General features: G+C 45.7%; 2 protein-coding genes across 2 annotated transcripts; one reads left to right on the top strand and one right to left on the bottom strand.

The window, feature by feature from the left end:
• Nucleotides 1-48,010: 48,010 nt before the first annotated feature.
• On the top strand, nucleotides 48,011-107,028 carry Elk3 (ETS transcription factor ELK3). The gene is made up of 5 exons (XM_051206267.1): nucleotides 48,011-48,391; nucleotides 74,658-74,866; nucleotides 92,231-93,028; nucleotides 101,056-101,178; nucleotides 106,294-107,028. Exons 2-5 carry the CDS (start codon nucleotides 74,660-74,662, stop codon nucleotides 106,390-106,392), a joined length of 1,227 nt encoding a protein of 408 aa, XP_051062224.1. The 5' UTR covers nucleotides 48,011-48,391; nucleotides 74,658-74,659; the 3' UTR covers nucleotides 106,393-107,028.
• A 7,923-nt stretch (nucleotides 107,029-114,951) lies between these two features.
• Cdk17 (cyclin dependent kinase 17) lies at nucleotides 114,952-143,516 on the bottom strand. The gene is made up of 16 exons (XM_051206382.1): nucleotides 143,370-143,516; nucleotides 137,507-137,671; nucleotides 133,857-133,990; nucleotides 132,705-132,830; nucleotides 131,166-131,222; nucleotides 130,036-130,150; nucleotides 128,182-128,276; nucleotides 127,676-127,738; nucleotides 125,677-125,800; nucleotides 123,002-123,122; nucleotides 120,988-121,085; nucleotides 120,426-120,531; nucleotides 119,589-119,631; nucleotides 118,686-118,776; nucleotides 116,979-117,056; nucleotides 114,952-116,442 (listed from the first exon to the last, which is right to left on the bottom strand). Exons 1-16 carry the CDS (start codon nucleotides 143,485-143,487, stop codon nucleotides 116,405-116,407), a joined length of 1,572 nt encoding a protein of 523 aa, XP_051062339.1. The 5' UTR covers nucleotides 143,488-143,516; the 3' UTR covers nucleotides 114,952-116,404.
• Between the last annotated feature and the right edge of the window lie 663 nt (nucleotides 143,517-144,179).

Genomic DNA, 144,179 nt, shown 5'->3' with positions numbered 1-144,179 from the left:
GTCTCCACCATCTCCTAAAGAAGAACTACGCCAATGCAGTAGCTAACATCTGTTTAGTGTCTGTGAGTGCCATGCACCAATGCCAGATCTTAAGTTCCTTACCTGTGTGGTTTCATGGAATCCTCATAGCAGCTGGTAAGGGAAGACTTGTTACATGCCGTGACCAGATGAGGCACCTGGACGATGGCTGGTCATTCAGTGGGTCTGTCACTCCCTAGAGCTGTTTACCCCCTTGTTAGATAGAGGCTTGTTACCATGTGATTTACAACCTTCAGTTTACTAATGAAGGAATAAACAGAATTGCATGTACCACATACTACAGGGTGTGAGGTGTGTCTCCCCAATTTCAATTTCAGTAAACGGGACACACCTAAACCAAAGGGTTAAGATCTTAGAGTGGTCTAAATAGGAGTGGTCTAAATAAATGGAAGTCTCTTCTGTCCGAAGTAGTCAAAGCATAACTACTCCAAGGCTGACACGGTGGCTTCATGACATCTCTCCTTGCTTTCCCCAGCAAAGCTCTGCCTTAGGATTGAAGATGGCTGCTCAGGTCTTGCTGTTGTGCCTGGGGAAGACGACAAGGTAGAAGCAGATGTTAACCTTCTCCTTTAAGGTCATGACCCAGATTTGGCGCACATAGCCTCCTCTGCAATCTCTTCGACTTAAGTGCTTCCTTCAAAACTCCTTCCTTGCCTTACCTAAGGGCTAAGAAGGCAGGAAAACAGAGTCTGGGATCTGGCTGAGAGTCAATCTATATTATCAAAGAAAGATGTAGGGATTTGGGTTTAGGGGACAAGCAGCCATACTGCCTTGGGACAAGTCCAGGTGAAAGGACTGAGCTCTGATAGAAGTCTTCCTTGATAAGATTTGCTTAGTTTCAATGTGAATCATTTTGTATGAACATCTGTAGTGGCATCTTGCCGGTGAACTTGTGTGGTGGCCACACCCTTTGGGCGTGGTTTCAGGTGCAGCTGTGACCCGTTCTAAGGTAGAGGTGGGGCTGGCTCGTGCTCTCTTGGGTTGCGGAGAGCATGGGAAGGGCAGAGACTGCATCTTCTGGAGCAGGAAGACTGTGGCGTTTATTTACTCTATCTGTGTAAGTCCTTCCCTGATAAATACCTATTTATCATTTATCTTGGGTCTGGTGGACTCATTTAAATCCCACCTTCAAACCTCCGTGATTTTGACCAGCTGTCTGTTGAAAAAATGCGAGACACCAGTGGGTACTGCTGCTCTGAGTGCAAGCATGCGGAGATGGGCAATTATTCTCATAAAGCATTGAAACAGTCAGTGGATGACCTAAACAGGTTAAAGCACTTACACAGAAGGGTTCACAGGAGTGGAAGAGTGTGATGCTCCTTCAGCCCAGTACACAGCTCCCAAAGGATTTAGTCTTTCTCCATTTACGAGTCAGTACATTCACTTGGACATGGGACTCACTGACTTCTGTCTGGGACAAAAACTCACAGGAGCTCATTTCCTTCTCTAACCCCCCACTGCCCTGTTCAAACCCACGTGTTTGCCTTCAAATTGATTCAAATTGAGAGAATATACACACTCTGGGTACAAAGCACACCCCTGGAGCAAATCCAAAGCCCGGGCCATTCCCTCACCTTGTCTGTTCTGGTCTGAATGTCTGATTCAGATGGTATCGGGTGAGTGCTGGTATCAATCAGCTCATGAAACGAGCTGGTTAACAGCATGGTCGATACAAGGCCCACAAGCATAATACAATTGATAGGTTTGTGGCCATGCTCCATGGAGGAAAACGAATGCCATAAAATTAGAGGCCATGTCAACATGACCCTGGAGCCACCAGTCCGTCTAATAAAGGACAAGTGGGTTATTTAGAAAACTTACTTATGTAGACCATACTGCAAAACAACCGACTCCTCCAGGCATCTATTAATTATCCAGGCCATACGAAGGCATCAGCAAAGGGAACGATAAAACAGGGCCTGACGGTGAGAAAACCATCACACCTACTCCCCTGTCTGTGACCAGCTGAATTCTTGGTGTATTTTTAGCAAACTGGTATAACAGAGATCGAATGTTCTTCCTCTGCAGTCTGTCCCAGGGTCCAGTTAGGAATGCGTTTGTGCTCACAACCCATTCCCTATAATTTGCTGCTCCGTGAACACGGAGAACAGCTGTCCACTTTCTTCCTGTGTTAATCTCTCTAATGTTCAAGTACAGACTCACTTTGTCATCTTTTTTCTACGTTAAATGATCCCAGCCCCTTTTGTTCTGGTTTTCAGAATATCTTCTAATTCTTAAGCTATTCGTGTGGCTTTCCTATGGCTTTCTTTGTATCTCTCCCCCCCCCCCCCAGTGTAAAGCTCTGCATTGAGTTATTTGAAATGATTTTGCTCAGTCTCCGGAAAGCTGCAAGACCCCATCTCAATCTCCAGACCTTCCTGTCTTGATAATAGGCTGGGTTTAAGTTTCCTTAGGTGCCCACAGGGGCACTTCCCTGACCCTTCAGTCTTACCAGACTTTCTTCAATAAAGATTTCATTTCGATCTTTTGGAAAATCACTTCTTCATTGGGGCGTTTTAGGGTATCACTTTCTCTGCTGATATGGTACCACCTGGCACCTCCGTGACCAACCGACACCAGTAAAATGAAATCTGACCCCCCCTTTTTAAAATGCGTGTATGAGTGCTTTGCCTGCATGTGTCTGCAGAGGCCAGAAGAGGGCGTCAGACCCCCCGGCACTTGTGTTAGGTGTGGTTGTGAGCCACCACATACGTGGGTGCTGGGAACCAAACTCTGGCCCTCTGCAAGAGCAACAAGTGTTCTTAACTGCTGAGCTGTCCCTCCAACCCCAGTCTGACAGTCCTTTGCCTAGGAGGCTGTCCCATAGGTTGGGCTTCTGCCCTCTAACTTCTTCCTTCCTTCCTTTCTTTCTAAAACAGTGTTTCTCTGTGTAAAAGCTCTGGCTGTCCCAGAACTCACTCTGTAGATTAGGCTGGCCTTGAACTCACGGAGTTCTGCCTGTCTCTGCCTCCCAAGTGCTGGGAGTAAAGGCGTGTACCACCACTGCCCAATTCCAGAACTGTTTCTGTCTCCAATTGTGACAAACAAAAATGCCTCCAGACTCTACCAAGGACCTCCCAGCTGCAACCTACTGTTCTGGATATGAGCTTCCCTCTGGTCTTGTCTTTTCAGACACAGATCACACTGGCTCACAATAAAGGTGATCACAGTGGACCCTCTCTCTTCATTCACTGCCTGGAATCCAAGGGACTGCTGAGATTTGCCCAGAGATGGGATCTGATTTCATTCTTTGAGATCAGCATGATCACAGCCATCTTACAGTGACTGGTCTCTGTGTGGTGGTGGCGGTGCCTTGGCTGCAGCCCTACAGAGTTACCAGGGGCCTGTTCATTCAACAGGCCCGAGAGCTCTCTCTCACCACGTGCGACAGCCTCCTCTCTAGAGGGGCACGTGACCAGTAACATCTCGTCACTTGGAAAATGGTTACACTGTCAAAGGATTCTCCATTTACAAGGCGGAGATCTCATCCTATAAGAACTCCCAGGACTGGGAGCTGAAGCCGAGGGCTTGCACACACTCCATCATTGAGCCACACCTCCAGCCCTGTCTCGTTTGTTTGCTTGCTTGATTGTTGAGACAAGGTGTCACTCTTGATCTTGAACACATCATCCTCCTGTCTCTACCTCTTCCTATGGCTGGGGTCAGAAGTGTGTCACCTAAGGACTTTATAATCTTTCAACAAAATCTTAACTGTTGCAGGCAGAACACTGTATGCATGATAAATAAGTCTTAAAAATGAAGTCTCATCTGTTGGTCCACTGAGGCAGCTGAGTGGAAAGGCCCTGGTGCAGAGACCCCAGCCAACAGTGACCTTAAAAAATCTCATTCATGCAGATGGCGGGTCCCTTGTGTGCCTTTATTAAGCTGCTCCTCGCCCTCCCCTTGTCCCCTGGTGTCATCTGTCCTTGCATCGCTCTCTTACCCCTGATGTCCTCTGAACATTCTCTCTCCACACCCCAAGCCCCTTGGCTCTCTGGAGTCTGGTTCACTGGCTTGCTGGGGTCTCGCTCCTCTCTCTCTGTCCACTGTTAATAGTGGCGGCCTGGTCAGTTCCCTAGCACCTTCCCAGGACCCTCCATGTGTGATTCCTGTCATACCTGCCAGGGAGCCTGCGTGGCAGGATTATGGGAGAGAGGGGGGCGGAAGAAAGAGAGAGAGAAAGAAAGGAAAAAGAAACAGAGAGGGTGGAAAAGAAGATAGAGAAAAGGAAAAAGAGAGAGGAAGGAAGGGAGGGAGGGAGGAGAAAGGAAGGAAGGGAGGAAGGGAGGAAGGAAGGGAAGAAGGGAGGAAGGGAGGGAGGAAGGGAGGGAGGGAGGGAGGGAGGAAGGAAGGGAGGAAGGGAGGGAGGAAGGGAGGGAGGAGAAAGGAAGGAAGGGAGGAAGGGAGGGAGGGAGGGAGGGAGGGAGGAAGGGAGGGAGGAAGGGAGGGAGGAAGGGAGGAAGGGAGGGAGGGAGGAAGGAAGGGAGGAAGGGAGGGAGGAAGGGAGGGAGGGAGGAAGGGAGGGAGGGAGGAAGGGAGGGAGGGAGGAAGGGAGGGAGGGAGGAAGGAAGGGAGGAAGGAAGGGAGGAAGGGAGGAAGGGAGGGAGGAAGGAAGGGAGGAAGGAAGGGAGGAAGGGAGGAAGGGAGGGAGGAAGGAAGGGAGGAAGGAAGGGAGGAAGGGAGGAAGGAAGGGAGGAAGGAAGGGAGGAAGGAAGGGAGGAAGGGAGGGAGGAAGGGAGGGAGGGAGGGAGGGAAGGGAGGGAGGGAGGGAGGAAGGGAGGAAGGGAGAAAGGGAGGGAGGAAGGGAGGGAGGAGAAAGGAAGGGAGGGAGAAAGGAAGGGAGGAAGGGAGGGAGGGAGGGAGGAAGGAAGGGAGGAAGGGAGGGAGGAAGGGAGGGAGGAAGGAAGGGAGGGAGGGAGGGAGGGAGGAAGGGAGGGAGGGAGGGAGGGAGGGAGGGAGGAAGGGAGGGAGGGAGGGAGGGAGGGAGGGAGGGAGGAAGGGAGGGAGGGAGGGAGGGAGGAAGGGAGGAAGGGAGGGAGGGAGGGAGGGAGGGAGGGAGGGAGGGAGGGAGGAGAAAGGAGCTGTCAGGAGGCTGAAGGCCCCCAGTGATACGTACCCAAGGAAGGCCCTTAGGATTGCTGGCCTCACTCACCCCCACAGCTCTTTTAAGCAGGGCACCTACTTTGATCCCCTGGCTTAGATGTCTTCTTGTGAAGGTTGTCTTTTTGTTTCCTTGCTTCTGTGAGGGCCAGGTCCCCCTTCCCCAATCTGACAGACCGAAGAGAGTCCCGCTTCTTTGTCGCTATGCAAATGCTTTGCTAGTGGCATCATTTTCTTCCTCCAGCAGCCCTCACCTTTGAGATGAGTCTATTTCAATAGACCCTCCTGGGTCTGAAGAGATCTACTTTGATGGCTTTTTTTTTTTTTTTTTCCCCAGTGCAAATGGTGTCTCAGGTCAGGCAGCTCAGCTCTTCCTTCCACCGGCCCACTGCAGTCCCTGGGGAGCACCCCACCTTAGCGTGGTGTACGTAAGCACTTCCCGAAGTCCCCCAAGTCTTTCTTTACCTGCCCTGTCTCCGATGTGGGAACTAGAAGCTAACTCATTGCTTATGATTTAAGTGGCCCTACCCACAAGAAGGGCGCCAGAGGGTTTCACTTCCGTCTCTGAAAGGGCATCCTGTCTGTGCAGACCCTTTGTCCCTCCACTGCTTTCCAACAGGCTTTTCCGGCCAAGATCTTGAGCAGTTAGCCATGTGCCTTCCAGCAGCTCATTGGCTTTATCTGGTTGCCTTCTTCCCTTCCTTCCTCAGCACCCTGAATGTTATCACGCTGTCCCCTTCCACCCAAGCTCTCAGGTTCTTTCCTTAAAAGATGGGAGAAGTGTGGACACGCCTAAGGTGTGAGATGTGCCCGGGAGAGGGGCAGGAGCTGACCACATAGGAAGAAGAAAAGATTGTCAGAAATAGGAAGTCCTGGAGGAGACAAGAGAGCATGGTTCCCAAGAGTAGGAATACGGGTCTTCAGAGATGTGAAGGGCAGGAAGAAGGTGGGTAGGATACGGACAAGCTGGAGATTGCGTGGCTCGGTGGTACTTGGTGGCCCAAGAGTTGGGTGGAGATGCTGCTGTTGGTGGAGACAAGTTTGGGGACTTGGAGATCGTGTGTTTGGGAAAACAGAGTGAAGTACAAACTGATGGCCAGTGGTATCTAGGCTGGGCAGGACGGAAGGAAAGCAAATGAGATTAGGAGACATGGATTGGATGTTTTACAAGAAAACCAGAAGGCTAAACATTCGTGGTCTGAAGATTTAAGGTTGGATTAAGAATCCCAATTTTCACATTGAACGAGTAAAACCTTTTTTCTCAAGCCCTTCCCCAAGAATCAGTCTTGAGTGACCTGGGCTGCAATTTGCTCCATAGCCCGTCTCCAAGGATCCTCCCAGCCATTGAGTTCCAGGGTTCACTTGCCTTTGCTTCGCTCTCTGGATATCTTGCGTGATTTCACTCCACTGCCAGGCACTGGCTTTGCTCGTTCCCAGCGTTGACTGTGCCTCTCCATCCTTACTATGACATCTTCAGATGCCTCAGGTATGTCCTGCTCAGGACCCTCCTTCCTCAGAGTAGGCAGTTGTCACCCAGATGGCCTTGGGCCATGTAAGAGTCATGTGGACAATGCAATCGTGTGCAATGGCGGTTCCTAGCCTGTGGGTTATGTCCCCTTTTACACGGTCGCCTAAGAGCATTGGGAAACACATATACTTACATTATGATTCATAACTAACAAAATTATAGTTATGAGGTAGCAATGAAATAATTTTATGGCTGGGGTCACCATAACATGAAGAACTATGTGAAAGGTCACAGCATTAGGAAGGCTGCGACCCAGTAATGTTGAAGGTGTCAGCCATTGGGATGAAGAGAACAGGAAGGTGGGCCTGAAGTGACACTGGGGACTGTGTAGAGGTGTCTTCTCCTCCCCGACTGACTCCCCTGTAAACCAGGGACATAAGTAAACACTCAGCGGTGTCAGCACCACTTACTGACAGTTGCTGCTTAACTGTTGTCGAACAGGAAAAAGTCTTCCCCATGTGCGGGCGTGCACTCGAAAACCATGCAGATTTGCATCCATATCTCATTTAATTTTCACAACCACCTTACGAATCAGGTGCTGTGACTAGCCTAGACATGAAAACCATGAAGCACAGAGAGCTTAAGTTGCTTGTTCAATGTCACACAGCAGGGGAATGGAGGAGCCAGGAATTGAACCCTAATGTGTCTGTTTCCCATTCCACTATGCACTCTGCTCATCGGCCAACATAGGAAGGAATGAACAGGACTCCTTTGTCCTGGTTCTCAGAGCAGGCATTGACATCCTTGAGGCACACAGCTGCCTCATTTCTCTGTCTGGCTCTGTTGCTTTTGGCTGACTACCATGGCAACCTGAAGTAACCCAGGGCCCTCTGGCCCACATTCTTGCCGTGCTTGCCAGACCACTGTGTCTCACTTGTACAGATTACATCACTGTCCTGGTCCTGAGTGGAGAAGCCAGAATGCCCTCTCTTCACATTTATGTGTAAACCTTTCAGTCTGTCCATCTGTCAACATGAGGTTTCCTTGTACTGTCTTCTACCTCTTCTCCATTCAGGTCCCTGCCTTTCTGTGTCTCTTCTGGACCGTGGTTTCCCTTTGAACTTGGAAAAGCCAAGCTGCCTTGGGTTTGACAATCGTCCTGCCTCACAGCCATTCCCTGGAGCCTCCAGCCCATCCCTGGAGATACTCTTCTCTTTCTGGGGGGGGGGTAGGGGGGTAATGGGACTACTTTTCTGAGATCACATGCTTATTGAAAAATCGGAAATACTCTCTAATTATACATACAGAGAGATACAGAAGCCTTCTCTTTTTCCTCCCTCCCTCCCTCCCTCCCTCCCTCCCTTCCTACCTAAGATCTAAAGTTGTCCCGGTCTAGTGAAGCCTGATCAGGCTTACCCAGGCAACTGAGGGAAAGAACATCTAGTGCACTCAATTAGCCCATGCTCAGGATGAAGCGTGGAATGTTCTGTGGACACCACTTTGCGGATCCTCGTGATGGGTGGTTATTTCCGCCCCCAGCTCTCCAGTGTTCTTCTGGGCCTCTTCTCTGGTAGGAAAAAGCTTATGTCCTTAAGCAAGGTTCCCCCGTGCAGAGGAGCCTTCTCGGTCACACTGTTCTACTTCTAAACTGAGAGCAACCGATGCACGGGAAGGAATGCCGTTGGGAGACTAATGCAGAAAGGGCTTTGCTGCCTAGCTGTATGCTTTGGGCACACATTCTCTCTGAGCCTGGAGTTCTCGTGTTAAATGTGAGAGACAATCCAACATTGCAAGACAAAGTCACCCAGACAGTGCTCGGTTTCATTCTATTTCTTTAAGCTTCCAGTCTTGAAGCCAATGGCAGGAAGCCTTCCCAGTAGATACCTTGACTCCTACAGGGGATGCTAAAACACACAGGCAGGTTGGTTTCCAGATAGAAGCAACTTTAGTGGGAAGGTGGTGGTGGGGGCCTGGGTCTGTCTGGCTCTCTCTTCCTCCCATGGGGACAGTTGCGTGTGTCTCAACCTTCAAAGCACAATGCAAATGCTATTTCAACACCTCACGTCCACTTCCCACTCAGCTGCCACTTTTAACTCCCTTCTGTATAGAAATTCTAAAATCGCACCAGTTTGCTGCCTGCTACAGTATAACTGAGCAGTCTTAAAGTTAAATGATACATTATTAACAAGCATATAGGAGACATTGATGCATCCAGTGTTCTAAACAACCTCTGTGATGGGAGGCTTTAAAGGTTATCTTGCCAGAAGCTGGAATCACCTGAGAAGGGGATGCCAATTGAGGAATTATCTAGAACAGGTTGGCCTGTGAAATTTATTGGGGTGGGGTGGGGTGGAGGTTGTTTTGGATGTTGTTGGGGTGGGAAGGCTCACCCTGAGTGCAGAAGGTATCATTTCCGAGGCTGGACCTGTGTAAGAGAGAGCAAAGCTAGCTGAACAGTGGCAGCAGCGGGCAGTACGGCGGAGCCCATCACTCCTCTTTGATCATCTGTGGGCATGATGCTACTGACTGAGTTCCCGACTTAACTTCCCCTCGATGATGGGCTGGAATCTGGAACTGCAAACTAAATAAAGCTCAGCATCCCCTAAGTTTCTTTTGGTTGGGTTGTGTTTTTTATCATGGCAACAGAAGTGAAGCTAAAACAATCCCTTTATAAAAAGCAGATATATATATAAAAAAAAAAAAGGGTGGTGATAATGGTTCTCAGAGGGTTTCTATTTCTTTCCCAAACCTTCCTCACATTGGTGAGGGATGCGTTCAGGTATTCTAAGGTCAAGGGTTAAGTGTGAGTAAGGAGGGCATGTGGGGCGAAGACTTTTGACTACAGTAAATCTGACAGAGTGATCAAGCAATATAGATCCCTCCCATTGACTTCAGATGCCAGAGCTGATTTGCAGGCTACAAAATGTCATCACAGACCCAAACCCTTTTCTCTCAACCAGCTACCTTCTCCATGCTGGCTCTTTTTCTTATACATATTACCTCATGTCTCTAAGATGATTGCCTCAGCTGAATATCTTCACAGGCAAGGAACCCCCTGTGAGAAGGGAAAAAAGGAATAAAATAAAAAAATAAATAAATAAAAAGGACACAAACTCCCTCTTTCTCAACAAGGAGGAAAAGCCTCATGGAAACCCTTTGCAAGCTTTGCATTGTTTTTGCTAGTCTCGAACTGCGTGCATTTTCTCTCTTGTGCAGTCATAAGCAAAGGAGGTGGAGGCTTCCCTTATAGTCCATCCCCAGAGCTAATCACATTTTGCAGCCCTAGGTGGCTATTGGGTAGATAACGGTATCAACCACAACAATGTGATCCCAATTCAGGTTTGCAGAAAACAAAGGCCGGATTAAGTGAAAACACACATTCTTCACATGTAGACGGATGTTTTATTCATGACCTGAGAAATAAGAAACAAATGTATGGAGATAGGCTCAAAAGACATCCATAGCTCAGGTTGGCAGGCCCTGAGCATGTTCATCTACTTCGAGCAAGTGAGACTTTCAATCATGAAAACAAGAAAATTGACTCCTGATCGACAGATCTTATGAGGATTGTGCTAGAGAGCAGAAATACCATGACCACAATGTGAAAAGGAAGGGGCATCTGTGTGGCGCCTACTCTTTGAGGGGGTCTACCCTCCTTCTTCCTTTTGCCCCCATGAAGGTCTGCTTTGTTGATCCCATGCCTACAAAGTTATAGCTTCTAGAATGGGCCTGTCAGTCTCCTCTGGGCCCAAGTGATTCTCTCTTCAGAGCATGGAAACCCGAAGCAGAAACAGATAATGCTATCAGAGTTCATCCACAGCCACGTCTACACAAAGAATCCTTAGAAGTCCTTACTATCGACACTCTACATCTGCAGGGCTTAACATTTTCAACTCTTATTTTTATTTATTTTTAATCATTGACTAGACCCATACATCCTTCTGAGACTATTAGGTGAGCTGGGTACTACTGAAATTTCTGGAGATAGAAGAACGAACAGGAGTAACACTGTCTCTAGCCCCGTGGAGAGACCCTGATGGTGAAAAAAAAAAAATCATTACAGGTGAGTACCAATGTCTCTGGCCTCCAGACAGACGGTCAGGGAGAACTCTAAGTTAGCATGGCCCTTCCATAATCTTTCTTACTTTTTTAAAGCACCAGAACCAGTTTCTGCTGTGTTTAACCCTTCCCTCCTACCAGTCACGTGGTACAAAAGGAAACATCGGGAAGCAATAGTCTCTGACTCACAGACCTTTCTTATTGCAAATGTATGTGCCCAGTCTCTTGACAACTAACATGATTTACTGAGAGCATATTAATAGGCATGGGCCACTGATCTAGGGAGAAGGTGTGCTGGAGAGAGGATGGGAGTTATCTGTCTTGCCATGGCAACTAATAACAGAGCTTTCCCGTATAACTCTGGCTTGTCCGAGGCAAGACAGCATGAGTCAGCTCTCCCACGGTCTGATGTCATCCCTGGATGGAAATGATGGCTCCAGTTAGACACAGTCGACCAGTCAGAGCTTGTGTTGAGGCAATGTAGCAATGTACCACCTCCTGGAATAGTTAGCTTGAGAAGTCTACGTATCTTATCCATCATCTTTTAATGCTGGAGGCTACATATGAAGTCATGTAAAAATCATGACAGTAACAAGAAAAAGTAGGCCCATGGAAGGTGTAACCCAAGGGTCCAGCCAGAGGTTACACAGCCTGTTGGTATTTGGTACCTGCCTGAGACTCAGATTGGCAACTCAGACCCACTGTGGGTGAGATGCCTGTGTGTGTTCATATGGGTCAACAAACCCAGCTACCACCATGGGACAAAATACCTTCAGACGATGTGTTTTGTTAATTCAACCCATGATATCTGGCCACTAGCAGTCTTAAGTAGATGGGGTAGGAAAGATAGGTTTGAGCTGCGCGGGGAGATTTTGGTGTCTTGCAAGTGTGGAACGTGCATCTGTGTAGGACAACAAGGAATGACTTGTCAACCTTTCCTCTTATCTGTCTCCTAGCACTGCTTGCCTTCACCCTGTTCGAGGAGAGTGGTTTTTACAACAAGAACCCTGACTGGATGGGGGTAATAAGGTTTGCACTTAAGAAAAAAAAAAAGGCAGATTCCATCTTCAATTTTTTTTCCTTTTTTATTTTTTAAAATATATTTATTATTTTTCTTATTTTACATATCGATCCTAGTTCCCTCTCCCTCTCTCCCTCCCTCCCATGTCCCCCAACCTCCCCACCCCATTCCCCCCACTCCACAGGGAGGGTGATGCCTTCCAGGAGGGATCATCAAAATTTGCCATGTCATTTGGAGTAGGGACTAGGCCCTCCCTCCTGCCTCTAGGCTAAGGGAGTATCCCTCCATGGGGAACGTGCTCCCAAAGTCCATGTGTGCACCAGGGATGCATCCTGGTTCCACTGTACGAGGTCCCTTAGACTGCCCAGTCTTTTTAGCTGAGACTCATGTACAGGGGGTCTGAGTTGGTCCAATGCTGGATTCCCAGCTATCAGTCTGGGGTCCATTAGCTCCTCCTTGTTCAGGTCAGCTGTCTCTGTGGGTTTCTGCAGCCTGGTCTTGACTCCATCTTCAAACTTTCTGTTGGTTAGCATGAAAGGTGTACACAAATCAAACCTCCTCTTGGCATTTTTCTTTAGTGTCTTCCTCTTCCCCTTCCTTTCTGTTTCCCAGGTCAAAGGGCAAAACTTCCTGTCTGCATTGTAAGGCCCCTGTCACCTTGACTTTTTTCCTGGCACGGTGGAGATTTAGAAAAACAATAGTGACTTGTGAACAGCCACACGCATGTTGGAAAACGCTTAGTGACTTTTTGAAAAATCTGCCTCAGGAAAGATTCTCAGAAGGGGAGGGAGAGAGAGATCTCAACTGCTCTGAAATCTCATTTTCTAACTAAATTCATAAAAGAAAAGAAAATGTCTAATCAGATAAGGAAGCAAAGTTGGCTGGAAAGGGAAAGCATATCACCAAGACCTAAGCATGAAAATGCTGTGTTTGGGAAACTTGTATGTACTCTTGTCAGCCTGCTGGCTGTCACCCTGATTCTGGGATTACTGAATTCTTCCAAACCGATGATGCTCAGCCTCGGGGCTTCCAAGTTTAGCTGAGACACGGGGACCGTGTGGGGGTACACTGCCCTGTGTATGGTCTCAGCGTGAAAAACCACTTTCATTTCTCCTTTCCTGATGCTTAGGCCGACATGGAACAGTGCAAGCAGGTCCCGAATCCACGAAAGGGACACTCCGTTCTCAGGACATCGTTGGCCTCTCCCAACGTGAGGGCTAGGGCGCCGTAAGAGACAGTCCTGCTGAACACATCCCTTGTTCGCCTTTTGCAAGCTCGGCAGCAATTATTTTCTAGATATGTTGGTGTCCTCCTCTTCTTTGTTTCTGCCCCAAGCAAACATCAAGTATTATATGCATCGTCAACAACAGGCATTTAGTGTTGTACCTATTGCACGCCATCCAACGGCACCAGCCATTGGCCTGAAATTATTTTTCACAAGTTATTAACCTTTATGCCACCCAGTTTCCTAATCTCTAAGTTGAGGATAACATAAAGTATATACATAAATACATGTGGGCTTTGGTGGGGAGGACTATGCTGCCTAAGAGATTGCATCGTAGTTGCCTCTGGCAGGAGTTGCCCATCCCAATACCTCCCAGTCCGGATGGGCCACCCTTGTTTTGGTGGGTCTCCACAAGGGTTGACCACAGCCCAAGATGCTCCATCAGCCTCAGGATGAACTCCTACACCCTCCATCTGAGCTGTTGTCCATGACACTAGGAGACTCAACAGACAAATTGTGCTTTCACCAGAATGCCTTTCAATGGAAAGAGAAGCTAGATTCAAAGACAGTCCAAGTGTAAAACCATCACAGCTCATGTTGACTGGTAATCAACAGTTCATGGTTCACATTGGGCTGGTGGGTTTTTCCATCAGTACAAAGAGTATGCCATATACTCTGGTGACCAGAGTATCCCTTGTCATCAGTTACTAAGGTCTCAAAGGACAAAAAGACTTAAATTTGCTTTCACAAATCTCTATTCACTTTTATAAAGCCATTCATGCACTAAAAATGGAATCTACGTAAGAAACATGTTTTCGTCCTTTTAAGGGCTTAGAAATCATTTTGATGCCAGGAAAAGGCTAACACGTCTAGTTATCAAGGTCTGATAGGCTGAGCTAGAACCCTGTTCTCCATTTCAAGCTGTGTACATCAGATGTGTTGCACGCCTCTTTGAGTCCCAGCTTCCTCATCTGTGAACTGGGGAAATAATATTTACATTGCAAAGTCACTAGGAGAATTCGAGAAGGGACTTGTAAAGGATGCAGCGAGATGACTAACCGGTGCTGAGTAAATAATAACTATTTCCAGCTTCGAGTTGGCTTCCTCTAAACACCCTAATGAGGTCCGAGCTGCTTGCTAGGTCTCTGCCACCAGCCATTCGGACCCTTGTTTTGTGCATAGCACAGGCTATTCCTGTACTTGGGCAATGCCTTTGGCATATTTTTTTAAAAAGAAAATAAAAACACATGAAGGGTAGATTTAAGTTGTATGTTCCTCCAAATTATTTAATTATTGCTAAACTCTCCTGCAGCTGTAAAACCCTAAACTGAGTTTAAAAACCAGGACAAGCTGGAAACAACTTCATGACTACTGCAGCTCAGTATGAGGACGAGAGTGTGAGCTGGGAGTGACGCTGACCACAAGGAGGTGGCCACTCCGACCTCCCCGGTGGCTGCTCTTTGGCTTGTGACATTCTCCTTTTCCTGTTACCCTGTGATGTCACTTAGCTCTCATAGACATCACTTATGAGTCACCTACGAACGAAGCCCATCAACATTCCCTTCGCATAAGCCCTAGATGATGGCCGTGGCACCGTCTTGTCCCAATAGAGTGACGGATACAAACACAGACATGGCCATGAACATTTCCTACCGTCTCTGTCCGTGGGGTAGGACAATGGCCTAGTTCGCTTCCCATTACTGTTATAAACACCATGAGCAGAAATCACTTGGGGAGGAGAGGGTTAATTTAGCTTACAGACCATACAGTCAGTCATGCAGAAGAACCTGAAAGCATGAATTGAAGCAGGGGCTATGGAGGAGAGCTCACTGGCTTGGTCCCCATGGCCCACTCCAACTGCTTTCTTATACAACCCAGGACCACCAGGCAGGGCATTGCCTACACTGTACCACACCTTCCTTCATCAAGCATCCATCAAGAGAATGCCCCACATACTGGGCCAATCTGAGGGGGGGCGTTTTCTTAGTTGAGGTCCCCTTTACCCAAGTTACCCACTTTCTGTCAATCTGACAAATAGTCAATCAGCACAGATGACTTTAAATGATACAGGCTAGAGGGATAGAACTCTTTAACACCTTTGGCAGACTGTAAACACACACGCACGCGCGCACACACACACACAGACAGACAGACACACACACGCGCGCGTGCACGCACACACACACACACACACACACACCCCCCAAGCTTTAACTTTTAGACCTATGTGCATCTCCAAACTCAATTTAAGAAAAGATATGACTGTCAGGCTGATGAGCTTCAGCTTTGAGACCTGGGTTCAAAGCTATCATGTGGTCCTTGTGTGACTGTGGAGGAATTCACTCACTGCACAAATACATAGAGAACACTTGCTCTTTCAGGAACTGTAGATGTAGTTGGATACAGAGGCAGCAAGGTGGCTGCCCTCATGGGGCTTCTATTCTAAAGTTCATTGGGACAACACATTTAAACCCCTCTCCACATCTATGCAGCTGTATATATGGATGCTAATTGGCTGAATGGGTTTGCCTTGGTCACAAAGGCATGGAAAACCTCCATTGGTCAAGGCCGGCTCATGGACTCAGCCCAGTGTTCCTAACAGGCATACACAGAGAATAGCAGTCAGCCCAAACCACAGAGGATGAAGGGGAGAGGGTTCTGCAGAAGGAGAGCGCCAATGGACGAAACCACCATTTTCCCAACACAATGATGATGGCTGGAGGGCTAGATGGAAGGAAGCTTGCTTGGAAGCTGTACTGGGCTGTCCTATTAGCTCAGCAACTCTGCCTGTATCCTTTCGTGCTATCATGGAGTAGAAAGATGATCTGTGTTGATAGCACGGCCTGGGCTGGTAAGAGGCTGTGACTACTCAACGTCCACCATGGTCTCAGCTGCCATGTGACCATCCCCAGAAGCTTTAGGTCCTTCAGGAACCCTTTGGGTACCAAGGGTCACCTTGCCAAGTGCTCCAAGTTCCAAGTTTCCTCATCATCTCTTGCTGCTTCTTCTTCAGTCCACCTGCATCTTTGCAAACAATCCCTGTTGCTTATCACCATTTGACAGCATCCCAGATTTCCTGCTTGCACTCTGGTGCAGACTCACAGCAGACAACCCAGATCTCATTTCACAGAATTGGTTATCCTTCCTTCCTTTCATTCATTCTTTCCTTCCTTCTTTTTCTTTAAGACAATGTCTTTTGCATCCCAGACTGACCTAGAACTCATTAAGACATTGATGACCTTGAACCTCTGATCTTCTGGTTTCTACTTCCCAAGTGCTAGGACTACAGGTATATGACACTACTCCCAGTTCATACAGCTCGTGTGTGTGTGTGTGTGTGTGTGTGTGTGTGTGTGTGTGTGTGTGTGTGTATGTGTGTGAACCCAGAACTTTGTACTTGCTGGACAAGCACTTTACTGACTGAGCAACCCCACATTCGGAATTGGTTCTTGTTGGGTGAAGTTAAAATTTCTGGAATCACCTTTCCACATATTTTCTGGGTCCTACTAGAATGTGCATCTGTACTCTGCCCTCCAGCAATCTGAAGTCAAGCCGTGCATCACACAGCAGTATTTCCCCCAAAGCTGCACCGTTCATTTCAGAGACCCCCAACCCCAGACTCTGGAAGTATACAGGTAGGTAAAGAGACTCCAGACCTCTCAGCTGAGCCCAAGAGCAGTGTGGTCCACACAGCCCTGTGCATGCTGTATTCGATACACATTTGTGTGCCTGGAATGAGGTCCTGCCCACACTGCCCCTGTGACTTGCTGCTTTTTCTCATGTTAAGCTTTTGGAAGCTTTATTCACATATTTTCCAACCTCTAAACACAACAGGATTGTGGTGATATATTATTTATGATTTGTTAAAACTTGCCTGAGGGTTCAGAAAGCAAAGCCAGTCACAAGCCTTAGAGGTCAGGCAGTGGTGATACACACCTTAAATCCCCGGACTCAGAAAACAGGCAGACAGATCTCTATTAGTTCAAGGGCAGTCTGAGACACACTGTAAGAAACAGCTTACACTAAGGTGATCTCAGCACTTGGGATCACACACCTTTAATTCCAGGACTAGGGAGGAATAAAAAACAAAGGGTCGCATGTGGAGATTGATTCTCCAGCCGCCCTGATGAGAGACAGCAGGTCTGAGGGTCACCGAGACAGATTCACTCCTTTCAATCTGAGGTAGAAGAAAGAGCTAGTGACCGGCTGCTTTGCTTTTCTAATCTTCAGATTGAAGATTGAACCCCAATATCTGTCTCTGGGTCTTTTATTTATCGTGCTGCACAGGATCACTTTGTCTTCTATTGCGGGTTCAGGGGGAATGACCCCTATCGAGGTTAAATAAGGATCAGGATAAACAAATAGGCCAAATAGATGTTTATTCAGGGAGAAATAACTTACAACCTAGACAGATGAACACCAGGAAATTCAACCCGATCCTCTCCTGTCCGAGTCATGCCAGCAAGAGAGCTTTTTCCGGACTTCCTTCCACAGGTCACTTCCGCCCATGGCTCCACCCCCCAATGGGCGTGGTCAGTGCCACAGAAGGACTATCTCACTACAGACCCCCACAAGCTCCTATGTTTAAAGACTTTGCCACCAGTGAGTGGAGCTGTTTGGAAAGGATTAGGAGGCGTGGCCTTGTTGGAGGAAGTGTGTCACTGGGTGTGGGCTGTCAGGCTTCAAAAGCCATGCCAGGCCCGTCTTTCTCTCTGTCTGCTGCCTGTCGATCAGAAGGCAAAGCTCTCAGCTGCCGCTCTCAGGCGGTGCCGGCCTGTTTCCTGCCATGATGACCATGGGCCAGCCCTCTAAAATGGTAATTAAGACCCAAATTCAATGCTTTCTTTTATGACTTGCCTTGGTTGTGGTGACTCTTCACAGCAACAGACTACAAAGACACCTTCCAATAACATATGCCACAGCATACAACATGTAGATCAATGGGAAGGCATGTTGACTTGTGAATGGGCTGTCAAATCTTTAGCTGCCAAATATTCTAGATGACTACCAGAGAGAGAGAGAGCTGAATGGATGGAATGTCTTGGGCTAGTATAACAAGGCAATGCAGACTGCAACAGTTTAATGACAGACATTTATTTCCCTATGGCTCTAAAGGCTGAAAGCCTTAGATCAAGGTTCTAGGACAGTTGATCTCTTATGAAGGAATCCTCTCCTCCATGCATACATATCTGTGATGACCCTCTGTGTATATGTATCCCTGATGTCCCTCTGTGTGTACACACCCATTACATCCTTCTGTGCATATGTATCTGTGATGTTCCCCTGTGCATGCCTAGCTGGGATGGTCCCCTGTGATTACATATCTGTGATGTCCCCCTGTGTATGTGTACACATGATGTCCCTCTGAGCATGTGTGCCCTTGATGGACCTCTGTGCGGCCCAGTTTCCTCCTTTTGCACACACACACACACACACACACACACACACACACACACACGTTTCATCTCTTTTAACATGAATCTACTATGATGGTTAATTTTGGCTGCCAACTTGATAGAATTTAGAATCACCATGGGAACACATTTCTGGCCATGTTTATGAAGGGTTTTCTGGAGTAGCTGAACTGAGGTGGAAAGGCTTACTCTACATGTAGGTGACATGTAGGGGTCCCAGACCAGTAAGAAGGACAAAGGGAGCTGAATAGCAGCATCCGTGTCCCTGCTTCCTTACTGTCCCTGCCAGCATGGACTGTATCCTCTGGGGCTGCAAGGGGAAATAAGTTGCTTTGCTCAGGTATTTTGTTTCATGTTGAAAGTGACTAGAATACTACCCCAAAGCCTTCCTGGTCACTGCCCCTCTTCACTGGGGGGACCTGCCCTAGTCTCTCCTCCTCCGGCCTTTCTCTCCCCTCTCCTTTCTGATTCTCTGAGAAACCCCCTCATCAGCTTCTCTGTGAACTTGGCTTTTGGGCAAAATATCAAGCAGATAATTTGCCTCCTGTGAACTCTGACTTTTGGCTCTACCATGCCACCATGTCCTTACACAAGATGAGGGGTGGAGATACAGAGAGAACATCAACCCCCTGATCAATTAACAGGCCAAACAGAGGCTAGCACATGCTAGACAGAGCTGGTGCTCGGTGATGTAGGACACCATTAGGACAATTCATTCAGCCATTATTGTCTCAACAACCAAGGCTGGAGCAGCACTCAGAGTCCATGAGTTCCCATGTCAGCTGAGCAAGAAGTGCCCCTGCCTCCATCCAATAGGTCAGCCAACACTCCTCTAATAGGATAGCCAACCAGCCACCCATGGCTCCTGAGCACTTGAAATGTGGCAAATGCAATTGGGAAACAGAAAAAAAAAGATCTAAGTTTTACTTAACTTTACCACAAATATATTTAAGTAGAAATACAGCTACTCTAAATGTCACTGGGCAACATAGACTCCGTGAAGCTTTCCTTTCTCTCTCTCTCTCTCTCTCTCTCTCTCGCTCTCTCTCTCTCTCTCTCTCTCTCTCTCTCTCTCTGTAGCAGCAATAGAGATGAAGTATGTTTATTCCTAATGATCTAGTGGTCCCCACTGACTTCCTAGCCCTGGCCTGAAGCCAGTTTTGCTCAGCCACCCTGTACAAAGAGCATGGCTCACACCTTTCCAGTTCCTGCATGCAAATCAAAACCCCAGCATCTGGGATGCTTGGGTGTATTTTCACTTTGCTAGAAGTCCCAGCCTTCTGCACAGGAGAAACATCACAAAGTGAAGCCAATCCTCATGTGACTTGAGTTTGCAGCATGCCTTTGGGCAAATTTTATGTGTCATTTAAAATACATACTTACAGATAAGCGTATGTATTGAAATATAATGAGTTGGGTTTTTTGTGTGTGTGTGTGCACTGGTGTAGATTTCCACAGCACCCTCCATAATAAGCCCACTAAGATGCTGTGAGACACCCGCACACAGCCAGCCTGGGAATTGCACATTAAGCTGCCAAGCCCTATGGAAGTTCAAGCAGGACACTTAGGGTTTTTTACTAGAGATGCCTTAATGGTATGACCACTGGAAATATGTATCTTGGCACAACTGGGCCTCCTGGCTCCTGTCACCTTCTTATTGCAGCTGGAATTGGCATGGCAGCCCTGGAAAATGGGCACCACTTGCCTTTACATTCAGCATGAATTGCCAGTTCTGTCCAGGAGCAGGGCTGGTCTCAGACAGCTGCAGACATAACAGACATTGCCTTTCCCCTGTCCACCTTTCCCCAGGAGCTAGAAGAGGGCTGAAAATTCTTCCCAGAGCTGCTGGGAGTTTTTCCTCTCCTCTCCTCTTTTTCTACCCTCTCCAAATACATAATTTCTTGGGAGTAGCATGTTTTCAAAAGTCTCTCACACAGCTTCCCAAATGCAGCAAATATGCATGTATCTTGAAAGGTGAGTCTGGCCAACATGGGGGAGTTAATGAAGTCTTATGTATGTGTTTTAAACACCTTTCTGGGCCCCCAGCACTCACAGGGTCTGATACAAACTCATTCATATTAGTAAACTAGGCTCTTTGTGGTCCAGGTCCTCCCTGCATTGAGAGCTTTATCACCACCTCTACCCCCATTCTGTATGCCCAACAGTACCAACTTGCTGATAACACATGCAGTTTGCCCCGTTGCTTTTTGCCTGTGTTATTGCCCGCCCGGGGTCCATTCTGACACAGTTCCTCCCAAACATCCAGGACAGCAGGAATCTGCTACAGGCAGCCTTCTCTTCACTCTCCAAGAATGACTCCCTCCCATGCTCTCCCGGAACCGTCTACTCTAAGTTTTCCACTTGTCTTCCTTTATTATACCCCTTTGGCTCACCCATCTTTCTGCTTTGTTGGTCTCTGAAATGGTTGTATCTTTTTTATTTGAATGCTCAGAACTGATCATTGTGCGGGGCTCCCACCCATCAATCAAAATCATTCATGGATTAGTTGAATCAGAAATAACATCCAATGGGAGAGGACTGGGCATTTCCCATACTGCCTGACCCCATCTCAGTGTTTGTGGAGCCGATAGGAATCAATCTGACGTTGGACAGGACTCATATCTGTCTATTTAGTGAAAAGTATGCTGTGCACTTCCACCTAATGCCAAGCCACAAATGGAGCAACGCAGTAGCAAGGGATTAAGAGAAGAAAAGAACAGGGGTGAACACATGTGGAGATGTGTGTTGAGGGTCTGTCTCTGAGCTCTGATCCTAAGGATGTCCTGGACCTCTTTCTCTCCAGTTATGCCCAGCCCTGTCCAGACTGCACGGTCTCACCCGGACCCAACAGTAGCCTCCCTCCCCTGAGTTTGCTTGTTCTGTTACTGACAAAACACAGTCCTCTTAGAGGAAAACAAGATCTCCCTCTTCCCCTGTCTCTCCTCTCTCAGTTCACAGACACTAAACAGAGGTCCTGTTAAATTCATAGCAAGTCACAGAAGACACCCAGGGTGGCCTACTGATAGCCCAGAGGAGAACACCCACGGCAAGCTGAGTCTCCCAACACCCTAACCCGGGACTTCCCGGCCTCCAGAACTGCGAGACATTAATGTTTGTCCTTCGCTCATCCGGTCTAAGTGGTTTGTAGCCCCTCGAGCTGAGGCACGCACCACTGTACGCCACTGTCCACCAGAGTCATCTTTTATAGAAGTCACTTTGAGGACATTGGACCAGTTTGCTTTAACCTCCTTACGGAGTTCAACTCAAACATGAAAACAACCCTTGCATCTTTGCTGCCTATAAAAGGCTATGATCTGGCGGCTACCCCATTTCCAGACTCGCCCCCTGGGGCCACTCCTCGCCCTCCAGGCATACCACTTTCTTCCAGCCCCTCCAAGCTGAAACCTTACGTGTCATCGCTCAAATGTGTGTGTCATCAGGTGGCCTTCCTGATGTCCGTCCTTTCCAATACTGACCACTGTGTGTGAAGTCCCCACAGCGTCACTACCCAACCTTCGCCTGTTTTGTTTTCTTCATAGCACTATTCGGGACCCGATACCCTAGTGTCTGGTACCCTGTTCTCCGATTGCTCATCCTTGAGAACAGGAACTTGGCCTGTGTGTTTACTGGTCTGTACCTGACACAGGACAAGCCCAGCTCAGTCAAGACTCAGCTGTCATCAGTTGTGGAGTGATTAGACGTGCTAGCAGCCAGAGTAGCAAGATGCTTAATCTCTCCTGGTTTGTTCTCCTCCTTTAAGAAAAAGGAATGCCTGGATATGTTCACTGTGTTTTTTATGCATTCCCATGTCATACACCGGGGGGTTGCCAGTGATTTCTAAGATTCTGACATACCTGGGGTGAGTTGACTCATAATTATTCCCTTTGAAGAGGAAGTGAGTCAGAAAGTGTGCGAGCTCACACTCAGATCCACGTCAAAGTGTTTATGGATGGATGCAAGGGCAAAGATGCTTAATGAAGACTTCAAATGGAAGGTGCCAGATGCCGAGACACAAGGGATGTGCTGATGGATCCCATGGGGTCCATACTTAGCTTCCTTCCCTCTCTAGCTCTGATACCGTAAAAACCTGCTAAGGGTCACCTACCTGAAAAGTGTCTCTAGCCTTGTTGGGAAGAGGAGGGGATGTAGTGTTAGTTGTGGGGGGGTACGAGAGGGTAAAGGGAGATGAATATGATCAAAATGGATTATATACACGCAGGGAAATGTCATAAGGAAGCCCATTTACATTATAAATATATGCTAATAAAAACATTTTTGGAAGGTACATCTAGTGTGTGGTAAAAAGATGGATGAAATTTTTTTGAAACACTGAGCTTTCTACAAGAAAAATAGAACACAGATGTTAGTTAAGAAAAGCCTTGTCTGAGGTACTCTGGAATTTTCTTCAGCTGTAGAAAGAGAACTGGACTCAGAACCAGAGACCCAGGTCTGAGCATAGATTCTAAAGCTGAAAAGTGACTTTGGGTAGGACTTCTAAATATCATACGATCTGCTTTTGCCCTCCTTGTTGAAGATTTGCATTCTACCCACCTTAGAAAGTTGTTCTAGAAAAGTAGCTCTCAAACTGTGGGTTGTGACCCCTCTGGGATTATAAATCAGATATCCCGCATACCAGATATATGCATACAGTTTATAACAGTAGGAAACTTATTAACAACAAAACAATTTGATAGTGGTGGGTCACCTCAACATGAGGAAGTGTATTAAGGGGTTGTAGTGTTGAGAAGGTCGAGAACCCCTGACCTAGAGGCTACATCTGAGTGGATCCTTGGAAAGGTGTTGGACAATAAAGTAGCAAGTATTGTGGTTTGTTCCTGCAAATGCCATTGAGATCCACTCTCTACAGAATAAAAGGACAACAGAATGTCAGAAGTCATTAATCAATACCCTTGTACATGGTATGGGGGGGCATGTGCATATACATGTATATGTGAGTGTGCATATGGGTGTGTGAGCGCTCATGCAACTATGTGTGTGTGGTGCATGTTTGTCAATGCATTCATATGTGTGCGTGCATATGAGTATGTGCATACACATGTATGTGTGTGTATGTTTGCATATGGGTATGTGATCGTGTGTGTGTGTGTGTGTGTGTGTGAGAGAGAGAGAGAGAGAGAGAGAGAGAGAGAGAGAGGTGTTATTTGTGGTACGAGTTCCTTGCTTTCATTTTTTTCCCTATGAGAAGAGACCACAACTGGATAAAATACCAGATGACACCTTGAATGAAATGCTGTGGAAATGTGGGCAGTGACTGAAATATTGCAACCATTTTCTTACCCTGCGGGTCTCCTCTTCCCCAAACCATCTCCTAGCAGACATATACGTATCTTAACAAAACTGGAACACATGGTAACTAAGGCTGACTTTGGAGCCAGATTGCTTAGGTTCAAACCTCGGCTGTGCTGGTGAACTAGAGTTTATTTCAGTCCTTTGTAAAGTTGGAGACCTGCTAGCCCTCAGGACTGTTTAGAGGGCTAAGTGAGTGTGTATGAAGGCATCCATCTGGCTGATTTTTGATGTATGTTTTCTGTGAGTAGTAAGTTGTTTCTCTGATCCAGACACTGGTCTTATCCACATTATTCGAGGAGTCTTGCTTCCTCTCAACCAGGCAGGAGCCGCCTCAGCATCCTGCAGAGCCTTCTCCATTGCCCTTGTCTGTTGCTGATGTCTCCAAAGACTCACAGCTGGGGTGGTTTGAAAGAAAATTACCTCCAAAGGGAGTGGCACTCTTAGGAGGTGTGGCCTTGTTGAAGTAGGTGTGGGCTTGTTGGAGGAAGTGTGTCACTGTGGAGGTTGGCTTTAAGGTCTCATTTATGCTCAAGATACCACCCAGTGTCTCAGTCCACTTCCTGTTGCCTTCTGATCAAGATGTAGCCAGAACCATGTCTACCTGCATATCACCATGCTCCCCATGATGACAATTTGAACTGCAGGCCGCCACCTCAATGAAACGTTTTCCTTTATCAGAGTTGCATGGTCAGAGTGTCCATTCATAGCAATAGAAACCCTAAGGCACAGCTTCCCCTCACTTCCTAGGGCCAGGAGTGTCTTTCCTTCTGTTAGAATCAGTACCAAACCTATCTTTCTGCACACCCCACTCGTTTCCCTCTCCTTCTGGACGATACACTCCTGGATGGCAAGGCTTATGATCTGGCTGACCTGTATTCTCAGCCACACCCCTGAAGGCCTTGTGCCCATGGTAAGCACCATGGTAAGCATTCAGTGATTGTTGCATGAACAATATGATCAGAAATGACATCACAGACACAGGACTGAACTTCCTGGGGGAAGAGTCTTTCAGTGGTCACACTTACTAATTTGGGTAGCAGTGCAGTGAGCACAAATCACAGAGCTAAACTACTCAAACCCCAGAGCTGACAAACTGTGTATTGTCAATGCACTACAGGCATTGCTGTTTTCATTACACACATAACAAAATGAAGACCAACTGTGTAGCAAATGTGGAAATCTTTCCTCATTCCATCCCAGCAACCCACCTCCCTACAGAGCAATGGCCATTGCTCTGGTCAGCACACCTCCGGGGGTTCTGGAAATATAGGACACATTAAATGGTACAAACAGAGACATACCACACGTGTCACCTTGTAGATCATACACACAAACTTCTCTGCCTGTGTCAATTCATACCACTGCGCTTTATCTCCTTTGACACCTGCCTGGCACTTCAGTTTATTGACCGCGATAATTAATTTACCCAGTACCATTCTGGGAACCACTCAGGGCTTTCCAGTTTCTCTCCATTATACACATTATGCAGGGCATGGCTTAGGGATATGATGCTAGGTGCCAGGACAGTACAGCAAGAGGGTGAACTCCTGAATAGGTGACAAATCACACAGATGAGACGTAGTCACCCCTATGTTCAAGGACCCCAGTTGGGCTTCGCTACTGAAGTCATAGGCCAGAAGGTCAGAGCTGAGACTAAGCAGGAAAGCTGAACGCTGAGGACTTAACTGACTGCAGACAATGAGTCACAGAACAAAGGAGTTATTGCCATAAAGATTTGCCTGTGGACAGTCAAATTACATTACTGCAATTTGCCAAAAATACCTTGTGTCAGTTAGAAGAGACTGAGTCACACTATAATGACAAATCACCCTGTCTCCCACCTCATGAACACTGAACTGTCTAAGCCTGTGCTCTGTTTGGTTGTTTGGCCTACTGTTGTTGCTGGAGTTGGGGCAGGGGCCTTGCTCATGGGAGGGGTTGGACATGGCTCTGGTCAATATTTATGAAAGCCACTGAGGTATGCAAACTGATTGCTGGATTCCATTTCAGAAGGAAGGACAGCAGGGATAGCCCTTGTGTTAGCTGCTACATGCTTCAGCCTGGAAGCAACACACTTGCCTACAGACATCTCATTGACTAGAACTAGCCATTTTGATCTCATTCCAACCTCCAAAGGAGGCCAGGAGGAGTGCTAAAAACAATTGCCAAATATTCCTTCCGCTCATCCCTGTTGCCTTATCGACTGATGAACCTGATTCTTAGGAACCCTGGGACAGCTAAGAGAGAAGAGCTAGGTGACGCTGCTGCAGCCAGTGTGAGCCAACGATAAAGCTTGAGCATTCTTCAGAATGGTCTGGCTCAATGAGGCAGTCCCACCCATGAGAGCATCTTCCTTTCACCCATTTACTCACTCACCCTTTTGTAATGTCTTTGGTCAAAGCCTGGCTCTTTATGCTCTCTTAGCCCCTTTCCCCATCCTGCCAAGCCCCTTCTTTCCCAGCCCCCCCCCGGGGTCTTCGTGTGTGTGGCCCACTGCACTTCATCGGGGTCCCTGCTATTTGTTTGAGTTGGGCCAGTATTCCAGTATCAGCGCCATTAGTGACTGTCACCCCGTCTTCACCTGCAACTTTTAACCGTCCATAGCTCTCCCGGAGGGGCGGGAGCTTATGGGCGCCTCTCCCGTCCATGATGAAGTGTTGACCGACCCAGTCACATATGAGACTTGTGCAGGTGGCCACTGCTGCTATGCGTTCATGGGCACAGCCACCGTATCATGTCCAGAAGGCCGCATTTTACAGCGCTGATTTCCATTCTACAGCTCTTGTATTTTTTACAGTCTCTCTCCCCCATGTTCCCCGAACCTTGCAGGAATGGTGTTGATGTCCCATATGAGAAGGACATTCAGCAGTCACTCGTTCTCAACACATTGGCCAGTTACTAACCACAGCTCACTGTAACTTCTGACCAATGGCTTGAATCCTATATTGATAATGGCTTTGAATGGGATGGCTGGGGTGAAAGGTGGGATGCCATGAAGAAGCTTCTGAAATGGATAAAAACCAACCAAGCAACCAACCAAAAAAAAAAAAAAATAGTCATGGATGCCCCCCCATACTTCTTAATTATCTTTCCCTAGAGTCCCTAAGCCTCCTTGGGATGCATGCAGCGGTCTCCGGTGTTCTCGGAGTTTCCCGGTAGAACAGTGAGGACAATGAGGACCATCATGCCCGTGGCCTTCAGGGGTATGTCTATGAACCAGTGCTTTCTGTTGATGGACCCATTTGTCATTGAGGTGACACCACCTGAAAAAAAGCAACACAGGAAGGGAGGGTTTGTTTTTGCTTACAGTTTGAGGGAGCACAGTCCATCAGAGTGCAGGAGCACGGAGCAGCAGTCACATTGCGTATGTAGTTAGAAAACAAAGAGATGAACACTGGTAGTCATCTGGCCTGACTATTTCCTCCTCCTCTTCCTTCTCTCTCTCTCTCTCTTCCCCCTCTCTCTCTCCCTCCCTCTCTCTTCTTTCAGTCCAGTACCCCAGTCACCACACCAGAAAACAGGGTAGGTCTTTCTTTTCCAGTTCGACTCCCTAGAAATACCTTCCTGGCCACACCCAGGGTTTGTCTCTCGGGAGATTCCAAGCCCAGTCAACTGAGAATGCCGACCAACCATGGAACCATCGTAGACTCGAACTCTTTCGTCCGCTCACCAACCCCTGAGGTAGGGATTTCCACTATTCCCACTTGACAAATGAAGAAACAGAGGTGGCAACGTACTAAGTGACTTGCCCCAGGATCTCCAAAGACGAGAAGTCGCAAAGATGGAAGTAACTGCTGGACCAAGAGGTGGAAGAAACATTCTATGCTGCGTTCCTCTCCCCCAACCTCAAACCTCTCGCCACCATAACTTACCACAACGCCCTTTATATCCTAGTAGAGAATCTCCACTCCTCTGCCATGCTCCATTAGCTTTAGCCAGCCTTCGATTAAAAGAAACATTTCCGCTGTGGAAGCTGGTGTGAGCACTGGCTCCCTTAATAGAGCTGACTTGAAAGCTTTGCAGAGCAACCAGGCCTGCTGACAAAGGTTGAGGGCTCTGCCTCCCTCTGCTAAGAATCAGTTTTCATTGTTTTAACTGCTGTGCGTTACACAAAGAAACATCCCCGATGAACTCTGAGAGCTACACTAATCTGTGTCTACAGAAAGAGCAAGGTTGTCACTATGAGGGTGTGTAACATCAAAGGAGTCCCGTCCCACCCCATGCCCGGACACATACACACAGTGAAATTACATGAGTAGTCACAGTTTTAAAGTAAAAAGTGTGTATTAACAAAGACTTATGGCTTTGAACATCTAGTCTCTAGGACTAACTCTTAGGGACTCTCACTAAGTGGGTCCTTTGGCAATGGAATGCTGGCAAGAAGAACCTGGAAGGCATATGGGAAAGGTTTAGGAGAGCCAAAAAGTGCTGGAGACTGTTTCCCACAGTAGATTAAGAGAATCTGGGGCAATAGTCTCTGTCACTTAAAAGTACATTTGGTGAGCCTGCAGTTCAAGGAAAGCTACAGGTTATTTGGAGAATCTGTCCTTGTAGCCTGACCCCATGGGATTTGTTGCACTTGGAATGATAATAAACACAGGGAAGCTTGCTTAATAGAAACATACAAACTCAGAGTCAGACAGGATAGCAGTGCTATTCAACCACAGACTCACCTCATGGGTGGCTTAGATGGTGACTTCGTGCCTTCTGATGGGTCACCATACACAAGCTTGACGTCACACGCAACATCATTCAAAATGTATAACAAAATTATTTTTAGGCAAATTAGGCAAATATGAAATGCAAATAAATTTAGAGTTTTCATTTGGGTTCCATCCCTAGAGTAACATTATATATACAAATATTCCAAAATATGAAGGGAGCCAAAAGGCCAAAATCAGAAACACTTCTGATGTCAAGCATTTTGGATAAAGGATACTCAACTTTTAATATGGTTCCTTGTGTCATCCCAAGTGGGTCTCTTCTTTCTGCTGACATCACCGTGGCCCCTGGGCCCTCCATTTTAACGGTAACTCGCTCTGTCTTAGGTAAGATGGAGGAGTGCAGTTTGATAGATGCTTGGAGTAACCTCCTGGGGTCCCTTGAGGTACGGGACTAATATGTTAATGGTGAAGGTGGTAGTTCAGACATTGGAACTAAAATCCTGGGAAAATTAAGCCTGCTACAAACTCTGAACCCATGAGCTGCAAGATCAATGTTTTATGATCTGGGGTATGAAAATAGTGAAGATTAGGAAAGTAGCTAAGATGGGTGTCAATGTCAAGGTTAAGTGAAAGGCTAGAACGCAACACTCATTAGAACAATGCAGGTGAATGGCTAGACCAGTTCAGTGGAAAACCTTCTACGTTCTCTGGGGAAGACCATCGCGGGCCTCAAGGACAGAGTTTTGACATGGGTTGGTTTAAGGGAGTCCATTTCAGCTTCAATCGTGAACACAAAAGAACTTTTCCTTCCCTGCCATTAACTTGTCGAGTTTCCAACAGTGCCTCTTTCCTTTGGGATTTACAAGCACCTCAAGAGGTTGTACTTTGCGTTGACCACATTGCACAGGTCCAGTCACAGAGTAGCCACGTCTGGGGACAAGGGTAGATGTCATTCTTGCTAAATAGTCTTTGAGAAGAATGTAACCAGTGGTCCTAGGCAGTTCAGACCAGATGCCCAAGGGCAAGGCAATAGTGTGATTCCCGGGCGTTAAGTGACCACAGGCTATGCATGAATCATGGGTGGTCCCTGGAGACGAAGCTGCTCAGTCCCCTCAGATCTCACCTGTCACACTTTCCTCGACGCTCCCTGATTCTTGAAGTCCAAAGGCTGTGGCTCAGCTGGGACCTGTGCTTATCTGTGCATGACATGTCTGACAAGTGGTTTGTCCTTCCTGCGTGCATTTTCTACTCCCCTGATAGACTACACTTTTTTCTTTGAAACACAGAAGTCAGGGAAAGTCTTTCCCTGGATGCTTTCTCTTTTTAAAGGGTTTCTTATAGTCTCCTTTCTCAGAGCCAGTTGGCACAGAAAAGTCTCCACCACCTCAGAGGGTTGTAAGGGTACAGAGAGCATGAAGAGAAAGGAAAGTATCAGGGTGTGAGAGCAATATGGCCTGCACAACAGTTTTCCTCCCAACAGTCTAATTCTCGAGTAAAGATGTGACTGCTCTCACGTTGGCCGTTTCACCGAGCTTGGGGGCAGGGAGATTCTTGTCACACACAGCCCAGGGTGTGGACCCGTAGAGAACTCTGTGAGCAAGAGCCATCCCACAGGGCCTGAGAAGAAGGCTGGGGGCCTTCTCCAAACCTACAAATATCCTCTCCCAGCGTGAGCGCCCACCCAGCAGCCTGAGCACTGGGAGGGAGCAGGCAGGGAGCACACACCCCTTGATGAGAGGCAGACCTGTGGGTTGAGGCTGACAGTGATCTGGCACAATCACAGCTACAGTCGAGTGGAGACATGCTACTTTCTTGTTCTGGTGTCCCTGAAGGAGGTTTAGGAGGAATGGATTGGGTCATGACTCCATCTAGGAAGATTGCCCCCGCTTCTAAGTCTGAGCTCCAAGGTGAAATGGTGATATCAAATATCCCCCTGTTCATGAAATAGAAAGCTTTCCATAACTCCGGTACTTAGGGTTTACCTGCAAAATGGCTGCTTCCCTTAAAATGTTCTCATCTGGGGTTGCTTCTACAGGACACAAGACACGCAGACAGAGCCTCGTGCCTGTCCACGTTAACCTCGGGTTGTCCTGATTAAGGGGAAGGTAGAGGGCTGACACAATTCACACTAGAACTCCTGTGAAATGGCGCGGCTTCTGGCCGGTGTCTCACACCAGCGTTCAGCCTACCCGGCCAAGCAGCTGTGAGTGGGAACTGTTGTTTTATGTAAACCTGGGGCAAAGGGTTTCATTCCTCCAAGGGCCTGGATGTTTCCGTGAGGCAGTGGTCAGTACTGTCAAAGATCTCCATCTAAGTAAGACCGACTCAGTTCCAATCCTGAGAGACGGCCTTTGTGCGAATGTAGGGCATATTCATCTTGGGGAGAACGGAAATGTCCCTAACTTGTGGTGGCAGAGGATACATCTGAAAAACAGAATGGAATCAGTTTTGCTCCCCAGAGGGACAGGTGGAGGATTCACACTTCCTGCCTGTTCAGTGGGAAACAATGAGGGGGGGGGGATGGAGCCTTCCCTTCTGTGTCTGGCCTTAGACATGAACCCCTGATAAGATCCTGGAAAACAAGCAGTGTTTCTAACAGCCTGTTTGCCCTCTTCAGCTGAGAAAACAGCATGAGCCAAAGCTAGGAACAGGGGCGACCTCTATTGTGAATGTGGCCAGGCGGACTGATTGTCGCCAAATGGCAGAGCCCGAAATGACTGAGATAAGGAATATAATAACATTGCATTCTTACCTCTTCTATAGGAAAGGATATCCCTGCAGGAAGGAGGAAGGAGGGCCCTGCCCATGTCCGACCACGGGGCTCGGACTGCATTGTGCTGGCCTTCGTGGGGACTCAGGAAGAGGGTACGGAAGCTTTGACAGGAAAACAGAGAAAAGTTCAAACGTAAACAGCATCCAAAAAAATTTACCAATAGCACACTAGATTTCCTCTCTGGCCCTTCCCATGCTTCAGTGCATCTCTGGGCTGGCAGGTTTTAATCTTGGCTTCTGTTCACCTTGGTAACCGTCCAGCAGGGCAGTCACACTGTTTCCCTTAGTAAGTCAAGAGGATATGTTTTCCATGGCAACAGAGACAAAAAAAAAAAAAAACCCACACACACACACACAACCGCTTTCCAGAGACTGCATCCTGCCTGGCCTGGCCGGAGTCTGTTCTCTCTTCCATTGGTCATTTCTGGGGAGGGCAGGAGCTTCCCCCATTCTCCACGTGGTGTATAGGAGCTCATTGCAAGCTGTGTGCGGCAGTGGGGTGGTAGGTGGTGTTAATCAAACCCAGCATCCCAGCTCCCCTTCCCAAGGCACGGGTTTATTTAGTCGCCAGGTTAGGGATGGAGATGCTTTTGAGAGTTCATTCCTAAAGAACATTCGGAGAAGTGAACCAAGTCCTCACTGAAGGAGGTTGGGATTTCCCTCCAGACAGTCTGTGGTCTGTCCATAAGACATGGTGACCCCTGGTTTAAGACCAGGGTTGTGACAGGAAGAAACAATCCTGTTGCTAAATCTGACATTGTGCAGCAACAACAAAAAAGTTCAAGATAGAAGAGGCCGTGTCTTCAGAGGCTTCTCCACTCAGCCCCATCCCTTTGTACTGGACCAAAATGGCTCTCAGGGGAGCCGGGAATGTGGGTGACCGGGAAAAAAAAAAAGATAAGAGAAATGTTATCAGACTCCTTGCCGAAAAGCGGAAGGAGAAAGTCTATGCAAGCACAGACCCTAATCGGAGGGAGGGTCCCTCCGCCTTCCGGGAGACTGAAAGCCTTGCAGCTCTAGCTAAGAACGACAGACACTTCTAAAGTGGTTTTAATGGGGGCTGCTGGGCCCTGAAGGGAGCATCCGTTGCTTCTCAGATAGACCGGCTCACACATTTCAAGAGCAAACAGTTCCAGAAAATAGACAGACTTCTGCGATGCTGCCATTATGGGAAATCAAAGCATCTCTGTCCCGTCAAAATAGCTCTTAAGCTCAAGTGTCTCTGACAGCTGCTCCGTGGAAAAGCTCCAAGTGGGCTGCTAGAGCCTTGTAAGGTAGAATTGCTTTTTCCAGAATAAATGATTGCCATTATGTTCAACCAGGGACTGAGTCAATGCTTTGGTATGTAAAGGAAACTGGCTTGTTCTTTAGAATGCACTTTGCACCCCAGAAAGTTATCATGTTCTGAGGGTGATGGGAGAACATTGCATTAAAAGCCCAGGTATCGCCAAGAGGGTGACCTTGGTTATGCAGCCAGTTTAAAGCTGCTTGAGATGGATTCATGAATTTCTGCTGTGAGTAGACCTGCATTCTTAGAAAACAGAACTTGAAGAATGTATTCCTGCCACACATGTATAACGAACAACTGTTGATTCCATTCATTCACCCATCCATCTGCCCACCCACACATCCACCACCCACCCACCAACCCACCCACCCACCCATCCATCCATCCACCCATTCACCCACCCACCCACCCATTCACCCATCCATCCACCCATCCATTCATCCATCCATCCCTCCATTCATCCATCCCTCCCTCCATCCATTCACCCATCCATCCACCCATTTATCCACCCATCCATCCACTCATCCATCTACTCATTCATCCACCCATCCATTCACCCATCCACCCATCCGTCCACCCATCCACCCATCCATCCACCCATCCATCCACTCATCCATCTACTCATTCATCCACCCATCCATTCACCCATCCACCCATCCGTCCACCCATCCACCCATCCATCCACCCATCTATCCACCCATCCATCCACTCATCCATCTACTCATTCATCCACCCATCCATTCACCCATCCACCCATCCGTCCACCCATCCACCCATCCGTCCACCCATCCATCCACCCATCCACCCATCCACCCATCCATCCACCCATCCACCCATCCATCCACCCATTCACCCATCCATCCATCCATCCACCCATCCACCCATCCATCCACCCATTCACCCATCCATCCATCCATCCACCCATCCACCCATCCATCCACCCATCCACCCATCCATCCATCCATCCATCCATTCATCCATCCATCCTTCCATGCATGCACACCTTCTTTTATATGAGATCCTGGGCACTGAATTAAACTTTAAGGACAGTTGGGGGTGGGCTTCAGTACATTTAGCAGCAAGGCATTGGCCCTACCTCATCAGAAAGGACCCTGGGGACCTCATGGACATATTGCGGAAGGTCACTCTCCCCTGTGTCAGATGGTGGTTCTTGTATCATTTGTTGCATTTTAATACTGCAATAACCACCACAGCTGTGTGGGAGCACCAGCCAGCTGTGTCCTGAGTTAAGTGATGTGTGACATACAGACTCCAGCCCCAGAAGTCGACACCTGATTAAAAGGCCTGCTCCTTTTAATCAGAAACCATTGCCAGGGAGATCTGTGGGAGCCTCAGGTTAAATGGAGGCTGCAGGGTGGTGGTGATGGTGATGGTGATGGTGATGATGGTATATGTGCTTAGTCCCATAAAAGAGAGCAGCGGGGGCCAGCCTTTCTAAGTGAAGGCCGACTGTTGCCTTCAACTTGGATGTGAGTTTTGCTGAGAATGACGAGCAGAAGAGGGACTGCCCTGGAATTCTGAGCTCGGCTCAACAGGAGGTCATTTCTGCCAGAAGGAACAGGCCTGCCACACCCTGAGCCAGCGGGCCTCTGAGTAGGAGACCTTTAAAACATCAGAGCAGACACCCAGGCCCTACTTCTGTGCTCCAGTGTCTCATCTGCCACCAAGACCCCATTTTCTTCTGTCCACGTAGAGACAGCTCTCCATCATTCTTCCCACACATACTACCTTCCTAGAAACAGAATCCTGGATCCACGGCCCTTTCCAGCCAGCGTTTGGGTACCTCCCCGCTGCTCCAGATTCGGGCCCCTGGTATGCTTTGTCTGCTCTCCCCTCAGCCTCCGTTGTCTTCCATCACCCATGACACCCACATAGTCACTAAGCAAATGCTTAGGAACACTTTCCATGGCCAAGCAATGTGACCTTTACTGAGAGCAATGGCCAACATGGGCGTGACCCTAAATTTAGAGGGATGCTGGCCCAGCAAGGACAAGAAGGGGTCAAAATATACTCTGCTCACTTGAACGTTTCTTGTTAGGTAATTCTATACCAATGCATTATATAGATGTTGAAATATAATTTTTAATGCTGTTTATATTTAAAATTTTTATCATTAAAACGTTGAACATATATGAAGTCCTTCACTAGTATGCCCACATGACCAGGCTATCTTCCTGATGGTGAAAGATCACCCAGGCTCATGCCTTTTGCCTAGTGATATTATTGTGGGGATGATGAGAGGGAATGCGAGGTCTCAGGCACTGTGCTCAGCATTTTACACAGATTCCTTCATGTTATCGCAACAACTCAAGAGGCAGTTATTAGCACCATCCCCATTTTACAGATGTGGAAACCGAGGCTCAGAGAGGTTAATAGGTTGAAGAAAAACAGACCTTTAAGTGGTTAAGTCAGAAGTTTGTTTGACATTGTTAATCCTAGGCATTGGGGGAGGAGGTAAATAAGACAATTAACAACTGGTTCCGTGTGGGCACAAAGCAGTCAGACAGGTGCCAGGCCAGGAAGCTAAGGCACTATACCAATCCTAGGGCCCCTCAAGGGAGACTGGGTGATTAGCATGACCAAGTCAGCAGTGGGGTTGGCCAAGATGCCATGGTCCTAGTATTTTTCTCTGTTAAGGACTAGCCATGCTTATACAGCCCCATCAAGACACATGGAGACGCCCCTTCCTGTTTGCAGGCTGCATGCTAGTGAGACAGTGTGGCTATTACTAAATGGGAGAGTTATTAAATATACATTCTACTTTTAAAAGACCTGTGTGTTTGCCTGTAAGAAAATTGTAGATACACACACTAAAATATGAATTTTAGCTATTTCTCTACCATCACATCTAATTTTTAATTTTTTTCTTATTAATGTTAATTCTAAGGAACTCAGTGTTACTTGCCACTGGGTTAAATGTTAGAGACATGGTAGGGGCCTCTTTATGGCTTTGTATGTAATGACAGGGTATAGTTTTTTAAATCATGAACACTAAGTTATTTCCATTCTGAAAATGGCACTATTGTATCCATCTGCCAGGTGAAGGAAACGAGAAGGAAGAGGATCTACTTTGGTCAGCTGACTTACTGAGGTAGCCAGTTCTTGGAGCATCCCTAATTCTGTTCTCAGAGCCCCAGGTAGACGAGACCTGGGCTCATAAATGCAGTAGCTCATAAATGCAGTGACTTGGAAAAGGAGTGTTACAAATAGAACACAGGAAGACTGAAGGTTTAGGAGCCGAACCTGTCACTGTCGGTGACTTTGAACATGAAGTTTAGCTATCCCAGGCTTTGGGTTTGAACTTATTAGAGGTTTTTGCTGTTGTTGTTTTTGCCCTCCCTTCCTCCCCCCATCACAGACTGCCAGAAGCAGGATAATATATAAACAATAGAAACATATTTCATATTTCTCATGTTTCTGCAAACTGGGAAGTCCCATATCAAGATGCCAACACGTGGTGTAGGTCCCTCTTGTTTCTCTCTCTCTCTCTCTCTCTCTCTCTCTCTCTCTCTCTCTCTCACACACACACACACACACACACACACACACACACACGTTTTTTAAGACAGGGTTTCTCTGTATAGCCTTGACTGTCCTGAAACTTTGAAAATCGCTCTGTAGACCAGGCTGGCCTTGAACTCACAGAGCTCCACCTGCTTCTGCCTCCCCAGTGCTGGGGTTAGGGTGTGTACTGCCTGCCGTTACACTATCTCATAGCATAAAGAGAAGGGGAGAGAAATGCATTGCTTTTTCAGGAACCTACTTTTCTAATAATAAATCTATCCTTGAGGAAAAAGCCCTTACAACCTGGCCACTAGGGGGAAGTTCTAACTCTCAGTGGTATCTATTGGGGATCAGATCGGAACACAAACCTTGTAGGTTATGTTGAAATCACAGCAGGTCCTTGTCCTGAAATAAAGGAACCATACTAAATAGTTTCTGGTGTGGCTCTATGAAGTCATATAGACTATCATACGTATTCATGTAAATACATGTGTAAATCATATATTATTCATGTACATCATAATTAGTTGCTATGTAACATCAAAATATATTGTCCGTTGTGAGGTAGGTGGTGTTGATAGTGAGGCCTGCAAATTGCCAAATAGGAGCTTGGCTGTAAAACAAAACAAATCGGCAAGTGAAAGGCAGCTGTGGCTTCCTAGCAACCATGTGGTCCCTGACCCTGGAGTGGGTGGGTTCAGAGAGGGTGGATCCAGGTAGGAAGCAGAGGTCGCTACTCAGCTGTTAGGGTCAATCTTAAAAGACAGGCTTTGGGAAGGAGAGAAGTACTGTGTGTGGTGATGCTGGTTCTGGGAGAGCCGGGCAGGGAACAGGAGGCCGTGGTTAGTTTCCCGAAGCTTGCCCTTCTATAATGAGAGGCGAGGCCTACATGTGGTCCTCTTACAGCAAACACCGTAGAGTAAGTCAGCAGATGGAGCACCAGGGGAAAGGCGGCAGAAGTCAGAGTGCCTTTCGGATCTTCTGAGGAAGCCTGGGGCATGTGGAGAGACCAGGTGGCAGACAGGAAGTCAGCCGAGCTCCGCTTTCTTCTTAGAAGTTAAAGAAGAGTCTCTTTCCAGGTATCCCATAAATCCACGGGGCAGCCACAGTCAGCTGTCTCCAATGAGAAGAGCTTTAGATTGCCTTCTTCCCTCTTGGCCTGAGTGTGGGCTGTAGGAGACAAACAGGTTCCTCTAGACCAATGGTTCTCAACCTTCCTAACCCTGCGACCCTTTAATACAGTTCCTCATGTTGTGGCGAATGTCCCCCCCACCCCCAACCATACAATTATTTTTTTGTTGCTACTTCATAACTGTACAATCGCTACTGTTATGAATGATAAGGCAAATGTCTTGTTTTTCTGATGGTCTTAGGTGACCCCTGTGAGAGACTCATTTGATTCCCAAAGAGTCGCGACCCACAGGCTGAGAACCACTGCTCTAGATCTTCTCTTGGGCTAACCCTAAGAGGCAGGCTTGAGAGCTGTTGGGACAAGAAAGTGGCCACCACAAGCGCTGAGATGCGACTACTTAGATGGTTGGAGGCCAAGGCGGTCCTGAAAAAGCTGAGCTGCAGGGCCTGGGGAGCAGGGTGGGAGAGGGTACCAGCTCTCCCAGAGCACAGAGGCAAGCCCTCTCAGCCCACCCCAGCCCTGCCCAAAGCTTTGTTAGCCAGCCTCTGACCCTGCAGCTAGAGGAGGGAGGGAAGCCAGGAAGCCTCCCTGATAGGAATTTTCATCTTTGAATTAGCTGATTATTTGCAGGGGGAAACAGATTGTTTTCAACCGGAAGAGGCGGAAACCTTCCAACAGCAAGCTGAGATCTCTCCCACCCCCCTCCCCACAACACTATAGCAGAAATGGAAGTAGATGAGTCCAATTTTAAATATAAGAAAAAACAGACTATTTATTAGCCAACCTTGAGCTCTGGTCCAGACATTCCCAGTTTACTGAGTTAAGTATACAAACATGGCTGCCGTGAATCCTATAAAGAAAAGGTCCCTGGTGCTTTGAAAGCATTTAATCAGGGCACATGCACAGACTGGCAGACAGCCCTCAGGGACAGCTCCTAGCAGGAAGTGTTGTTAGAACTGTGGGTTGAAGTCAGGGAAACAGGCTGGGGGAATCTCCCCACCCTTCCTGGAAGAAGGCTTGTCCCCTGGAAGTTAGATGGGCTGGAAGACTAGGAACAGCCATAGAGTGGGCTCAGAAAGTTGGGGATCAGGCACCCAGGACACTTCAGCTCAGGTTAAATTACCTAGTTCTCTCCCCACCATTAAATAGATGTGAAAACAGAAACAGCAAGAGCATATGTCCCTCAACAAAATGAGACACTTGGAGATGCTGAGGATAAGTCGGAGAAAGGGAGAAAGAACCAACAGACGAAACAGCTGGTAGACCAACAGCGCTACCTACCCCTGCCAAATTCCATAACCCTCTGGGCCACCAGACATTCCTGGGCCCAGGCATCTCCACATCTCCACAGGGCTGTCCTTGTGTGGCTGAGCCTATAGAAAAGGCATGAAGAGGTTGGTATGTGCCTGGTCATTCCTGGGGACCTGGGAGTATAGCATACAGATTCCCATTGACTCTGGGAGTGAGGTGCATCTCTAAGAATTATCCTGTCTGTGCAGAGAGTGTAATGATGCCAGAGAAGAGAGGATGGAGTCTTGTCTGCGTAGAACAGCTGGCCTGCCCCCCATTTCTGCATCCATCCAGGCGTCTGCTCTATCTTCTTGCCCGGTATGTTTCTCCAGGATATAATAAAAATCTTTTATCAAGTACTCTCATTCTATCTTCTTGACATTTAAAAAAATGATTTGTTTATTTTTGTTTTACATGTATTGGCATTTTGCCTGCATGTAGGTCTGTCAGTTTGTGTGAGGATGCCAGATTCCTTGGAGCTGGGATTACAGACAGTTGTGAGCTGCCTTGTTGGTATTGGGAATTGAACTTGAATCTTCTGGAAGAGTAGCCATTGCTCTTAACTGTTGAGACATCTCTCCAACCTTCAATTTATTTTTTTAACTATGTGAATGTGTTGCACATGTCTGTGCATGTGTGAGTACAGGTGCCCAAAGAGATCAGAAGAGGTTATGGGATCCCCTGGAGCTGGGGTTACAAGTATTTATGAGCTGCCTAACATGGGTGTTGGGAGCCACTCTCAGGTTCTCTGGAAAAGCAAGAAGTACTTTTCATATTGAGCCATCTCTCTAGGCCCCTCCACTGACAAGATTATTTTTAAACAGCTTTTTTTTTTGACATTACAAAATATACCAGATTATGTCTCTCCATTCTGCATAAAACCCTTTGCTAGACTTATTCCTATCTTGTTTTTTTTTTTTAACAAAATCAAAAGTCCTTCTACACCTTCAAGACTACAACTTGGCCACTGCTTGCCCCTCCAATGTCTTCTTTCCCCACGCTCCCATTCCACTCTCTGATGACCCCATGAGGCCACCCTCTCCTGAAGTCTCGAGTGACACTTTCTATCAAATAGGTCCATATAATGCCTCCTCAGGAAGGCTTACTCCCAAACAGTACCGTGTACCAGCACTGGGGGGGGGTGGTGGTTGATTTTTACCTTATCAATATGCCTATTCCTCTCACAGCTCTTATTTAGTCTGGGGTTTCTCATTTGTTTAATGTGTGTGTGTCATTTAAGTTCTTTGAAGGCAGAAACTTGTCCTGGAACGATGTTTGTTGAAAAGAAGGCACACAATTAATGAGTAGCTTATCAGATGAGCACACCCACAAGTGAATGAATGAACAGAGGCCTCTTTTACTAAGAGTAGAGCAAGGTGATGGAATTACTATAAACATAAACACGTGCATTATATGATTAGTACTGGGGCTGGTGATGGATAAAAGACAAAATGTTAGAGGGGGAGTTTTTCCTGCAGCCCCCAACTGACATATGCACAATAGAAGTAGCCTTCCTGGAGACTCTAGAAGACACTAAACAGTCTCAGGAAAGCTATCGCGGTTTAATAAGGATCAAGATAAACAATTAGACCGAACAGATGTTTATTCAGGGAGAAATAACTCACAACGTAGACAGGTGAACACCAACAGGTTCCTGCTTCCAAGAATTCCTCTGGAAGTCCCCCTGTCCCCATGCGGCTGGCCAGAGAGTGCTCTCTCATGAGCCTCCTCCTACCTAGTTTCCCAGGTTACTTCCGCCCCTGGCTCCACCCCCCAATGGGTGTGGTCAGTGCCACAGAAGGAGACAAAGTGAATATCCTACTACATAAAGCATTGCTGACTTCACCTGGAAGTATTCCCTAGATCCAAATTTAGTGCAACAATTAGTTGTGCTGTGGTTTGGATCTTGAATGTTCCCGCAAAGACTTTGTCTTTATGGTGGTGCTATTGGAAGATGTTGAATAGAAGGTCGTGAGGCAATTGAAGGGATTGAGAGGTCCTGGTCCTTTTGCCTCCTCTCCTTGGCTCCCTGGCCTTGTGATGAACAAGTTACACCATATACTCCCACCGTGATCTGTTGACTTGCCCCTAACCAACAGGGCTGATAAAGCACAGACTGCAATTTGCAAAACTGTGTGGAAAGAGCGAGTCTTTTTTTCCTGTGAGTTGATTGCTTCAGGTATTTTGTTACAGTGTCAGAAAACTAGCTAGCACAAGTTCAGTAAGCAACAAACGTGGGCATTTACTGCTGCACAACAGCCTGGACACAGGAAGATGCCACACTCGGTTCTTGCCCTCAATTCACTCTAGTGGAGGAACTAACCTCAGAAGCATTGGATTAGAATACAAAGGGATAAGTATGGGTTAAGCCTGAAGAAACAGCCAAGACAACTCTGAGTAGGACTATATTGGCTTTCTGAGAAGTGGGTGAGACCAACTTTGTAGGAGCTGGCATTATGGTGCCCTGAAGGTAAATGGGTTTTCTTAAGGATTTTTTTAATTATGTGGATGTATGTGCATCTGTACTAGTGTGTTTGTACACATGAGTGCAAATGCCCTCAGAGGAGGATCCAATCCCCCTGGAGCTGGAGTTACAGGCAAATGTAAGCCATTTGATATGAATGCTGGAACTAAAACTCTCAGAAGCAATTCAATTGAGCAGATCATTGTAGCATTCCTGTACCTAAGAGATCTGCTTAAACATCTTCCAGGATATACTACAGACATATTGCCTGAAGGAAAAAAACAAAATCATATCTACTGAAGCTGTATTTGATGGGTTGCCTACAATAGGACCTAAAGAAATGAGGTTTGGCTGTAAATCTAGCTATGGACTGGTAGAAGAAGAGTAGAACCCCCCTTTCCAATTGAGGAGGCTCATAGAATCAAAAAAACTGCAACCAGCCTTAACCAATAGGGCTCTGGTGTTCAGTTCTAAATCTGTATTTGTGCTATGTGGCTAACCAGAAAGAAATCCTGAGACGCAGGATGACTCAATGGACAGGCTTGGTCACTGGGCTTGTGTGAAGAGCTAAGAGGGCATGTTGGAAGAAGTTCTTGAAGGTCAGAATACACCAGACTGAAATGTAGGAGACCTGAGTTCCCACTTTGGATGTGACATTGATTCTTTATGAACTTGACAAAGGCACTCAACCTCTGTACATCTTAGGCTGCATGTCTCTGCAAGTCTCTGCAGTAAATTGTTTGCAAAAATGGCCACAATTTCTCCCATCATTTATTTGTTTATTTGTTTGTTTATTGGTCCATGTTTGCTACACAGTTTTGCTCTTATCCCATGCAGAGGTGGAATATCTCAAGAAGGGATTCCCTTTAAATCAGGGCTGGTCCTATGGGTGTGTGTGACATGAAGAATTTAGCATCACATTTGCATCTAAGCCACTATTTCTCAACCTGTGGGCTGTGCCCCCTTTGAGATCAAATGACCCACCTACTTACAAGGGTCACCTAAGACCATCCCAACCTGTGGATTTTTTTCCCCTTTGGGGTTGAGTGACCCTTTCACAGAGGTCACGTAAGACCATCCGAAAACACAGTTATTAATCTTATGGTTACGAGGTCGCAATGAAAACAATGTAATGGTTGGGGGTCACCACAACATGAGGGACTGTTATTGAAGGGCTGCAGTGTTTGGAAGGTTGAGAACCACTGCTTATCTTCAACCACTTCCATCACTTGTGGATGAGGCTGTGGCCCTAAGATCAAGCCAGCCCAAACTAGTCTCCTCAAGATTGGAAGATTACATGAAAAAGTTTGGACAAACGCCAGTACCAACCACTGGATATGGGAGAGACCACCTTGGGTTATTCAACCCCAGCTAATTCGCCAGATGAACACTGTTGAATAACCAGTCCCACACATGATCAGCAGAACCCAGCCATTTCTGACCCATAGAGTTGTGGGCAAATGAAATTGTTGGTGCTTTAACCTACAGATTGTGGCCTGCCATAGCTGACTCTATGAAACCAATTTATTGGTCTAAAGGGGACTGGGCCAAATGATGTTTAAGTTGTGTGTTAGGCTTGGTTGTAGAGGACTTAAACAAAGGTTGAATGAAGCCTTCTCACCCTTCACCTTGAATGCACTGAGCAGGTTGCAGGGAGCTGTTTCTCTTTGACAGGTCTGGTCCTTTGCAGATGACAGACCCTCGGGGAAGACTCCTTCTTGCTTTGGGGGAGAGGAGAAAGAGAAAGGAGGCATCAGGGTAAGCCGGTAGACTTTGAGACTGTTCCTGTCATGTTGCGTGTTAAAGTGCCCAGTGCCACCTGTCAATCCTCCTACCTCTCAACTGCAAGGATTACAGCATCTTTCTGGTAACATCCACATGCACTTCAAGGTTTCCTCAGAGGTGGTTCCATCCTAAAGGCACAGAATTTCAGACCTGTACCAACAGCGTGGGAGAATACCAGCCCCATAGACAGCAGCTGGGTGGGGGTCACATCAATCTTGTCCTCACGATAGGGGTCAGAGGCTCTTACAGTGGAGTCTTCACCGGGCCTGGGCATCTTTGGGAACCTGAACCTGAGCCAGAACTGAAATTGGAGCTGGATCCTTGTCTTTGGCCAATGGAGCCTGGGTTTTTGGTAATGCAGACATAGACACAGCATCTTGTATGGCATGGGGTGGGTGATGCAGGCATCTCTGAGGATTTTCCTTTTACAGGTAAAGAGGCTGGACCCAAGGAAGACATAGAAGTTAGTGCTGGAATCAGAGCACTGGGTTTGCAGTTTCTGTCCCTGGGCTTGATTGTGTGTTTGTTTATGTCCTCTGTTGTAATGTAGTACAAAATGACAAAAAAGAAAAAAAAAAAAAAAAGATTTAGGTAAAGAAACAAAACCTCTGGGTTTTAATTCCAAGCCCATTATTCATTAACTGTGTGACCTTTAGTTTAAAACTCTTTGCTCCTTGGTTAAAGCAAAGCAAGTATCAATGGAATTCATCTATTGCATGAACTATTTAAAGTGTGGCTACTACACAGAGTCCCCAATAATGATGCCTTTGCTCCATGAGTACCCATGGTGCTTATTCAAGCAAGGGCCGGGGTGTCATATTGTCTAGTTTCATCCTCCAAGGTCATTCACTGACAGTTTCTAAGAGGACATGCCATTATTTCACCCCAACACCTCCCGCCGCTCTTTGCATGGTCCTGGGACCCTGACTAAGAGCAGGAGGAGAATGAAGAAATGACAGACACACAAGCACAGCAAAGTTGGGATTGGCTGGTCTGGGTTCTCAGATGGAGACGCTGCAGCAAGCCGGAAGCTCAGACCATTACAGGCAATATGAGTGTGAAAGGCCAAGTATGGCTACACATATCCCATGAACCAGAGTGCATGGTAGACCCCAGCTGCATCACACAGTATGACCGGCAGCAGAGTGTGAACGGAAGCCTTTCCAGCAATTTCCCAGATGTGATGGAGCACAAAGGTCAAATTTCCCTCTCTAAGGATCTGACATGCACAGGGCAGAGACAAATCACTCAACTGAAGAATTTGATTGGTAGGAACAAATTGTTCAATTGGTCCCCCACCAAGTTCAAACACAATAGTGTACTTGGGCAAGGAGAGAGGTGGTTTATCTGGTTGCTCTCGGAAGGCTGCTTGGAGGAGGCCAGATGTGAAGTGAGTAAGGGGTGGGCAAGACATTTGCTTTTCAAGGACAAAGGTGGTCTGGGTGGAGTTTGGAGGAATACAGATTCCTGAGTTTGACATCAGCCTCCCAGGGGTGAGGCTCCCTGCAAGCAGCTATGATGTGAAAGTATCAGGAGGCTCAGGTCTGTTCAGAGATTGAATAGTCTTGAGGGGGCATCTCAGGGCTGTGATGGCAACAGCCAACAGTCTTTCACCTCTTCAGAAATAAGATAAATTAGATGAGGCACAGTTTACTTTGAAGATAAAATTCTTGGATGTGAAGGTTGTTAAGGATGTTGAGATATTCATCTGACACATCCTCCTTAGGATGAGGAAGAAAGTGGGTTAAAAGTCAAGCCCTTGTAAGCATGGTGGTATATGCCAGAGGACCAGAAATCTGAGGTAAGCCTTGGTGGTGTAACCAGAACCTGTAGCAAAATTCAAAAAGCAAACCTAAAGCACACCAAAATGAAACAGACGTTTATTCTTTAATTAAATGATCGAAAAGGATACATAATTGTGTTGGCTAGACCAGGGGTAGACAAACGTTTCCTGTAAAGAACCAAAAGGGAAATATTTCCATTTGAACAGACCATATGGTCTCTGTCACTACTTTTAATCCATTCCATTGTAGAACTAACACAATGTTAGACAGTAAATAAGTGAGTAAGCATATCTATGTCCCAATAAAACTTTATGGATGCTGAAATTGAATTTCACGTAATGTGCACATGTTACAAAATGTTACCCTTTAAAAATTTTGTTTTCAATCATTTAAGAATGTGAATTCTTGGGCTTGGGATGTAGCAGATTATCTAGTATGTACAAGACCTTGGACTTGACAACTACCAGCATAAAAATAATAAAAGTAAACAAATTTTTATTATCTCCAGTAGCCAAGAGATAGAAGCAACCCAATGCCCATATATTTGTCTACATATTGTGGAAAAGTATTCAGCTTCTGTCTTAAGGACATTATGCTAAGAGAAATAAGCCAGTCGAGGAGAGACAACTATTGCATGATTCCACTTACATGAAGAATTCATAGGCGCAAGGAATAGAAGGAGTCTTTCCAAAGGCTTGGGGCAGGGTAAGGACGGGGACAAGGTTGTTCTTAATGGTTATGGCTTTTCAGTTTTACAAGATGAATGTCTTCTGGGGGATCAGCTTCCTCACAAAGCAAACCCACTTAGCATGACTGAACTAGACATTTAAAACAGGTACATTTTATTGCTTTATTTTCAAAGCTACAATTAAAAAGAAAAAGAAGTAAATTCTTCCACTTAAGCCTGGCAGATGCTGCTTTTTTTTTTTTTCCCCAAACTATAATTACAAAGGAAAATGAGAGTCGTCTTCACCGTAGCTGCACAGGAACAGGCAGGGGACTCCTGAGACAATCCAAATCCAAGCTTCTCAGCGTCCCTAGCAAATCCTCTAACCACAAGCAGTGGGAAGGCCAGCTCCCACAAGGCCACCCACAAGTCTATGAAACTTCTTTAAAAGTGTCTTTAAATGAAATCCACAAACATTTAAAAACTCTACTCCATAATGCATGTTGTTTTCATGTAAATTTGGCTTTCACTGTTAAAAAAAGCTGAGGAAATGGTTGCTTGTTCAGGCTCAGTGAGACCGGAGAGTTTAGTCAAAGGCACACGGTTCAGAAGGGCAGCATGAGACTGGGCCCTCCAGTGAATCCTTTCCCGGAGTGGGAATGCCCTATTTGACTGTTCATACCCAAGCACTCAGCTCTGCTGTACACCCAAATACTGAAGCCTCTCCAGAGCGATGATGGCCAACTACCGTGTGGATCGTCCCCAGAGCCACCAGCCCCCGAGTCTAATATTACTCGTCTGTTCTAGGATAGCTTGCTTTGATTTCTTTTCCCCCTTCAATGATTTTTTTTTTTTAAATCTACCTGCAATTCTTTCCCTTATTTATCTATTCATTCCGTGCTGAGGGAGGAACTCGTGCTTTGTGCATGCTAGGACAGTACTTTACCTCCAAGCTAAATCTCTAGTGAGACCTGTGCAGCTTTCCAGAACTTTCTTTCTGATCTTTCTGTATAGGTAATGTAATGTGTCCCTAACTCCTGCCATCCTCCCAAAGACAGTGATGTGCCACTCACAGACGGGCACACCCTCTCCCGAGGTCCACGGTTCACTTGATGGCTCTGAAGATACCCTGTGGGTTGTGAGGGATGTGAGACTACATGCACGCACCACTGTGGCATCACACGGAGCAGTTCATGGCTGGCCCTGAAAGTCTTGTCCTGCCTATCCATTCCCTCCTTGTCCCCAACCCCTGGTGACCATAGCTTTTTTCACTGCTCCCATAGTTGCGCCTTTTCTAGAAAGAGTTGGAATCATATAACATTTAGCCTTTTGAGACCGGCTTCTCCCAGGAGCATCCTTTCTAACATAAAAAGCAACATGTGTTCCTAAGTGCCTGTGCTTCTGAGTTGGGATGGTATGCTTACATTCTCAATGAGTTCACATGGACAGCTGGATCGTATAGGGGCATACACAGTCTGAGTTCTGCTGAGTGACAGGAGACGCCAGCTAGGGATTTTAAATGATAATCTCCACAGTGGAAAATTAACTGTGGAAATCAGGGTCTGATAAACGGCCCCCTTTCCCATACACCCTCCTTCTGTTTTACTTCTTACCTCTCAGAGCACTGGGGTGGGGGGGGGCCTGGTCCCAAACAACAGGTTATACACACACATATTAAGCAAAATGCTGACCCTGTTTAACAGTGCGTTCGGTTTGGATAGACACTACTAGATGGGGGAGGTGGTATTTACTTCCATAAATCCATAGTAAGGAGATACTTATAAACTAGTAATCTTTCAGAGACATCACAAATACTGGAGAGAGAGAGAGAGAGAGAGAGAGAGAGAGAGAGAGAGAGAGAGAGAGAGAGAGAGAGAGAGAATGTCAAAATGTGGTTCTCCTGACCTGGAGATCTGTGTTGGTTTGCGATCAGCATGCTGTGGCTAGTTTTCAAAGCATCCCCCACCCCACACCCCAACGTGATTCTGTTGTCCCGAGCTGACAATCACAGCAGACACAGCGTGGGGCAGGGCAGGAGGTAAGCCGGGTAAGGCCAGGCAATTAGGATTTTAACAAGCCACTGTGCACGCCACCCACACCCCCAAATGCTGAACGTTCAGGTTTGAAACCCACTGATCTGAAGCCCTAAAGAGCTGGGGCATGAGGCTGGAAGGTTCTGGAAGGCTGTGAGTTTGAAGTAGAAGGCTGGGGCTGGGAAACTGTGTGAAGGGTTTGTTAATAAGAGATCCATTCCCTCCCCTGAAGCCTCAGAGCCCTGCCCAACTCTCCAATCAGATCCTGGCCAGGGCAGGGAGTCCAGGCTTGAGACCACAGGGCTCCCCTTCTGGAGTCTCAACCCACCTGGAGCTCCTAAAGTGGTGCCTGTTAAGCCACTTTACCCGTTTCTTTCTTCTATTTCTGGTTGTGAGCCTAGCCTTTAAGGGTTGAGCCATCTCTCCAGCCCTACCCGCCTCTTTCTTAAGAAATCTGGCTTCTAGTTTGTGGCTCTTAAAAAAAAGTTTTTTCCCAAAGAGGACACTAGCTCTAAAGCTGGCTTCAAATTTATTACTAATATCATTATTAATTATATTGTTGCTGTTAAATAAGTCCCCCACAGTAACGTTATCCGACCACATCTCTAGGTAGCGCCATCTCCTTTTGTGTACATCATATATATCTTTTCACCCTAATCTCGCCCGGTTTGCAATAAAAATAGCCCAGAGCATCCAAGCCCTGAACCTCACTCTCGATTCCTCCTGTCCCCAACTCTGCCATGCCTATGCATAGAGAACAGCGCGCCCAGCTCCCTTGCAGGCCAACGCTGCAGGGCACGACCCCAGGGTGGTGGCCAGCTCAGGGACCCGGGTGCACGGGAGCTGACGGAGCCTGTCGTGTGGAGGGGCGGCGGCCTTGCCGGCGGGTCCCCAGGCTCCTCCCCTGGGGTGGCCGAGCAGGAAGCGGGGCGGGCGCGGCGCGGGGGCGCGCGGGGCGTGCGGGCGGGCGCGGGGCCCGGCGCCGGGGGGATGCGCGGGTCTGGGCGGGCAGCCCCGGCGCACAGCCGCGGCCCGGGCGCGCGGCGCGGGGCGGAAAAGCCTGTTTACACAGACTGCACACCGCCTGGGGAATAATGCAGTAAAGGAAGTGAGCAGGCTCGGCCTGACTGCTCCAACTTCCTGCTCTCACACACAGCAGAGGAAAAAAAAAAAAAAAAAAAAAAAAAAAAGAGGAGCGAGAGAAAGAAAAAAAGGGGGGAAAAATCAGGATCTCATTACAAGAGCAACAGACCGTCTGCAGACGCCTGTCAGCATGGAAAGTCGGGGGCTTTCGCCCGGGTCCTCCTAGAAACCTCCCCAAGAAGACTCCCAAACGCTCCCCCACATCTGGGTAGGTTGCAGGACGGTTTGCCTGTTGCTCCGGCGCTGGCAAAGTTTTCTTCGGGGTAGTTTTTTTTTTTTCCTCTCTCTCTTTCTCTCTTTTTCTTTCTTTTCTTTGGCTGGTGGGGGTGGGGCGGTGGGCTCTGTGGGGTGGGTTGTGGCTGGGGGGGGAGGATGGGGGTGCGTCCCCGAGGGGGAGGATGCTGCGCACCGCCGCCACCGCGGGAGCTCTTGCGCCGGCCTGGGGGCTGCGCTGCGAAGCCAGGGGAAGGGGACACGGGGCGTGCAAGCTTCCGCACCCCTGCAGGCTGGCGAGCGAGGCGCCGGGGCTCTGGGACTGGGGATGGTGGCCGCAGTGGACTGAGTGGCTGGAGGCTGGATTACCGCTGACCTCCAGCTGCGGTCGGGGTCCCTTCAGGATGGGCAGCAAGGCGCGGGTGCTCAGATCCAGAGGGCACAGTGATGGAGAGGGGGTGGAAGGCATGGGCCGTGGGGATGTGGGGACCGGGGCTGTGGGTCCACTCTCCCTGGGCAGGTGACCCCCGCCCAGGTCACCGCCCCAGACGCACGCCCAGTCAAATGGACATTTAAAAGCCGGCCGAGTCTGCTGGTCGGGATTCGGATTTGGGAGATGGGCCCGGCAAGAGATGCTCTTGAAGTTATCAGTTCTTTAACTTCCAACTGCCTGCTGGCCTGTACTATTACTGGAACTTTTTATTTAATTATTTTTTTTAGGAGGGGGGTTGAATTGGGGGCGAGAGCTAAAAAATTTTTAAAGGTCTCTGTTTTGTTACGTTTTCGGAACCGAATCATCCCGAGGAAAAGCTGCAGTTAAGCGTCGGGTGGGGGTGGAAGCAAGAAAGGCTATTTCAGAAACTGCAAAAGGGGCTTTTTAGAAGGAAAAAAAAAAAAAAAGCGAGTGTCGGGAGAGTTTCTGGCTTGTCTGGAAACGGCAAGACTAATTGCCGTGCGCTTCCGCTTTGAAACTGGCTGCAGACAGCATCTTGAAAATGACTCACTGAGGGGCTCACAAAGAAACTGTGGTTTGCTGCTTCTCAGGTTTATGTATTTGTGCCTTTTACAGTTTCCTTTGTAGTGTTCGAGGGTCCCCCGCCCCTTCCCCGCCGGCCCCCTCCCTCCCCGCCTCGAAAGCCCCTTGCTGGCCTTTAACTCCCTGCAGTCCTCTGCCCGAGGTGGGGGCAGTTGGGGATGGGGGGGAGCGAGTTGTTTTTGGAGTTGGCTGGGGAGAGGGTTAAAGGGATTCTGCTGCTGCAGGGGGAAAAATGTTCCTTGAATTTTCCACTGGCTGCTGCAGGAAGAGAGCCCCTTTAGTCATTGCTAAGTAATGTCTGCACACACACACCGACTAATCTCATTGGGAGTTTCCGCTGCTCCGCTGCTCCGCACAGGAGGGGTTTTGTGCACGCCACTGTCAGCCTGCGGAGCAGGCGCTGCAGAGCGAGGCGAGTCGCCGCCTTATTGACTTAGAGGTGCTTCCTCCACCCCGCCAGTCTTTCCAGGGCAGTCTCAAAAAACTTGGAAGTCTCTTTGGCCATTTTGGTTCTCAGGAGAACATGCTTTTCTTCTCTGCGTGCATGTGCGTGTGTTCTGTTTTGTTCTCTGTTGTCCAATCAACCGACACACACACACACACACACACACACACACGTCTGCCGGTCTTCTCCCGTCTGTGCCTTGGCTTTATGGGGGGGGGGGCGAGGGGGGGAGGATCGTTGGGAAACCCAGGCATGTTCCGGGCATCTATTCATGAGCCTGAATCGATTTCTGAGCCTTATTGCCCAACAAAATATTCTCTGGTCTCACTCCTTTTCTCCCCCTCTGTGGAACACATTTATTTGGAAAAGGTCAGTTATGGGTTTAAATTTATGAGGATTATAAAATTAGAGATTGTGTTAGGAGGGCATGAAGGTCAGACAGTTAAGGAGACTGTCCGGCATAAGCTTCCAGTAATGACTCGCTTGCAAAACCCCAGAGCATGAAAAGTGATGGCCTTTTGATGCCAAATATAGCTCAGGCCTTCTGGCTTCTTTCTTTTTTCTTTCTTTCTCCCTTCCTTTCTCCCTTCCTTTCTCCCTTCCTTCCTTCCTTCCTTCCTTCCTTCCTTCCTTCCTTCCTTGTCTTTAAATGTTGACTAGAAACCTGTAGAGTTACTAAAAAGGGCATAGAATTTTAGAGAACCCGTTTGGAAGCATGAAGCCCCTTTCTTGACAAGGACATGCTACCTACCTCTCTGGACTTGTAAGGTGATGCCATGACTTCTGCAGTGGCAAATGTAAAATCCTAAAAGCAACCCAGCCTATGTGAGTCAGTGGGCCTAAATTCAAGATTTCCCTTGCACTGTTCCTAGTGCTGAGTGGGTGGCCAGTAAACTATTGGTGCTGAGTGACTGACTGAGTTGTACAACAAAACTAGCTGCTCAACCAAGCACTCATCGTATGGGAGAGTCCCTGGAGGTCCAGGTTGTGAATACATCCCCTAATCCATCTAGTGTGTCTCCTACTCCAGCCAGTGGTCCTCAACCTTCCTAGAGCTGTGACACTTTAATACAGTTCCTCATGTTGTGGTGACTCCCCTCCCCCCCCACCATGAAATGATTTTCATTGTTGCTTCATAACTGTAATTTTGCTACTCTGATGAATCGCAATGTAAGCATCTGATATGTGACTCCAAGGAGTCTCGGCCCACAGGTTGAGAACCACAGCCACTGTTGTTACCAGAAGAAGGGAGGCATCAGAGTCCAAGTCGAATATGCCTGCATGCCTGGGATCTGTTTTTGTCGTTTTCAACCAGGAATGAGTTTGCTTCCTGCAAAGGGCCACCTACAGGGGTGCAACTGGTGTCCACAGACAGAAGTCACTCATTCAGCAATGCCTAGGACACCTCCCCATAAATAATCTGCTAGCCCCAAGTGTTAGCGGTGCTTACACTGAGCTGTTCCCAGTCTTCATGACGAAGATGGTAAAAGGACTCACAGGCATTCACTCAACAAATGGTCCCTGAGAGTCTTCAGCTGTGCTTTTCATTATGGCAACATGCTTTTTTTTAATGTCTGTTTCTGGTCTCCCCCCCCCCGTCTTTTTCTCTGTGCCACAGAATGGCAGATACTGACGTTGTGATGCAGTGATTTTTTTTTTGTAACCTCCCTAAGCAATGAGTCCCCACACAACCAGCATTGAAGCCTGTTAGATGTGAAAGATAGTGTTTGGATGGGGGAGAGCAGGGTCTTTCTGTTTTTTTTTTTTTTTTTTTTTTTTTTGTTTTTTTTTTTTTTTAGTCAGCCCCGCTTGAATTTTGAAGTTACCTAAGCATTTGTATCAAAACCTCCCCTTTTGTCTTCTGTAAGAAATCAATGAATTCAAAACTGCTAATATACAGTAATGCAACTCTTAGGTCATACATTAAAATTTATGTTTGTCATAACCGTTTTGGAACTTAAATCTTTTCCTGAAATTGGTTTTTAGAGGACTTCCAGGCAGTGTGTGTATAAATTAAAATATTCCTTCTCAGTGATCACATACTGGATTTTGTGTGTTCTGTGCCACCAAATTATACTTCTATAGGTGGTATTGTCAGATGTTACAAATGTTACTGACACGCCCAAGGTGCTTAATTTAAAAAAAATCACCCATGGGTATGACTTCCGGGAGAAAGGTGAGCTACTCCCTACTAGTAAGTACCTTGGGTCCTTGACATGCCTAGGCAGTGATACAGGCCTCTTTTCTTTCCAGGCCTCAGGCTCCTCATCAATGAGCTCAGCAGTGAGCTCTGTCTGCTTTGATTCTACCCTGGGGACCCCTCCTCAGCCTGCTTTTACCCCCTCCCATTCATCATGCATGGCATGGTGTCCCTCACGTTCATCAAATAGCCTTGTATGTTCCTGGCAGACATTTTCCGTATACTGGTCATCATGGCTCCTCTTGGCTGATGCAGGGTGATTGAGAGCAGGTTGGAACCACACCAGTCAGAAGACAGCTTCGAAAGTTTACTTTTTTCCTGTTTTTCTTGGTTGTGAAAAACATCATAAATTTCCCTAGGAAAACAAAGAAAGCCACAGCAGTAACAGTAAACATCTCCAAAAGTCCCGCTGCTAGCATGGCATTGTATATTTTTGTAATCTTTTAAGATGTGTCTTGTGTACACAGATGCACAGGAACGTGCATGCGTGTAAGGTTTTATTTGGAGCCATGTGATACTTTTAAAAATAGCATACTTTGCACGTAACATCCCACATGCCCAAGGTGTCAAACACTGAGCTTTTATGTATTGAGGATGGGTTGACACAATTTTTAACGAACTGGTCGTGTGTTCTGTCTTCAGTAATGTCTTAAGAATGCTGCCCTCTTGAAAGACTGGGTTCCTGTGTGCTGTGAAACTTGGGATTTTGATGAGTGTCTCTATGATTTAAGTGTGAGTCATGATTTGCAGTAGAGTATGGAGCTGTAGTAAGAGGAAGTAAGGCCCTACAGACCAGAACAGAATGCTAGGTGAAGGAAGAGGGTGGAGGTCAGGCTCCTAAAATACACCTTGGGATGCCCCAGCTAAAGGAAGGTCCACGTAGACAACTCTTGTTTATCGCTGTATCCACACTTTCCAAACTTTTGTGTTTTAAATCGATTTTTTAAAAAGCTCAATGTTACTATCGCCATGACCTGTTCGAATTGAGGTCGTTCAGCTTTTTGACTGAAGCCATGGCAGTGACACCATGATGAGTGAATTTTTGCCCCTTAGAGTGCAGGGCCAGAACATTAAATTACTCCTGTGTTTGTATGTCTAGCTTTCTGTCAACAAACCCTCAGTGCCTCCAAAGGCGGTAGCTCATTCTCTCTTTGAGGTAACTGCCCTTCCAATATTTGACCTTCTCTGCTTCTTTCCACAGTCAGAATTAAAATAGCCTTGTACTCATTCCTGGAGATTCACACCAATGTCAGCAATTTCAGAATACATTGTGTAGTGGTCACTTCAGTCAAGTGTGATTTGTGTTGATTGTCACTTGGAATGAACTCTGGCAACTTTACTGATATGTAGTAATTTACACTTCCTGGGAAGAACTACTAAATTGTTTTAAAAGTTAAACAGAGGGCTGAAGAGTTGCTTAGGGGTTAAGAATACTGAATGCTCTCCCAGAGGACGGGGGTTTGATTTCCAGCACCCACATGGCAGCTCACAAAGGTCTGTAACTCCAGTTCCATGGCAACATACCGATACACATAAAAAATAAAAATGCATTAAAAAATAAAATACTTATTAAAGGAAAATTAAATAGAATTCGTTTATAATTTAGCTGAGAGATTTACTTGGCAAATTTTAAAGTAATCGGAGGTGATTAGTTGTATTACGTTTGAATCTGAACTAAACTAAAATGAGTTTACTAACACACTCAAAGGCTTTTGGTAGTTTTAAGAATTTCTGAAGTGACTGGAGCTAACGTGCTCCCATTTAGCCACAAGTCTGATAGGATTCATGGGGTAGGAAAAAAGAAAAAAAAAGAAAAAAGAAAAAAAAAAAAGGACAACTATCTGGATGTATTTTCTTAAGACTGGTTAGGTTAGGGCTGTCAGCAGAAGAAAAACAGAACAAAAAACACATTCTTTTCACTTTAATAAAAAGAGAATAGGTTTTGCTGGGCCTGGTGCTGTACACCTTTGACACCAGCGTTTGGTCAGCTGATTGCTAGTCTGAGGACTACCACGTGAGACCAGGTCTCAAACAAACAAACGAAGGCTTTGGTTTGCACACAGTCAGACACACAGATTTCAAGTATAGTTGTATAATCCATATATCTATCTTCTCTGAATGAAGAATATTTATATGTCCATCACTGCCAAGTATTCCCTGACTATTGTTTTTTCTTTTATTCCATTGGGGATGGCTTCATGATTCTACCAATCAGATTCTTAAACTCCAGAATGCTTTGATAAAAGACTGCAATCCTTTTATTTAACTGTGTGGCTAAACACAAATCAGTAGGATATGTGGATTTCAGAAAAAGGAGGAGTCTCTTCTGGTTTATTTGATGTATAAAATATTTAACCAATTATAGGAAAAAATGCTGCTACCTTAGGACCAAGTGTATCAGTTTAAGTTCCCCTTGACTTCACGTGGCCCTTTGTTGAATAAGGAGCACCTGAAGGACATTGTCACCCATCCAGCCCCCTCCGTTCTCTCCCCGAGTTTGGGGACAGAACTGAGTGCTGTGCTCATTTCTAAGGACCTTCTGCCCTCTCATACTGGGGAGCACAGTGACTGAGGTGGGCCAGGCTCTGAGTCTGAGTTTTCCCAGAGAAGGTCACTGTCTCCAGGCTGAGTTCTGCTTCTTCCCTGCAATCCATCACTTCTACTGTTCCTAAGGGCACCGCCTTCTTTACCCTCCCCTGTCCACAGGCTCTGGCAGCATCAGGAGCTCCCATCCTTTACAAGGTCACAGCATCCTCTGTTGCTTTGGCTCCCCTGCCCCAGGGGATGCAGCTCAGGGTGAAGATGAAGAGCCCTAGCCACAGCTGCACCCCAGGGATGCAGCCAGTCTCCTCAGCATGTGGTCCTTACTCATCCCCCTGCACCCACCTTTGTAAATGCACCCCCCCCCCGGGAATCTACTCTTCAGAGGCTTGCAGTCAACAGTCACCCTTTACGTATGTTTATTTTGTAAATGAACTTAATAGCTCTTCCTGGTTTGCATCTACAAAGTAGTACAGTTCATCCTGTCATGGTCATGCACAAGGTCGTGGCACATGTGTACCATAGTCACATCCCTTCTCTGCCCTCCCTTCCTCCTCTTCTCCCCTCAACCCGACCTCCTCTTAAACACTTCCTCTTCTGCTGTCTTTTCTCGAGATTCTGCTTCTGGAAGAAAACGTGACACCGTGCCCTCTCCCCGTAATCTTCCCTACCTACCCCTGCTGCTTTCCTTAGCTTTCTTTAGCTTTCTTTTACCTCTGTCACCTCCGGGCTGGAAAACTGTGCTGGCCCTCAGCCCTTCCTGTGGGACCCCAGCCCTCACTAGAGGATTTATTCCCAGGTTTCCTCATTACCCAAATTCTTGCTGTCTGGACCCAGGAGCTAGACAGTCTTAGGTGTGTATTCCTGGAGACTGGCCTCTATTCCTGATTACCTATTAATACCCCTTATCGCAAACTCCAAAACCAAGGACATGTGATAATATGTTGTCCAGATCCTTGAGCCAGGTAGCTTCAGAGAGTGATGGATATGTGCAAGTGTGTATGACATGACGTGTTCCATGTGTGTGGCGCCCATCAGCCTGGGAGCTCGCGTTGGCCCACATCTGTTCTTCTCATCCTTGTATCCACCCAGCACCGTATACATCACCTGGCACTTGGTGGATTAAAAACAAAGCAAAGCAAAGAAGCCTTATCAGTGTAGCCTGGCCTTGTTGCTCATAAACCTAGAAAGCGCCCTGCTGAGTTACTAACAGGCCAATCTCCTGGCTAAATCATAAAGATAGCTAAGAAGAGGGTCTGTGTCATTCGCCATAGTTATTATGTAAACTTCCGAGAAAAGGGTATGCGCAGAAGCCGGCTTAGTTTGTTACTATTGGGACAAACGTGGCTCTGATTTTAAGACCAGCGTCAGAGTGAGGAAGACTGGCCACAGCTGGGAAGACATTCATAGAAAGTGCTTTCTTTCCACACTCAGCTCCAAAGAGCCCCAGTCCTGTAGGGAAGATTTCGTGACAAGCATCTCACAGTTGCCCTGGACAATCCGTTTTCAGTTCTGCCGTGTTCAGTTGAAGGCCTTTCTTTACCTTGAGCACATGTAGTATTTGTCTGTAACCTTTTGAAATCAACCATGTTTCTGCCCGGGAAGAGCAGTTCATTTTTGATGGGGGAGGATTAGTCATTCTGACTAGTTTCACCTGGCTGTTGTCAAGGAGCTCTTTTGTTGGGGTCAAGGCTGAGCTAACCAGAATGTATGTCAAGCAGGAGCCCCTCTCCGAGCCCTGCCGCATGATCATAGGAGAAAGGAATGACCAAAACAAGCCTCAAGATTTACCCCAGGGCCAGTTCCCCAGTATGTCTGGGAGTCAACTGGGAGACTGCACTGTCCACACCCATAGCCTGTCATCTTCAAAATGACTCCCAGCACTCACCCAAGGAGTACTGCAAGCCAGGGGTGTTGATGTTGGGTGACTATCTAACACTGGAAGTTAAGTGTGCCTGGTTGGAAGGCTTCACTGGACTGCACTGGAGTGTTCCCATACTGTCACCTTATTGGAGTTTGTTAGATTTACCTTTGGAGGTGGAAATATGAGCTCTGCTCATTGGGATTTATAGGAAAGAGATTGGAATAGAAGTGGAGTGTGCATATGTATCTGCTTAGGTGGGCGTGGCTGCCGGGGTCCCCGAGACCCTGATAGGATGTGACCTCAGAAAAAGTGACCAAAGCAGCTCCTACTCCTCTGTAGAGAGCAAGCCTGGTTGAGTGGGGTTTGAGCCCTGGTTTTGACCTAGGGAGGTGCCTAAGAGAATGTTATTTACTGTGCTTCTCAACCCGGAAGAATCTTTGTTTCATTATAGGAAGTCAGGCGAGAGCCTGGATTTACTCTATAATTTCCAGGAAAGGAGAAAGCCTGGATTCCCAGTAATGCCAGCAAGTCCCGTTCTGAACAAAGAAAGAAAGGCACCCAGCCCATTAGGGCTGTCTGGAAGGTTAGGTAGAACATTCGCTTGTGTGATCTTGGACTGGAACTCTTGGAGCTCAGGACTCAGGAGTGTAGATAAGGAAGTGATTTCTGCCCATCTCTGTTTTCCAAGCTTTACCCTCAGAGGCCATTTAGACCAGAGAGCACCAGCTTCTCTCTGTCTCTTTCTCTACCCATGCCTCTCCTCCTTCCTCCTGTCTCTTAAAAGTGTATTCTAGAACTGTACCTCCAAGTGCTCCTAGGTAGAAGTGTGTGGTCACACCTGGACTGCATACCCAGTACCCGTAGAGATGGCCGTGGGCAGACTCACTGCATCTTTGATGGCTGAGGCAATAACTCAGTAAGCCACTTGGTTCTGGTAAATCCCTAGGTTTTGGTGAATTCACTTCATTCATGGATTTACTATTCCTGACTCTGAATTTATGATATGTGGGCAAATAGAATAATGTACATAATATTGACATTGTCTCAAAGTGAGTCATTTTAACCACCAGGATGCCCGAATCAAATAGTGTTCTGTGATTCTCAGAAGGCTGAAGGTAGGGCTGGGCTATGGCTTAGTCAGGAGAAGGCCTAACCGGCACAGGTGATCCTGGGTCCATCCCTAGCACCATGTTAACTAGGTGTGGTAGCACAGCTCGGTAATCCCAGTGTTCTGGAAATGAAGGCAGGAGGGTCAAAAGTTCAAAGTCACACTTGACTACATGGTTATTTCAAGGCCAGCCTGGGCTACAGGAGACCCTGTCTCAAAAAGAGCAACACAGCACGGTGACAGCAACAATAACAAAAACAATATTAGACCTAGAATTTGGTCCTTAAAAAAGCCGCAACTGTCTTGGAGGAATGGCTTAATAGGCAGAGTGCTTGTTTTGCAGCCAAGAGGGCCTGATTTGATCCCTAGGTACCACTGACGGTAACCCTCACTTGCAATCCCAGTGCAGGGGAGGCAGAGATTAGCCAACTCCTGGGGTTCACTGGCCAGTAGGTTGTCATTCCAGAAGATGGATACTATTCCTGAGAACAGCATCGGAGGTTACCCTGAGGTCCCTGTATGCAAAACACACACACACACACACACATGCACACGTGCAAGCATGCTCAAACACAGAAACTTTAAGACCTCACTGTAGAAGATTATAAATTCACTATTAGATTAGAATATTTCACTTTTCAAAAAGTCAATTTTCTTGACTAAGGGGGAAATATGATCTAAATGCGGCCCTGGCTATTTTTATAGCTAATATATTCATGCTGAAGAAAAAAGAAACAGCATCAGGTTGCATGTGGGATTTCCAAAAGGGCCAACTCCATGAATAGCAGCCTCCTGCGCAGGAGCTCAAGGAGGAGAAGGTACTCTGGTTTGAGGGTCCATGTCGGAGACTGGTGCCATCTTTTGCATTAGATGGTTTTGATGGCCTTTATGCAGAGTCATTCCTGAGATGTGAATGTCCCTTGGCAGCAGTGTGCAATACTGTTTTCTAATTCAGTGCATTTTGATGTTGAACTTTTGAAAGGCTTTAGGTGTGACATCGGAGAAGACTTCCATTTTGAAATCACGCACTATGTATTCTGCAACAATCTTCTTAGAAATAGTAGCATCTACCAAGAATTCCAAGATATTTTAAGTACATCCCACTTTACTGTCTGATTTCACTCCGTTGTTTGTCCACATGCCAGGTTGTTTGTTCACGTGACAGGAGTGGTTTAAAATAGACATCCATGAAGGCTTGAGTGGCCTCTGGCTTACTTGCTTATTTCAACACCTGTGGGTTTTTACTTCATGTTAAAAAGAGCTTTATTGGAAGTTATTTACCAGCCGAGTGGTGGTAGCACACGCCTTTAATCCCAGCACTCGGGAGGCAGAGGCAGGAAGATCCCTGTGAGTTCGAGACCAGCCTGATCTACAAGAGCTAGTTCTAGGACAGGCTCCAAAACTACAGAGAAGCCCTGTCTCAGAAAACCAGGAAAAAGGAGGAGGAGATGTTATTTGCCATTGGAAGGCAGTCTCTGCATGTGACACAGTGGCAAGGTCACCTCTGGCTGGACTTGATATCCATGAAGGAACATGCAAGAGAAAGGCGTGCACGTGGGCCAGTGAAGTTGTTGGGGCTTGTCACCACCTTCCTGACTTCAGATGCAACCAAACCCTCACACATATCTGCCACATGAGCAGGCAGACACTGAGGACTCCAGCTTCACTTCTAAGTAGAATCCGAAGACCAGACCGGGGTACAAGCATTTGTGTATGGAATTTGCGGTTCCTGAACTATGACAACCTTTGCTTTGAGAATGATACAAAGCCAAAGTGGCCACAGCCTCAGAGCCCAGAAACACCCAGCTCCTAGCACAGCTAATCACTCTGTGAGGGACCCTCTGTGCTTCTCAAAAACCCAAGCACGGTGTCCCCAGCCACCTCTCATCCACCTCATAACACCAGTAGCATATAACCACTTTGTATGAGAATACTGTGTCTAGCAGCACCAGAGACCAGCTAATGTCAGCTCTGCCTGCTTTAGTCTCCACAATGGAAAGAGCTTTATTTAAGCAAAACCAAAAGAATTATAATACCCTTATCCCTCTGTAAAAAATCAGCAGTTCCAAGGTGCTAGATAGGAATGTTTTAACCTTCATCATATACTTCTCAACAAAGACAAGATCAACCAGCTGATTTCTTTATCTGTGGATTATTAAGAACCAAGAGATTTAAGATGTTAAAGTGGAGTTAGTCCCAGGAGAAAGGTTACTAATCTAGGAGGCTTGAGGTCTGTCTGAGACAGGCTTCTTGTTACTCCATTGATGGTGGTGTGTGTGTGTGTGTGTGTTAAACAGAGGCAGAGAGGCAGAGACAGACACTTGAGAAATTATCGTCTTAACTTTTGTGAGAAGACAAGATTCTAAGCGTCCATGGCCAACATGGCCTTTCTCCTTTGCCAGGGCTTCTGTGGAGGAAGGTGGAAGGATGTGGCCAAAGATTCCTATTGCTCAATCCAGTTCCCTAGGAACCAGTAGTCCAAAGCATCACATATTTGGGAACAGATCTTGATGAGAAGCTGTGCTCTAGTGATGGCAGTTAATGCACTGGAGATAATCAACTTGCCTGTTGCCTGTGACATCCACAGTGGCCTTGGGAGGACAGGGGTAGTGGTGTTCTTATGGAGACAGGACCCAGGAGAAAGGGGAGGACCTGAAGCTGTCTCCACGAGTCTCTAAATGCAATGTCAGGTGGCCAGACCAGGTGCAGCTTGCCAGGAGAAGAGGAAGAGACCCAGAGGGCTGGGTACCGCTCTACCAGGAAACGCGTGACCATCCCTGCATTCCATGTAGGATGTCCAGGACAGCTGTGCAGACTTCCCATCCCCAGAACCTCTCAGGGTGCTTTAGAGAGGGGTTGGGAGGCAGTCCACACCTCACCCCACCTGGGACCCCTTCCTTCCTAGGCTTGCACGGTGCTTTCTGACCCTGCTCAGCCCCCTGTGCTCAGGAGCAAGGGAGGGCAGACGAGAGGTCCTTTGTAAGCAGGCCCTATTGCAGGGTGCCCTCTGTGGCGAAGGAACAGCGCTGGGACTTTTAGCTGAAGGAGCTGACATGGCTTTCCTCTTACTCAGTGTTTCAGTTCGCCCGCCTGCCCCCACCCCATGTTTCCCCTGGGTGGTGCAACAGGAATTCCTACCTTTTGCCTCAGGAGTTTCCCCCTTCCCAGAAAGACGCCTCTGCAGCATAATAGGAGGAAGTCCTGATTTAGAAAGGTTTTACAGTTTCAACACAATGGGAGAGCTGGAGGATGCTCTGGCAGGAAGCGCCTCGGCTTCTGCATGTGGAAAACCCACCATCATTCCGTGGCATGCACAGGGCTTGTATTGTTACTGCTACCAGCCGCCCCTTTAGCACGGTAAAGCTTTCAAGTTTATCTGAAGGATTCCAGTTTTCCGTCGCCCGGAAGTGGAATGGAAGATTGCCTTTATTCTGATTTTTTTTTTTTTTTTTTTTTTTTTTGAAAAGCCGTCTTCAGGTATCTACGTGAATAGACTCTTCCTGGTGTCAAAGCAAACACAGATGTCTGGGCACCTCCTCCTGAAGGTGTCTGCTGAAGCCTGGAGTGTCCTCTTACTGGGGGCACCGTGTGTTGTTACTTTGTTCCTCTGTTGTTCCTGTGTTACTTTGCTTTCCTGTTTGTGATGCTTGGGGGACTTACCTCATGGTCTCAAGTATGCTGGGACTGCTCTAACATGTAGCCATGTACCCAAACCTGGAGTCTATACTTTTTATTTGCAGAATACTTCAACCTTTAAGAGCAATCGTTCACTCTGCCCACACTCCTGTGAAGAGTGGCCTTGCCTTCTATAGAGGGGACCCTGAAGGAGAGCTATTATTGTCCCTGTCTCGGATCATATAGACCCAAAGACTTGCTATACCTCAGGTTTTTTGTTTTGTTTTTTAATATCCTGACTCCCAGTATCCTCCCCCCCCCCATGCACAAGGCTGGATTTATTAACATTATAAGTTAGAAAGTTTGCCATTGCAGCCAAGGCCCCTGAAACACACAGCTAAAGAGTGTTGGGAGGCATGGTCACCTCTTCACATTAAAGCTCAAATTTAAGGACAGCTGGCAAGATTTTAGTAAGATGAGTTGTCTGCCACAGAAGCTGCTCAGGGTGCCAGGGCTACCACACACAGGCCAGGGGCTCTCAGGCTGTCCCTCTTCACACAAGGAACAACCCTCATGACCAAGGACCGTGAAGTGTTGGTGCTTAGGCTCAGGGTTCCTCTCTCTCCTCCTGTGTTCAAGTTCCACGGTCCTGGTGTCCGAACGGCAAATAAAAGGACAAGTCGCTCCAGGTCTGAGGAGCATTTGAGTTTTGCAATTCATAGAGCCTCATGTTCTGATTTGTCATTGAGGGCCAGCCTTGAGCTAGGCCTGGTGGCACAGGCCTGAAATCCCAGCAACTCAGGAGGCTGAGGCAGAGGGATTGCAATTTCAATCAGTGCCATCTTAGGCTCCATGATGAATTCAGTGTCTGCCTTCAACTTACCCAGATTCTGACTTCAAAATTTAAAAAGCAAACGGAGAGCTGTCAGTGCTTCTTTGCCCTGTGTGACGCCTAGGTTTGATTCCCCATTTTAAAAAAGTCCCATTGGGACTGGTGGGTGATGCCCACACCTTTAATCCCAGCACGTGGGAGCCAGAGGCAGGAGGGTTTCCGTGAGTTCCTTCCAGGACAGCCAGGGCTACACAGAGAAACCCTGTCTCAAAAAAACAAAACAAAACAAACAAAAAACAAAACAAAACAAAACAAAAAAAAAAAAAAACCAGAAACAAACAAAATCCCATTGGGTGAACCTAGCTTGTCCATTTGTCTTTCTGTCTCTCTTGGTCTCTCTATCCTTCCCCCATCCATCCATCCATCCATCCGTCCATCCATCTGTCCGTCCGTCCGTCCGTCCGTCCGTCCATCCATCCATCTCTATCCATCTAGGAAGTTGGATAATAGAAATAGTGGAAGAATAGCTCAGGTTCTTTTTATTTTTTTATTTGTTTTGAGACAGGGTCTCTCTATGTAGTCTGGGCTGTCCCACAACTCTCTCTGCAGATCAGTTCAGGCTGGCCTCAAACTCACAAAGATCCACCTTTCCTGCCTCTGTGTGACAGACACCATGGCCAGCTCAGATTCTTTCATCAAACAGCCCAGTGAGAGTGCCTGCAGCCCCTGAGTGGTGGGATGGGAATGAAGGGCGTCTCTGTACTGTACCCTGCTGAGACTGTCACTTTGCCTTCTGACTTAGCAGCAGAGAGGTATAGGAAAGAAGCCTCTAGAAAGAATTGTGTTTCTCAACCTTCCTAACGCTTTGACCCTTTAACACAGTTAATCCCTCGTGTAGTAACTCCCATCCTAAAGTTATTTTTGTTACTACCTCATAACTTTTTTTTTTACTACTGTTATGAATCATAATTGCTTTCCTGTGGTCTTAGGTGACCCCAGTTAAAGGGTCATTTGACCCCCAAAGGAGTTGCAGTCCACAGGTTGAGAACCGATGCTCTGTCGTGGCAATGCACGTTATTATTAGAGGCCTGGACTTGGGAGAAGATATTCCTGGGTTGGGGTCTGTCTGCTCTTTGGCTTCCTATGGCCACCTGCATCTGTCTTTGTGTCTCTAAGTTATGGCTTCCTGGTGGGCAGGGCTGACAGGGAATGTGAACTCCAGACATGTTCTCAGTGCACTACACACACTGCCTGGTGCACAAACGACCATTGAAGGTTAGCGTAAGGGTGGAAGTCTGGGTCTGAGCCTTGTCCATGAGAAGAAGTTCGTGGTTCTCTGCTTTGGCAATGGTGGATAATGCAGCCAGTGTTTCCTCAGACCAGGGCTCGTGACTTAGAACATGTAGGTTCCTTTTAGATTGCTACAAACCCCATTGACATACACATGTTTCTATCTGTATGCATAGACATGTATATAATATTTCCCCCCAGAGAGTTCCCAAGATGCTCCATGGGTCAAATGCACAGGGAAGAACCTTGCTGTGTTTTGATGATGCGTGTGTCCCCATCGATTTTAAGTGTGTGGCAGCTTTTGACTGTAGGAACAGTAATTTCATATCGTTTAACCTAGTAGATTGTGATACTGAGGAAACATAACTTGGAATAGCCTCATAATGGGACTGCCTGTAGCGAGGTGCTTATTTACAGCTTCCGTTCCTGTTTGGCACGAGAGCCTGGCAAGTTCAAATTCATCAGGCAGCTTGTAAATCCATTTACCTAAAACGACTTCTGTTGTGTCTTTGTGTAATGCAGTCTTCTTGAGTTTTCACCGGAGACTCGATCGAATTCATGGGGTTAATTGCGTGGGAGAAGCCAAAAGCCCTCCGGGAGACTTCTTAGCCATAAGCACATGGGTGTTCAGTTTGGCTGTCGTGTGGAGGGTTAAAACGGAGCGGACACATAGACCGAATGAAACCCAAGTGGGACAGATGTGGGAGGCCGGGTTTCCTGTGGCCCATTTTCCAGTTTCCTGCCTGCAACCTGCACAAGAAGAGGAAGCCTGTGAGCCCTCTGATGGGGGCTGTGCCTCGAGCCAGGAATAAGACGCATGCACGGAGCCTGGACAATGAAAACGATCGCACAGAAAGCAAATGTTCAGGTTTCCAGCCCAAAATGGCTGGAAAAGAACAGCCCTTCTGTTGAAAGAAAAAACATGGTCTATATCCCTGGGGTGGGGGGGTGGAGGCAGCTGTACCCACCATGCAGGGACCTCTGTGTTTTACAGCCCTACTCGGCTTTCAAGAAAGACATGGTCTGCTTTGTTAGCCTGGTTGGTTATCGGGAAAGAACCGCCACCACCACCACAACCACCACCAAGGGCTGTGGTTTCTCTGTCTCCTGGATCTGTTGATACACAGAGGAGTGGACATAGACAGTCCAGCGGCTGCAGGCTCCCTTGTGAAATCTGGGTGACTAATTGGTTTTTTTTCTTGGATCTAGCTGCCCGTAACATTGTGGTCTGTCGTCTTCAAGTAAGAGAGTAAGTGGGGGTTTGTGTGTTGAGGAGACCTTGCATGCTCTGTTTGTGTGACTGGCTACCCGCTTAGGGCTCAGATGATCAGACCACACTGGGAAGGTGGATAATGTCATATTTCTTAAAGTGGGTTATTGATAAATGGGCCTTTAGCTTTTATTATCATCTGTGAAGCCAAATACTTCAGTTGCCCAGAATGAAATTGTGATTTTAAAAATTGGGATCATTACACACCTGCTTTGTGGATGCTTGGGTCTTTTTTTTTTTTTTTTTTTTTTTTCGGTCACATACTGTGCTGGAATTGCTAGGGATGCTAATGAAATACTGGGTAAAAATACTTAGCCCGCTTGTGGAAAACTTGCTTCTTATGGGGCAGACATGATTGATGGCAACACCTAAACTTTGCTACCGCCCGATAGCAAGCCAGCGGGATATCATTCTGGGCTCCAGGGCTATGACACCGATTTGTAGAAGGTGTGTGATCCTGGGACACCAGATAGTTCTTTATCCTGTGGGTGGCCCACCTCTTCTCCAGGCCCAGAAAGAACAAATTGTACCTTAAGAAGCTTTGGGATGTTGCCACGTTAGAGATCAAAGAGGGTATGCGCGAGGTGGTCTAGAGAGGTCTGGAAACCCATGGGATAAGATAGGGCTGGGCTGTGCCGTGCTGGGGTGGAGTGGGAAGTGGATGAATTTGCGGAAGTTGGAGGAAACAGAATGGCCCAAAGACGCTGTTCCCGTGGAGGCAATGCAGCCATCCATTTAGCGTTCCAAAGAAAAGACCCTTGTATGCGAGCCGAGCCACCGGCAAGCCACTTGAGTCATTTCTACTTTACCCACAGATGGCATAGTTCCAGGAGAGGTGGGCAGTCTACGTAGACAGTGAATTACACTTCTGTTATGACAGTGGCTGTCAGGGACTTCTGAAAATTCTCCCCTCAGATGGTAGATCATTTTTAAAACATGGCAAACTGTCGTGTCCAGAGGATATGTTTCTAGGCTGAGCAATACCGACCTCTCATGTTCCTTTGAAAAACATGAACAATCTATAACTTATTTACAGGACGAATGATAAATTGGTTGCCCCATGGACAGAGTTTGGGGAACAGGAACCCCTTACTTCATACACTTGTTTTTCATGTGTAATGGTCGGCAATGACTAAAATGTTGCTTGAAAAAATAAATTGCAATAACCTCAGGCTCATCTCAAAAAAAAAAAAAAAAAAAAAATACCCACCCACCAGCTGTTTTCAGCCTGTGGGGTTGTGACCCTTTGTCAGGGGCTGTGGGGAGTCAAACAACTCTCTCTCAGGGGTTGCCTAAGATCTCCAAAAAACACAGATATTTACAAGATGGTTCGTAACAGCTGCAAAACTACAATTATAAAGTAGCAATGAAATAATTGTATGGTTGGGGTACGGGGTCATCACAGCATGAGGAACTGTATCCAAGGGCTGCAGCATTAGGAAGGTTGAGGACCACTTGAATTAATGCACTTATCAAGTTACCTTTTCACATTCCAAAGTTACCTGTCCTGGGTTCCAGCAGACCTCAGATGTTTTCCTGTCCTTGACTTTGTGGTTTCTGCCCATCCCCTTGGTCAGTGGTGATGCTCGACCCTGAGCCTTTTCCTCGCTGGACAAGGAACTGAATCCAGGAGAAATGTCAGCAGTCAGTCGGGTTCTTTCTCATTTCTGGATCCACACACATTTTAACCGAAAGACGGCGTCTCTCCTGTGAGCCCTTCACACAGGAGTGTCTCTTCTTCTCTCCAGCTTCTATTTTGGTATTTTCTTGATTCGTTTCTTCAGTTACCACATGTAAGCTTAAGGGAGTCAAAGACAGCAAGTATGGTGGTGCACACCTGGGAGGCAGAGGCAGGTGGACCTCTGTGAGTTCAAGACCAGCCTGGTCTACATAGGGAGTTCCAGGACAGCCAGGGCTGCATAGTGAGACCCTGTCTCAACAAAAAGGAAAAAGGAAAAAAAGAGGAAAGAGTGTACCTTTACTCTCCCAGCTGCCACCTCTGCAACTGCAGAAGCCAGGTTAACATGCTAAGATAAACATCAGGTGTCTGTCAAAAGAACAAGCAAGGGAGGCTCTGGACTTGTAAACCTCTGGCTTTGAGTAGTCTGCTGCCAATTCACAAGAGGACATCTGGCGCCACCTTGTGGAATATGAGAGGTAGAGCACCCTCCCTCCAACAAGCGGCCCTGAGCTTCTGAAAGGGAGGGCAGGAAGGAGACAGGGCCTTGGGACATCTCCCAAGTAGGCAATCTCCCGTGGTGTGTGGAGTATGACAGCAAGAGTGTTCAATCCGTTCCATCTGCAGCATCTTTCACTGTGAGTCTGGCCTAAGGTTTGTTTTGTATTTGTTTCGCAAGAGAGACAACTGGGAAGAATAAAAACCATTTTGTGTTTATATAAAACAAACAAACTGAGTGTTGGAAACATGGAGGCAGTGAATACTGAGCATCCAAAGCATCACCGACCCCCAAGTGCCAGCGGCTCACCTCTTCCCTCGGACCCTGTGCCACCTCATAACCGTCTGGCATAGGGAATCCTGTAGGTCATGCCACACACAGAGACTTGTTATTTTAGAGCCCCCTCCCCGACTCAGCGGATCCCACCCACCTGTCTCTCTGGCCTTTTTCAGGAATGCATGATCCATGGGAGGAAAGTTTCCAGGGGTAGCATGAATAGCAGGGGTTGCCCTCTGCTGAACTGCCCAACTTGGAGGCCTCAGGGGTCTTAAACTAGAGGGAAGGGATGGTGTGGTGTCATCTCCAAGGATATCAAACGATAGTCCTAACAGTGTGTATAGCTATATTCCAAGTTGCCTTGGAAGCCAGCACACACAGTGTGGCTGAGCATTTGCCTAGACTTCAGTGGCTGTCTTGAAGCCATTGCAATAGTATCTGAATGACACCTTCGAGTGGGCAGAGGCCATCTGATGTCACAGCATCATCTGTGAAGAGCGTTGTCTAGGAAGTGACAGCAGCCAGTGTTTTTAAATAGCACTTCCTATGGCCCAGGTACAGTTTATTAGTAACAGTAATCCTGCAAGGCAGGTGTTTTTATCCGCTTGTCACCACAAGCCATCCCTCCACCATCACCATTATAACCATCATCATTGTAACCATCATCATTGTAACCATCACCATTATAACCATCACCATTATAACCATCACCATCACCATTATCACCACCATCACCATTATAACCATCACCATATAACTATCACCATTATAACCACCACCATCACCATTATCACCACCATGACCACCAACCCCACTTTATCTGCGAGCATGTATGTAGATATACGGAAAGGTGAAGCGCCGTCCTCAAAGTCCCACAGGCAGGCAGGGCAGATGCCCGTAATTGAATGCTCCAGAATCTTGTCATCCTTGGAGTAAAGTGTGCACACACACCCCTTCACTGGCCTCTTGGAGGTGTAGGAAGGAAGCCTGCTCCAGCAATGCCACGCAGCATTTAGATCCTGGGGGCCATTTGCTATCTCATTTCAGCATTCCTTGGCTACAAATGCTCCATTATTCAGGTTTTTATGCCGTTAGAACATCTACCTAGTTCCCCTTGTTTCCATCTGGCAACTGCGATTTTATCCTTGTTTGAAAATTTCATTTTTAAACAAAGGAATGTCTTCATTTTTGCCATCTCAGCAGGTCCTTCTCTGCCACCTGCACCCATGCCCTACGCTGCCTGCACACCCTGCTCCTCCATCCCCTTGTCCAGCTTTATGGTTTTCTGTAGCCCCTGTCTTCCGACACACTGCGTTAATTGAATTCATCGTGTGTTTTGTTGTTCACAGCCTGTCTGTCTCTTCCACTGGCATGCGAGCTCAATAAGGACATAAGTCCTTTTGTTTACTGATGTATTCCAAATAGCTAGACAGCACCGGCCTAAGACAGATGCTCAAAGAGGGAGAGAGAGAGAAGGGAGAAGAAAGGAAAGCATAGAGAACGTAAAGAATGATGGTTTGGGTTAGATATAATATATATATTATTTAAAAAGAACCAGCACTTGTGTACTCAGTATTATAGCTTTCAATGTATTTTGTTCTCCTTTTTTTTTAAAATTACATTTATATATTCTTGCTCTGTCTGTGTGTGTGTGTGTGTGTGTGTGTGTACACATACACTCCTATGTGTGTCTGGGAACAAATGTCACAGCATGCATATGGAGGTGAGCTGGCAATTTGTTGGGGTTGGTTCTCTCCTTCCACTCTGGGTCTCAGGGACAGGAATCAGGGTGCCAGGCTGCTGGGTAAAGTGCCTTTAGCCACCAGCTGTCTCGCTGTTGCTGGTACTGTCTTGTTTTGTGAGGTGTGGCTAGGTTTCAGCGAGCATCGCCTGCCACACGTGAAGCTAATTGGTAATTTGAAGAGGCTGGGAGAGGATTGGCTTTTGCCTCTGAATTTCATATCGTGTTTCAAGAACTGCCCGTCCTGAGCCTTTTATACCCGGCTTTGCCTTTTACACGTAAGGGAAGAAAAACAGGGCGTCACCACTGCCCGCACATCAGTCTGCTTCCTGCCTCTTTAAAGGAGGCTATTCAAGTTCGATAAGCATTTTATTTTGTCATTTGAATCACTTAATTGGCATGGTAATTGTATGCATTTATGAAGTGTGATGTGGTGTTTTGATACTTGTGTGCGGTGTGATGATGAAATCAGCAACATTAGTACATTTGCTACACCAAACATTTACCGTCCCTGTGTGGTGAGACTGCAATCCCATCTTCTCGCTACCTGGAAATATTCAGTCCATTCCTTGTGGCTTAGCCACCCTGCTGTGCAGCAGACTCAGGACTTCCTCCTCCCATCTGCTGTGACTTAGTGTCCATTCTGACTGGCCCCTGTCCCTCTCGCCCCTCTGGAGTCCCCAGGCTCTGAGAACTTGTCTTCTGCACTCCACTCCTTTGAGATTGGCTTCTTAAAACTGTACTTGGGTGAAGTGTGTAGCAGTTAGCTCTCTGGACCTGGCTTAGCCCTCCAGGTTTTTATCATTTTAATAACTGAATAGCATTGCACGATGCATGTAACCTAATGTACCTAGCCATTTGTTGATTGACAAGATGGCTGATTCTGTGTCTTGATTATGGTGACTAAGGCCGCTATAAACACAGATGTGCAGATGTCTCCTCAACATACTGATGCCATTTCATTTGTATACGTGCCTCATAGTGGGATGGCTGAACTGAGAATTTTAGACTCCTCCATGCGTTTTCTGTAGCCGTGCTAAAGTGTGTAAGCATTGGCATTTCTCGACAGCACTGGACATGGTGATCTAACTGTACTCCATGCCAACAAGATCTAGTCTGGACATTTTAAAGGAAAAGGAACCCACCCCCCCACCCCGGAGAGGGCTGGTGAGCTAAGTGGCTTCTGGTCAGGGTCAGCTCTGTGGAAGTAGTAAAGATCATCTTGGGAAGGAAGGGCCTTGCAGGCAGCAGGCAGCAGGTGCACTCAGAGGAATATGGGAAGTCAGGGCAGCTCATCCCTGCCCTGGAGGGGAAGCAGTGCACCTCCAAAAGCAGAATGATGCTGTGTAATAGGGAAGGACGTCGAAGGCACCGATGGGCTGGTGGGGTGGTATATCGGATGAGGTGCTTGCTGGCAAGCCTGGAGACCTGAGTTCTATCCCCGAGAACCAACTGCACAGAGATTTCCTCTGGCTTCTATTCATATATGATGCTACAGTGTGCAAATGCTCGTCCCTCACAGTTACAGGATGGCATTATAAAATATCTGATGAAATTCCATACATTCACTCTAAGGTCTGGGCAGGACACGAGAAGCGTCTTCTGATTAGCTGGAAACAAACAAATAGCAACACAGTGTGTTGTGTGTTCTCTCCAATGTGTGGAAGCTCTAAGAGCCATTCGTGTGTAAAGTAGTCATTGATAGAGGCCAGGAAGGGTCGGGGGCTGGATAAAGGGAGGTTCGACAGCAGAGACCAATGCACATACCTGGAGGAGCAAGTTCTGGAAAGTTCTGTTTTAGGGACTCCACACTTTACAATAATCTATTGTTTATCTTACGACGACCTAGGAGACTGAAGTCTGAGCCTCCAAAAATAAAGAGGAAAGAATTCACTGTCTTCATTTGATCAGTGCCTTTTGTGCATGATGACATATCCCGAACCAATAAAAACCAAAGTGAGAGGGAGAAGGGGGGAAAAAAAAGAATATTTAAAAGCTTAGACTACCTGGGAATAGATGAGAGAGCATTTGCCACATTTCTAGCATTTCTTTCAAGTGTTCTATTCATTGGAAGCTAGCACATCTGGGCAACCAGCCAAATGAATGTCAGCTGATGACACATTGTAACTTAAAGCAGCTTAGCTGCCAGAACATTGTATCAGTGCAGGGTTGCAAATGATACAGTCTCATGGATACAATGTATCCATATAAATGTTCCTGTTAAGGTAGCCAACATCCCCCCCAAAGCCGCAAGGCTTTTTTTTTTTTTTTTAATTCTCCCCTAGTAAGTCCTACAGGAAGCTGAATAACAGCACCCACAGTTCTTAGAGTGTACTCCCAGGTACAAACGTCAGAACTTTTCTCTCCCCGGACATTCTAAATGACAGTCATTGTAGCTGGGGGGGATGGGGTAACCCGTCACATGGTTGTGTTTGAAAACAGCTGCAAGTTACAAAACCTTAATGTTGTCATAATTAAAAATGAATAGAAGAAATGGAGTCAAAGAAATATAGCTCGTGCCCTTGAGGGGAGAGGTCAAGAGTAGTGTTCTCTGCTGGTGGCCCACCTGTGCCTGGTCTTGGCTCCCTGGCTCCATGCAACACGGCTTGATAGTAGGGGTTCAAGGTTGCCTTGTGCCTCTGGGACACCTCCCCCCCCCCCAGGATGACTTCTATAGTGGTGGGACTATGAGGTGGCTGACACTCACTGCTGAGTAATGTGTGGCTTGGGCTTCCAACGCAAAGTAGAATTGGGTGTGGCTCAGTCATCAAAACTGGGGCACCTAGTAGGGCAAGGCAGTGGCTAGTCTGAGCTCTGTGCTGGGCGGGGCACTTTCCACACATGAAGCCTGAGCCCTTAGTCACCTTGCTTGCTGACACCGGCTCTGAGTGACCCTTGCTGCCCACTTCCCCCATTTAAGGCTTTGGGAGTCCCTGCAGCTAGGTACCCCATCTTGACCCTCCACTCCCTGGCCTGTTCCCTTCCTGCCCTTTCATGTCTCTTTGAGCCCAGACTGCATCCTAGTGAAGGGAGGAGCAGATGATACTTGTGATGTTGCAACGGTCAACTTCCGCTGTGTAACAAACTGTCCCAAGAATCCTCGGCTCGCTCATGGCGGCATTTATTTTACTTACGTGTCTGTTTCTTCAGACTGGGTCCATGCCAGCCTTTGCTAAAGTTCAGGTCAGCTCTGTATCTCGTCACTTCAATGCAGTATTTCACTGACTAGATAGAGACACATGGCCAAGCCCAACTCTCAGTGAGCTACCCCTGTAGGGACCCAGGGCAGTGACATGCTGCCTGGCCCCCTTCAAGCAGGGAAGACCTGGGAATAAGTCCTATCATAGTCTTGGTGTCCAGATTCTTGCCAAACATTTGGACAATAGCTGATTTTAAATATGTTGGAAACGTTCAGTAGCCATGCCAAGGGCCGGTTTGGAGGTCCGTACAGATGAAGTTCTAGGGACCCAGGAAGCTACATGGGACCCCTCCAGGTTGTACTGAGCTCCTCTTCCCTGTACACAGGTTGGAGCTCACAGAAGGGATTCTAGGACAACCCGCCCCTCCCCCAGGAGCCTGGTGAGACCATGGTATAAAATACACATGCATGTGCCTCTGCTTTCTTTCGGCCTCCGATGGAACAATGCTGGTTCCCGGCAGTTAAAGGTTCGGGGTTGCTGGTTATATTCCTACCTGGTCTGGGAGCTAGAGACTGAGGCAGGCCTAGCCCTTCCCTTTCTGCAGAACTCCAAACTGGCTGGCATCTCTCTGCCTCTCCAGGAAGGTTCCTCTGTGTGGCCACTGAGTTTCAAAGGTATTTAAAAACTTACTCCCAGAAGGTTTGGCTGGGGACAACAAAGCATTTGAAATGTGTGTAGCTTATTCCAGCTCATTAGGAGCTGGGGCCATAACACTGCCCATCCATCCTGCCAGGAGCCCTTATGGAGCTCAGGAGTTGCTGGTGTGGTTTGAAGTCAGAAGCGGTGGGTCCGACTCTTATAAACCTAGTGACCACTGTGGTGAAGGCGGATCTCTTTAAGAATACCCCCTTTAAAGAGTTATAAATAAAACACCCCGTGGGTGTTTGTAGCACGTTCTTAGTCTGGATTTTCTTTAACATAGACGCCCAAGCGGCACCCAGAGAAACAATGGGATTCTTTCTTCTGCCTGGGCCTGAGAGGAAACAGGAAGTGAATTCTTATAAGGGTGACTGGGGGGCTTTCATTTGGCCGTGTGTGTGTGTGTGTGTGTGTGTGTGTGTGTGTGTGTGTGTGCTGTTAGGATCCCAAAGCTGCTTCTTGTGATGCTGCCATGGGACCCAGGGCCCCTGGCCGTGCTGGCCAAGTGCTCTCCCACTGAGCAATACTCCTGCCCTCTGGAACCTGCCAGAAGAGGCAGAAAGATGTCAGCCAGTTTGAAGGTCCTGCCCACAGGGAACTGCTGGGCCTGAATCTCCCTGCTTGGCCACCTAGAAGCTGCTCTGTGAGGAGCAAAAGGGAAGAGTGGCCAGAGTCTCGCTGTAGAAAACTCAAGGCCATCGCCCTGTCTTCCAGGCCTCTTTCCCACTGTCCCCATGGCTGTCACAAGGTCCCCCAGTGTCTCCTTGCTGCCATATGGGGGTTCCCTCACTCGGTTGGCTTGTCTCCATGTCACAGCTTGGCTATTGTGCATCTTCAGGTAGAAGCCTGCCTCCACCTTGGGATCTTTACTGAGCTTTCCCGCCTCAACATCAAAATCCCAGCTCCATTGGCCCAGATCGAAACACCCTTGGTGTTTCTCACAACAACTGACTTGACTTCCTAATGATAATAAAATAAATGGGTAGGGCTGGTGAGCTGGCTCGGTGGGGCTTGGCAAACTGACTCCGTGCGTCCAAAGGTGCCTGCTAACAAGCCTGACACCCCGAGTTCAATTCCCAGGACCCGGTGTAAGGGAAGAACAGACTGCAGTTGTTCTCTGACCTCTATGCACATGCCGTGGTATGCATGGGTGCACATGTGTACTGTACACACACAGACTCAGTAAGTGTAATAAAACGTAGAGATAATCCCTTATGGCTATCCTCACCGGATCAAAATTCGGAACCTGCAGTGACTCCCGCTTTAACTGTGTCAGTGTGGATGAGTTTGTGCTCGCAAACTACCAAGAACCAGACAACGGCTTGTTGGGAGGCGTGAATGGCAGGGTTTATGCTATAGGCCAAGGTGAAGGGTGACGTGTTTGTGGCATTTCGTCTCCTGGTGGGACAAACACTTCCCACCTGTGTGCTTGAGACTTTGGGGGCCAGAGAGCCTGGGGTGCCTGGGGCACCAAAGTCCTCTTCTGTTAGCAATGCTTGATTCTTTAAATCCACTAGAGTCTACTGGCTGGTCATTTGTTCTGCATAAGCCCTGTCCCGGGTTCTGAGATGGTGAGCAATGCAAAGGGCAAGCAAAGGGCGAGAGAGCAAGTCCCCCACAGTGCAAAGCTGGCTGTGTGGTGGGAAAGGACAGTTCAACCAAGGGATGCTATGTCCTCATTATCCCAGCCCCCGTGCAAGCTCACTTAGCGGTGCCCAGGCCACATTCCCGGAAGCAATAGCTAGAGAGTGACCAAAACGCAGCTGATGTGATGGGTGGGAAAAGATAAAGCCAAGCCAAGGAAGAGTTGAATGGGGACTGGGGACGTAGCGGCGCATAGTTCCGAGTGCAGGCAGGGTGACCTCTGATGATTTGTATGTGATGAATCCCAGGGTCCCAAGGCATTGCTGCTTGCTGGGTGTTGTTGTGTCTCTGCATCTGAGCTGCTTGCAAAAGTCTGTGTGGCTGTGTAGTCCCCGGCCTGCAGGCCCCAGCTCTGACCTGCCTGCCTCCCCCTCCTCCCCCAGGTATGGAGAGTGCAATCACACTGTGGCAGTTCCTTTTGCACTTGTTGCTGGACCAGAAACATGAGCACCTCATCTGTTGGACATCCAACGACGGCGAGTTCAAGCTCCTCAAGGCGGAAGAGGTGGCCAAGCTGTGGGGTCTCCGCAAGAACAAGACAAACATGAACTACGACAAGCTGAGCAGAGCCCTGAGATACTATTACGACAAGGTAAAGCAACCTTCAGCTTCATGGGGGGGGGGGGCGCTCCTCTCCTACTTCGTTGATGAGGGTTGATGTTGTGGATCGAATTAGAGAAGGGGGGGAAGCTCAGAGGCAGATCACTCAGGGAAATGGGTGTCTTATAGGCACAAGATCTAAATTTAATCTCTGGAACCCACTATGCCTGCTATGGTGAAATATGCTATCCCAGAGCCAGACAGGTAGAAGCAGGAGAATCCCTGGGACTCACTGGCCAGCCGGCCTTGCCTAATTGTCAGTTCCAGGCCACTTAGAGACTGATGTCTAGAACCGAGGAATGAAGAAAACGGAGGTTTATTTACATCTTTAATTCTGAGCAAAGCCACTGCGAGGATTTCCCCTCCTGTGGAAACTTTTGGGATGTTACTGGGGCTCAGATCTTGTGTAACTTGCTGAAAAAGGCTGCTGGCAGCAGGGGCCAGGTGTCAGGTGGCTCTGGGGCTTTCCAGATGCTGCTCTGGGGACAGAATAAGAATGAGAGTCTGGAAAATGTGTCTGTTCTTTTTGGATGGGGTGTCGTCAGAAGAACCTTTCCTTGGGAATGGCAGTTTGGGGGTGTAGCATTTGACCCCTGTGTGCTGGGGGCTAAACCCAGGGCCTTGTGTGCACTAAGCAAGTGTTCTGCCACTGAGTTACAGTTCCGGCCCTGAACACTTTATTACTGTTAAGGGTCTGGCACCTCGGTAACCCTACTTGTGCAATGGGCATCATAACAATTCCGGAATCAGGGTCTCCGTAAGGATTCACTGAGCCATTCATGCTAAGTCCGTCTACTATGCTTGGCGTGTGACATTTGACTTGTTAGTAACTTCCCTAGTTAGAAGCAAAGCCAGTTTCATTTCCGTATTAAGAAGGTGAGAAGATGGAGTGCTGTAATTTGTAGAAAAACAATACTAATTTTATGTGTATGGGTGTTTTACTTGCATGTATGTCTGCGGACTACATGTGTGCAGTACCCGTGGAGGTCGGAAGAGGACATTGGTTCCCCTAACACTGGAGTTACAGACAGTTGTGAGCTGCCACGTGGGTGCTGGGAATTGAACTCAGGCCTCTGGAAGAGCAGCCTGTGCTCTTAACCATTGAGCCATCTCTCCAGCTCCTAGAGTGCTTTTCAAAGTAAATCACACCATGGTTGCCAAAGCCAGGGCGATTGGCATGAGTTTAATTCATTTCTCACAAATTAGTTAGTATACTAGGTAAGACAAAATTTCTTCTATTTAGGATATACATATCAGATCTGTAACTATTGGACATTTCTGTTTGAATCCATGCTTGCTGGCTTTTTAGCTTCATGGACCTGAAGGCGTAGATTCCTAGTAAATGGAATCAGCTTTTGTTCTGGGTTCACTGTTCATATGAAAAGGTGAATTTAAAACTGATTTAAATATTAGTTCCCAATCTATATTTAGTACCTCTGTCTGCAAACCTCTTTGGAATTGAAGACAGAGGATTACACATTGCAGGAAGTGAAGACGTCATTAATTATAAAGAGCTCCTTTCTACGTTCCTAATTGCATGTGATTATGTCATTGGAGAGCTAAAGGTGCTTCCCATTAATGTGGCAATTAATTAATCCCGGCTTAATGCAGAGTCCTATGATGTAAAGGCTCTTCTCAGCTAATTGCACTGTCTGGAAGCCAAGCAGATGGTGTCTTGCTTTGCGTTTTCCCCAGGTTCTGTGCTCTGCCATGGGAATTGGGGGCCCCCACAGGAAAACAGTCTGCCTTGCCTGCTGGCAGAGAGCCCGGAAGCTTGGCCTTTCCATTGTTTTAAATCAAGGTGTCAAAGAAAAGAGGGTTTGCCTCGGTGCCTGAGATTATTGTCACCTCTTCATGGTTTGGGCATTGCACCTGAGGGTATGTCCCATCAGCATGAAGGGCTCTGGGTCCCGGGCTGCTGTTGTTTAGCTAGTGCTGGGACTCAGGTCTCTAGAGAAAGTAGCTTCAGGCTGGACAGTCAGACAATGCCTCCCTCACAAGGTGAGAGCCTGGAGAAATGATGGTTATGATGACTTCTGTTCATAATCCCAGCACTGGGAAGGCAGAGACGGGCAAATCCTTGGCTCACTGGCCAGCTAACCTAGCATAATAGGTGATCTCCAGGCCAAAGAGAGGTCCTGTCTCAAACAAGGTGACTGGTGTTTCTAAGGGTGACTCCTGAAGTTCCCTGGCCTCCACATGCATGTGCATGCTTGTGTACACACACATGCACACACACACGTATACACAAATATATACATACTCACAAGCACACACACAAGTAAAATTCACATACACTCACACACAAGTACACACATATATATACACACAGGCACACATATCTATACACAAGTACAATACACACACACAAGCACACATACATATGCACATACACGCAAGTACAATTCTCATACACATAAACACATGCATGCACACACATGTTTTTCAAAAGTAGTTTCATAGCTGTTAGGAAGCATGTGCTGCTTTCTGTTAAGGTCTAGGGACCTATTGTGGCCTGGCCACTTCCTATTGAACTAGGTGACTTTAAACTAGATGACAATCCTTGAGACGTGTCCTGCCCCAGCCCTCCTATATGAAGCAGAACATAGGGCCTTGGTTGGGAGACCATGCTAGCCCATGCAGCCAGTGAGAGGCAGGGCCTGGGGCCCGGCCGCTCTGTGCTGTTCTTTAAGACACAGACCTTGACTTCTACTTTGGAACCTCTGAGGTCAAGTAGGCTGTCTATATGCTGTGCTAAACTCAGAAGTTTTTATTATCAGATGTTTCAGTCTTGAAAAGTCCAAACGAATGCCATGCATTAGCTTAAGCCCAAACTCTGGGGCCCAGGTGGCCACCGTGGCCAGGTTGCTGGCTTGTCCCGTTCCTCTCTTTCTGGGCCAGTGAGCTGAGCGTGGTTCCAGTCAGGTGACCTACGGCCTCTCTTTCTCAGTGTGTTGTTCAGACTCGGCCACACCCATCCTTTCACATTACAGATGTGCACATACGTGTTCCCAGGAAAGCGACTCATCATCTGCAACACTCCCAAGAGATGACTCGCTCTAGACTTTGCAGCTGTTTGTCTGCTGTTGCTATTACAGAGCACACGGGTCTGGGTAGTGTATAAAGAAAGGAGCTTTGGAGATTCAGAAGCTCAGCAGTGGCTCTGCTAAGGGTCCCCTTGGCTGTGACACAGCTGGAGGATGCTGTCATGGCAGGGAGCATGCGTGAGAAACGGACTGAGGTGGGACCCTCTCTTTTATAACAACCCACTCTCATAAGATCTAGCCCTGTGAGCATGTCTCCCACACCCCGTGTGACCTGACACACGGCACAGTCCCCAACTCTTGAAGGTGACAGTATTGCCACACTGAGGACTTGGCCTCCAACTCCCAGCTCCCGGGACGTAGAAAGGAGGAGCAGAACAAGAGAGAAAAGCAGGGGAAGACTGCCCCTGTGTCACAAAACCATCTATTTTACGTTTTCTGACTAACGCCTCTGGTTTCGCCAGCAGCGCTCTGATGGGCTGTGTCCGTTAAACTGGTTCAAATCTCTAATGTCTGACAGGGTCTTGTGGAAGGGCAGCTTGGATCAGAGGATGTGGATGTGAAACCCTTGGGCCACAGGGCCCTGCTCTGTTTTTCGGGCAAGGATGAGGGAGTGACCCCAGACTCAGGCTGATCCTCTCCGCTTCTGGGTGTCCGATTGATCCCCCTCCCCCTTCCTCCCTCCCACTCAGAGTGAGTGGCATAAATCTGTGGCTGTCTGACTCAGCAGCCATGGCAACTTCTTTTCTGTTGTCTTTTCTGGCCTTCTCTAGCCAGTGGCATCCTTTCCCTGGGGTGGCTGAAAATGCACGTCTTTTGCTTTGCCCTAATAGGGAAGTTTCTCTACCAGTGCAGACAAGCCTGTGAACAGCATTATTTTTATACGGTATGTGTTGTAATTTTAGCTTGTCCCAGCATATGAAAAGTGGGCAGAGGAGAAATGTGGAGATGTACATGAATCTATACAGGAGACACTGAGGGAAAATATTGTATGTGGTCGTGACATCTGGCAGTGTGAAGGGCTAAAGTCAGTGTCCCTCCGAAACGTGTCCTCCAGCCCACAGGTTGTGAAGAGAGGTGGGTATGGTGTGGGTTTTGGCTTAGATGTCTGGGCTAGAGACCAGCTGGGGAGGGGTAGTCTTTCTGGGACTGCCTTAGCCTCCTTCCTTATAAATCTGTTTATTTATGCGTTAGTTTTGTGTGCACATGTGTGTGGGTGCTTGTAGAGATCATTATCGAGGCTCTACCTGGATTACTCTCCACCTTATTGTTTGAGACACAGTCTCTCGGTGAGCCTCAGGGATCCTTCTGACTCTACCTCCCCAGCGTTGAGATTACAAATACACCCCAGAAATCAGAACTAAGGTCCACTTCACTGACTGAGCCATGTCCCACCAATCCCCTACCCCATTTCCCCCCTGTGGTTCTGAGGATGGGGCCCAGGGTCCTCACAGGCTGGGCAAGTACACTCTCATTTTTAATGTAGAATGAGATCGACAGCAGTCTATTGGAAGGATCATGGTGGATAGGCTCGGTGGCTCCTGTACCCTCCCAACACAGTGCCCAATACTTGATAGATGTGATGAAGCCGCGGCCAGAGTCATAACACGGGCAATCATATTTCCCTACCACTAGTTTAAAGTTTTGGGTGAATGCAGCGAAGGGACGTGAAGCCTGGGACCATCCTCCGGAATAAGTGCGTGGAAATGGAGTGCTGCCATCTCCTGACACTTCAGGAGCCCTTGGCGCTGCTGCTCCATCACTAGAGTGGCCAGCAGCTGTACCAGCTGCTTGTTTCTACATAGTTAGACTGTCTGGAAAATTCTCACATTCCGACGCCCTCCCCGCCCCTCCGAGTGAAACTCTGCACGCTTCCCTGTGCACTCAGTGGGAATGAACATCCATCCCCGAGTGCCCTAAGCATCCAGGCTTTGGATTCAGGACCATGGAGGTTGGAAGCCAGCTGTTTCACCTGCTCCATCATGAAGCCCGATCTTGGCAGTGTCTCCCCTCACGAGAGGGGCTGGAGTTGAGGATGTGTGCATGGCTGTCAGGCGTGCTAGCCTCTTTGGAGTACAGGCTCGGAGCCGCACGCCACTTCACCATCCCTGTTGGTGAATCTTAATGCATCTGGTATTTACTTAGGGAATGAGGTTGGGATGGGGCAGGGAGGGACGTGGGGAGAGAAGCACGGAGCCTCCCATGCTGCACTTGGTACTCTCTGATGGTGGCCAGTGAAGGATGTAAAGTAAGGAGCCAGGATTCAGACCATTCGCATTTTAGAAGTAAAACCCGCATCCCCTCCTGTGCTCCTTGTGGCTGGTGGTTTTACACTCTGCTCTGACCTTTTCGGCCAGCTACTGGGAAGGCATTTTCCACCCTGGGTAGATTGGCCTCGTCATGACATCAGAGCCAGGGCCTGCAGCGCCCTCTCCAGCACACAGGGGCAGGGGAGGCACGTGTCATACTGCCTGGCGCAGCCGCTCACGGGAAGCTGACGACATCTACCTCGGTTGCTACATGAGAAAACCCGGAAGCTGACTCAACCCCTTATCCTCTCCCGCCCAGCAGCCCTTCAGTCTCTGTTGTTGGCAGAGGACGTTCATCCCAGGGGGAGGCTGGAAACCCCGCCAGTTCCCATCTCCTCCGCAGATGAAAATGGGTGATAGGATGAACAGCCCTCTGGTCTCCACAGCAACGTCCCAGCTGATCTGCACAGGGCACCGAGTGATCTTCACCTAATTGGAAGGAAATTAGGGGAGGGCTGTCAGGGCAGAGCCACTGGCAACAAATCCCAGGAAGGCAACTGCATCACCTCCTCAGCTTAATTGGGTAATTCATTTTAAACGGGGTGTGCAATCACGACAAGAAAATGTTAGCATTAGTAACATATATCTGAAGCCAGCTGCCTGTGCCGAAAAGCCTGGCTGTGGTGGAATCCTTTAATACCCCACAATAAAATCCGAGAAGATAAATGGATATATTTTCAGAGTGGAGACAGGACAAGAGTCCAGCAACTGTTCCTATCCTGGAACTTTCTAGAATGTTCTGCCTGGGGTTGAGATCCTTTCTGCCTGGCCCTAGCCTGAGTATCAAGAGCCTTAGTGCTTCACTGGGTGTCTTCCCTACCACCACCCCCGCACCGTGTCAGCTGCTCAGATTGGGGGGCTGGGTGAGGGGGTGCAACAGATGGTACCTGGGCTTTTGTCCAGAGGCCAAGGTGGGTAGCCAGGACTTCCCTGCATGAATTTGGCCTTGGACGCTGCCTGGAGACCTGTGTGTAGCTGAACTCCCTTTTGGAGGGCTTCCAGGCTGGCCGCTCTGCCCCCTGAGATGGCAGCCAGCATAGGAAGACAGGCTGTGGGAGGGACCGGATGCCGCGTGCTAAATTTGGGGGTGCTTCCTGTCTTGCCCATGCTTCCAAGCCAGTGTCCCTGTAGCACTCCGCGTTCCCCCAAATAGGGCGGTTGCTAAGAAACAGGATGAGGCGGTCTTGAAAGCACAGTTAACGTGTTGATGGGGCGGCTTCTGTGGGGTACTGGGCTCCCGAGGCCTTGCCAAGTTGCTGCATCAGGCACTTGCCCTAGCCCACTCCGAGCCCCCCTTGGCAGCCACCAGCTGCTCCCCTGGGTGGGCCTCTCCTCACTTCTCTCAGAAGCTCAGCTCCTACCCCAGATGGTAATGCCAGGAGGAAAGCTCACGTGTATGGGCGGGCTGTGTTAGGCTGGGTGCTAGGCATTGCACATTTGCTAACCAAGGCACTCGGCCTTGTGGCCAGTGATGGACCCATTCTAGAGATGGAAGTCTGAGTCTGGGGGTGGGTGGGTGGAGTAGCACACCCACGATGAAGCAGCTGCTTAGGGTCAAGCATTCAGTCTAGACGTTTTCACCTCAGGGCCGTAGTTGGGATAAGTGATGTTGCACATCACACAGGTATAGATAGCTGCGTCCCCAGCGGAACTGAAGTCGTCCCTCCTTTATGTGGCTGATGACTATCTCTGGGGCAGCCCAAGAGAAAGAGAGGTCCCAACACTGGTGGATCGAGTGGTCATTGGAACGACTGCTCTGAGCTGGGAGTGCTAAGTTTTGAGGTGCTCTGAGCCAGCTAGGAATGGGAGGGGTTGGGTTGGAAACCCCAGAGCACCCCCACTTCTAGAACATGCTTCCTAATGGAAGCCAGGTTGAGGGCTGGAGAGATGACTCAGTGGCTAAGACCCCTCTCTGCTCTTCCAGAGAACCCAGGATTGGTTTCCAGCACCCACATGGGGGCTCACAACCACCTATAACTTCCAACCCAAGGAATCTGACACCCTCTTCTGGTCCCTGTGGGCACTAGGCACCCCTGTGGTGCTCATGCCCATGCATACACACAGGAAAAAAATACTCCTGCACTTAAATACGTCTTCAAAGCAAAACAAGAAATTATAATGCTGGACAGAGTAGTGTGCACGTTTACCCAGTGTATAGGGAGCAGAGGCCGAGTTTGAAGCCAGTCTAGTTTACATAGTGGGTTCCAGGCCAGCCAAAGCTGCATAATGAGACCCTGCCTCAGAGGGGCTGGGGTGGGGGCAGGCAGGAAGCCTGGCTGGTATTTCCCTCCTGTCTGCTTTCCGACCACCCTGGCCACCCAGTGGCCCTAGGAAATCCCCACACTCTCTTTACCATCTAGCCTCACTCCACTGGCTTTGAACCTTCCTCATTAGCCGCTTCAGGCCACCTCTTCAGCTCAACTGTGACTGTTGCTCAGCACAGTGTTTGGTGTCTGTCTTCCTTGTCCCATGCTCCCTCTCTTCCCCTCCCCACACCGCATCTACTTCACTGCCCCCCCCCGCCCCCCCAGCCTGGGTTTTCTTAACTGCCATCATCTCCACAGTGTCTGCTGTGGTGGCTTCCTGCAACTGGAGAAGTGAGCAGTGAGCAGTGAGCAGGCATCCTCTGAGGCACAGGAGGAAATCTGTCAGTGTGAAGTCAGCTCTGGGAAGGACCGGAGAAAGCGCCCCGCCCTGCCTACTGTACCTCTAACCAACGGAAAGCACTTTTATCCTCTTTTTTAAATTCCTTCTTTTGTCTGGTGCTGGTCTTAGTTAGTTTTCTATTCCCCATGACCCAAAGCAGCTCGAGGAGTAAAGGGTTTGTTTCCACCATGAACGGAAGTCGGGGCAGGAACCTGGAGGCAGGAGCTGACGCAGAGCCCGTGGAGGATGCTGCTTACTGTACTTACTGGCTTGCTTCCCAGGACTTGCTCAGCTTGCTGTCTTATACCACTCATCACTACCTGCCCGAGGGTGGCACCGCCCACAGTAGGCTGGGCCCTCCCACATCGGTCACTGATCAGGAAAAAAGCCCCAAGGATTTTCTACAGGCAACCTGAGGCAGGTGTGCTCTCAGTTGACTTTTTCCAGATGACTCTAGCTTGTGTCAAATACACTAAAAGCAAACCAGGGCAGGGCCAGAGGCTGAGCCCAAGGCTGTCTCCAGTATGGAATGTCAAAAATCTGGCAAAGCTGGGGGAAGAGTGTACTTCTGTCCACCTGGGGCCCTAATGTCCCCATGACAACTGTCATCATTAGAGTTATCCACTTAAAATGGAGAACTATTGTAGTTAGTTCCCTACCCAGCCAGGGAAGGGTTCTGCTGGCACAGCAGTCTTAGGGTTGTTTACTGAGGACAAACACCCTTACAGGAATGGTTAATGGAACCAGGATGGAGTTAGGACTGAACCTATCAAGAAGTAACTGTAAAGAGAATAGAGAAAGATGCCCTCAGCCTCCAGCTGCAGTCTCCCAGAGAGGGATGTCCCACCACACTAAGAGTAAGGGGGGGGGGTCCTCAGGGAGCCTCGGTGGCTCAGGCGGTTAGTCTGAGAAAATCTCCCAGTGTTAAGTTGCTGCATTTGGCAAGCTGATTCACACTACGGTTTACTAATGCCAAAAAAATAACCTTAATCCAAGCCACAAGAAAATCTCGCAGTCGGGAGCTGGTGGAGCAGGCCAACTCTGAGCCAAAGTTAGGGTGTTTTATTCTTAGAAGTTTTTGATGGCGCAAATGCACGCATGCGCTCCAGATGTCAAATTTAGACAAAGGGTGTCCCAGCTCTGCCTAGCCTGGTGCCTAGACCAACATCCAATTCGGAAGATGTGTGCTGGGCCCTCCACCGAGTCAGTGGCTCTGCTGAGCACAGGTCATTTAAGAAGTCCCCCACTCAAGGCCGCTGTACCAGATACCCCTAGACTTTAGCTCAAAGCAACAGAACTTTATTGTTCCCCCCCCCCCAAGGAGCCAGCTGGGCCCTTGGATGTTTTCAGGGAAGACGGTCCCTCTTGAGCCTTGCAGGAGTCCGTGGTACTCCATAGCTATGTTCTCCCTTCTCTTCCTCCATCTTTACATGTGCATCTTCCCTGCCCTCGCACTATAGGACACTAGTCACTGCATTTCCTGCTTCGCCCGAGTCACAGTGCCCTTGGCCAGTTTCATCAGCAGGGACCTTATTTCCAAATAAGGCCACATTCTAAGGTTCTGAGCAGGCATGAGTTCTAGGGGCAATTCCATTCTCCCACCACGCTGCTGTGGGGGTTAGAGGAGGCTGCCTAATTCCAAGTAACTCAGGTTGATGGGGTCAAGGAGCTTTGAGGGCAAATGTGAGAGGACCCCGCTTAAAACAAATTTATAATAAAGCTAACCTATTGCTTAGGGCCCTGGCAGTCTGCGGGCCCCACCCAAGCTGAGGCAAGGCATGGCCCACACTGCCCACCACCTAACAGAACTCACTCTGGTTCGGCTTCTCCGAGCCTGGGCATTTCCCGAGGAAGGTGTCTCTTGGAGTTTTGTGGGCAGGTTTGCTGGTTAAGGGCAGGGGACATGGAGTGTGGCTCCTGTAAGCATTGTGTTGTAACTTTGGAGAGGGGATACTTCAGGGTTTGTGTCAGGAGAGTGAGTCAGCCTCCAGATGATGAACTGACATGGGGTGTTGGCTGGGAAGCCAGTAACTTGGAGAGACGCCATCCTTGTTGCTAGACTATGGGAACTCAGAGCAAAGCTTCGGGTCCATCATCTGTGAAATGGGCATCCACGTGTGAGAGACTCCTTCAAGGCCTTAGAGTGAGGTGCCATCTAAGGGATTCTGACTGGCCCACAGCACAGTTTGCTATAATGGCCCCTGAATTAATTGTATTGTAGGAGGCGTTCTTCCTGTTGAATGTCAAATTATGGCTGTGTTCAGCTTGGCATACCATAAACCTCACATCTCTTTCTTGTCTGAATACCACTAAATGAAACAGCACATTTCCTCTGCTTGGTTGGGGTATGAACCGACCTGCTGAGCCATTGGCCACATTACCCAGAACTGCAGATTAAAGCAAGTAGAAAATGCACAGCCTTCTAGGAGGTTCATTTCGACTAATAACCTGTCATTCCGGCTAAAGAGCAGGTAGCACTAATGGATTCATATCGGCTAAATGGGAGTGGAAAATAAGGATGGTAATGCCAATGCCCATGAATGTGTTGGGTCTTTATTGGCTACAATCTTTAGGCAGATGGGTCCATCCTGTTCTACAGTTGAGGAAGTCAAATCGTGTGGCTAGCGTGAGGCTGGGTGGCACTTACACTTAATCCAAGTAGCAGCCTTCCAGTAGTATCAAGTAGATACTTGTGGGAAAGGTCCTCCTACATCGTCCCCTTTCCCAGCTGCGCTCCCAGAATGAGGCTGAGAAAAGTTGCAACTGGTGTAGGACTTTTGCTCCCTGCTGCTGTGTGAGCTGCTGGCCTTTCTCAGGGCTGAACACAGGGAGGCCAGGATGTGGCAAGGTCAGAGGCTAAGAGGCTGCAATTCCAGGGATCCCTCAGAAGATGGTGTGTTAGGGAGCTGGGCCAGGGAGAATGATGAGAAACCCATTGAGCAAAAAGGGGTTGGATAACAAGTCTGAACACCTCAAAGCCTGACCCATTACTTTAGATCAGACTTGAGGTGCCACACCTGTAAAGCACGCTCCACTGAGACAACACCCCGGTGAGACGGAAGTTTAGGAAGACCTCAAAGGAGGCATGACATTGTAGGGGTATGGATGTGGTGGCAGTATCTGTGTAGATTTTAGCTTTAAAATGCCATGGGGTGCTGGGCATGGCGGCATAACGCTTTTCATTCCAGCACTCAAGAGGCAGAGACAGGCTGATCTCTCTTGAGTTCCAGACCAGCCACAGCCACACAGTAAGACACTGGGAATTGCGGAAGAGGGGGTGGGAAGGCTGTAAGATCCAGAAGGTGGGGGAGGGGGAATGCTCCGAGTGTCTTCTGGGCATGGCTGATGCATTCAAGAATTCACTGCGGCTGACCGGCACAAGATTCGAGCTGCCAACATTTCATCACGGAAAGGAAAAGGATCGTGGAGCCTCACCCCTCCTTGAGGGACCTGAGGGCCTCACCCCTCCCTGAGGGACTGTTGAGTTACCGTCGGCTGGGAGAAAGGGTATCGTTTTCTTCAGGACTGTGGCCGCTTATAAGCCGTCCATGTCCCAAGAACTAACATCTTACTCATTGCTTATGCAGGCAACCAATTGAACTCAGTAGACTCATTAGATTACACGCACACACACACACACACACACACACACACACACACACACACAGAAAGAGAGAGAGAGAGAGACAGGGAAGGAGGGAGGGAGATGATAGGGTAGCAGGAGAGGAGATGGACTAAAATTCATCATCTACATGTATAAAACTATCAAATAAAATATATAGTTATAAAAGTGCTGTGGGGCAAAGCATATGCAGACACATGTGTGAAATTATAGTGGCCTCTGGCTTCATGCAAGGGTCATTGCTCTCTATTGTCAAATTCATGCGGCACAAGAATGCTTAGTGAGCTTCTTCGAAAACTATCCTAAAGTAACTAGGAATGTAAATGTAGAATTATCTCTGTATGTACACATATATAGTAGTAGTACGCATGAACATGCATATACAATTAAGTCATAAATGTTTAGGAAAATTCTGATCTATCCACTACACTTAGACATGATTTTGAGAATCCAGCAGATACAGAACAGAGATTTGAAAAGATGTGCCTGTTCTGAACATGTATACATGCCTCTCCTTATCAATACTCAGTATACTGACCATGTACATAACATTAACATGTGTCAGGAGACAGAAGAAATAGTTTAAAGCACATGGGAAGGTGTGCACAGGCTGTCTGTGAATCCCGTGTCACTTAATGTAAGAGACTTGAGCAGCCGAAGGGTCCATAGGCTAACCACCTCCCCCACCCAGTGAAGTACGAGGTGACAGTATTTGAGATTATTTACACAGCCCTGCCCTCTTCAAAGGGAGCAGGCAGTGTTCATATCCGAATATGTAAACACAGTTATGGACACACATGTTCTCCAGGTGAGCCTGTGACCTGTCTGGGCTGCAGCTACCTCGGGAAATGGAGGTCAGTTTGTTGGTGTGGAGGTGGGCTGGAAGAGGTATCTCTGCCTTGTCACCCTGTGCCTTTCCCTATCAAACTGCCCACACGTTCAGGTTCCTGCACTGTTGAAATGACAGCATGATGTGACAGTGGTCATTTCCAAGGCCAGCCTTCATTTTCCGGGTATCACGGTTGTTTCCCTTTCTCAGAAGTTGGCCTTGCCCTGGTCCTCGCTGCCTGGGGCTCACCAGAAAGGGCCCAGAGCTAGCCCTGGCTGTATGAGTCACATTCCACATCTCATGGGAGATTATTCAGTGGCTTGCTCCCCACATAGAAAGAGGAGACAGATGTATGCAACAATCTCTTTTTAAAAACCACAGAAAGTCTCTTGGCTCAACTGGACACACATTAGCATTTGTCGGGTTGCCAGGCAACAGGGAGTAACAAATACTTGGGAACGTCTAGCGAAGGGGTGAAAAGCAGACATCTTCAGAATGTCTTCATCACTTACCCTAACAAGAGCCCTACCCAAGTGCTGATCTGCCATGGCTGACATCAGTCACCTTCTTTTCTGGCCAAGAGTTCAGGAGCCAGATGTTTCCAAGCATGAGTTCCGGTGGCGCCTGTAATTTTATAGGCCATGAACCTTAGTTTCCCCATCTGTCCTATGGGGTAATAATCGCGCAGAAGCCTAATGGGTTAATTATCAGCGTTGAGTTCTTCGAGCAGTGCCCAGCAAATGCATGCTCAGCAAACCCTAGCTGCTGTTGTTGCCTACATGGCGTTTCCCCAGCTGACTTGGTAGGAAAGGTTCTTTCGGAACAGCAGAGAGGTCTGCAAACACCCACAGCCCCTCTTATTCCTGAGAAAAGGAGCTGTTGCTTTAGCTGCCTCCCCAGCCCACTGCCCTTCCGGTCCAGTTGTGGATACCCAGTTGATCTTCCTTGCTAGTTTCTGTCATGATGCTGAGCCTCTGGTGCTTGCACCCTGCCCTTTCCCGCCCTTGCCTCGCCTCATTCTCAGCCTCCCCTGTGGCTAAGGAGCCAGATGGACTCCACCGTGAAGGCTGGCCTTTAAAGAGGTGGAGCTCGGCGGCGTTGTTCTTTTCCTACGGTCAGACTTTTTCCTCCTCGTGGCTTCCTATCCAGTCAGTCTACCCCCAATGCTGGTGAACTTTCCTCAAAAGTCCTCCTAATGCCCTGCTGTGGGGCTTCCAGCGACTGACACAGGCCTTCCTATTGCCACTTTTTTCTGGTTTGGTGTGTGTGTGTGTACACGAGGAGGTCAGAGTTTGACTTCAGATGTCATCAATAGCTCTCCACCTAATTTTTTTGAGACATTGTCTCTCTCAGAACTTGCAACTCACCCTTCTGGCTAGACTGGCTGGCCAGGAGTCCTAGTGATGTTTCTGTCTCTGCTCTCTCCCCTCAGTCACAGGCATGGGCCACCATACGTGGCTTTTTACGTGGGTGCTGGGGATCTGAACTCGGATCCTCATGCTTGCACAGCAAGCTCTTTACCCACTGAGCCGTCTCCCCAACCACGCCCAACCCTTGTTCCCACTTTTTCTCTGCAGAGCAGGGTTTAGCAAGCGAGACCGTTACCATGGAGCAGCAGAGCATGCCCATTGTCTTCTAATGAACACGCACAGTAGGTTTTCACATTCTTCTTAGAACACAGCTTTATTGAGGCATAATCCCCAGGCTGGCCACCTGACTCATGAAAGCTGTTTGCAGCTCAGTGGCCGAGGCTTGTATTCAGAGCAATCATTGCTGTGAACAATCCGAAGCGAATGCTTGAAGAAACTGTCTATTCCTTCCCTGACATTCTTAGACCTGGGTAACCAAAATCTGATTGTATGGCTCCTCTCTCTCTCTCTCTCTCTCTCTCTCTCTCTCTCTCTCTCTCTCTCTCTCTCTCTCCCCCCCCTTTTCTTTTTTTCTTCTTTTTCTTACATTTGAGACAATTTCACTGTGCATCCCAGGCTAGTCTCAACCTCCCCCTCCTTCTGCCTCAGGCTCCCAAGTGCTAGGGTTACAGGTCTGTGCCGCCATGCCAGCCTATGATGGATATTCTCCAGTCCACGCATTTCATGTAATCAGACGACATGATGTGTAGTCTTTACAATCACTCAGCATAAGGACCTCTGTCCCTATTGTCGCATGCCTCGGCCCTTCCTGCTCTTTTGTTGTTAGGGAATACTCAATTCTAGGTCTGTATCATATTTTTCTGCCCTTTGTCAGCTGGAAGGCATGGGAGCCAGGAGCCAGCAGCTGTCTATCTGTGACTGGCTTTTAATCCTCAACTAATTTTTTGAGGAGACTTAAAACTTTTTAAAAGATTTGTATTTATGTCTGCGTGTCCATGTGATTACATGCCACATGTGTGGGTGTCCAAGGAGGTCAGAAGAGGGCACAGATCCCCTGGAGGTGGAGTTGGGTGCTAGCATCGAACTCAGGTCCTCCAAAAGGGTAACCTGAGCTCTTAGCCATTGGGCAATCTCTCAAGACCCCCCAAAAGCCATTTTATCATAGTCCTTATTTGTTGGCTTACTCATGAATATAATATAGTAATCACCCCTCTAATCTAATAATCAAAAAATTAAAGATTTCTTTTAAAAAGTTAGTTTGTGAGCCCAGTTAGTTGAAATAACAGTTTCTCTGATCCCCCTGTGTAAATTATTTAGGCTCAATGAATTCACTCAGTATAGATGAATATTCCAAGTGTTTGAGAAGAAAAAAAATATAGTTTTCTCCCAAATAGGAAGGAATTGTGAGCTATAAATAAAATAAAATGTATTATATATAATACAAACAGCAGCAGTTTTAGCAGAGGGAACTCCATGCTCATACTCCTTGAGTCATACTCCTTGAGTCAGGTAGGCCCAGGACTTCCCTATTTAATCTCTTCCTGGTCTCTACAGGCCCTGGTGCTGTTCTCTGTGGAGATGCCCCCCCAACCCCACCCCAAGCAGCTGGTGGAACCTTTTTGTTTCCTCCATTGCTCTGAAGATTTGCCAGCCTGGGGTGTGGGACTGACAGGATTTGGGAAGGTGACTTGTAGGCCAGAACACCAGCACACATGGTGTGTGAACTTTGACACTAGCCTGACCTGTCCCTAGGCAAGGGCACATCCGTGTCCTGTGCTGCTTAAGGTCTCTCTCTGGGGCTCACCGTGTTTGGGATTTCTTGCACAGGGACCTTGCATGCCTCCTGTAAAAAACTGCCTCAGGGAATTTCTTCTTGAGCCTCTCAGTGACAGGCAAATGGGCCTTCTCTTGTGTTGCTGAAAGAGTGAAAAAAAAAAAAAAAATGGAAAAGGTAGCAGGCAAAAAGCTAACATGCTCATACTTAGAACAAGCCATGACCACCCAAGGAGGGTCAGAGTGCATGGAAATATCTCCATCGCGGCGTATTGTGCTTTATTTCCCCATGTGGAATGTGGAAAGGCTCTGGCTTTAGCGCCAGTGGATCTTGGCAGTCTGAGGCTGTGGCTCCTTTCCGACACTTGCTTGCCTTGGCAGGGGAAGGATGCTACCTTCCTCCCTCCATGAGGGCTGCCATGGGATTTATACAGCAGATGGCTGCACTTGTGACACACTCAATCAATAAAGTGCATCTTCCTCATACGGATTTATGTCACAAGGTTTAGGAGGAAGGGTTTCTAAGGAAACCTTCAGGGTCCTTTCCCCATAGAATAGTGCTGGCTTTTTGAGCCAGAGAGAAGCCATCTTTTTTCTCCCTGGACTACCTAGGACTTAGAGTCAACCACAGGGCAAGACCAGCAGCAAGTGTTTGCTGGACAGACATGTAACAGGGTAGGCTCTGCAAGACTGCTCTCCCGGCCCCCTTAACCTTAACAACAGCATAGCCTTCCATATAAAACCCACTTTCTCACGGGCTGAGAAAACTTTTGCCTTGAAAGTGGTTTTCATTTACCTCCTAATCTTAGAGGAATGAAGCCTTAACTGAAGAGCCAGAAGAGCAACTAAGAATATGAAACGGATGCCATAAATATCCAAGCAGGCAATTTGTTTCCCTCCAGTGGCTTTCTTGCCAGAAATGGCTGCCTGACTGAAGAAAATGTTGTGCTGCTGGGTAGCAATAGCGTACATCTCCCCGGTGCTTTGCAGCAGAGCCCTTTCCTGTTATTTATTCCATTGCGCTCTGGGCTCCTAGAGGCAGCAGGTGAGACAGTGCTGTCTCAGCGTGAAGGAAATACTCCCTTGAGTGCTGAAAGTGCATTTCCTAACTCTCAGAACCTTCAGTTTTTGCATGTGTGTGTGGCATGCATGCACATCTGGATGTATGTGGTCTGTGGGTGCATGTGCATACATGTGTGTGTAGGTACCAAGTTGACATCAGATGTCTCCCTCCGTTAGTCTCTACTTTACTTATTGAGGCAGGAACTCCTGCTGAATGTGGAGCTCATGGATTAGGCTCGTCTAGCTAGTCATCTTGCACTAGAGAGCGCCTGCATCCCAAGTGCTGGCCACGACACCTGACCAACTTTGACGTGGGCGCCGGTGACCTGAAATCCAGTCCCTGTGCTTGAAGTCTATTCACTGAGCCATCTCCCCAACTCTTCCCTGACTGAAATAAGAATGACGAAATCTACTTGTAGGATTCCTGTGCAAGTTCTGGGAGCTAAGGTCTGAGTCATGTCAGCTACACAATTCGTGCTAACTCAGGGGTAGCCAACGGCTGGCGAGCACAGCGTCCCTGGGCTGCGGGACCAGAGTGCAAATGGGAGCCCCCAGTCTCTGATGCCATCCCTCTTAGCCACCCTGTGGACATCAGGGGTATTTTGTCGCTTTTGCTGCCAGTGTTTCATCATTCCAGGGCACCAACCCTCTTTTCACGTCTCTGGCCCACCCATTTTAAATGTCTGCTTTTGTATTCACAGAACATCATCAAGAAAGTGATTGGGCAGAAGTTTGTGTACAAGTTCGTCTCTTTCCCGGATATCCTAAAAATGGATCCTCACGCGGTGGAGATCAGCCGGGAGAGCCTCCTGCTGCAGGACAGCGACTGTAAGATGTCCCCCGAAGGCCGAGAGGTCCACAAGCACAGCTTGTCTGCCCTCAAAAGCACAAGCCGCAACGAATACATCCACTCGGGCCTGTACTCGTCCTTCACCATCAATTCCCTGCAGAACCCTCCCGAGGTCTTCAAGGCCATCAAGACAGAGAAGCTGGAGGAGCCATGTGATGACAGCCCCCCTGTGGAAGAAGTCAGGACTGTGATCAGGTTTGTGACCAATAAAAACGACAAGCACATCACCAGACCTGTGGTGTCCCTGCCTTCCACATCCGAGGCCGCGGCAGCATCCGCTTTCCTGGCCTCATCTGTCTCGGCCAAGATCTCCTCTTTAATGTTGCCAAATGCTGCTGCCAGCGTTTCGTCTGCATCGCCCTCCTCATCTCGGTCCCCATCCCTGTCCCCCAACTCCCCCCTCCCTTCCGAACACAGAAGCCTCTTCCTCGAGGCAGCCTGCCATGACTCGGATTCTCTGGAACCCTTAAATCTGTCATCGGGCTCCAAATCCAAGTCTCCATCTCTCCCCCCAAAAGGCAAAAAACCCAAAGGCTTGGAAATCTCTGCACCTCAACTGTTGCTCTCCGGCAGCGACATCGGCTCCATCGCCCTCAACAGCCCAGCCCTCCCCTCAGGGTCCCTCACTCCAGCCTTCTTCACTGCACAGGTAAACACTACCTCCCCCGCCCCACCCCTGCGGTCCGAGTGGAAAGCCACCCCCACACACCTCAAGAGTTATCCCCTAGTCAGAGTCCTAAAGTCACTGTGTACACTGAGAGGTACACACAAGGAAAGGCTTGGTATCCAGGCAACAGAGAGACATTTGGTCTTTGTGACTCAGAGTAACCCCAGATGGATTGTGCACATTGGCTATGCGGGTGAGGAGATCTCTGGGGACATTTGCACTTTGGGGGGCTTTTAGGACTTGGGAAGTTTTTATAACATAGTTTTCTGGAGGCACCTAGAAGCCTTGTGCGTCCTGATAAGATAATCCGTGTTTTCAGGTAACGGTGTGGAGCTGCAGATGTCATGTTGACCTTTAACAAGAAACACAAGGGTTAGATGCAGAAGGGAAGTCTCCACCAAAAGCAGGGCTGCTGGGGGGAGTTCGGGTCCCAGCATGGGGAGAGGAGAGCAGACTCACAGAGTATAAAGGCCTTAGCTGCTCGGAGCCCTGGAGAAGGTGGCCTTTCTTATTTGCTCATTTATGTTTTCCTGTAAAAGTGTCACAGTGGCGTCTGGTTCAGCTGCAGGGCAGACAGAAGCGGTCGCAGACCAGATCAGATACATGTTCGTGGTAGAGGTTAGAAGTACAGGCTTAGATGCTGCATCTGTGCCCCCACTGAGGTGTGGGACAGTGGGCAGCCGCTCTCTGCGTGACACCGTGTAGTAACAGTACATTGGGATGGTGGCCACGTTCCTCTACCTTGCCATCTCCAACTAACTGGCAGGCGTTGTCATCCTGGAGCTTTGTGGGATCATGCTGTAGGTGGGCTGGAACCCTGGTCTCTGTCTCTGTCATTGCCATAGCTGTCTTTGTTGGCCCCTAGACACCAAATTCTTTGCATGTGCCAGCATTTGCCACACACCGCAACCTTGCCGCCCCCTCCCTCCCCCCCCCCCCCCCCCCCCCCGTGTGGATACTGTTGTCATTGCAACTTCCTGGTTGAGTGACTAGGATGCAGAGCTGAAAGTAGGAAGAATGAGCTTGGACCTATTTTGTCTGCCTCCAGCATCCACTCTGAAGCTAAACACTCTGCCATCCCATGGGGGGAGGGGGGACCAGCTGTTTTACCCTGATGGCGGACCATGGTTTCTGCAGACCAGTTGCCAGCAAGCAACTCTGCTACTTAGCTTTGCAAGGCTTCCCAGGGGTGACATGGCAGCTTACTCTTGGGAAGTGGCAGTAATGGCACTCATTACTGAGGGGAGGCCCAGGGCTCTGTGACAGGTTGGAATGGGCACATGCATTCGGAAATTAGCATTCCCTAACAAAGCCAGGCTGCTTGGCCACATGCAAGAACACTGCCTCTGAAGTGACGGCTCATGCTGTGGCCCAGGCCAAGAAATGGCTCAGAGCTACCAGCTACAGTCTGACCTTAATGCTTAGGACTGTACCGTTGAGAGGGGTCTACCGCCAGGCCAAGTCACTTCCAGCTGCAGACTGTGTTCTCCGTCAGCCTGTATCATCCGCTTTGAGCAGAGTAGCCCTGGCTATTGGGGGAAATTGCCCAGGTTTCTACTGTGTCTTTGGTCTGAGCTACTGTGAACTTAGTGGGGTGGGCCTCTCTGAGGGGCTGGGGTGAGTAGAGAGGCCTCGACCGAGATAGGGATTCTAACCCACAGACACAGCATTAATCCCAAGAGGTAGACCCTCTCATCTAGAGCCTGGAGAGAACGCTTAGGGAAGCCAGGCTTCTGTGACAGAGGCCTGTGTGCCTCAGTCATCTGGGAGGTCAAGCCGAGAGGACTCCATCTTCACTGAGTGAGGTCCAGGAAAGTAAAAAGTGGGCCCAGGCTTCCAGGGAGAGACAGAGAATGAGAGTTTGGAAGGAGGCTGCGTGGGGACACAGTGGACCCTTAGGACCTAAACACCAGGCATTTCTTTATGTCCCTGGAGTGTGGGTCCTGCTCTTCGTGTGGCTGTGGGCGGGGAGAGAAGGGCTAAACGTCTGTCACAATGCCTTCCCTCAGCCGCTGGGGGTTTATCTGGGACGGGAAGGGCTTACCCTGACAGGCCTTAGGTCCTTCAGGACTAGCTTCGCTTGAGGTCAGTGTAAGATTTAGATCTGTAGAGAAGATCCCGCCAACAGTTTGCTCCAGAAGCTCTCTTACCCCCATGAGCTCTCCCTCCCCCATGAGCTCTCCCTCCCCCATGAGCTCTCCCTCTTGGGGGTGGGGTTCAGGAACAGAATGGACACCCTGAACTCTTCACCAGGGAGGGCTTACTCCCTGCCTCCTAGGCTGGCTCCTTTACCCACCTGAGCTCTTCCTTTGCCCTGTTGGCATTTGGTCACCTGTGACAACACCCTCTAAACTTTGCCCTGAGGAGCTTCCTCCGCAAGCCGGGAAGCCGGTGCTCTGCTAACCCAGTCCCTGAAGAGGCTGAGCCTTGACACGTGTGTCACATGACTACTGTCCTTTTCCACATCACCGTCCTGCCACTTCCGGGTGGGGTGGGGACAGTTGCGATGCCTTTAACGGGAGCTATTAAGAGCCGGGACATCACCCTTGCTGTAAGTTTATAACGACAGCTGCCGGAGGCGCAGGCAAGAACTTCTCCAACAAGGGACTATATATATAAGGAACTGAAAAACTCGGCAGTCAGATGGGTACAGAGAAGTGAGGACCTCAGGACTTAGCCATAGAGGCCTTATCCAAATGTTGTTAAAAACGCAGGGGGTGGGGGCGGCGTGTGAAGCCTCCCTGGCGTCTAGCCAGGCACCTTGGCAGTCCCAAGCACCAGCTGGAACTCATGCCTTTCACACCTCGCTTTCATCTGTCCCTCTTCCTGCCACTTTCCATCAGTGTCCCATTGCCCCTGCCACCCCACCCCTCCCCTCCCCTCCCCCAGGGGAAGCCACTTCAGATTCCAAAGCCGATGCACTGTGTTCCTCATTTTTGCTAAGGCCCGAGTTCATCTCACCTGTACTGACTGCAAGATGATGAAATCAGATCCGTTCCAGCACGGGGTAGGCATTGGCCATCAGAGTCTGAGTATGCAGGCCTCAGGGTGTTTGCTCAGCAGCAGCCCGGATTAGTGCTGACTGAGTGGAGACAGCCTGCTAGGTTGGAAATGCTAAAGTCTACTTCCTTTATTATGGGGTGGTGAGACAGCTTTGATCTGGAGTCAGAAAGTGGGAGTCTGGAGCAAACAACCAGGGTGCAGGCATCCTGTCCGCCATCGCACATCTCTCCAACTTCCTTCTTATTCGTTAACACTCCCGCAGCCAGCCTCCAGCTCTGTTCTCAATGACCTTTCCTACAGGCAGGAACGTCCCTGTGGGAGGTCTCTGCAGTAGAAGCTGTGAAGGTTCCTGGCTCCCAAGTTGTGGGTTACCCCAAGGTGCCCCTCTTGTGCCCTGGGCTCCCTGGGTCCCCGGGTTGCTCCTCTCCTCTCCTCTTCATCCCAAATGGCTCTTTCAGCTCATGCCTCATCCCTGCTTTCAGTACATCTGTCGGATGCATGAGATTCTCCTTATCCCTGTCCTTTGGAGCTACATAAACTCTTATGGGATTCTAGTCCTTTTACAAAAGTCTTTAAAAACCGTGCTTTTATTGAATTAAGACAGCTCTGTGGCTTTCTAGAGATTGGCACTTCTGGGGATACACACACACACACACACACACACACCATATCACATCTCATACACACACATATATTACTTTATTATATGTGATGTTGGGACATGTGTGTCATGGCATACATGTGAAGGTCAGAGGACAACTTGTAGGAGTTGATTCTTTCCTTCTACTATGTGAGTCCCCCAGACTGAACTTTGGCCTGGTGGCAAGTGCTCTCTCTACTAAAATAATGTTTAGCTGGGGTGCCATCATAATGGAGACTGTCTGCCTCCTGTGTCAGTTTTATGGTGTATGTCCTAAAGTCTGGTTGATTTCCTAGTGTCTCAAGCACCCACTCAAGACATCAGCAAATACTTGCCATCGAAGAGGCCCTGCACATTCTCTTCTCTCTGCCACGTAGCGAATGCTTCCTTTTCTAAATCAGTTCCCTTGGGCTAGTCACTGAACAAACACCCAGGCACCTCCTTGCTGCCCAGGGTTGGTAGACGGGCACAGTTCTTGCTCTCATGAGCTTATGGCTACTGCCCACAAAGTGAAGAATATGGGCCAATATATGATTTAGGGTCATGAAACCTGCCCCAGAAGTTCAGACATGATTTGATAGAAAATTAACAGCTTCAAGAGGCATAAGCCAAGTGGAACACAAATTCTTTATTAGAGTTAATAAATAGCCATTGCACATTAATTTTGCAGGACATGGGAAGTGACTAGTTTTACAACCTTAGGACCTAGCTATGATGAAGTGTACACATGTGCACACGCACGCACACAAGATAGTTACGTCCTGCAGAGGAACCCTGAGGCACACAGGAAGCAAGAACATTTGGCTCAGCTCCCTAACCGTGAAGAGGGCACCACCCCTGTGTAAGCTGCTATGGTTGGAGTAATCGATGTAAGTCTGGGTGGAATATTCCCCCCCCCCCCCCCGAGAGCTAGGAGGCGCCAGGGGAATGTTTAGGGAGAAGGGATTAAGTTGCCCAGGGAATCGAAAGAACATTGAGAGTTGCTATGGGATGGGCAGTTACACTTGGGTCAGGCATTGAGGAAGCTGTAGGAATCTTTCCCACACACAGGAAGGAGCTCTATGGGTGGGAGCACTGTGGGCGGGAACACTGCAAGCTGAGATCGTGAGATAAGGATGTGGAAGAGCTCTGGGTATTAGAGGAAGAACTGTAGTTCATTCAGTCAGATGGGAGGGTATCCTCAAAGGTAAAGCCATCAGCGGGGTGAAGCTGGAGGAAACCCCGGAGGGCTGTGAGTGACAGTATTGACCATGTTGTAGAAATCACCCTGATGGCATACATCTAGAAGGGACAATTGTATCCAGTAAGGATACCTTGTAATAACTATTCCAGCTAAAGGACAGTGAAGCTGTCAGGCTGTGATAGACACAGCCAGAGAAGAAGCTGGATCTGGGAGGAATTTAGAGAACACCCACCACAGGATGTGGCGAGTAGAGCGCTAAGAGAGGACCAAGGGCTGAACACAAAGACAGTTGAAGCTACTGGAGAAAAGGTCACAAGTTTGTACTGTGATAAATCAGAAAAGCCCATGGTACATTCAGGTGAGGATAGGCCAGCTCAGAGAACAAGGGAACAAAACTAAGGAGTCACACTCATGTGAGGGATGGATACAACCATGGCTACCATGACTGGGAGGTGAGGGAAGCTGCGTGTAGGAAGGGACTGGCGAGAGAATAATGTGAATCTCTATGTGATTAGCCCAGGACACATCAAGCCAAGGAGGTGGGTTCACAGAACAAAGTTCGGAGATACATAGGAGGTTATAGGGGACTTAGCATTGTGGCTGAGGATTTGTTCTGAAACTGAATGGCTTCTAAGGAAGTGTTTCAGAGTGATTAAGATGGCACTGTGTACAGAACAGATGGGGGTGAGGCAGGTGAACTGGTCTAGAGTTTTGAGTCCAGGCTGATCGTGGCCTCCAGACTCAACGGGACCATGAGAGGAGAGACGGGGATGGAGAGAGAGAGAGGCACTGCCTACTAAGACATAATTGGCCTGAGCCAAGAGACCAGCATAGCCAAAATAGCTGAGTTAGTTATATAGGGATCAGACTGGGGGAAGGGAAGGGAAGCCCAGTGTTATCTGGAGTTGAATGGGGAGGAAGAGAAAGGAGATCTTTGTGGGAAACCCCTCTTCCTTGGATATGAATGCCCATTGACCTTGGGTGTCTTTCCCTTGGATCAGGGACTCTCCTATGGCCATTTGTTAAGACAGGCATTTCCAAGTGGGTTGTGCTTGTAGCTCCCCCCCCCCCAGTCTCTTCAGGCAGTCACCCTTTCCTCCAGGAGGGCAGGCAGTGGAGGCCTGGCAATGTCCTGAGATAACCCAGGCAGGGCTGGTTAGGAAGTTCCCTTCCAAGTTCCCAGCAGTTCTTTTAAGGCCACAGGGTCTCCAGAAAGAACAGCAATCAGAGGGGGAGAGAATGAAGTCATTTCACAGGGTTTATTTGCATAAATTATAGAAGACATTTCAAACGTATTACCATGAGGGACAGAAGGCATTCTAAGCACATTCTGTAGTCCTTGGAAACAAATGTGCAAACACCTCAAATCCAGAGGGAACGTGACCTGTCAACCATGGAAACAGAAATCCTCTTTGCAGACTGTCCAGAGGTGTGAGCGTGTGGCCTTGGGTGACAAAAAGGTAGCTGTCCTGTATGGTTTAGAAGACTATGTACACGTTGAGATGCCTTCACTGAGGGTAAACCAGAAGGTCCTAACACTGGTCATTAAATGTCAGTGTGACACACTGTAGCTCGAACCTGGCTCTGGGGTATCTTGTAAATATTAGTTCTCAGATCACCGAGTCTGTGGGCTGGAGCCCACAGACCTGCACAGCTGGTTTCACAGGACTGTTTAGTACCCAGCTGAGAATTTCTCCCATGAATAGATAAAGTCTGTCAATGAGTGTGTCAGGTACATTTCATATTTATTACTGATTAACTAGTTTACAAAGATATTAAGACTTAGCCTGAGTCTTTTAGCCTTGACATTTCTGTGTGTTGGATGGATGGATGGATGGATGGATGAATGGATGGATATATGCAGATAGATTATATTATCTTCCCAGCAACCCTGCAATTTTTATCCTTTCCATTGAACAGATTAAGATCAAGGCCCAGAGAGGCTAGGTTGCTTGTCTTGGGTTGTCTAGCTAGTGAGTAGAGATTCTGATACGGGAACCCTGGCAAAGCTCGTTAATTTTTAACTGTGAGGCCAGCTGGCCTAGCGTACTTGTGAAATTGCCTAGACTAGAAACAAATGGAACACTGACTCAAAACACGTATTTATCCTAGTAACCTCGCAGGCCATTCAGTCTGAAGAAGGAAATGCCATGGAACCAAAGATTCAAGTAACTTGGTTTAAATTTGTTTACCTTTCAGCACTTCGGCTGGAAGACCACTGGATGTTTGTCTCTCTCCCGTTGAACAGAGCAAACCTTTCAATTTCGGTTTAAGCTCAAAGGCTCTTGATCATTATTGAAGCGGCTGAGGCCAGTTCTAGGAAAAAATAACAGGACCGCGTCCAGCATGATGCAATCTGAAATGCTGGCGCCTTTGCTGTGTTCTCACACAAAGAGTCTTATTGAGGGGCTCCTTCTGGTCACCAGAGGTGCACACACCCCGAGCCAGGGCTTGCCTCTACTAAGAAGAAGAGCTGTGCAGATTTACTGGCTTGGGCGGGTTGTGTCTCCTGCCCTTTAGCTGGCTTGTGGGCCAGGACTCCTGCCGAGTGTGGGCAAGCAAATGCCAGTCCTGCCACTTCTAAGAAATGCTGAGTTCTGGGTCTTCCACCCTACTTTCCACGCCAGGGTGATGAATTCTTCCCTGCCCCACATCCAGGGCGAAGTCTGTCAAGTCAGCTTGGGGCTCTGAAGGAGCTGTTGTAGACCCATGCTAATAGAATGTCAATTATTAAAGGGCTGTTGATAGCGGACAGTGAAGTCCAAGGAGACCTTGGGAGACACGTGTGTGTCCATGTAAGCAATAGGTGTCTACCGTGATAAGAAACGAAGCCCCTCCCAGAGATGCTGCTTTGTCTGTTCGTTTCTTTAATTACTGGGAACCGGGGGATGGGGGGGCGGTGGGGGATGGGGGGTGGAGGGGCTTTGAAGGAACTGTTCTAACAGCTGCTACAAACCTGCCTTTTCCACCGGGATGTTTAGGCAGGGTGACTTGCCTAAGACTTGTGGATAAAATCAGTATTGAGAAAATGAAAACTGATCATAGCCATGCAGACAGAACTAACTAAAGTTTCCCAGTTTTCCAGAGAAGGCAAGGTTTGCTTCATTGTTCACGGCTAGTGCAGCTAACCAGCTGGCGTTAGGTGAAGCCCTATCAAGACCTGCCTGTTGTCTTGTCTTCTAGACACCAAATGGACTGCTGCTGACCCCGAGTCCGCTGCTCTCCAGCATACATTTCTGGAGCAGCCTTAGTCCTGTGGCTCCCCTGAGTCCTGCCAGGCTGCAAGGGCCAAACACACTTTTCCAGGTAAGTGTTTGGAAGTAAATTTCCAACACGGGCTATCTGCCGCTTTCTTCTAAATTCCACACATACTTGGTTACCGTGTTAAGTTTCCAAGGGGACTTCGTGAAGATTGGGCTGCACAGCCCGTTAGAGACACACTCTCACCCAGGCAGAAAAGATGCTCACATGTCAGGAATCCAAACATGGATTCTTCAAGTGTTCTGCATTTTTGCACACGAGTAGGAAGACTGGAAATTTACTGCAGAAGTTATTTAAAATTAAAAACTGGCTTTTATAAAGGCTCAGTAAAGCACTTTAAAATGTGAATCCAACTAGCCAATATATTCATATTGGAATACATTAAAAAAACAAAAATAGTGGATGGTTTTTCCAAACTGGAGCAGAAGTTCCCTGCATCATTCTATAACCGTGCTCTAGATTTGAAATAAAATACTGTGCAGCATATAGTTAAAGAATAATGAAGACCTCCCTGACTTAGGTGAACACATTCATTATTCATTGAGGTTCTGGAATCTCCCAGGTCAGTATTTCCTCAGAGTCCCTAAGATAGCTGCTCACCTATTTTGAGTAGGTGGGTACAGTCATGGATAGGAATGAAGCAAAGGTGGACATGGTGACAGCTCCTGCTTCCCCTGCCCTAGTACAGCTTGCCCCAAACTCACTGTAGCTCCTTGCTGCCATTGCATTTAGCATATTGTATTATGGCTGCCTGTTATCTGGCAAACTCCACTAGAGACTGGGCCCCTAAATGTCGGGAACCATAGTCTGGTCACTGTGCTGTTTCCCAGCACCTAGCACTTCGATTCGTGCACAATTGTCAGTCGTAACTGATGACCTAGTGACAAGATGCCAAAGCACAGCTGTCAATAAAATGTCACTTTGGGAGCACAAGTCTCTCCTCTAAGCTGGCCATTTTGCTTATCAAGGTTAATATTGGCTGAGCACCTCTCTGCAGGAACGCAATGCATGCGCAATCTGATTTAGGATCTCACTGGAAGGATGGGACAGCCATAGGTTTTGATTGCTATCATGTGCCTCTAGTTTCTAGCAGGCTTGGAGTATTCCCTGGAGTAATTGGGTTTCCTTCTCTCCCCGGCCCCCAGTGAGGCTCAATGAACAGGGTGATTGTGACACTTTTAACCGGAAGTGGCATGTTCCTGTAGAACTGGAGCTGGAAGGAGTTGCATGACTGACTACAGCATCTCCTTGGGAGTAGGGCTGCAACACTATATATAGTTAAAGAATCCAACGTGGAGCCTTCAAAAGGAGCAGTAAATATATGAATAATAAACAGCTTCTCATTTCCATTGCTGTTGGGAGTTTTCTGCCATCTCACTGGTCCTTGGCGACCTCCTAGGAAAGCCACAAGGAATCAGTGGGATTTTGTCTCTATTCCTGTGTTCCCACAGTACACACAGCTCATGCCCACAGTCAACTGATAGCCAGGACTTCTGGGAGCTGGGAGCTCTCCACACCACATGCCCAGTGGTTCTGTGAACTTAGCATGTACCTGAGTCACAAGCCTAGTGTGTCAAGTAAAGAGGCTAACCATAACCTCTCCCCAAAAATGTGCTAGGCCCACACTAGGGCTTCTGATTCATGAGCTCTTGGACAGGGTCTGATAAAACATTTTATTCACATTTCTAATGATACTCTACTATAGGAACGGTATTCTGAGAACTATTGCAGACTAGGGGTTCCTAACTTACATTTCCAATTTTGCAGATTACTGCATATAAAGGCTGTCTGCAAAGAATCTCAATTCTAATTTCACCAAACAAACCTGTTTCCCCTCCAAGAGTCATAAAAACAAAACAAAAACAACTACAAAGGCTGGGGAGGGGTTACAACCTAGCCTGGATGGCTGACAGACTGCATGGCCTGAGGTTGCAAAGTTATGGCTAGATTCGTGAGACCAGGGAAAACAACTCCGTACCTTTTAAAGTATTGTTACTCTTTTCATAAAAAAAAAAAAAAAAAAAAAAAAAAAAAAGAGAGAGAAATGGAGTATGGCAAAGTCAGAAGTGGCAGTTTTAAAAATGGTAAACAGCAACCATGCTAAGAGGAATGAGACTTCCAACTTAAAAAAACAAAAAAGACATCAAAATGGATTACTCAGAATTCAGATCACCATAGTGCACCTTTAAAATTAATAAAAATAATAAACCCCATTTACATACACTGGGTGTTATTAATGAAAGAGAAAGCACATTTTAAGCAGAGTGGGCAAGTTTCCTGTGTGGTTCTGGAAAAGCAAATCAAATTCTGCAGGGGAAGCCTTGCTGGAGCGAAGGCATTCATTCCTACACAGATGGTCCCCTAAGAGGGGCTGGCCCAGGGTTACACGCTGTAGCTCCGGCTAGCCTGGAACTCACTTTGTAGCCCAGGATGGCCTTAAACTCAGAGTGGCCCTCCTGAATGTTGGGATTACAGGTGTGTACTAGCACACATGGACCAGGATTAGAGCAGATGTGGCAGAATTTCAGCGAAGAATACAGAAGAGGTATGCTTTCTGCTCGAGAATCGAGAGCCTGACCTACAAATACAGCACAGTTCAGCTGCCAGTTGGTCCGGTAAGGAATGCACCTCACGGGAAACAAGGTAGAAGTTACTCCATCTCCAGCTGAGAGTGTGCCCTGTAACTTTTCAGCCTGGCACAGTTTTAGGCCTCTGTGGCAGGGCCTGGAGGAGATGCCGCCGATGAGGCGCTGGAGCTAGGACAGAAAGAAAGAATTCTTCCCAGCTGGAGACTAGACATAAAGGCCCCAAGCAGAAAGCTCCTCCTGAGCAGGGACAGGAAAGAGGGTTGGGCCTTCAACAGAGGGACAGGTGCAGTTAGGGCTTAAAGTATTTGTGGGGTTCAGACAAGGAGGTGTGCAGGGAGCAGAATGTGACGAGGTCAGGCGGGAAAGCAGCGGTAGGCCTTGAACTGTGAGCTCAGGGGCTTCTGCCCTCATCTGTTACTATTTTTGACACCACAGGTATGAGAGTATGTTAGGAAAACCCCACTGATAGGCATGTGGAGAAGGCACTGAGAGCAAGCTAAGGAACGGGAAGATATAAAATTATCGTCCGTCAGATAGATCCTAACTATAGTAGGCATGTGCTTTGCAGACATTTCAGAGGTGAAAGACTTTTGAGTTGGGTCTGAGGAAGAGGGTAAGTACTGGAAAATTTGTACAAACTATGCTGGTGGATTAGAAAATGGGGGTGTTACTAATACCTGCTGGCATGCATCAGTTTGCTAAGTTATACGTTGCTTACTGCGTGTCACTCTTTAGCCTTAGTCATGTTTGAGAGTTACCCGAGGTCACACAATAGTATATGGAAGAGCCCTGTATCCCTAACCCTGCCTCTCACAGACTCAGCACCAAAGAGCAGGTCCTGTGAGCCTCCGCAGTCAGACATCTACAGTGGGCGTGGCTATCCCGTTCAGGGCACTGACTGGAGGAAAGAGAGGGAGGTTGGTTGTGTTGCAGTGTGGTGGAAGAAAGGCCAATAAACACGCCAGGAAAACAAACAAACAAAACCCAACAAAACCCCGAGAGCCAATCAAGACTAGTATGACAACTAAGTTCATGCAGAGGAATTTCTAACACATGGAAAAAGCTAAAACAAAAGACGATGCTTTTTTGTAACCACTGATAAAGTGGTGACAGGGTGTCCGAGAGAGAAGATGCAACTAGTCTTAAAGGATGAACGCTCAAGGCCAGCTCTGCCGTTCACCTGAAGCCACCGTGGGAGTGGTGACAAGGACATGGCCCTTGGCTTAGACTGTATAGACTGCATTCAGATAGACCTAGGAACACAACTGAAACAAAGTCCCACAAAATGGAGACAAAAATGCATTCTAAAGCTGCAGGAGAGACAGAAACCCTTAATATGCCGGTTACCATTCAAGAAACTAAGACAGAAGCAGGGCAGTTTAGTATAGCTGGAGATAAAACTTGGTTTTGCTCATGAGCTATGACCTTTACCTAACTGGAACCTCTCTATTTTTCCCATATAAAGGGAGGCTAAGAAGGCTTATTTTCTATTCCCAGACACCAATGAAATAGCAGCCCCTGAGAAGGTGGCATTGGATGTGTTACCAAAATAATTTGAAAATTTAAAAAAAAAAGTGTTTACTCACTCTACAAATATTTATTGGACTTGTACCATGTGCCAGGTTCTGTAGTTTGGTAGTCAGTGCTGAAGTTTAATATTTAACTTTCCTGGACTGAACAGGGTTATCAAGCTAGAAGAGCACTGGTAGCTCAACTGGACACGTTTCATCTTTGGCAGCATAGAGCTCTAGCTGTGTGCAGTCATGTATTAAAAAGACGCTTCTACTCATTCTTCACTTAGGAGTATAGCTGCAGGATTTGCTCAAGTCTTGAAGGCAGCATAATGCCTTCATTCTACTGCTTGCCATTCTAGTTACCAACAATACAGAAGCCCCCTGTTCCTTCCGGGACTGTGATCTAACGCATTGATACTAAGTCAGTGAAAGTACTTCCTCATCTCCAAAGTTAAGATAGTCTTTCTTTTACAAAAAGATTTACTTTCTTCTTAATTATGTGTTTGTGTGTGTGCATGCCCACAGAGGCCAGGGCCACAGGTCTCTGTCACTGGAATTAGTTTTGAGCCATGCAATGTGGGTGCTGCAATCAAGCTCAGGGCCTCTGTGAAGACCGCAGTTAGCATCGTTAACTGCCGTGGTATTTGCCCTGGCCCTCATTTTAAACAAGTACTGACGGGCCATTTTGCTATGCTGTGGAAAACCGACAGCAAATCTCTAAATCTGAGAATACTGACTCATATGATGTTGGCTTCCAGTTTCACCCCCTCTATATTCAAAGCAAACCAGCACGCGAGGGAGCTGTGAACCTTTAAAAACAGCAGTAGAATTCGCTGTCCAGCAACCTGTGAAGTACACTTTAGGACTCGGGCACACAGAGTAGGGACATTTTCTGGCCTCCCTCTGTTGGTTTCAGTGACCTCTGTGGAAACAGATCACCCACCAGCTCCCATCACTGGGTTGCGGGAAGCACCTCCATTGGGGTGTCTACGCATGACAGGGATGCACGCTCCTCGATGAATCTGCCGCAATTACTGAGTGCCTCTTGTCCCTTACAGTTCCCCACACTGCTCAATGGTCACATGCCGGCGCCACTCCCCAGTCTGGACAGAGCTCCGTCCCCAGCCCTGCTTTCCTCCAGCTCTCAGAAATCATGATGACTGGCGGCAGCAGCGGAGGCAACTAAGGACTTAAAACTGATGAAGCCAGTTTGTCCCCGTGGGCTAGTTTACCTGTGTCATGAGAAGGACATTGTGAAACCCTGTTAATTTGGTTTGCACTTTTCATAACACGGATAACCTAGATGTATGTTAGCATTTTAAAAACCATTTTTATATATTCAGCTCTATATGAAAGTGTATTTGCATTAAGTGGATTTTAATGTTTTTGTTTTTCTATCCTTTTAGCTCTCAAGTGTTGAACACTGACAGTGAAGACCTTTTTAATGTTTTCAATATAACTAGTAAGGATATGTGAAGCTTTTTATTGCTTTAATTCTGCATATGCTCAACTCTGTTTCTATACACAATATAACCAGCTGTGCCTTCCTTTGCGTTTAGTTTTATGTACATGATTTATGTATTTCTAGTATTAAGGGGAAAATGTTTGAAGGACAAAATGACATCAAACAGCTCTCGGGAGAATGTTCTTTTCACATGTAGAAAACATGAAAGTATACTCCATTCACTGCCTTAGAACCCCTTTGACCTGAAAGCCAGTAAATGTAATGTTCAAGTAATCTTTTTATAAGAATGAACGAAGCCATATTTAGACAATAAACATTCTTTAAAGAACATGCTCCAAAGTGCATTTTTTTTTTAAAGATGAACTTGTGAATGGCTTAGCCATTTACAGTAGCATTTCTACTCTGGGACATTAAAACTACATTAAGTCCACACCAACAGAACTCGAAAGGATGCTTCCCAGGTTTATGTACTATTCTCTTGTGTTCCTATAAACACGACCATCTGGTGTCTTTATCGCCACTGGGAGTTAGGGATTCTTTAGAATCCTGGCATGACCATTAATATTGAAAAATCAAATGTTTTAGGGCTGAGCGTGTAGCTCAGTAGAGTGTGTGCCTAGCGTGTGTTGACGCTATGCGTACAATTCCCAGTAATCTGATCCCGGCCCCTCCCAGCAAAGGGGGGAAAACACAAACCAAGACTAACACGATTACAGACAGTGATGAACTCAAACAACAAAGAAACGATCCTATTACACCAGGTACCTTCCCGTGTATAGACAGTTTTTGATGGAGTAAACAAACTGCAAAACAAAGAGCTGGAAACATGGAGGCCTTGCTAGAGAGGAGCCCCTAGGAGACGCGCTCCATATTAAATTGATGATGAGAATAAAGGCAATTCGAGAAGAGGAGCCTCCCCGCACAAGTGACTGTGATTTGGATGTTCTGTGGGAGAAGCATCCCCTGCCATGGGTTAAGGCTGTCAAGGGCAGCAGCCCCTCGTCTGGCCAGAAACTTAGAAGGGAGCACACCTGTGCATAAGGCTGCTGCCAGACTGTGAACTCAAAGTACTTTCAGTCTAAGTCAGCTGGGATGTGGCAGCTGGGAAAAAATAAACAGACCCGAAATGCACCTCGACAGTTATTCCAGACTAGGACTAAAGACAGGCTTAGAAGAGGGTTAGAAAACAAGCTTGTGAAAAAGAAGATCTGAATTTTTTAAAACCTAAAAATTATGTTTAGAAACTTATAAATTGAGGCTTTCTACTGAAATCAACCATCTTTCTTGGTGGGGGGATAGGGGGCAGGAGCCTTTGACTGTAAAGCAATGGAAATAGCTCCAAATCCATAAATAGACACCCTGGCCACTCCTTCCCAGCAGAGAACAAATGTGCCCTAAAATAAAAAGAAGCTGTTCAGGGAGCTGTAATTACTGAACACAATGTCAGAGGCAGGAGGTGCTTTGAGAACGTTCTCTTCCTGTTCTTCTCTGGTCAACGTGCACACAGGACCAGCTGGGAGAAGCTGGGAGCTGCCTGGATGGACGGTACCATTCGCTGAAGGTAGGGTAGGACTGGTCCAAAGCGTAGGCACAGAAACAAGGCTGCAGTGTCTAACACTGCTTGAGAATGCATTTGATGTGCAAGTTTTTAAAATATTTATTTTTATCTTACGTGCACATTTGTCTGTGTGAGGGTGTTAGGTCCCCTGGAACTGGAGTCATAGACAGTTGTGAGCTGCTGTGTGGGTGTTGGGAATTAAACCTTGGTTCTCTGGAAGAGAAGCCAATGCTCTTAACCACTGAGCCATCTCTCCAGCCCGATGTGCAATATTCTTACAAAGAAACTAAAGGATTTAATGTGCAGGAATTTCAAACAAAATTATTTTTTTTGGTAGACTTTTAAACTATAAATGCTGGTTGGAAATGTTCGAATGACTATAAATTTGGCTGTTTTCTTTTCTCCCAACTACTGTGATTACGCTATATTACAGATTCGCTGATTAGAAATGGCAAAACATTGTAATCCTTGGATCCAAACACTCAGTGCAGTGAAGACAACTGGAGGTTTGGAGATTAACTCAGCTTTCCCATGCTTTGTGTTTTTAACAGGATTGATCTAACCAAAAAAAAGATTCCAAAGCACTTGAACATTTCTCTCTTTTTAATGCTTGCCTAATCAACGCTAGCCTGCAGTGGCAGAAGTCGGAGCTCTAGAGCCTGATGGTGGAATCTGAACTCCGTCTCTGCACACAGCTTCTCTGTGGCTGCAATGGTTCATCCACCTCCATGTGGGCATTCCCCCCCCCTTAATATTGTTCTGTTGAATAAATGCTTTGTAATAAAGAGTGAGGAGGCAAGTGGGTTACTTTGCTTCCATTTACTTACAATGACTCAAATGTCACTTCTAAGTGAACAAGTTGGATCAATACACTGTTTCCAACTGTAAATATGGCACGTCAAATGCTGTATATGCATGTACGTAAGGGCATTAGCACATAGCAAGAGCACTTGCCTAGCGTCTGTGAGACTCCAAAACCCAGTACTGTGTGCCCATGCGCACGTGTGCACGCACATACACGCAAACACACAGTATCTCACCACTGAGGTTGAATTGGGGGAAGAATGAGGTGGGTTTGAAGCTGAGAAGACAGCTTAGAATGGGCACACGAGGACCTAAACTCATCCCCAGCACCCGCATGAGAAGTGGAGCACAACTGTGCATACCCCTGGGGTCCCAGCACTGTGTTCTGGGTGAGGATGGGAGGCGGAGGCAGACCAGGGCTCTGCTGGCCACCAGCCAAGTGACGCAGCGAGCATCAAACTCAGTGAGAGGGCGTGTGCCAAGGCAGGGCGCTAAGTGGGGCATCCTCTGCGCCTGGCACGCGCACCTCTCTCTCTCTCTCTCTCTCTCTCTCTCTCTCTCTCTCGCACCTGTATCTGTCTGTATGTCTCTGTCTCTCTCTCTCCCTCTCGGACCTGTATCTGTCTGTCTGTCTTTGTCTCTGTCTCTCTCTCTCTCTCGCACCTGTATCTGTCTGTCTGTCTGTCTCTCTCTCTCTCTCTCTCTCGCACCTGTATCTGTCTGTCTCTGTCTCTGTATCTGTCTGTCTGTCTCTGTCTCTCTCTCTCGCACCTGTATCTGTCTGTCTGTCTCTGTTTCTCTCTCTCTCTCGCACCTGTATCTGTCTCTCTCTCTCTCTCTCTCTCTCTCTCTCTCTCTCGCACACACACACAGACACCACCACCACCAAAACCAAACAAGTCCTGTCAATTGCTCTGTACTGAGGAATTGGGAAATGAGAGAAAAGGGGGAAAACTAGGTCATAATTTTTCCTTTTTAGTCATTTTCTTTACAGAGGGACATATGAACTATAGACATGTTGCAAATGTTATTATTCTTCCTTGGTTTACTTCCAAACTGGTGTGTGAGAGAGAGAGAGAGAGTGTGTGTGTGTGTGTGTGTGTGTGTGTGAGAGAGAGAGAGAGGGGGGGGGAGAAAGAAAGAGTTGATAAGTAGAGACTCAGACTGACATGTTCAGTATTACTAGTTTCAAAAGGGACACAGATCCATTGCTATATAGGTATGAACATATTTGCAGGTTTGTTTCCAGGGGGCACTGCAGAAACACCCCTTGTACCCAAGAAGATAGCATGTGTGTGGTCCTGGTTATAAGATGCAGTTCAACCGCAGTCAGTTTTACAAAATGCCCCTAGTCTTAATCCTCAGGCACCCTTCCTCTGCATCCACACTGCCTCTCAACGCCCCCACCCCGGGCTTGGTACCCTTTCACAAGAGTGTGGAGCCTACGTTTTCATTCCATCACATGACAGCTTTGGGTAGTGACAGCAGCCAGTTCTACACCACTTAAGATGTGCTCAGCTCTGTGCTAAGCTTATTTATCCAGACCACTCACACAGCCCTAGGAGCGAAGTATTATTATACATACTTTTTATAAGGAAATTGAGGCTTATTGTAGTTAAATACTTGTCTCAAAGAAACAGCTGATCAGCTTTCTATCTTATACTTTGATTGTAGAAGCCATGATGTTAGCCAATGGTGGTTGAAAGATTTAAACTAGTAGCCTACATCATGACACCGTACCTGGGACATCATTGTGGTCTGAGAGATTCCTAGTAATTATAACATACCCTGTCTGGACTCTGTACTGACTGTATTCCTAGTCCTGTGTGCAATCTCTCCCTTCCCCCCTGTACTCTGTGTGGGGGGGGGGAGCAAACAGATGTAGAACAATTTGACTAGCTTGATTATGGGTCAGTTCTTAGGTTTTTAACATAATTTTTTACTGCTGATTTATCTTTAGTTCATTCACAGATAAGATACAAGGCCAAGTTAATAAAAGTTGTATTACTTACAAACAAGGATTTCTTCACTCCCGTGTCTTCACAAACACTAGTATTTCTTTCAAATGTATCCGATCCAAGACTCTTTCCTCCACAGGACTTATGGTTGGGTGAGTGATAGTAACATGCGATCGGGTATTATCATAGTTTTAAGTACACGGACAGCAGACAGGAAGGCAGTGAAATGGGAGGGGATGTAACCCAGTCTGTGGCAGGGTAGGGTACAGGACTTCTTCAGGGGAAAGAGTTGACACTCAAGTGTTGGAAGAGAAAGAAAACATCAAGAAGAAGAAAGAGGGAGTTTCAAGAATACTTGAGACAAGAAACATTTGAGGAACTTAGAGATCAAAGAATAAATCATGACAAGAGATTGTAATGAGATAATTAGTAGCAATAAAGCACAAGTTCAAAAGCAAGTGGGGAGTTTCCAGGCAGCTAAGAAGTAATGAAAGATGGTTGACTAGGGGCCTGGAAGAGCCAAACACTTGGACTGTTTCTAAAAAAAAAAAAAAAAAATTCTAATGAGTGCCAATGTTTCCAGAAAAAAAGAAAAGAGACATGAACATCATCCCAAAATGACCCACATAGTGCACACTACCACCATCATAGTCCACAGCTCACCATCATAGTTCACAGCTCACCATCATAGTCCACAGCTCACCATCATAGTCCACAGCTCACCATCATAGTTCACAGCTCACCATCATAGTCCACAGCTCACCATCATAGTCCACAGCTCACAATCATAGTCCACAGCTCACCATCATAGTCCACAGCTCACCATCATAGTTCACAGCTCACAATCATAGCCCTCACCACCATCATAGTCCACAGCTCACAATCATAGCCCTCACCACCATCATAGTCCACAGCTCACCATCATAGTCCACAGCTCACCATCATAGTCCACAGCTCACCATCATAGTTCACAGCTCACCATCATAGTCCACAGCTCACAATCATAGCCCTCACCACCATCATAGTCCACAGCTCACCATCATAGTTCACAGCTCACCATCATAGTCCACAGCTCACCAACATAGCCCACACCACCATCATAGCCCATACCACCATCATAGCCCACACCACCATCATCTCATTCATTCATTACTAACAGCCTGGAAGAGACTGAAAGATAAGGTGATCTATACTTCTAAGCACTAGCAATGAAAAAGAAATTAAGAAAACTATCCTACCTGCATCAGTGGCAATAAATACTTTGGAATAAATTTAGCCACGGAGTAGAAATAATCATATATTAAAAACTACTGCATGTTGCTGAGAAAAATTAAAAGACAACCCAAGTAAGTGGAAAAACACCTCAAACTGATGAACTGGAAAAAATGCTGTTGAGAGAATATTACGCCTGGCGGGACTGGATTAAAACACAAAGCAATCCCCTTATAATCCAATTTTGTGGAAATAGGAAATCTTACCTAAAACTCATATGGAGAGATTCAAGTGATGCTGGATAGCCTTGAGTTCTAGACACAACCAAGCTTCAGCCTGTCAACTGTGTGGGACCTAGAGTGGCTTTGAATGTACCCCAATACCTTGTGCGCATTTCTTTTTCTTTCTTTCTTTTTTTGCAATTCATTTTATGTAACTTGGTTGTGCGAGTCTCAAGTATAGATTTTGCAAACGATGATATCCTGTTATAACTGTCAAAAGGCTGGACATATGTTGGATAACTCATATTTCTTGATTTCAAAATTTAGCCCCACCCCCACCAGCACTGTATATAAAAGATGACAGTGAACAAAACACAGAAGACTATCCGAGTGGCCAGACTACAGATGGTTGAGTAATGGGACAGGGCAGGGGCCCAGAATTAGACTCTTCCCCATACGGCAAGCTGACTTTGATTAGGGTGTGGGGCTCCCTCAATGTGGGTACCTTCTCAAGAACTGGTGTTGGAAAATGACGTTTCACAATCAGATTACAGTAGGGCATGTATAGACCCCGTAAGAATAAAACTTGAATCTTAAAATGAAACAAATTGGGGCAAATATTTTACTATCATGGAAAACTGACAACAGGTTTTAGAAATCTGACCCCAAAAGCCCCAGCAACAAAATGAAAGCCAGGTGAGTGAGGTGTGAAACTCTTAGGCCTTACAAGGGCATCTTCGAGAACATGAAAGACAGCTCACAGAGCAGGAGGGGACACCCGGAAATGAAGTGCTTTATGGGCACAGGTAAGAATCCACGAAGAGTTCTTACAATTCAACAACACAAACACAACCCTGGCAGCCAGGTGGTGGTGGTGCTCTCCTTTAATCCCAGCACTCAGGCAGATAGACTGCTGTGAGTTCGAGGTCAGCTTGCTCTACAGAGTGAGTTCCAGGACAGCTAGAGCGGTTACAAAGAGAAACCCTGTCTCAAAACAAAACGAAGTTTAAAAAAAAAAAAAAAAGGCAAAAATTTTATAAATTTTATATCAATAACTTTCTTTAAACAAAAGACACTCAACATGGGTAATCATTAGTAAATGTAAATAAACCTACAATGAACTACGTCTTCATGCCTCTTACAATGACCGTACTGACAATAACAAGTACTGGAAGGATAAAGACTTCTCATACATCTCTAGGGATTTAAAATAGTGTAGCCACTGTGGAAAGCTCAGCAACTTCTCAGAAAGTAAAATTCAGAATGATGTCTGGCCAGCAATTTTACTCCTAGTGTGCATATACCACAAAGGGATGGAAACAGATACACAAACATACGTGTACACCAGTGCTTATAGCAGCAGTATTCACACATGCTCAGTCACAACAGAACATTAGTCAGCCATGAATAGAAACCCTGGAAATGTTACATTGAAAGAAATAAACCAAACCAAATTTCACAGTTGCACACAGAGAAAATATCTATCTAGAATAGGTAAATTCATAGATACAGGAAGTACGTCAATAGTTATGAGAGGCTTGGGGGGGGGAGATGGAATTATTTTTTAATGAGTTCAATTTCTGAAACAGTAAGATTTGGCAATAAATCAATGTAACTATTGTCTTGTGAATGCAGTCAATGCCATAGAGAAGAAAAACTGATATGAACTGTCATGAGTCTGAAAGTCAGATTATACCATGTTAATAAATATTAAATAACTCTTTTAAATTAAACTGACTAAGTGTCTGAGTGAAGGCCTGTTCACGGTGAGACTGATCAAGCACCTCTTACCTTCAGTACAGTCAGCTTAAGGGGCTTGTGAGACAGAGTTCCAGGTTCAATCCTCCTGAGTTTTAAGTCTCTTCAGCCAAGGTTTCCAGGGTCTGAATAAGGCTGAAATGTCAACAAACAAAAGCAACCTACACATACCTATTAGCTTGCCGATTTCCTTACCAGAGGTTCCTAAACTTCTTAGAAAGAATTTTAAATAACGGCTGCTTGCAAGTCTTTACTTTTTCTGTGCAAGAATCAAACTTACTGACAACTACAAATCAATCTGCAAACCAAATAGACAAATCTGCCATTTCTGAAGTAACAAACGCTCTCTTCCAAGATCACATAAGTGACAGCTGATCAAACGGTAGGCAGACATAAAGCAGAGATGCCCTCACTTTACAAGGACGCCACAAAAAGAAAATGACCCCCATGTGCACAGCTTTCTTCCCCAAGAAAGAACAGTGACTCAACAAAATCACATTTTATATAACACAGAGATTTAGTTATTATAAATTTCAAAACAAAGTGAAGGAATTTTCACATAATATTTATAACCTTCAAAGTACAATATTAATACATATGTCTGTCAGTTAGAAATAACAGCAGTTAGGCTACAGGGTTTAACATTAAAACCAGTTGACAAATGTGAAAAGCAGTAGTGGTCCAATATTCACCATTATACATGAATCTGTTTCTTCCAGAACATCTTTTTTTTTAAAAAAAAAATTAAAATTTAAGTATCATGAAATATTAAAATAACATCCCAAACATGCCACAATCACTATTCACAAATAAAGTTAAAATGAAATATACAAAAACTCACTTAATACTGTTAAATAACAACAACAAACTACAGGGTTTCCTGAACAGAAATGAGAGGACCCTGAATGTTTACAGTGAATGGCAGGACAAAAATTAAGTTATAACTATTTTCATGATATAAGGCAAAAATGTACATGACCATTTCAAAATATACCAATTAAGATTTCTAGTTATAGGATGCACTAACCAATAGTCCTTAAAAATGAACATAAATGTCAGAAACACTGTTACCAATACCGAAGTGTCTGTGATGTTCAAGGAGATGCATAATTCAAGTTACACTAGTTAGTGTCTGATGAGCAGATAATACCCACAATGCTTAGAGCACTCCTCTGGGTTCTTGTTTCTCATTTCTCATGGCTCATTTTAAAGACATAGTACAGCGTTCAGCTGCTTCCAAGTGAATGTTACTGAAACACACAGCCCCCAAATGAAAGAAGCTGTTCCTCAAAATGAAGTATCTCCTAGTAAAGGAAATGTGCTTAAGACAGACAGCAGCAAGGCCTTTCCTGCTTGAGTGACGTCTATGGTAACAAGTTAACTAAAAGCACAGTGCAAAAGAGTTTATCATGAGGAGGAGCATACCAACACACAGTAGACATCTCTAAAACGAGGAATAGGTAAAAATAAGTAACTTGGTTCTTAATTTATTGGTGTCTAATTGGTGAGAATCCAAAAATGTCTGATATTCACTTGCTTGAATCAACTCTCATATGCACACTTCTTAAACACACTGTGCGTCAACCTCTCAGCTACTCTATTGGCCAATGTTCCTAGGAAATTATATGTAGCACGAACTTAAGCGTGTTCAAGATGGCTCACATTCTTACTGTTAAGCAAAGCTAAATATACATTCCAGGAAACACTGCAGTTTAGTTTTTAAAAACAAACGAACCAAAAAAAAAAAAAAAAAAAAAAATGCAGCAGTAAAACAATTTGTGAGGAGAAACAGATGTGTTCACATGTAATAAAGCCACTGCAACTTCTTCAGGCATTCAACTGTTGTGTTAAATAAACAGACAGTAGTTATTTAGCAGCAATGATTCCGCAATAAATAATGCACTGTGTTTCTCAGTCCTGCACAAATCTGCAGCTACAGTTACATGGAGAGCTGTAACCCTACTGGCTCTACTGGCAGAGAAGACCTCAAATCCAACTGTACAAAAACAATTGTCACACTGTGACAACAAATATAAAAACAATCTGTAGGTCTGAAATAAAAGACTCCACTGTGAAGAGGACAGTGTAGACAAACGGAGATCCCAAGTCCAGCACAAGAAACAAGTGCCTTCAGCTCTGAGTCCATGACTGCTAAGAAAGGCTGGGGCTGGGCTTGAAACCATGCTACCAGACTTAAAAGAGCATGCTCTGTCTTCTGTTCTTGCCGTGTCCTAAAATATAAAGTCATCTTATGAGGCAGTTCAAGGCTCAGCGTTTATCCCACATACAGTATTTGGTGACTCTAGGAAGCTAACGTTCCCACCAGCAAATGCTAATAATATTCCAGGTAAGAGTGGCCAGCACTGTCTTAAAGGACCCTTCTGTTGACGGGGTCAGTCTACAGCTTCTAGGCTTCGAAGTGAAGAACCAGATGGCCAGGCAAGCACAAGATGTGTCTTCTGCCTCAGGTACCAGAGAGGGCGTGTGCAGTGGTCAAGGCAGGTCACTTGTAAAAGGTCTTTGTGCCATCTGGAGCTTTCAGGACCCCTGACTTGACTGAGTCACTGTCTCTCTGAAGATTTCCTGAGCTGAGCTGCCCACATCATACAGAACAGTGAGGATGTGCAATTCTAAACATACAGAGTTGTGGGATGCACTGTACACTGGTTTTTACATCGATAATTTTACTGATCAATTTATAAACCCAAAGCTTGGTTCCACGCAAAAATTCATGATCGACACGTGAAATGGTTTATGACAAACACACCTGTCTCTGGATAGGAAGAATTTCGAAAACCCGGGTCCTTTTGCAACTGAATCTCTTTCAAACTGAATATTGATACGCCTAAAATGAACAAACAAACAAAAAAAAAATCACCATATATTAACAACTAATCTTGATGGACTGTAACAAAATATTCAAAACCCATATAATGACTCAACACCAAACATTTATACTACGCTCCCAAGGTTATGGCCCCTGAAAGATTTCACATTTGCTCCTATGTTCTGGATAGAAAACCAAATGAAGTTACCACATTTAAGAACTATTCTCTGGTTGGGTGGTGGTGGCGCACACCTTTACTCTCAGCACCACATGGGAGGCACAGGCAGGCGGATCTCATGAGTTCGAGACCAGCCTGGTCTACAAAAGCTATTTCCAGGACAGACTCCAAAGCTATATAGAAAAACCCTGTCAAGGGAGGGAGGGAGAGAGAAAGGATTGTTCTCTGCCTGACTCTGTCCTAATGGCCTGAGGATATCAACCTTCAAATTATCTTCAGATACGTTTAGTGTAGATGGGACAGATGTGTACAAGAATTACTAAATCAAACTGAAACTTGGTATGACAACAAAATACTTCCCTTAAAAGAAAGGAAGGTGTACTAGCACACGTCTGTGATTCAAGCACTTGGAGGGCAGGGTCTTGTGGAGCATTGCAAGCTCAAAGCCAGTTGGTTTACAGTGAGTCCCAGGCTAGCTTGGGCTATACAGCAAGACAGTGCCTTTAGAAAGCCTTAGGAAATACATACATACTGCCTCTCATTTCTAACCTCTGTCAGAGAGTTTCTCATAAAAAAAAAAAAAAAATCAAGCACATTCTACATGTGTGGCTTTTCTAAAATTGTAACAGGCTCTGCTACTGGCTGCTACCTGAACCTCAGGTAACAAGTGCTATCTAGAATGGGAAAGTAACGATAGCTTTCCCAAGACACTCTCCTGATTCCCCATTCATTCCATTTTAAAGATAGACAGCAGACTAATTTAAGACAGCATGAACAAAATTAAAGTATTATCTCAGGCCTGGGAAATTTCCTATTCTAGTGAGTACCATCTAGCCTTACCATCCTTCTGTAGGGGTTAGTACAACCAGAATGACCACAACAAAGGAAAGCCAACTTTGTATCTTCTCAGGAAGGAAAGCACTTTCCCAAGGAAAAGCTTGTATTTGGATTGTGCCTCAATAATTTTTATAGAAAATGGTGTGTGAGTGTGTGTGAGTGTGTGTGTGTATGTATACTTGCATGAGAGCACTGAGTGTGCCATTCTGACTTAGCTAGCTCTTGCCAACCCTGCCTTGCCAGTACTGGGGTACAGATATGCACCGCAGTGCCCAACCTTTACATGGAGGCTGCGGATCTGAACTCCGGTTCACAGAATTGTGTAGCAAGCACTTTCCTCCTCTTGTCCAACATAGAAATCCACTTTTAACCAATGAGGTGAACCAGATTAAGTCTAAGGATGATATCATCAGTACATTCTACTTTAAATCAGGTAAAATTATGATTCACCCTCAAATAGTACTGATTTCTTAGTGGGTAGAGACAGTGTGTTCAGTGTTACATAAATAAAAACAAACAGGACTACAATTTTAGGCACAGAAATCAGCAACCATCACTTTTTAAATCCCTAAACATTTCAATCCTCATCCTAGACAAATGAAAACAAACGGGAACAAGCGAGAATTTCTTACTTTCTGGCAAAGCATGTATTCTCGGTCCTAGACTTCGGAAGTACACATGTTTCATGGCCTCTTCTGCTGGAACCCTTTTCTTAGATTCATACTATGAAAAAGCAAAAAACTGCTTCATTGACCTTTTCTTTAATTACTGTATTTAGAAATAATTTTAAAATTCTCAATTACTTATATGACAAATTTTCTGGCATCAATTTAGAGTACTCCCAATACATTCAGAGTGGGCACAATTGTATCTCAATTCCACATTTCCCAGTTAAGCCTCATAATGAGAAATCAGATCCCTTGTATTTCTCTAAAGTGATGAAAAATGAAAACTTTCAATCTCTAATCGCAATCTTTTCTCTGTAGAAAGTAGTGTACTGGCGGAAATACGCCCCATGCCTTTACTCCAGCAACGTTGATAGATTAACCACATGGCTTTTTTCTTCTAGAGGACACAACTTAGATTTGTTCAGAATGTTCATGCTTCCAGCTCCAACAGACAAATTACGACTCATAACTGTTCTACATGCAGGCTATTTCCCCAATTCCCACTTTTTTCTTCTTTCTTTACAGTGACTGTACTGGCCAGTGAGACTTGGAAAAGGCCTTTGCTTTCAAGACTTGAGAGAGTTAATGTGGCTGGTGCCACCTTATCCCCTCTCTTCTTCCTGCCCTGAGGGAAACGAGAGTGATATTTGGAAGTGCAGTCTCCTGCACGGCAGCAGGTATAAGGAAAAGAGAACATAAGAGCATGTGAGCTGCCTGAAGCATTCCAGAAAGCACCAGAAGTAATCTTGCTGTCATTAACAGTGCCTGAGGGGGTTATTTTTAATTCTATTTTAATTCTATTTTTCCTATAAGGAAAAGTGACACTTAATGATCCATTTAACATTTATAAAGTAAGATGTAACTTACCTGAAGAAATTTGGTTATCAACTCAATTCCTTCAGAATCTAACCTAGAAACAAAGAAATACAACAAACCAAAACAAGTGTCCATTTATTCTTTTGTATTAGCTGAGAGAAATGTTGCAGATAAAATTATTTTACAGATGTTTCCACATGCCAATTTAAGTGCCCTAAAATAACTATTCTTTCTGCTTCCAAAGACCCAAATCTGTTTTAGCCCTAAAAGACTTATCTTGCTATTTTCTTGAGAATAAATCATAAATAACTGGACTACCAAATTTTCAATATTCAAGAAAAACTATTAGCATTATAGGATTTTCACAGTTAGCATTCTATCCCCAAATAGAGTAGCCTTTTATGATAAGGAAAGTTTAAGCTGGGCAGTGACATTCAGCGTGCCAATGAAGGTAGGCAAACCACAACATCCTAGCACATAGGAGAAACCACTGAGACAGTGACCCCCAAGTGTATTAACGGGGTTCAAAATATAGATGAGCCAGCTTCTAAGCAACGATTACTGTAAAGTACTAAGTTCGTAACACTTCAGTCATAATAAGGGCTGGAAAACAATGACAGCCAGTAAAGTCTTAAACAGAAGTGTTAGCGTGGCCTTTGTGGATCTAGCTGCATAAGCTCTAGCATACTAATATGTGCATTCTATATTCATTTTACAGCTGTGGTGACACCTGGCCACGGACTTATAAAACTGTTATGTCAATGGAAGGGACTCAAATCACACCCTGCTGAAAAACTGGCCTCTCTAGCCCCCGAGCCTCACTGTGTCGGTACAGCGACCAAGTCCAAAGAGTCACAAGAGTCTGCCCCTTTCACTTAAGAAAAGTACCTGGGTGCGTGATTAATTAGAGGTTGGGACTTATATTTTGGGAAGTTGTAGTTCTTGAATTCATCATTTGAAGAAACACCTGGCCAAGTTTCCTGAGATGGAGTTCCTGAATGAAAGAATAAATTCATGATATGCATTTAAATAATGTGTAAATATATAAACAGGCATAACTAACAACCATATATTTTATTAAATGATTAAATCATTTCAATAGAAATTAAAATGATATTGTGTGTGTGTGTGTGTGTGTGTGTGTGTGTGTGTGTGTGTGTGTGTGTACACGTGCATGTGCATGCACTAGGGAAATTATGAGACTATGCCATAAATATGATAAAGTCCCTTCTAGGTACAGTACTAAATGTATGCAGAAGATCAGATCTTTCACAAAGTCTTACTGAAATGAAGCTAGAAGAGGAGCTACCTTGGAAGATCTACCCTATGACAGCGAAGCCAACAGTGGTTATCATAATAGCTGTGGATGCACACACACATTCTTGACAGACAGTCCTATTTAACTGGCCACCTGCAGCTGTGAATCATGGGAAAATGACCTCTTTCTTACCTAGTAGTCGAAATATTAAGTGCAGTTCATCTTCCACAGTTGACCCTGGAAATAGTGGTCTTCCAGAAGCCATTTCGAAGAAAATACAGCCAACTCCCCTTTAAAATTCATTATAAAAAAAGAAAAAAAAAAAAAAAAAAAAAAAGAAAAACCAATCCATACATATTAGGTAGCACAAGAATATTTTTTTTTTCTCAAGAATTTTAGACTAGCCTACCAGGAAACTTTCTGAAAAGGTATTTTTAGAGCCAACAAATTAATAATTTTACCATATTGACTTCCATGTTACTAATCCATTTTCCTTCTTAAAAATGTCTACTTTCTCTTATATAAGATTCCCAAAGAACAAACAGATCTTTAGAGTGTCAGGATGCTTACTATCACTACAGCAATCTGGGAGCTAACGGTGGCGATGGCATCACAGGGAAGTGAATGAATCCCGACCCTGATGCAGGAGGTGGCCACCGTGGAGTGCCGGGGGGTGACGGTGACTGTGTAAGGGAAGGAAAAGGCGGACGGAGGCTCAGAGAACAGGCATGGTCATTTAGGAACTACACGACACAAGCAAGGTTAAGACACAGTGCTTCCATAAGGACACACAGACAGTAAAACTACACAAACTAAAGTACCACACAGAAGACAAAATGGCACATTATTATGGAAAGCAATAGGATGGCTCCCCACACATTTTAAAACAGAATTGCTATGACCCAGCAATTTCACTTATAGTTAAGTATGTAAGAGAACCTAAAGCTGAGTCTTGAAGCAGTAAGTACATCCACATCCATAGCAGCATCATTTACAGCAGGTGAAAGATGGGAGAAACTCAAGTACCCATCATGTACACACTCAAGTACCAAATGTGGTACATACACACCATGACTTAGGGAAGCTACACAGTGTTGATGAAGCCTATAGACATCTCTGAGTGTGAGACCAGCCTGGTCTACAGGGCTACACGGGGAGACCCTGTCTCGAAAACAAAAAACCAAAACAACAAATAAACAAGAAAGATATAGGAGTGGAAAATAAGCACAGCCACAACTCGGGGAAAGGAATTACCACTGGAGGAAGGGCTGTTCACAAACTGTTTGGAATTACTAAACATGGACCCCACTGGGAGGAGAGGCACATGTCAAAGGGTAGACTGGGGTGAACGAGGCAGAGTCAGGAGAGCTAGGCTGATTTTAAAGACTAGCAAGTAGAACCATTTTGCTAAAAGAGAGATAGGCTGAATTACGTGGAAAAGAAAACCTTTAAAGATGTGATTATTTATTCTATAGGCGATGATCATGCTAGCATCAAGCATAGAGCATCATGGTCCCAGAGACAGGAAGGCTGGGGAGATGGCTCCGTTTCAGCACCACGTACAACATGCTACAGGGCTGAGACGGGCAGAGCCCAGGTCTTGCTCGCCAGCTAGCCTAGCCCAAACAGCAAGCTCCAGGTTCAGTGAAAGACTGCCTCACATAAATACATAACTTTTGTTTTAAGTGAAAGTAACATCTGAACACACCTCATGTTGACTTCTGACCTCTCCACCTGCACCTGTCTGTACACACATACGTGTACATACATATACACACATAATAATGGACAAGAAAGACCTTTGAAGTCCTAATTATTATTTTTAGACCAACTTAAAGTAGGTATATTCTACATATTAAGAAAATACTTGTTTGAAATTGCTCTATCTTATTCTCTTTTAAGTGCTCTTTGAGCATTGGCTCGTTTAGCATTAATATCATCTACATAACTTTATTATCACTGAACCCACCACTTAAATGAGCAATGAAGGCACAGGCTAACAATGTGAATAAGGCACTTACAGTCATTAGTGGCAGACTTGATACTTAAATCTAAATAGTTCTATTTCCAAGCCTCAATTCCTAATCACTGCTCACACACACACTCTTTAAAATACCTTAAGAATAAGGATCTGTCAGGATGCCCTGTTAGTAATAGCTATACTCTTTCAAAACTATAACTGGCAATGGTATTTATACATATTTACCACATGTCAATCTGTGTTGAATACTCTGAGGAACCAAGAAGCACGTCAGGGGGCCGATACCACAGTGTGACAACTTCATTTGAGTAGGTCTTTGTGGGAACGGACTTGGCTCTTGCTAGTCCTTTACGGAGAGAAGAAAACAAGGGATGAAATATACTGAGGTCATTAATGTACTTCACTTCTTAGACAACATGATTCACTCCAAGTGATACCTCGCTCAATATATGTAGTCTAGGGCCAAGTCAATATTATATAATGAAACTAAGTACAATAATTGCACAACTAGAGAAAGTCTGGCACAGTGCCTAAGTTAATCAAAACTTAAGATATTTTCTGTTTGTTGAGTCATGATGCCAGAATGATTTTCTACTGAAATTAATCAAAAATAGGTCAATGACACTGAGATATAGTTTCCTTGCTACAGCTTTAAGTTAATTATCGTCTTTTCACCCAAATAACATGTTTACTTGCTATACTATTTTTAAGAACTAAAAAAAAAAAAAAAAAAAAAAACAAAAAACAAAAAACCCTCAAAATCATTGGTCTATGGCCAGTTGAATTTTACTGGCAATTTTCTTGAGCCTATCTGGAGATTTATCTGAAACAAAACCCAGTGCTCTTTGTCCTTTTTAAATGTCTTAGGTGAGATGCGGGTGACTAGAGTAAAGAGGCCTTGGTGCTTTTGGAAAATACCAGCTGCTGTAAACAAGCAGCTGCCCATCCCTCATCAGCCTCGTGTGGGCTCCAGTGTGTGTTGGGAAAGACAGAAAGGCTCGAAACCTTCTTGCTTTACTACTGGGAGTGTTAATAACTGTAAGCTTTTAAATTGTGTTTGATAAGTTTCCATCTGAGAAACACAACCAAACATTTTATTTCAAGTAACAAGTGTGTTTAGGTTAAAATTGTTATTATGCAAAAATGTATGTATCTTATTAAAATATTAAACAAGAAAAATGTCATAAAATGTTAATTCAACACTTCATTAAGTTGTGTAATGTTGATACTATTTAATTACAAATTGTTACCCTAGTATTCCAGCTTGGTATAGTCATGTCCAACAAATTATTTTTCCACACATTTTGGTAATTAGCAAGATGTAGGATGACTTTCTTCTTCTTCTTCTTCTTCTTTTTTTTTGAGACAAGGTGTCACTATGTAGCCCTGGAACTCATTATGTAGTAGACCAGGCTGGCCTCAAACTCACAGAAATCTCTTGCCTCTGCCTCCTGAGTGCTTGTATGTCTTGATATTAAGAATGGGTTATGGATGGCAAGACCGTAAATCTGCTGAACTTAAGCCATTAAAGCAAACAGCAGTGACGATGTCTGCAGTACTTTATTCTTCTGGCCTGAACTAGACGCTTATCTCATTTGGCTCAGGGTTCAAAGTCAGAACTTCCAGTATTTTTTTTTATGAAATTACATAAGCAAACCCTTCCCAAATTAACTGTAATGTATTTCTATCATTAATGGAAGTATGTATCTTTTGACATTAAAATATAATTACATTTCCCCCTTTCCTCCCTCTAACTCCTCCCATGTTATATTTATCTCACCAACACTTGCTTTCAGATCTCAAATTCATGACCTCTTCCTCTAATTGTGTGTGTGCACAATTATATGTATTTATAATTGTCTACACAGCTATATCACTAAATAAATAAACGGGATCTGCTCGGTGCACACAATATTACTTGGCCTTGCTACTTCAGGGTTGGATAACTTACAGTGAGACTGTCTCTTCCCCTCTCGGCATTCCTCAGTGGTCTGTGTGTTTTTTTCTAGGGCTGGGGTCCCATGAGATTTCCCCCTTCTGTGTTAGCATTATGTGGATTTGGGGGAAGAACCTACAACTGTCACGTCACTAAACTTGAATAATTCCTGGTTGCATTCTACATATTTATCCTTATGCCCACCCACATTAAGTGTAGCTCCCACCCCATTAAGTGTAGCAACTTCTCTTTGCGACAGATGGGGACCACATTACAAAAAACCCACAACTGATCAAATGCAGAGGACTAACAGTCATGTGGTGCCCTCCCCCAGCTGACGCACCCACAACCCAACTCCTGCACCTAAGGCTCAGGGAGCTTCTCCAAAGAGGATGCAGAAAGACGGAGAGCTGGAGGAACACATAGTCTGCTGACAGAAACTTTGTCTCCCAGAAACACAGGGAGACCACCTCATTCTATCACAAGCAACACTGTAAAGATGTATACTCCAGGCTGGAAACCGAGGGAAATACACTGACTGCAGTTTCTTAGGTATAATGGACACTCTCCTCACGACTGCTAACAGTGGAGAACACACACAGGAGCCAGTGACTTTCCATCTTGCCCCTTGCGTCATCAGTGGGAATATCAACATAGGGGAAAAAAAGGCAAAGAACACTAGTGTAATTCTGATCCTGTGTTTTATCTTTACAGATGCCGGAAGGTCTCAGAGCCCTGGAGGTCTGTGGAGAATGCCTAGGAACCCGTGCATTTGTAGTGTTGATCACTAATAACCATCATAAAACCATCAACCGAATTTCACAGAGAAAACTTCAAAACCCACACAAAAGTGATGACACCGTGTGTGTGTGTGTGTGTGTGTGTGTGTGTGTGTGTGTGTGTGTGTGTGTGTGTTTAAACTTAGCCACCTGGAAGTATCTGTGAATATCTTATCTCTCCATACCGAAGTCAGCCAGCTTTAGCTCTCCTCTTTCATTAATGAGGAGGTTCTGTGGTTTCAGGTCCCGATGCAACACCTTTCTTCTATGGCAATATGCCAAACCACGGAGAATTTGGTACAGGAACAGCTACAGAAACAAATGAGAAGACCTCTTAAAGATAATGTAACGGGCTTTGCTATAAAGAAAAATCAAGTACTTAAAGCCAGTTAAGGACATCTTTCCCTCCTAGAGTTGTTTTCTAAATTTTATTGTTTATTGTTCAGTTAAAGCATCATTTAGTTTCTAACCTAATGATAACCAGGAAAATAAATACTGCAAATAAAACTTTCAATAGTAACAGTTCACTGGCTGGAGGATTATAAAATTCTGTTCACCAACCAACCAAACCCTGCAACTGATTTCCTCCTGGAAACACATGCACGCACACACACATGCCTGTACTGGAGCCACATCATTTCCTCCTGGAAACACACACACACACACAAACTCACACATACACATGCACATGCACGCCTGTAATGGAGTGCATCATTTCCTCCTGGAAACACACACACACACACACACACACACACACACACACACACACCCCTCTGTACTGGAGCAGCATTTCATCCTGGAAACACCACACGCACACACACATGCACACGCACACGCAACGCACTAGCACACACACGCCTGTACTGGAATGGCATCATTTCCTCCTGGAAACACACACACACACATACCACACACACACACACCTGTCACGCCTGTACTAGAGCGGCACCACTTTAATAGGGGCACCAGAATTGGTGGTTTTACAAAAGAGCCAAGGTATCAGGACAGAATGGTACAGTGTAGCTCTGGCCAATTACTTGCTATAAATGACTCTCCCCAGCCCCTCGTCCGCCTCCTGGGCAGGCGACTTTCAGTGCCTCCTACTCGGTCTTCCAAACCTGCTGTGATTCAGAAGGGACCCTGGCACTATTGTGCTCTCAACGACTGAGAAAAGTGGCCCCTGCAAGGTTAATGGCCAAGGGCCTTTGTGTATTTTACAGGAATGACTCAGAGGACATTTTGATTCTTTGAAAGAGCCTTCACACAGAGAATTCGGAGGTGTCTTTAGGTCACTGACGGTGAACCTGCAGAAGAGTATAGGGCCTGAAGGAACACTGAGAAGCAGCTGCCAGAGTTTGCATACTAAGATTTTATCCTTGAAAAGCATAACTATAATTTTAGAAGATAGACAACTGCATGCTTGCCACTTTAGAGCACCTGTATGGACCTAATTTAAAAAAGCATAGACTTTGCAAACTTTTATCAAATTATGCCAATTAAACTCTTTATTTTCTTTCCAAATTACTGCTACATATAAAAGTAGGGAAAACAAAAGTAGAATAAAAATATACAAAAACTATTTATAATATATTATAAAATAACATATTTTAAAAACCCTCCTAGAACACATGAGTATACGTTTAAAATGCCCTTTTTATCTAACATTTGGGTTTCATCTGGTACCAGTTGTCTTGGCAAACTTCTACAGCATTGCTTGAATTCTTGGATAATTAATGCTAAGACATACTGATTATCTTCTGATAACACAGATCTGTATTATCAGCAGAGCATTCAAGATACAAGTCTCTGACCTATTTCAATCCATTATTTTATAATCAAATACTATTTTAAATACACTAGTGAAGTTTATCTTCAAAAGAGTCTTCCAAAGTATGTATCCACCATTTGTATTTATACTTAGATATATGTACATATATATAAAAGAGGGAACTGTTGTGAAAGAAAATGTCAAAAATTTAAAAGGCCTTTAAAATGAAGCAGGACCTCAAAGGGTCTGACTTTTAAAAGCTGTAGTGTAGTAAACAGATGCTGATCAAATAAATACTTAGAAGGCAATAATCTATAAATGTCCAATGGAATTACTTATAAGCCCTGGTATATTTGCTTGGGCAATATACCTGTGCTGTGCTTTAAATAAGGTTTGAAATCACATGTAAAACATACCTTCACATTGTGCATACTCATGATGTTTCCACAGTCGTCCATGTATTGTTTCAGGTCTTTGTCCTAAAAAGAAATAACACTTTTCCATGTGATGACACAGTTTTGAGAAAAAATAGCTGATCAACTCAAGAGCTTTTCCCCCCTTAAAAAACCTAATATTTATTTATATTTGGGGTCAAACATATATGTGCCATGACATGTATGTGGAGGTCCAAGGACAACCCCAGGGAGTTGATTCAATGATATGTAAGTTCTGAGGAATGAAATACAGTCTGCTAAAGTGTGATAAAATTGGCCAGGACCTTTGTCCACGGAGCCATCTCACCAGCCCAACAGAACTGAATTTTTAAAACCAAGTTGCTTTGCAAGGAAATACACAGAATGTACTACACACAAATTTAATTAAATGCCAATAATTAAACAGTAATGTCCCTGAGGCTGTTAAAAGGTCCAATTGTCTATTTTATTAAAGCAAAATAGAATGATAAATTTTATTAAATGCTTACCAGATACTCAAAGACCAGAGTCAAAGATTTATCTGTATGAACAATGTCATGCAAGGTTACTATATTTGCATGTTTTAAATCCTTTAACAGTGAGACTGAAAAACAAACAAGAAAGCAAGTTATTTAGTCTATGGGAGCCAGTCTTTACAAGAACCTCAAGTTTTGCACATTAGGTAACTGTGTTTATGATAAAGCCCAACGTTTGAAGCAAGACTGTCAATGGAGAAAATAAAGATATCCATTTCTTCTTTGCTTGTGTGGTTGTGGGTCTGACACTGTAATTCCTGAAACAGTTCCGATGTTACAACCCTGTATCTTTTAACTTCCTGAGATTACAGAGTTCAAGATGCCTTTTACTCTTCCTTATCACCAATCATTTGCCACAAGCTCTGTTTTAATAAACTGATTTGCAAATGTGGGTGTGTGTGTGTTTGTATGCATGTGTGTATGTATGTGTATGTTTGTATGCATGTGTGTATGTATGTGTATGTGTGTATGCATGTGTGTATGTATGTGTATGTGTGTATGCATGTGTGTATGTATGTGTATGTTTGTATGCATGTGTGTATGTATGTGTATGTTTGTATGCATGTGTGTATGTATGTGTATGTGTGTATGCATGTGTGTATGTATGTGTATGTGTGTATGCATGTGTGTATGTATGTGTATGTGTGTATGCATGTGTGTATGTATGTGTATGTTTGTATGCATGTGTGTATGTATGTGTATGTGTGTATGCATGTGTGTATGTATGTGTATGTTTGTATGCATGTGTGTATGTATGTGTATGTGTGTATGCATGTGTGTATGTATGTGTATGTGTGTATGCATGTGTGTATGTATGTGTATGTTTGTATGCATGTGTGTATGTATGTGTATGTGTGTATGCATGTGTGTATGTATGTGTATGTGTGTATGCATGTGTGTATGTATGTGTATGTGTGTATGCATGTGTGTATGTATGTGTATGTGTGTATGCATGTGTGTATGTATGTGTATGTTTGTATGCATGTGTGTATGTATGTGTATGTTTGTATGCATGTGTGTATGTATGTGTATGTGTGTATGCATGTGTGTATGTATGTGTATGTGTGTATGCATGTGTGTATGTATGTGTATGTGTGTATGCATGTGTGTATGTATGTGTATGTGTGTATGCATGTGTGTATGTATGTGTATGTGTGTATGCATGTGTGTATGTATGTGTATGTTTGTATGCATGTGTGTATGTATGTGTATGTGTGTATGCATGTGTGTATGTATGTGTATGTGTGTATGCATGTGTGTATGTATGTGTCCCGATATCTGTATGTGTTTTGTGCTTTTTCTTTTTGTTTCTGTTTGTTCTGTTCTATTCTGATTTGTTTTTATTGTATTTTAATTTTTATGTCTATTGTTATTTTAATAGGCGAGAGAGATGGAGAAAGTGTGGGTTTGGGTGAGTGGGAAAATGAGGAGGAGTAAGGGAGATCATAATCAGAATATTTTCTGCGTTGTATCTATTATCAAATTATCTGATTTTTAAAAATAAAATGGTCATGTTTATATGCTACTTCTTATAGTTAATATATATACTTCTTATATTTAATAAAATTTATTGTTGTCATGGTCTCTGTATACCAATACATAAAATTTTCCTAGGTTAAATATTTATCTGTCACAGATTTTTAACAACTTCATAAGTATTTATGAAATATACAGTAATACAATTTGTTGAATATTTTGAGTTTAGGAACTAACAATTCTAAGGTCTAAAGATGGCTTCCAGCCATTGACTGTTTCTATACCTGAGCACGTTTTACAAACAGTGTTTTTAATATGGTTTAAACTGAACTATTTATATAAATATCATACCTTCTCTTATAGCTGTACAGGGTGCACCTTCTTCGTGTTCCAAGCGGATCTCCTTTAATGCCACCAAATTCTCTGTCAATTTACTTCTTCCTTTATATACTGTTGCATATGTACCCTACAAAATATATTTTGGAGGACACTGTTCAAATGTGACAGTCACCAGGCACAGTAATGTATGCCTTTACTTCCAGCACAGGAAGCAGAGGGAGGCAGAAGCCAACCTGTCCTACATTATTATATAGTGAGTTACAGGGCAGCTGAGGGTTACATACTGAGGCTCCATCTCAAAAAGGTGTAAGGAGCCTCAACCTCAGTTTCTAGCCTTAATGCACACTGAAGTCTACCTTCAGTTTTTCTTACCGTAATGACTTAGCTCCATATGGACAATATCCACATTCCTATCACATTATGGTGTCTCCAAAGTATAAAAATGCATTTCATTTACTCTTGCGTTATTTCATATTAACAACAGAATCGATGGATTAATATCAAAGGCACTTAATGTAATGATGTACAAAACCCACAGGGTGCTGAGCACTATCACTGAAAATGTGCTGATAATGTTCAAGCATAAACCCTGACGCGTGCCTTCACACCCTTCAGAATCTGTGCACACAGCCGTCTTTTAAAAAGCTCCCTAGAGGCTTGCCTGTTGTTTCTCTGCCCTTTCTCTTACTGTTGATGGCAGGCCATTTTCTAAATCAACAACAGTACAGGGAAAAGAAGCAAGTTCAAGAAAGCCAGAGCCTAAAGAGTGTTCTCACCTTTGACAGAACACTTTTCTCTCTACAGATAGTTTTCTGAACGCACACCATGTCCAGATCACAACAGACTCTAATAGGTAACAAGCAGGTGCCTAGCCCATTACCCACAAAACACAGCATTTGTGCTTCAACAAATGATTTCAATTCTATCAAAAAATATTAACTTCATCTGCACTGATGGAAGATTTCAAGGACTGAGACAATTTATTCTATCTAGTTTTACTCTCATTTCAGAACTAGGTATATAATCTTCTGAATGATAATATCTAAAACCTGTATTTTTTGAGGTTGGCAAAAATTATGGACTAACTGAGAGTTTGAATAACAAAAAAAATGTCTTAATTTAAAAAATATGAGTATACTCACCTCCCCAAGCTTTTCCAATTTGATGTAGGTTTCCATTTTCCCAAACCCAATTTCTGACTGAAAGCAAACATTTATGAATTTAGCAACAATTCTTAAAAATTTACCTCTTCTTTTAACTTCTAACTCTATTCTAAAAAGTATGAAATTGTTGAAAACATGTCAAGCTTTTAAAACCATTTGATATTAGAAGGTCAGAAGGTTTAAAAATAGTCAAGTTTATAATTAAAAGTCTATGTAAGAACCAGCTAATCTGTTAATGAACACTTAAATCCCTAAAACGTTTAGGCACCACAGGCATTGGAAACCCTGACCAATCTGCAGACTCCCCTCACAAGAGCTGTTAGACTTTTGTTACAATGATATATACATGTCATGCTAAAAAACACGTTATGATACTATTTAGTCTGGTTTCAGCAAACCAGATTTTGTAGTCATAGGTGTACTACTGAATCACTAACCATGTTTTTTTTGTTTGTTTTTGCACTCTTAATAATTTTTATGTATATAGTAGTTTTATGAAAAAAATAGAAAAAGTTTTAGCATCACCATGTCTACCTTACATGTGATTTGGTATTAAGGCTTTACTTTTTGCAATCAATAGCATGAAAAATGAAGTGAAATTACAATAACAACACTTTGTAAACACGAGTGAAGTTTTAAGTGTTATAACATATTTTCCTAACTACATAAAAGTTCAAAAGTTAAATCAAAGTAAGCAGAAATGAGATTCAGGTATTGTAGAATGTATTTGTGATTCCCAGCACTTAAGGAGGTTGAGCAAAGCGGATGAGTGAGCCACTCTGATTTACACAGCGATTCCAGACTGGAAAGACCCTCTCTCACAGAAAATAATGTCAGAAAGTATTGATTACTTTAAAAAAAAAAGTATGGTCACCAAGTATAAATACTAACTATGAACACTTAGGAGGCTCAGATATAAAATCACTCTATGAAGAGTATAATCAAAACAATATGTAAAACTACCCTTCGTGATTGGAAAGCAGGGATTATGGGTAAGGTGAGGTAGGAGGAAGAAAACTAACAGGAAAATGTCTAAAGCTTTCATTTACTCATCCGGGTACTGGTTACACAAGTATGACAATACCACAAAAATACATTAAACTGCAATTAGAGTCTGGGTACTCTGCTGTAAAATCCATCATCAACATATGGATGCTCATCTAGCACATATGGTATACATATATCCAGCAGATACATCCAAAACTAAGATATAACTTAAGTCCGCTCCAATACACCCTCAAGTATGAAAAATGACAATAATGTAATAAAGCTGAACGACTTAGAATTTACATGTAAAAATAAATTTCAGGGCCGGGGTACAAATGGGTGGTAGAGCCTAGCACATGCAAACCCCTGGGTTTAACAAAGTTGTGAAAGCGGGAAAGGATGGGAAGAAAGAAAAGGGACATCGAGAGGGAGAGAGCGAGGGAAGCAGGGGAGGACAGGAAGGAAAAAACAGTTACACTCCAAAAAAGCAAACAGGCGCCCTCAGCACACCGTGCAAGGCTGGAAACTTACCAAGGAGGCTCTCCGGGACCTGCGGCTCATGGGCTGGTCGAAGGGTGGGCTGCTGATCTGCAGCTTCTCCAGGTACCCATCAGGTATCCTGATGTCCGCAGGCAGGGAAAGCCGTTTATTCAAGTCCTACCAAACCACGGAAGATCAGGGCATTAGACTTGGGATGAGCGAGAAAAAAAAATTACTATAATCACAGGCAAATAATGTGGTTTTATAGAACTAGTTTTACAGAAGCAAATTTAAGTTGATCTTTACTTTGAAATCACACTCTGTAGAAATAAGCAGTCTAACACAGAATGTAATCACTTAAGCAACTAGAGGATACTCTGCAGGGGGTTCCAGGAACTGATCGTGGGTGGGTTACACACTTGCTGGAAAGTGCTGTTACCTGCTGAGCCATCTCTTTAGCCCCTTGGTTTTATTTTAAAACATGGTCAGTATCTTTGGGGAAGCTTTAGCTACAGGATATGCTGAAATTGTAATAGTCATAACAAACTTCTGTCCACATAACTGTAGCATACATTTTTTTTTTAAATGAATTGTTTGGGGTTTTTAAATATTTACTTATGTGTTTGAATGTTTTGTCTACATTTATGTATGTGAACTATGTGTGTGCCTAGTGCACTCAGAGGCCAGAAGGAAGTTATCAGGTCCCTGGAACCACATGAGCACTGTGAACTGAACCCAAGTCCTTGGCAAGGACAGCAAACGCTTTCAACTGCTGAGCCTCCTCTGCAGCCCCACCCCACCCCAACTCTTCCTCCTAGAGAGAAATAACTTAGATGTGTCATAGGGATGTATGGGTTTACTGAGCCATACAGAAGAGACTACTAAGTAAGAAAACAAGCTGGTCCCAGTTTATTTATACCTCTTAAAATTAAAACATAGATATAAACTACAAAGTGCCCAGATGCCCATTGAAAAGGTGTGATTAAGAAAATGTCTTCTGTAGAATGTGAGCTATAATTAATGTATAGCTGTCTTGGGGTAGTAATTAGCAAAAAGAAACATTCAGACTCCAGCTCACTGAAGGCAAAGAAACAGCTCTTGGAAGGCTTCATGGAAAGTTCCAGATGAGCATATATTCGTTCCATCTGTGTGCATGCTCCTCAATGTTCTGACAAAGGCATGTCTGCATTTTTAAATGCTTACCTCCATTGAGATCCGTCTGTGTATACGATTTCTGAGGCAAACACCTGTAGGTGATTGGACTTCATCAGATGAAGTCCCAGACGCCTGGTCACTCTCGCCATCTGACCCCATTTTCAGATTTTCATGAACAATATCTATAACAGAAAAGGAGGCATCGTTTACCCTTCAAAAGTAGAGCTTCCTACAAAGCATAATCCATTAACACTATGAGTAAAATAGAGACAACAAAATGGAAATCAATGTATTCAAAGCCATCTGTATTCTGGACACACATATATGTAGTTAACAGATCAAAACATAAATTCCTACAAGACAACCTCGGGCCAGGTATGCTGGTTAGGTTTTTGGTCACCTCGACACAAGCTAGAGTCAGCTGGGGAGAGGGAAAAGCCAACTGAGAAAATGTCTCCATCAGATGCCCTACAGGCACGCTGGTGGGGAATTTTCTTGACTTATGATTGATGTGAGAGAGTTCAGTCCACTGTGGGTCCTTATTTGTATAAGACAGCAAGCTGAGCAAGCCAGTAAGCAAGGTTGCTTTTGTGGGCTCTGCCTCAGTTCCCGGCTCCAGGTTCCTGTCCTGCTTGAGGTCCTGCCCAGGCTTCCCTCAAAGATGCACTGTGACTGAGATGTATGAGCCATTTCTTCCCAGTTGCTTTTCATCGTGGTGTGTATTATAGCAATATAAAGTAAACTAAGACACTGTTAGATGATGGGTTTGCTGTGATTTTATTGTGTCCTGTTTCTTCCCACTTGGAATAAGACCATCGTAATGCTTTTTATTTTACAGAAGCTCAAATTGAGAGACCTTGGATTTATAGGATATGATGGACATATTAAAGAGACTGGACTGTTTAGTATTTGAATATTTTAAAAACTATGAAACTTTTAAAGATATGTTTTATAGTTATAAACTGTTAGTATGATATTTGGGAGGAAAACAGGAAAGGAAAGGCTGAGGTTTGATAGTGATGTGTTTATTTATCAAGGTGTTAACTGTACTCATAGTGATTTGCCAACTTGACTCAAGTTAGAGTCATGTGGGAAAAGAGAAAGTCAATTGAGAAAATGTCTCCATCAGATTGTCCTGTGAGAAAGCTTGTGGTGGATTTTCTTGATTACTAATTGATACAGAAGGACCCAGCCCACTGTGGGAGGTACAACTCCAGGCAGGTGGCCCTCGGTTGTATGTGAAAGCAAGCTGAACAAGCCATATGGAGCAAGGTCTCCATGGTCTCTGCCTCAGTTCCATCAGCTTCCTGCCTTGCTTGAGTTCCTGCCTTGGTTTCCCTCAACAATGGACTGTTTTGGTGTGTGTAAGTCAAAAAATAAAAACAAACAAAAAAGTAACCTCTCTCCAAATTGCTTTTGATTGTGGTATTTCTCCCAACAATATAAAGCAAACTAGAACATCAGGCATTGTGGCAGATGCCTTTAATCCAAACACTAGGGACACAGAGGGAGGAGAGGGATAAATCTCTTTATATTTTTAAATTCTGAAAAAAATGTACAAGAAAAATAACTCAAATTACTATCAAGAACTGAATAAAGTTACAGATTCAAAATAGTTCTTGGGAAGTTCAGTAACTTGCCTCATTTTTTCCAAATTCTAGGAATTAGAGACTTACAAGATTAACTGACTTTCAGATCACACAGCTGGACTAAAAACCTGGCCTTCTGCTTCTTATGACTATTCTTTCATTAAATGTATCATTAGATCAGCAACAAAATGGAACCAACTCATAGAAGTCTTCTTGAAAAGACTTAAGAAGCTGCTACCCGCCGGTAGCAAGAAGGATGTGTGGCACACACCTATACGCCGGTAGCAAGAAGGATGTGTGGCACACACCTATACGCCGGTAGCAAGAAGGATGTGTGGCACACACCTATAATCCCAGAACTGCAGACCGGAGACAGAGGGCAGAAGACACCTGACGCTACACAGCATGGTGGCGTCTCCGTTGAGTGTTCCAAGCATTATTCAGAGAATCTACTACAAAATTAAGTTTGCAGCCTCTAAAATACCAAAAATCTGCTGAAAGCTCACAAGTTCCAGACATGCCTGGACAAATACAAGGCCACATAAGCTCAGTGATAGAGCCTCATAGCTTGCCATAGTGAGGCAGCAGGTTCACTTCCCCAGTACTAATAACCAACCAACCCACAGGCAAACACAAAAACCAACCCGCCCTGTTGTAAAGGACTACAAAGCAAAGGCAGTAATCTCAGATATGAATAGACATGTGAGTGCCATGTGACTCAACCAAGAGACTACTCACATGAACAGACAAGCACAATAGTTTCTGTCTCCTTCTAGATACAAGGGAAATAATGCAGGCCTGGGAAAGGACTTCACCAAAATGTGAGGAGTTACCAGAAACTAGAGGATATTTGCTGATACAACTTTTGTGCCACTTACCATTAAACCAGCAAGGACATAATACACTTTTAAATTCCATCTACATTACATTTTCAGTATTACTACCTTAACTCTATACTAAAAGTCTTAAGAACAGATCTTTGTTGTTTTGTTTTTCAAGACAGTGTTCCTCTATGTGGCTCTGTCTGTCCTGGAACTCTGTGGATCAGGCTGGCTTTGAACTCACAGAGATCTGCCTGCCTCTGTCTCCCAAGTGCCAGGATTAAAGGTGTGTACCACCATCTCCACCAGGCAAGAAAAGATGTTTTTATACTGCTCTGGAACTAAAAATGTTTGTTGTATTTTTAAAGGGTTTTTTACCCATAGAGAAAGAATATGCAACAGAGACAATAGCCCATAAAATCTAAAACATTTACTAACCAATCTCTTGTCTATACAACCAACAAAATTATAAGCCCAAACCTGAATTCTTGAAGATAAATCTTCCCTTCATGGCTGACTTCAAATTACTGGCATAGTATTACTGGGCATGTGATGCTGGATAGAAACATACAGCGGCACACTATTCTGTAATATTATCACTATTAACACATAACCAAATAACCTTCAAAGAGCAGATAATGGTAGACTGTTGTAAAGCAGTTAAGGGGATAACTCTGGAGTATTCATTAACTTTGTCTTTAAATTTAGCTGCTTCACTATAAATTTGCACTTAAAGCTATGTTTAACAGCCAGCTGCAGACATCATCTCTCATGCACCAGCTTAAGATGACTCCAGCACAGTATTCTTTGGGCTGCACCAAAAGGGTTAATGCACACTGCTTACAGGTGACACCTCACTGTAGTGAGGCTCAGTCTTAAAATTACTGAAACAAACAGTAGAAAACATATTCAGGAACTTTGGTAAAGGCAACAAACGGATGGGACAGTGAAACGCTATGTTTAAAGTGAAAAACATAACATACCACTATCAGAAAACAACAGAGACACAAAAACTTGCAGATACTTTTTCTAGATATTTCTAAGGACATACAGGCAAAAGGAAAACAAGTCAGGTGATAATCTACTTCCTGATGCGGTAGTGATTTGAAGAGCTATCAGGTATGACTATACACTACGATGCATCTTTTGTCTGCTCTCTGCAGAGGCTCTGCTGGATGACCATGCACACAAACATTATTTCTCTACGGTGTGAGCACTTCTCCCTCTTCATAGAGCTAACCAGGTACATGTCCTCCAATCACAAAGTTAAGTGCAACAGATCCATTACCTAATCTGCTTCCGTTTCTGGGCATGGCCATGAAGGAACCAAGGCTCCCCCCAATAACACTGTGGGGTCTTCGCAATGGGGGCTTCTTGAAAGACCCTGTGTACTGATGAAGGAAGGAATGCATGCTGTGAGATGTCGGAGGCCTGCCATTCTTCACAATAGGCTCTGTGGTTCACAATATCCAGGAATCATTCCAGTTATCGAAGGAGTCAGGAACAGATGCGAAGGATTAAGGAAACAAAACAAACAAAACATTGTAATGGAGATCATTTATATGTAAACTCACTTCTTCAGTTATTTATTCAAAGTGCTAGAGTTCAAATAATTTCTATGAAAAAAGGAAAATACATTTTAAGTTGGTCCAATGGCCAAAACTTCTGTCACTAATACATACAACCCACCAGGATTTTTATTATCAAATCACTTACATCTTAAAATTATCTTGACATTACTCCACGTGCTGCCTATCTTATATATGGCTCATGGTTAACTATGCTGTAGAATATAACACACATAATCCATACCTAAAGAAATGTATACTTCTATTGTTAAAATTCAGAAAGGTAAGTCAATTAGTGAATAAAACAGAAATGCTTAAGTGTATATCAATATGGAGGTTGAGATAATCACTCCACATTTGGCATTTTGTTATATAAATAATCTTTAAACAAGAAAAGACCCATTATGGAGCAGAAACATCTGATGATACATCAGAACTAATTAACCACATGTGAGGAAGAATCTTAGCAGTATTTTGTTTGAGAGCCTATTTCCATTCTATTAGGTATATTCTCCAAAATGCTGGTTCAAATGGTAATTCTATGCTTACCTTTTAGAGAAAATAAAACAAATAAAAGTATGACAAGTTTTAAGAACTAGGGCTGGGACTACAGCTCAGTGGTACACACTTGCCTAGCAGGTGTGAGGCCCGAAGTCTAATTCTTAGTGCTACAAAATAAAACAAAAACATAATTTTTCTCAGTTATCTTTCATATTATTTCAGAAACAATATTTCATGCCTCCATTTATAAATTTCAATTTATATTTAAATACAGCTGTCCTAAGTTTGGGCCAGTATGTGCAGAGTAGCCAAGATTAACAACTTTAAGCTTATTTTTACAAACTGACTTAATATTCAATATGTAAAATTCAAGGTTCTTCTTTCCTGGAATCAATCCACCAGTCAACGTGCAAATATCCTAGCTACACAATGTACTGTGAATTACAATTATAGCAGAACATCTTGAACTGAGTTTAAGCCTTCAAACTGTGATAGTTATTAAAACTACAGAAATCTCTTAAATTCTATTTGAAAGTTCTACCATAGATAACCAAAGGTGCTGCGCACTAAGACATTTATAAAATTACAACCCTGCAAGTGTGAACTCCTTTTTGTTACAATACACGCCTCAGCCACACGCCTACACATAATGACAGCATAACAGGGGCTCTTGACCGTGTTTGTGATCAAACTAGAGACAGGGTATCAAAAATTGGTCTGGGGCAGTTTACTCAGAGAAGCCACAAGCTATGTCACTTAGTCCTTAAGCCAACACGGTTTCAGACAAAGACCACTTTTGCTTTATAAATTTATGACATTATGTACATTATGATTACAGTCCACATACACTCTTATACTGATGTGAACTCTTATCTCTTTTGCAACTTGCCTTGTGTAGTTCTTATGCTGGAAACAAAACAGGAGGAAAAATAAACGAAGAGGAAAATATGTTTACTTTTAGTTAGTAAGCACTGACATTATCAAAAACAAGATTTAGAATCCCTGTCAAAACTGTTGATGAAATCTATGTTACACACAGCAGCAACTGATTATGGCAGCTCATGCCAAAGAGAAATCAGTGTCTGCCTATGCCTTCAAGCACTCTGATGAGGGAGAATACCAACAGCATTCCTATTTTTCTTCTTTAATGTCTGTTACAAATAAAGAACTTATACAGGTATTTTTAACATTTCACCTCTGGTGGTTTAAAAGAAAATGCACCACAAGCATGTGCACGCACGCACACACCACACCACACACACACACACACACACACACACACACACACACACACACACACACAGAGTGGCACTATTAGGAGGTGTGGCCTTGTTGGAGGAAGTGTTGGGGTGGGCTCTGAGGTCTCCTTTGCTCAAGCTATGCTCAGTGTGACACACAGTTGCTTCTGCCACCTACAGATCAAAATGTAGAACTCTCATCTCCTTCTCCACCACATCTGCCTGAACGATTCTATAAATATAATGTACTAAACCTCTGAAGCTGTAAGCTAACCCCAATTAAATGTTTTTCTTTATAAGAGATGCTGTGGTCATGGTGTCTCTTCATAGCAATAGAAACTCTAAGACAGAAGTTGGTAGCAGGAGTGGGGTATTGCTGTGATAGGCCCGATCATGATTTGTTTGAAAGAATATGGACCTTGGGACTGTGGCTCAGAAAAGCAGTTGAACTTGATGGGCCATCCTAGTAGGTGCACAGGAGACAATGGTGCTGAGGGTGATTTGAACTGTGGGGGATAGGTGAAGAGGTTTCAGAGAAGATTTTTTTTTTTTTTTTTTTTTTTTTGTATGTTGCCTAGAGATTGTTCTTGTGATATTTTGGTTAAGAATGTGGCTGCTTTTTTGCCCTCGTCTATAAATTGAAGCGTTTTGAATTCAGTCAGCAGAGGAAATCTCAAAACCACCTAGTATAGACCCTGTCCTGTTATTATTAGTGTTAACTCTAATGAAGATTTATAATGACAAGTAGCAAGCTGAGCAAGGAAAAATACAAAATGTACAATTTGAGGAGAAAAAGAAGACCAGGATATGGAATAGAGCGAAGTCTTGTGTTCAAGGAGAAAAACAGATTAAGAAATGAAACAAAGGGAGTGGTAACCTCAGGGCAAGATCCTACCCAGCTAAGTTTCCAACTTGTGAAAAGGAATTAAAGAAAAGCTTAGAGCCAGGTATGGTGATAAATGGCTTTAATCTCAGTACTCAATGGCAGAGGCAGACAGATCTCTGCTTTTGAGACCAGCCTGGTCGACAGATCCAGTTTCGGGATAGCAAAGCTTAGACAGTGAAGGGAAACATGAAAGGCAGGAAGCTGGTAAAGATGTACTTGAATGAGAGGCCATGATCCAACTCCAACAAGCAGTAGAACTTGGCAGCTTCAGCAACGTGATTCTAGCTTTAGAGTCAAGTATAGAAGGAGTTGTGGACTCTTCCTCTGAGACTAAGGAAAGCCAATTCGGTCATGCATGTGTCAGGGGTGTCCCTGCATGGAGGCCCAGAGAGGCCAAGGCATGAAGCTATGAAGTTGACAAGGAATGCCTGCTGAGGAGAGCTGCTAATAAGGAATGGAACCAGTACAGAGAAAGAAGGGTATTCCAGCCAAAAAAGTGGAAAGTAGTTGAGATCTGAAGACTATTTTGATATCAGACATGGAGATACAGAGTTTGGAGTTTGCCCAGTTGGTTTTTGGTCCAGTATTTCCTCACTATGCTCTCTTACCTACATTGTGGAATGATAACGTATATCCTATGCCATTTTTTGTGGGAAGTAGGTGATCTGGTTTTTTATTTTTATTATTATTATTATTATTATTATTATTATTATTATTATTATTATTTTACAGGAGATTACAGTTAAGAGATTGCATGAATTTCAGAGGAGACTTTGAGCTTTAGACTTTAAAGTAAGCTTGAGACTGGTACAGCCTATGGGGGCTTTTGAAGTTGGACTGAAAGTATCTTTGCAGTATGACATGGCTACAAGCCTATGTGGGCCAGGGTTTGAAAGAAAGTGGCCCCATATGGAGTGGTTGTTGGAGTAGGCATGGCCTTTTTGGAGGAACTGTGTCACCTCGGGGGTAAGATTTAAGGTCTCCTTTGCTCAAGGTATGCTCAGTGTGACACAGTTGTTCCTGCTGCCTGAAGATCAAGACGTAGAATAGAACTCTTAGCTCCTTCTCCAGCACCGTGCCCAACTGTGTGCCACCATTAAATGTTCTCCTTTATAAGAGTTGTCCTGGTCATGGTGTCTCTTCACAGCAACAGAAACTCTAACAAGAGATCACCATTTGTTACAAGCTAATCAGATTTTAAGATACTTACTAAAATATTCCAGAAAATATTCAGTCACTCTACATTTTTAATTAGCTCTCTAAACAAAGTCAGTACACCTTCCATGCCTCAGTTTTGAGGGTGAGGACATAATTATGTCACTAGGCCCAAGATGGGGAACAATCACACAGAAGAACAGAAAGAACCACTGGAGTGTTTCCCTGCTGTCCCTACTGGATCTTTTGACCACCCCCCCACCCCACCCCCGAAAAATCTACGCCTCAAGCTCCTCTCAGCTTCCATCCGCCTGAAACCACACCCAAGGGGGTGTGGCCACCGTTACAGGTCCACAGACCAGATGCCTATACAGTTTGAACAAAACAAGTTTGTCTGGTAATCAAATACTCATTAGGAATGCATTCCTGAAGCCATGCACCATGATGCACACCGGGCCTCTTTTATCCCTGAACATCACTGGCAAATACACTCGCCAGACATTTCTAGCACAAGAATGAACAAACTTGATTCAACTACCATTACATTACCACCAAGAACTCAATGGGAGGCTGAGAGAATAGTAGGATTTTGCTCCATGTACTTCACAGATCCTTTTATAAGAGAGATAAATAGTATAAAATTATCTTCAAGATCTAAGCCAAATACACATTTTACCACCTATAACAAATGATGTCCAAATTATCGTCTTAAATTTCTCATTGAGTTCCTTTTTTCCTCTCCTGTCAGAAACCAAACCATCAAGGAAAGCATCAGCAAAGCACATAGACCATGAAAACTGATGTAAGACTGCAGAGTGAGAACAAGGGTCTCGGCTCTGCCAACATGGACAATGTTCAGCAAATAATGATTTGTTTGAGGAAGAAAAGCAAAGTCTCTGAAGCCTGGGGGGGTAAACTGACACCTTGAGATTGATGAGCAGCACTTCGGGGAGTGAGTACATCTGCAGTTCCAGACCATGACTGTTAACCCACAGAGTCCCTTGCCTGTCCCGAAACACAGCATATATCTGCTATGGCTCAGGCATTCAGGCTTCCAACCATTGCCAGAGATCTCCAACCAGAACTTTAAGTACAGAAAGGAAGCTCTCCAGGGGTTGCAAACCATGGCTCATTATCAGCCATTTTTATGAGCTCCCTCCTGGTCACTAGGACATTCCTAGGGTTATTTGGGTTTTGACTATCTAACCTTGTTCTAAAATTTTCACCAAGTTTACATTTTAATTCAATCAGCTTAACAAATCTTTCAAATTTTTATATTAAAATTTGCATACTATTTCTTTGTATTGTAAGAACCACTGTCAAATGAAACATCATGTTTTTGTCTTTCAAGTTCTCAATACTATGAACACACTGTGGTACATTAAATAAGAAAATAATAAATTCTCTCATCTGAATTCACTCATCTGATGAACCTTGTAATCTATACAATCAGTACACATCTAGAATGCTATAAAACTATGATAAAGCTACAAACAAGAATTTCATCAACTTACTCAAGCTGTAAAATATTTCAATGTTAATTTACAAACAGGTATTTAACAATCACTATAATTTTATAGACTACACTCTGATTTGAGAACTAATAAAACCAGAAAGGTACAGGAACAGGACACTGGCATTGTTGGGATAGCAGAATACCACATTAGCCAAGCATATTCGAGTTGGTCTTTTGTTTCCAAGACACCAAAGAACGAGATAAACAGAAACGCAATATCCAGCTTCTGAAGAGAAGGTTGAGCTTGTATTTATGAAGTAGTTCAATTTCTCCCGCCCAGGTATTACCGTTGTCTTTGCTGCTGCTCTCCTCCACCGTCATCTGCTCAGCCAGTTCCGATAGCGACTCATCAATCGTCTGGCTTCCCCTGAGCGTGAGGGAAAGTCTCCTCTTAAACTTTTTCATCCTATCAGTTGGGTGTGGCGTGGGAAATTCTGAAAGTCAAAAACAAGCAAAAATGAAGCTTTCAATATTTTATTGCTCAAGAAAAATGTCATTCTGGGCTTACAGTAAATCTCCAAAACAGGAGTATATTAAGCAAACATCACAGAATCTGAATGTTTTGTTAAAAAGATGTAATTTGGTGCTGGGCAGTGGCGCACGCCTTTGATCTCAGCACTTGGGAGGCAGGGTCAGGTGAGCTCTAGGCTAGCCTGGTCTACAGGGCAGCCAGTGCTGTTACACAGAGGAACTCTGTTTCACACCGCCCCCTCAAGAGATGTAATTTGATTAGTAGTATATTTAGTTGGCATTAACAGAAGGGGAAATTTAATAAAAGGTCCACAGAGAGACCTTAAGAATGATGTGATAAGAAGGAATGAAGATTCCCTAAAGCTGCCCTCTGAGAATCCTAGAGTGAAAATGGACTGTTAGTTTGATGCTTAGGTTCCATCACAAGTCTCAACTGTCATTCAGGAACAAGTCAGATTTGTGTCCTATCCCATTTTCACGGTAGGGAAAGACCTCCCTAGAGCAAATCATCAAATAATAGGCAACAGAGCTAAGACTTAGCGTAGCCGTAAGATTAACATTTACCTTTCCTTCTAAATTAAAACATTTCTGAAATCAGGATGCATGTTACAGTTTACAAGATGTCA

The sequence above is a fragment of the Phodopus roborovskii genome, unplaced genomic scaffold, assembly GCF_943737965.1.
Source record: "Phodopus roborovskii unplaced genomic scaffold, PHOROB, whole genome shotgun sequence".
Taxonomy (NCBI): domain Eukaryota; kingdom Metazoa; phylum Chordata; class Mammalia; order Rodentia; family Cricetidae; genus Phodopus; species Phodopus roborovskii.
This window is presented reverse-complemented; position numbering and strand designations above follow the sequence as displayed.

What these genes read in the sequence shown, in the direction of transcription:
- Elk3 (XM_051206267.1), top strand. Translation starts at nt 74,660, where the DNA reads ATGGAGAGTGCAATCACACTGTGGCAGTTCCTTTTGCACTTGTTGCTG. An exon ending in CAGCCTTCTTCACTGCACAG is followed by an intron (nt 93,029 to 101,055) that starts GTAAACACTACC and finishes CTTGTCTTCTAG; the next exon opens with ACACCAAATGGACTGCTGCT. An exon ending in GGCCAAACACACTTTTCCAG is followed by an intron (nt 101,179 to 106,293) that starts GTAAGTGTTTGG and finishes TGTCCCTTACAG; the next exon opens with TTCCCCACACTGCTCAATGG.
- Cdk17 (XM_051206382.1), bottom strand. Translation starts at nt 143,487, where the DNA reads ATGAAAAAGTTTAAGAGGAGACTTTCCCTCACGCTCAGGGGAAGCCAG. An exon ending in ACAGACGGATCTCAATGGAG is followed by an intron (nt 132,831 to 133,856) that starts GTAAGCATTTAA and finishes GTGGTTTGGTAG; the next exon opens with GACTTGAATAAACGGCTTTC. An exon ending in AATTGGAAAAGCTTGGGGAG is followed by an intron (nt 130,151 to 131,165) that starts GTGAGTATACTC and finishes TATATTTTGTAG; the next exon opens with GGTACATATGCAACAGTATA.